Source organism: Seriola aureovittata, chromosome 2 (genome assembly GCF_021018895.1).
Source record: "Seriola aureovittata isolate HTS-2021-v1 ecotype China chromosome 2, ASM2101889v1, whole genome shotgun sequence".
Lineage (NCBI taxonomy): Eukaryota > Metazoa > Chordata > Actinopteri > Carangiformes > Carangidae > Seriola > Seriola aureovittata.
In genome coordinates this window covers 11,396,537-11,523,698 of record NC_079365.1, presented here as the reverse complement: position 1 = coordinate 11,523,698, position 127,162 = coordinate 11,396,537, and the positions used below count along the sequence as shown (strand labels likewise).

The window sequence follows — 127,162 nt, the reverse complement described above, 5'->3', positions numbered from 1 at the left end:
TCCAGTCCATTCCACATTAGACAGTTATACATTTTGTACCCACTGTGTGGCTAAAGATTACAGACCACTCAACAATTAAGGTCACACCATAAAACCCAAGCACGCATGTCAAACTACAAACTTGTTTATGTCTAGGTTTGTATTCTGTCCTAACCTCAGAATTACCATATCCCGGGCCCTTCAGCACCTTAGACATGTGTCATAATCTTATTAACTGTTGATTCATGTGCTGTAACTGGTAGTAAAGTGTGTGGGTGTTAGGTTCATGCTCATGGAGAGTTGATCCTTGTCCTGTGGCTTGGGCGGTCTCCAAGTCTGGCACCAGCACTGGATCAAGCCGTTCTGCTAACAGGGATTTATTTGGCTCCACAACACCCATGTCAGACATGTATCCTGGCCCAGCCATTTTGTGTCCTCAGATGCTCCGGCCCTTCACAGTGAGCTGGCTTGCCTTTTGGAAACAAGGAGAGTGGAAAACACTTGACCCACTAAAACTACGGGAATTAGTATTCGTGGCACTAGTGCAGAGACATAAATAACTTGAACAACACAGCCTATACTGACATATGCCTCAAAGACAGCAAGATTTGACTTTAGGTTATTCTATAGTGCAGGAAGGGACAGTACAGGACACATACACATTAAACATGCATATTAGTATGCACATCCAAGCAGTAATGTGTCTCCAGATTTGTTAAAAGTGGAAAACTGGTCTATTAAGGTGCATTATGGCACAGTAAGATGATGTAAAACATTAAAGAAAATAATTTCCTGAAGTAATGTCCTTTGCCGAGTGAAATTACACACAACGACAGAGTTGAGTTTAGTGGAAAACACTGTTGATGTAACACTAAATAGGAAGGAAATAATCTGTAGTAAATTAACAGACACCAACAGAAGGACAGTTCTGGCAGTCCGAGAACAATCGCAGAGCCACAAAGAGAAGCCCAGCTGTGCGTCACATGTATCTGCATCCTTCTGACAACAAGCTGAAGATGTCCAACACACGGTTTTGAGAATCACAGTAAGAACCAGCCAGTATGTGAGAGCACTTACTGTGTCCAGAGCTACTATGACCGGAGTCCCCAGGTACACCAATTCACTTAAAGCGCCTGAGACCATCTCTGGCCCGATTCTGAAAGCATGGGCTGGTCAGCTGGCAGATTTCCTAATGGATACACTCAAACTTTGGCGGCTCCAGTTTGTAATGTTTCAGTGCAATACAACATGCATTCCCGTTGTTCTTAAGAAACCCAGGATATCCTCCACTGTGGGACTACTACCGTGTTCCACTTACATCTGTCATCATGAGATGCCGTGGACTGCTGGTCAAAACCCACATAGACTTACTTCCCCTGGGCAATCCAGACTCTCTGCAGTTTGAATAGATCAATTGAGGATGCCATCACCTTAACCACACACTGCCCTGTCACTGTCATTTGGACCAGAAGAGCATACACGTGTGAATACCGTTGATTACAGCAGCATTCATTACAATTCGCTTCATCCTCAGGGACCATGCCTGAGCACCACTATGTGCAACTGAATCCTGTACTTGCTGACAGGCAGACCACGGGTGATGAAGACGGGCACTTCTGTCACTCTTTTTTTCAGCACTGCAGACACTCAAGACTGCAGACTAAGCCCATGCCAGTACTCCCTGATCATACATAACTGTGTGGCACAGCCCACCCCCACTTTCATCAGTCTGAGAATGACACCACAGCCATCACCACAGTCACTTACTGAATTTTCATGGAAGACAAATGAAAATCTGATTATTTCTGGCTTTTAGCAGTAGCATGATTTCTGAAACAACAGTGATATATTTGTATTTCTTTATTTGTATCATTTAGACACATGTATGGTAAGGAATAACATGTTTCTTATATAACATTACGTTTACAGTGCACTTAAAATATACCGATCTTGGTTCAAAAATACAAATCATATTTAGCCTGCTACTTGCAAATAGAGGTTTTAGGCATGTAAAGCAGTAACCTGGTTTTGTGTACGAGCAAAACTGCCTGTGACAGGTCTGCATACATGACAGAGGTGAAACCATTTAATATGGCGCCAGGACAACTAGGTGAAGGAGATGATTGTGGACCTCAGGAAGTAGCAAAGACGGGGAGGAAACACCCTCAAACTCATCAATATGCCTTAAGTGGAGAGTGTCAGCAGTTTCAAGTTCCTTTTGGTCAGCAACAGGGATTAATGTTAACACAGAAATTCAGCATGGCTCCACAGATCCTCCGCACCTTCCACATGTGCTTCATTGAGAGTATCCGTAGCAGCTGCATCACTGTGTGGTGTCCAAGCTGCACCGCCCTGGACTGTCAAGCTGTACAGCAGGTGATGTAAACAGCACAGTTTCTCACAGGCAATAAACGACCATCCCTCCAGGACATTTACCACAGGAGACGCTCGAAGGAGGCCCACAAAATCATTCAGGACCACACTCAAACCCAAATCCGAACCTCAAACACGCAGTCTTCTACCCTCTGGAAAACATTACCAGAGTATTATTTCCAGAACCAGCAGGTTCAGGACAGTGTTGTCCTCAAAGCCCATCAGCAACCCAATATCACTTGTGCACATCCTTCCTTCACTGCCTCCACTGTTTTGTTGCATTTGTAAGATGTCTCTCTTTTTTTTTGTATGTATTGTTTTAGGTATTATTTGGTATTATTTTATTCTTTATTTATTTTAATAATTATTAAAAAACATCATAATTTGTGTGTTTAATGTATTTTAATGCTTTGGCGTCCTAGCACAAGATATGCTACTGAATGAACTGAGATGAATCTGCAGTGGTAAAAGCAGTTTATTACATCTAGAATATAGTGGAGTGAAACTATTAATCTTCACAAAATTGAAATATCCAAGTAAAGTATCTCAAAACTGTAGTTGAGTAAATGTACCTACTTCATTTTCACCCTTGCTGTAAGGTTCAATTATAAACAATCAATAAATTATTAGGAAAGTAATGAAGTGCATCATAACATGCTTTTTATCATAAATAATTAACATATATGTATATATATATATATATATATATATATATATATATATATATATATATATATATATATTGTATATGTGTGTGTAGGCTAATATATATGTATATACATGTTTGTATGTATGTATGTATATATATATAAATGACACGCATACAGGAGTTGTTTTAATATGTGACCTTTGGTTTAATATTAGTACCATGTGAGCTCATGAGTTTTTACTTGAACAGACAGATATCTCTTCTTGTCTTCAAAGTTGTGTGTTGCAGCAAATATTGAGCATTGTTGGAATTCCTTTGTCTTCTTCTAATATTTACTTAAGAGACCAAAGGTTATTTTTCTTTTTATAATTCCTCGGAAGATAGCCAAGATAGGCGTGGACCCTGTTCCTGGACTCCTGCTGTTCTTAGACTTCGTAAAGCACAGAAATAGCAAGACTTATTGAAAACAGGTATTACATTTGCTACACGACCAGTTCTCATATTTTATGATGCAGTGAGTCTTGCTGTGATCTTTCATTCACAGACAGAGAAATCTTAAACCTCACACCATGGTTCTACTATTTTCCCTTGGAGGCTCCCTGGGAGCTGCAATATGGAGATCTGACTACTTGAAAGCCTATTGAAGTTCCTCTAGTTCCCTCTTCTGGGAGGATAAGGGACAACACAGCCACTCATCACCCATTACTGTATTATCACACATGGTTCCCTGTGCTATTTTCTATGGTGGTAAATCTTGCAGTGTTGCAGTTGTCAAAATGGCACAGAGGAAATCAGCCATGAATGCCTGAGCGCTTGCTATGCAATCAGTTGAGCTAGTTCCAAGCAATTACACTAGAGTGTAGCCTTTTTAATTCCAGCAACAAAGGGAAGGTAAATAGGCTTAAAGACTTTAAATTATTATAATATAGGTGATTACATTGAAATTATGTCTCCCAACTCAGTCAAATGCATCAAATGTTGAGAGTAAAGCTGGAGTTAGGACGTGGAAAACAGCTGTGCTCCAAAAACGCTTCTGTATCTGGTTAATTATTAGGTGCAAACGAACACCTAATAATAGTCCGTGTGTGTATCAGCTGTGTGTAATACAAAAACCAACAAACCAACCCCTTTCACACCAGTACACATCTTTTAGCCTTGATCTCTGGTAAATGACAATATAATGCTTCCCATTATAAAAATGTACAGTCTACCATTGTAGACAATCTAGGGAGATAAACATGTTCTTGCATTTTCTTCATACACATTTATTTTTCTCCCGTATTTTTTTTATTGAGCAGACTTCTTTGGCCTGAGATTGTAAAATCAGCAATAAATTGCACTGCAGAGACACATGCTTTAATGTGTAACTAGTATTTCTAAGGTTTCCTTGGAAACAACCACAGTTAGATGACTGTTATGCATTTATTCCAGATTTTGTACATAATTATCTTCTTCTGAAGTAATCTGTGGAATATAAACTACATCTCTTTACCAAGGATTACTTTTTCTTTAGTTCATCCTCTGAGTTTAGGGTCATAACAAAGCCGAAATTATCTTTTTTAACCAGCGCAGTACCGTGCATACAAGACAAACGGACAGGCCAAGGTCCGATACAGCTGTGTGTGTATTAGGAATATAGTACAGATAATTCACAATCACCAGTTTAATTCCTCCTTACTGTAAATTAGCTAAACTGCTGTGAACTGTAAATGAACTGTAACGGTAAATCATACTAGTATCATATCTAAGAATATAAACAAACCTGAAGAATCACATGTATAGCTGACTACAGTGTGAGAAATTAAGTTAGTAAAATTTTTAGAAGTAGTTGCCTATAGTTAAAAATGAATTGATTGCTGATTGTTTTAATGTGTGTTTGATGACTAGTTTGGATGACTGCTTCATCAAGCATTGAGCCTCCTGTTTTCTCCCATAACTGTTGATTGATTTTTTTAGCAATATGAGAGATGAGCATGAAATAAATTACAACCTACAGAAGATAAACCTTTTTTATTTAGCAGCAACATAGCTGTACCTCTGGTGCCACAGCATAAATTGTCATATAAGTGATACTGACACTTCCAGGAGACCTCTGTTAAGTTGTTAATAACTGTTACCATACCTCAGGCTGCTCTCCAGCTTGTCAAGTGGTCAGTCATTTCTGATCAGGTCAGGGTTGATCATTTCTTCTGTGATGCCAAGTGACCCCCCTGCGCGCACTTCAAGATGTCACTTCAAATGCTGTCACTTCCTGGTTGTTAGTTAGTATGGTGCGAATATTCCTGCAGACAGAGGAAGGTGAGTTGCCTGCACAGCAGAACAGGTGAATTGCCCGGGCCTGGGACTGGTCATACTTGCCCTACAGATCAGCCTGTAGGGCATCTTGGTTTGGTCATGTAATGTCCAGTTACAGTGTGTTGCCACAGGGAGGCACTGTGGGGGCTCTGGGGGTGGAAAACCTTACACATTCCTCTCCCCTTCCCACCTCTGGGTGGTGTTCAGGACTGTTGCAGCAGCTACGAGCAAAAGGTGCAGATACAATCCATAACTATAGTGCTGCGTCACGCGCATCAACACAGCCTGACGCAGTGCCACCACATGCAAAAGCCACTATAACATAAACATAATGTTTTCACAAGTCAATATCGACATGTTGACCTCAGTAGTATCTTTTATGTTTGCCCGAGACTTACTTGTGTCTGGTAAACACTCTACATCTCTGGAAAAACACAGCAAGTACAACAGGTTTAGCAAGACAAAAATCATCCTCGAATTATTGATGAAGAGATCGTATATGTATAAACTGGTGCATATGTTGCTAGTTCACACATATATATTCCTTTCTCTGTTTTTATATATATTTTTATATTATAGCCTATTATAGGTCACCTTCTTTACAAGTCAGAAGCTTGTACTTGCCTTTTAATCCATGACAGCAGCTCAGGTGGTATAGAGTAACAGACAAAGATGGTGGTGAATAATATAACATCATATTATATGGTAAACAGATTTAGCAAATAGTATGCAGCTAGTTTTCCCAACATCATACATTAGATTCTCTGTCCTTATATTACAGCCTATTCTAATCTCATTCTATCAGGTGGTAGACAGAAAAGTGGAATAAGATCAGAATGGGAGGTTCAGTAAGACAAATAATGTTTGAATTATTAAACACGGGGCATTAGATTGACAGTATGGATGAGCATGTGAACCTAGTTTACAAAATAAAATATAATTCTTTCATAGTCTTTCTATTACAGCCTAGTCTAGATGACTTTCTTTCTAGATGTACTCACTTTCCCTCATACTGTTTGTAAATGGCAAAATCTCAGGTGGTAGAGCAAAATTAACAGAGAAAATGAACTAAAGTAACTTTAGTATGTGATAATATAAGGACAAATGGCTGCATTGTACCAATTTTTTCAGTTTCTTTTATTATATGATCAAAATCTCATGAACACCTTTTCATTCACAGTGACTGTAGCAGCTCAGGCAGTGGCGTAAGAAGATAAAGAATATAAGACATTATTAATTAGTTCAAACTCCTTAGTCTATATTTATATTACAACCTGTTCCAGGTCACTTTTACGTCATACCTGCTTGTTCTCACCTTTGTATGAATGGCAGCAGCTCAGGTGGTGGAGTTAAGATGAAGGTAGAGAAATATAATCAATCATTCAAAGATAAATAATCAGTGATATCATATACATAAACAGGTACAGCACAGTGTATGTATCCAGTTTGCACATACAGTATATTATTGTCTCAGTCTTTAAATTATAGCCCATTTTACTTTTACTGCATGTCAGAAGCTTGTATCTCCCACAATGATTGGCAAAAATCATTGTGGCAGTAGAATAGGACAACAGCGAGGAACCATATATAATGGTTAATGAGACAAGTTATTTAAAGATTATTTGTGAATACGTGATACTATATGGCATGGATAAACAGGGGAGGCTTACAGTGTGTAGCTAGTTGACAGATGACTTCTATTACTTTCTCTGTACGTGTACTGTATTATGGCCTATTCAAGTCACTTTCTCTACAAGTCAAAAGCTTACACTCACGTTTCAGTCCACAGTGAACAGCAGCAGCTCAGGTGGTAGAGTAAGATAAGAGCAAAGAATGACAAATAACAGTAAGTAAAATTTACAGTCTTTGACTTTGAACAAACTGGTATAGCATACAGTATATATTGCGTTAGCAACATAACATACATTATTTTCTATCTTTATATTACCCTATTATCCTATTCTGGGTCACTTTCTTTCCAAAGCTTTCATAGATTTTTCCTGTATTATGTAAATGGAAGCAGCTCAGGTGGTGGAGTAAGATAAGAGAAATAGAAATGATGGTTAATAAGATAAACTAGAATTACCGAACCAGTAATATTATATGCATACACAGATACAGCATACAGTATTGAGCCAGGTTGCAGCAAGCTCAGGTGGTGGAGTATGATAAGAGGAGAGAAAAATAAATAGGGGTTGGTTGGATGAATAATCGTTTGAATTACAAAATTTTTACTGTCACTATTGTATGGATAAAAATGAATTTGAATTTTGAGAGAGAACAATAAATAATGGTTAGAAGGATAGACAAATGATCTATGAATAACTAAATAAGTAATATGATATGTATAAAAATGTGTAGCATACAGTATATAGCAAGTTTACATAATATTATTATCTTTGTCTTTATATTTTAGACTATGGTTGGCCACTTTCTGTCTAAGTCAGAAGTTCATACTTACCTTTTTTGTCCACAGTGAACAGCAGCAGTAGTTCATGTGGTAGAATAATAAGAGAACAGTAATCCATGGTTAGTTGGAAACACAAATAATCTTTGAATTGCTAAATAAGTGATATTATATGAATATATACGGTATGTAGTGTTTGCCAGTAGCATACATTACTTTCACCTTCTTTCCACAAATCAGTGCTCATACGTTCTTGTCCACAGTGAACAGCAGCAGCTCAGGTGTCAGGATAAGATAAAAGTAAAGTAAGACAAAAATCGTTATCAAGACTAGTAATCTGCAATTATCTTATCTTCAATTGTTGTGGGTTGTTGTTGACAATCACATACTCTACTTTTTCTGCCCAGTGTTTTCTAATAATCAGAAACTCATACTCACCTTTGGTCATATTAAGTCAATGGCAGTGGCTCAAGTAGTAGAAGTTCTTCTCTGTTAAATCAGGGTTAGAGTTCTCCTGGCTGCATGAACTCACTAAACTCCAACTGTAGAGGAGGCCAGCATGATATATGCATCACTGGACCCCAAACAAAATATTTTTTGCCTTTATTACAGTCACAGTGAGAGAGAGACAGGAAAGTTGGGGAAAGAGAGAGTGGATGACATGCAGCAAAGGGTCCTGGTCAAAAGTAAAGTGCTTTGTTTTATGTCATCTTCGCAGCCGTGTTCCCCATCATGTTCTCTCTCCTATCGACAAAGCTGCAAGTTCCTGTCCTGCCAGATGCAAAGCCTACATGCACAGGGTGTCAACAACCCTGCCAGACACAAGGGCTGACCTGGGGCATCGCCAGCCTTGCCAGACGCAGAGGATGGCCCTCAGGGTGAGAGAAAGGTCGATCAACCCAATGTGCCAAAATGAAGAGATAGTACAAGGAAGACACTTCCTGAAATGCAACAGCCCAGCCAGATGCAAAGGCAACATGGGGCTTTGCTTGCCCAGCCAAACGCAAAGGCCAGCCCTCGGGGTTAAAAAGAGTCAATCCAGCAACCCTGTCAACATGATGAAATGATGGCCCCAGTGCAAAACATGATCTGGGGTGTCACCAGCCCTGCCGGGTGCAAAGGCCAGTTATCAGTGGTCTATACACTGTAGAGTCAATCTGAGTCACTGTCATCAGACCACCTTGGCCTCTTAGCAGCAGCATCCCCCAAGTCACTCTTTTCCTTGCGCCTCCTCGTGGTGCAATCATTTTCAGCCACTTTTGGCAGATGTAAGATCATTATCATATTTGTACTGTAACGTTGCCCTCTGTACGATCAATAATGTCAAAAGTCCCATACTGTGCTATCACTTAATCATTTTGTATCTGTATCTTGTATCTGTAGTTGTAATCAATTTAGTGTATCTCATTTTAATTCATTTCACGATCAGGCTAGTAAAATGTAGAGTTTACGTCTGTGTTCGTCTACCATAAAATGAAAGTAAATGACGTAATTCTCAATTTGAAAGTAACTGACGTGACTCTCAAACCTCCACTAATGTATCTGACAACATATTTGGACAATCTCGATTAAACTAGCGTGATCGACCATCTGCTCCTATAGATGGATGGGTATGTTAAAATGAAGCTACATCTGATTTCACACTCCGATGCAGCTTTCCTTCACCACTCATCGCGAGTTTCGTTACCTTATCAGTTAGCTCGGTTAGCTACAGTGAGCTAACTAGCATAGCTGAAACACGGGGTAGGTGTGACTTCGATTAAGACCTTAACCTGTTTTGTAGCGTACTGTTTGATAGGACATGAAAAGTCATGTTCAAATCATGACACAGACCAACGAACCACTGCTACGCGGGTGCTGTGGCCATTTTCTACAAATACTGGCAAACCCTTCTGGCTAGCGTGTCTGGTCCCATGGTGTAATGGTTAGCACTCTGGACTTTGAATCCAGCGATCCGAGTTCAAATCTCGGTGGGACCTCATCCTTTTGACCTGCGTGTTGTCAAAGGTGTGAGTATTTGTGGCACGGATGGTTCTTTCTCGTGGTGACAATAAGTGCAAAAGGCGAGAATAACTGAGTTATATCATAAGAAGGTAAGTATTGGACACAATCAGATTCACCACCTTTATCTGCTTTAAGCAAGTTACAAAAAAGGAAATTACAACTGTACTAATTGGTCTGCAAATAAGTAATAAAATATATGACAGGAAGCCTTTAAATGATGAAGCCAACAGTTGTATTTGATTTCATTTGATTGCTTTAATTTACTTGTCAAATATGACATACACCATTCTTTGTCATCCACCTCAGAGGCCTAAAATATATTACTTCTTTTACATAAAAATCCATTATGAAAAATAATAATTGTGCTGAAGTCATCTAAATACTGTCTCAGTTTATAAAAAAACACACAAATGCCAAACAATGAAAAGATATTGATAAAAAAAATCAACCATGAGAATATCTTTACACAATAATGAAGTCTTTGGCTTTAAGTGAAACTTCTCTCTGAAACATAACTCACACATATTACATGTTACTGTGGATATTGGTTGGTTAAATAGGTAATGTAAATTAAACAAATCTAAAATATGTAATATGGAGAGACTGGTCTGTACTGGTTCTTTTTATAATGACATTAGAAATGTGGAGATTGTAGAGTTCGTAAATATTCAAGTCCTGTCCTTATCTTTTAAACGAGTTACTTCTGTTGTGAGGCTAACCTCCCTTTTACTTTCTTATGTAGTGTGTAACCAGTCATCTATCTGTCTGTGTTTTAAATTGTAGATAGGTTCAGCTTAGGTTTTCATAGTATTGTTGAGGATTGAATTTACACTTTCTTCTCAGATATTCAAAATACACAACCTCTTACATTTAGTCACCTCCTTTACTCTTTCTAACACTGCGTGGCGAGCAAAATTGCAGCCACTTTACACCTTGAAACATGACTCTGACTTTCTACTACATTGTTGAAGGCCTTCTGAACCATTGTCTCTTGAGCTTTAAATGTTGGTGTACAGAAACTTTAAGAATAACGGTGTGGTAAATGGATTGTCATGCAGTTTTGTTGTACATCATGTGAAGAGTTTGTAACAGAAAAACAAAAAATTACTTCATCAGCAAAAACAACAACAACAAAAAAACTCTTATTTGAATCTCATTTGGCAAGTTTACCAATGGTAGGTCAGTCTTTGGCTTATCAAACTATTCCTCTGTAACTGCTCTGGAAGCTGACATATAAACAATACTTTGCCCTTTGGAGCAGTGATCTGTCAGAAATATAAAAACAGTCATACAGCCGAGCACAGTCATGCCACCTGCACGAATGCAAGCAAAAATGTAGTAACACACACACATATCTTAAAAAAAAAAAGTTATGCTAGAATCTCTCCCACATCCCTGATAGTCCAGAGTTTTCAAATTCTTCTGCTCCTTCATCTACGTAGCTGTGGTCCCAGCATGACTTTGTTAATAAAGTTGACGATGGCCACAGCCGGCTGCTCGGGGTCCATCTCTGCGAATAGGTGACACACGTTTTCTGTAGCACTGCCTGTCCGCCTGGCCACAAAGCCAAACATCCTGCAGCAAAAACAAGAGACGAGAGAAGTCAAAAGACTGGAAAGCAAATAGTATTTGACACTGAAAGAAACCTAGATTTTTTCTCAAGAAGTCAGAGTAACGACTCTAATTGTTTTGATTAATTGCCATGCAAAGTAGCACAAGGTACCAGTCGGTGATATCACTCGCCAAGAAAAACACACAGTGACACAAGCACTTACCTGCTTGATGTGCTATCAGAATTAGTCCACCTGAAGCACGGGTACACAAATAGAGACAGAGACAAAATGCAGGAACACATGAATAACAAGGACATGGAGACTGTTTTATAAGACTAGGCAATGACTAGCACTACTCATTCACCTATCACAGTCAAAAAGCAGACAAGCAAATCAACTTATATTTATAAAATATAAGGCAATACAAGAGTTATTTGTGCAGCAGCAGCAGCAGCAGGCGCACACTTATTACTGCCTTTGTTGAAAGTAATCAGCAGTAACTCAAACACATATAGTTTTATTAAAATTGATTTGTATCAGTGACCCACCTCTGGTCTTGGGGGTCAAGGCTGCTGAATGTTACACTGCTGATTGGATAGTGTCTCCTAAAAAATAGCCTGTGTAAACACAAACAAAATTACTCATTTGTCTTTGGCATTAGTTTTTTTTCCATCAAACTGATGCAAACACCGTGTCATGCAGCAACAATTTGATGCAGTAACAAATACCACTTTTTAATAAAATAAGCAGTGACACCCACTGAGTTAAAAGTGTGATGCAGTTGCTAATAAGTACGACTGCAGTGTCTAAGATGCACCTTCTTTTGCTGTCTGTTAGAGTGATCCCCTGAGAGGACACTTTAAAGTGGACCACCGTTGCCACTGGACGCGGACTCAGAGCCAAAGTGCACTTGGTTGCCTTGGAAACTGCCTCCGGCCCCGTCAGTGATTCAGTTTCCACAGAGTTCAGGTAAAGCACATTGCAGGCTGGTTCATCAAAGAGATGAGACGAGAAAACGTGGATGAATATGAGCATGTACGTTGTTTTGTGTCAGTGCTATGAAAACATGAGGCTTGAACAGTCTCTGCTGGTCAAAAGAAAGAACTGCAACGACTGCCCTACATGAGATTCATCCTCTGTGGAAGTTCATACAGCAACAGAATCACCATAAAGAAAACAAGCATGTGTATTACCTGCTCCTTGTTTGAGGAGGTCAGCTGCTGTGCTGGTGTTTGTTGCACTCTGCATCTCCTGAAGCTCCCCAACAAGGTCTGAAACATCATAGTCTTCAGTTACATGACAGCACCATCTAAATGATTGAGGCTACAGTGTGTAATTGTTGTAACAACCTTCTAGTCTTTGGTTAATAGTCATTTATTTGTTCTCTAACAATAGAAAAGCTCATTTGAAGAGGCGGATATTTAATTTTAGTTGTAAAAATCATGACAACATGATGACTAAATGTAATGATACTGATATTACCTTTCTCTGGGATGCGGAGAGCACAGGGCAGAGAGATGGGAGTAATTGAATGCTGGTACACCAGGGCAGATAAACTTCCTGAGACAGAGAAAGAAGACAGAAAGAGGAAATGGGTAAAACAGACTATGATTATGACAGATTAAAAGGAATTAAATGAAAATAAGGAACTGGGAAGCAAGTAAATAAAAAAATAAAAAAAACACACTTACTCTTGGTTTTACAGGTTTAGATAATAAGTTTCAGTATCTCGTACATAGCTAAATATGTGAAACATGTCGTGACAGTTGTGTCTATACACATAACTGACCGAAGTAGGACTCGTTCTGACAGCCCTTGATCTTCACTCCCCGTGGCCCAGTCTCGATGAGGAAGTGTCTCACCAGCTGTTCCAGAGGATCCCCTGGGAAAGAGGAGAGGAGGGTGAGAAGTGAAGGAGCAATGATGAAAAATAAGGACGACTGTCTTGCTGCAGAGCATATTCTATAAGGACGTGTGAGCAAAACATACACGAAAATATACAATTCTATTTACTATAGACTTATCAAAACCATATTGTCATTGCTGTCTTTGATAACGACTGTGCCTTTTCATGCATGAACAGAGTAGAACAGAAATATATGAAAACTTATGATCTATCATCATCATTAGTTGTTGAAAGACAAAAAGATAAACAAGAAAGCACAAGAATAATGAACATTTTGGTACCTGTGTCTTAATTTGAACAGTATTAAACCAGCGCTTAATTCAGCATTAGCACTGGATTAGTGACACAGTTGTTCTCAACTAAAATATAAATGTCATTTGAACTAAAGTATTAACAGCATAAATGCAAATTAACAAGGTCATGGAAATCACACATTGATTGGATCAGAAACTAATAATTACTAAAAGTAATTACACTGATTTGCTGTCAGGTGTCTTCCTCTAAAACAAGTCTGCAGTCATTTTGAGTGATAAAACAGACTCGGTAGATGAATGGAAATTATGTAACTAATCAACCACTGAAGTTTTGCCATCACATTTCTAAATATAGCTTGTTGAATAGGAGTTTGATGTTATTTCACTGGTGCCAAGACAGTCACAAGAAAGACACCTGCCATAGGCCTTCTTCACAGCAGACATTTTATCTTGTCACATTAGGGAAAAGCACAGGTGTTACTAATAACATTAGCAATGGCTCTGTAGTATTCAAGTGTCCCAGTAAGCTATGACAGTGTGACAGTGAGTCAGCATGAACAACACCAGGACCCAGACACTGAAGCGGATAAATGGAATTCAGCCATTATATATTTTTATTATTTACTCCTGTGCTTTGTTTTTTCCTCTGACATGTCATTAAAGGCCCAGTGGCAGCCAGCTCATTAGTATTTGCATTGCATTCATAATGGTTACCTTTGCCTCCAGCGATGTTGGCATTAGGAGGAGGGGTGGCCACTTTGAGGGCCAGACCGTAGGCCCCCTGGAAAGAGTTACTGTCTCTGATGAGGAAAGTCCCCGGTTCCTTGTCCTTTAACACAGCTATAGCTACAGTAGAGAGAACATGTTAAAGTGAGGGGGCTGTAGTTGAAAATGAAAGACGAAACATCGCTTACTCACCAGAGCACATAAAGACTGGATTTCTTGGTAATGTTAAATACAGACATTGCATTTGTGTACAATCCTCACCTTGGTCTCTCGAGATGCCTGGTTTGTACCAGTACTTGGAGCTGTCCTGGACAAACTTTGCATTAACCCTGATGTCTGCCTCCTCCCTGTAGCTAGACTGCGTAGACCCTCGTCTCTGCTCTCCCGTAGCAGGGGAGAAAGAAACGTGGTGTGTGGGGGAAGGAGCTGAGGAGATTCTAAGAAGAGAGTTGTGTCCGTTCAGGGATCCTGCTGTGGAGGAAAGGCGTTTCTTCTCGGGGAGCGGTGGCTGGACGGCGGGGATGGTGACTGCAGTGTAGCCCGTGTATGGGACATGGGGGACGTTTAGTAATGGGTAGTAATAGGAAGCTAAGGGAAATGTGGGTGTGTGATAGCCGTCGGGCACAGGTGATGGAGGTTTGTTGTCGGCTGAGCTGTCTCTGTCTGGGGTCAGTCTGTGCCCTGCTGTGTCTGCAGCCAATGGGGGGCACTGGTGAGAGGACTGCCGATCTGGAGAGCCAATAGGAGAATTTGGGGAAGTGGCGGAGGGGCTGGAAGTGAGGCTAACAGAAGGGTTCATGGTTACACTTCTGCTGCTGTTGGATGTGGTATCGCTGGGAAGGGCAGAACCATTGAGTTGCACTTGGACCGGGGTGATGATGACAGCAGCATAATTTGAAGCATGCGATTGCTTACATCCTTCAGCACTCCCTGTGATCCTGACAGCGCCGATCGTTCCATCAGAACTCAAACTCAGCTCACTTGATGATTGTGCAGAGTTTATGGATATGCCGGAAGTTTGGGTTTGTGTTTCTGCCGGTACCGGTGTGATAGTTTTGTTGCTATTTGTGCTGGAGTCGAGCTGTGTGGAGGTTTCTTGGCTTTGAGAAGGGCTATCAGCAGTAACACTGCGAACATAATATGAACTAATAAGTTTATTTGGATAAATGTTTTATTTTCAATATTAGTAGATGTCAAAAAAGAAAGTTTCACCCACCTGTCTTCAGTGTGTGTTGGGCTGCTGCTACCAATAAGTGTGTAGTCATGATCAGAGTCCAGTCCAGGGGTGCTTGTCTGGCCATTAGAGTCCGATTTAGTCTCTGAACCCTGGGATATGTCATCATCCACATCAGTTTTGGCATTCTCTACTTTAAGAAGCAAGATAAAATAAATCAAGATTAATTTAAAACAAAACAATCATAAAAACAAAAGTTACAAGAAGTATTTTAGTGTAAAAAAAAACAACCCCAAAACAATCACCACTGTGTCCATCATTCACCTTCAGCATCCTGCTGTTCTCTGCATCTAGAGGGCGTCTCGGGCAGCCTGCCTTTCCCAGAAGAAGGGCTACCAGCAGGCAGAGGCGAGGCTGACCCAGAGTGGTATCCTGACGCGTAACCCCGGCTCTCGTGGCTCTCGGCCGGGGAGGACTGATAAGGAGAGCAGGGGCAGGAGTGACGGGGTTGTGGAGGCGTGTGGTACCCACTGCTGGCTCCATCCCGCACATCCACCAGAGACTGGGGGCTATGGTAGCTCTGGTGAGGTGCGAGGGCAAATCTAGGCTGCTCCGGGTTTGGACTCTGATCCAAAGAGGGATGACACACCCGAAACGCAGGCATAGCTGATTTGCACTGCCAGAACTCGGCCTCTCTTGCCACCTCCCATGGATTTTCACTTTCCCATAGCGGAGGCGCCTCTCTTGTTCGTTGTGCCCCTGCACCTTGGGACCAGTGTGGGTTCTCCGATTGGTCTGGGTGCAATGGGTGGAATGTTCTGACTGAGGATGGTTGGTGCTCTCGCCTGCTGGAGCAGTCCCAACAGGGGCAACCAGAGGACGATGTTGGAGAGCTGAAGAACATTTCCCTGTAAGGGCTGGAGGGCAGTGACTGATGGGAGAGATGAGCGGACGGGCCGTGGCTGGAATAATGGAAGAGGTGACACTCCTCCCCGGTGCAGAGTCGGTTTGAGGCTGGGAGGGTGTGGCTGTGTGGGTGTGCATGTTCAGGGGTAGAATAAGGGTAGTACGGCCTGTGGAGACAGGACAGGGGTGGTGGCGGGGGTGGGGGTGGACGTTCCCATGGTAACTCTGGTAAAGGATGGGCACTATGGCGATGGCAGAGCTCCATATGAGCTGAATTTAGAGGAGGTGACACAGATTTGGATGGTAAAGCAGGCAGAGTTTGACTTTTTGGATGATTTTTAATGCTATTGCAACGTCCGAGACAGTGCCCATTAGAAAGGCAGGGCCCTCTCTCCCATCCCACATTGCCACACTTTGCACCTGCTCGACCACAACACGAGTGCTCTCGCCTCAAACCCCCCGGACTTGACGGTTGTCCATCATCTAATATCGCCGTTTCCCGATCCTTTTCTTTCCCTCTTGTTTTATCTCTTGCTCTGTCTTCCCCGTCTCCTCTCCTCAATGGACAGTCAGGATTTTCTCTCTCAGGGCAGTTTATGGACGGAGAGCCGTCTTGCAGATGATCAGTGGGTGCTGAGGAGCGATTGGAATCACTGGTGTAGGTGGGGGGCTGGGGCTGGCTGGGAGTTTGGGGCTTCACTGTTGGGCTGTTAGTGAGGCATCCATTGGGAGAGGCTGCTGAGGCAGTTGAGCCTGGCCCACGCCGCTTCCTCACCTGTGCATATAGACTGCCGTCCAGTGGGCCCCTCGTATGAGAGATATCTGGTAGAAAGGAGAAGGGAGTGTGATGTGATGTTAGATTTTTCCACCTTAAAGCTAATTTTTTTGCACCTGTGTGTATGTTTCTTACTTTCCATGCTGTCTTGGTGGTGCAGGTTGAAGTTCTCATAAGAATCCCATCTGACCACAGGGTCTGAGGTGTTAAAGTCCACTTTGATAGAGGCATCATTCTTACGATATTCTCGACCTTGGAATGCAGACATTTTAATGTGAAGCATATAAAAATGTAAAAAAGAAAAGGATTATGAGCACGAAATGTACCACAGGAAGCAGTGCAAGACAGACAGCTGATAATAAATACCTTTCATTTTTTCTGGCCCATTGGAGAAGATAAACTCGACTGTAGCATCAGGAGGGAACCTGTCATCTGCGGAAAGACCAACATAAAGGGAAACTAAAATATCCAGACTGCAACTACAGAGAGTGATAAAAACATTCACAAGAGATCTGTGAAGTAGAAAAACCAACGTTAATAAATAAAGATACTTGCCATCACTTTTCATGATGGAAATAAATACGACAGAATATGGCTCAAGTAAACAGAGCATAACACTTCAAAGAAATGTGCCGTCTGAGATCAGCTTTCGTTTTACTTTTCCACGCATGAGTGTGGGTAATATTATTTATACATTGTATGCATGCGTCAGCACGTTGCACTAAGAGCAACTGTCATGAGACGGCTGCTTACTGAGCCATGTACAAGTATTTCTGTTTCATCTAACCTGACACTGTCATTTGCCATTTGTCTCAATATACATGAACCCAACAATGGACTAAAGAGTAAGTGGGTCTTAAATTATACATCCCTGTAAACAATTTCAAGGAAGCAATAAAAATATACAGCAGAAGGTTTCCATTTGTTCTTTCATATGCTTACAACATATTCAGATCTTAGTGTAGTACAGCAGTAGTAGAGTCTTATGGTTTTAAATACCCTTATCTCTAATCCCTTCTGTCACAGCTGTGCAAAAATTGGTGCATTTACAAGCAAACTATTGAGTCTCTATTTTGATACCTGTACAGGCCAGGTCCAGTTCAGTCTTGCCAAACCACAGCTGGGCCCCGTGAACAGTACAGGTGTGAAACTGGACTCTGAAGACCACCTCCCTCTCTGCTGCTCGACTCCGCCGATGGTAGCACTTCACCTGCAGGAGAGGATGCAAGTAAGCGTGAGTGATATAAATAGCAAGACTCATTTCTCATGGAATGTATTGAAATGTTAACACTTGTTGCTGGCGTGATAAATAGTAAATCTAATTTTTATTAGCTTTGTTACTGTGTTTTGTTGGATCCTATATCGTGTGTGTGATGGTATGTTCTCAGGGTGTTGCTGCTGTGTGTGACCCTCTGAGATAAATAAAGTACCTTCATGTCTTTGTAGGATGCTAAGGGCTTTTAATGTTTTTACCCTCTCAAAGAGACATGCAAGTCAGTAATTAAGTATGCATGTTCATAGTCTGCAGAGGATTTGTAGCTTAAGAGGTTTAAAAAAAAAAACTGGCACTTATTAAAAGCAAAGTTACAAAAGTGCATGACAGGCAGGAAAGAAATGTGTATTTATGAAAGCACAAAAGTCAGTGGGAGTGGAGGAAACTGACTACATTAATAGGCAAAATAGCAGCTGGTGCACTGCAGTTATTGCTGCGGTGCAAGTAAGGTTTCCAATTAGTGACATACAGTTCATGATAAACTGTTTCTCACCATTATGTCCCCCTTTAATAATAGTGCTGGCTCCATAGTCACACACAGCTTCCTCGCCCTGGAGCTCTGGGGATCACTGGACACACACACACATGCACAGTAAAAAAATAAATAAATAAAAAAGAAACAGCCATAGAACTATACATAAATCCAGTCAGAAACATGTCTCAGTTGGATAAAACACTGGTAAACAATGTTAACTTTAACATAAACACAGACCAGGCTACACCTAAACACAGACACTGGCCTGTATAGACAACATCTGTCAAAGGGACGGAGGGAGGGAAACACGTCCGCCCGCAGGGGGTGAGCTGAAAACCCAGTGGTGCAACTGGACAACTGACCATGTACTTACTAGACGCCTGAGGTGTAGACCAGCTGAAGAGACTGATAAATTTTCAGGAACGGATAGAAACCTGCAAAAACAGAGAGAAGTGAGGATAACAGCAATAAAAAAAACAGGGAGAGTTTGCAGACAAAGGCTCTATTGTTTCTTTTTTTTGCCTTTAACATTGGTAAACATTTTGTGTTCACTATTCAAAGCTCATAATTACCATCACAGCACTGCAAGCAATTATACCAAGATTTGTTTGTGTAAAACTGACCTCCTCCAGTCTGGAAGTTTGGTAGAGAGGGGATGAGGATCTGGTGGAGGAACAGAGGACTGCTGTTCATTTTGATGGTACCTGACAGCAGACCGCCAAAGTAGTAGATGTACCTGAAGAAGAGAAGTGAGGAAGTGATGCAATGACAGCAGAGAGCGACATGAGGTGATGACAGCAGCATCACAAGAAGTGATATACGGGAGAGGAGGTGATATAAACTGTAGACGAGTGTGTCACACCTGTTCTGAGAGGGCTGCAGGGATGACGAGACTTTGTCCTCACAGAACTTCCTCATGGCCAGTGTGGTGAGAGCCTGATCCGCTCTGTGGACACCAGCACAAGTGTATTAATACACGCTTTACAGATGTGTGTAAGCAATCATTTGTAAGTGATAGTGAGGGGATGAGGTGTATGCCTAGAGTAAATCATGGCTGTTGGTGGTGACCAACTCAATCTATTCTACACTGACCGCTTTATTGGCATTTTAGACAAAAATCAAGACGTGAATGCACGGAGGACAGAGATCTAGACCTGAAATGATTAACTGATGAGTCGATTAGTGGATCAAAAGAAAATGAATGGTCAACAAATTTGATAATCAATTAAATCAATATTTGTAATATCTGTCTTCTGTGAAGTAAACTGAATATCTTTGGGTTTTAGACCATTGTTCTGACAAGCTATTTAAATATGTAACATCGTTCTTGGGGAAAATGTGATATTTTTTCAGGCCTGATATGGGCCAAAGTATTAATTGGAAAAATAATCAACAGATTTTTTTGATTATATAGATAACTGTTAGTCGCAGCACTACAGTGATCACATTGAGCAAAAGGTATTCAAAGATGGTTTCAGACATGATGACAACAAAATATAACTGAAAAGTGATCTTTACACATGTTGGTATGGCAAGTGTCCTGTTACACTAGTAATGATTACCCAGCGGATATCTTGCTGTAGTGCATGTAGGCTGCCACAATGACCCCCGTCTTCCCTTTGTGTCCCTGTCAGAACACAGATCAACGTCATGAAATTGTTTTTTTTTTAAATATGTTAACAGCAAAGTAAGGTGATGTAGATTCGGGTTGCACAAACCTTGCAGTGGAGGACCACTACGTTGCTGGGGTCAGAGGTCAGCCAGGTCTCCATGGCCTTACAGATGGCACAGATCCTGTCCAAGGGTGGGGCATGAAGATCAGGCCAGCCGTAGTCCTGCACCTTAACCGCATAAGAGAAGTCAAACCGTTCTAAACTTCGAAAATACAAAGTGGCAGCATACATAGTTTATGTGTCTCAGTCGTGTCTCAGCAGTTGAAGCAGTGTGTGATCTGTTGAGATGCAGTGTGAGATGTCAGTTTGTGTACCTTTTGATTAAGTCTGGTGATGTCATGTCTCCTCTCTGATAAATTCAGTAGCTGGAAAAGACAGAGATATGTAAGGTATGAGAGATATATCATTATTTTATTAAAAAAATTTTTTTTTTTACAAATAACACAAACTGAGCAAAAAAAAAAACATTTAAAGACAACTGTGAGGAATTATTTGGTAGTTTAATACTCCCTCTATTCACAAATAAGGACTGAAAGTAATAACCATTCTCTCAGTTACACAAATATACAAATAAAACCTCTATAATTAGTTTTAATACCTTTAATGGCAGCCATTACTTAAATTTGACCGCTTCTGTCCTTCTAGGAGACGAATCACAACATTGAGTTTGTATGTGTTAAGATTTCAGTTTTACTACTAACCAGAAACTGGTCCTGGTGCTTGGATTTCAGCATGGAGGCCACTTCCTGTAGGTTTCTGTGGTACCGCGGCTCCTCCAGGTCTGGCAGGAAGAAGACAGAGATGATCCTCTCTGTGATGTAGGTGAGGTCGAAGTCGTAGTGGTGCTCCATCACATGCTCCATCACTTGTTCCACACTTTTACTCCTAGACATTGTGAGAGTCCATTGTTTGAGTGCAGCCAGAACAGCCATTAGGCAGTTAAGATGGCCAAGCTTTATGTCCTTAATGTAACTTTTCTATTTATTTGTCTGTGTCCATTTTACATCTCTGATATCAATTTCTTCTGTCTTGATGTGTGATTTGTTTTACCTTGGTATTGAGCCTCTTTTCTTCTGTGATGTAGATTTAATGGAACTGTTCTGAGAAACAAACAAAAAAGAATAACTGTACAGTAATTACTGATCGCATTACATATAAAACTATTTTCTAAAGTACATGCACAAACTTACAAGATCTGTAGTTGAGGTGCAGGTGGGAGTCACCTGAAAGGAAAGGACCACATGGTTAGTTTTTGCAGCAGTCACACCACCATATGCACACATACAGACACACGAACACACTGGGAATGGACCAGCACATGCCAAGTCATGTGTTTGGTTTAATGCTCTTGGTCCTGCTCCAGCAGTGCAGATGAAGAGATGGAGGGGAGGTGGGGGGAGGGGAGGGGTGAGGAGGAAGGATGAGGGGCTGATGGAGAGGATAGTAAAATTCTCTCACTCTCTCCTCCTGTCATCTGCAGCAGCTGGTTTGAAGAAGAGGCTGTCAGTGCAGATTTGGCCGTTCCACATGATGAGCTAGTGACGCATTATGTCAGACACGCACACGCACACGCGAGCACACACACACAAACAACACAAAGATGTATACACGTAGAGACAAACCTTGACAAGCACCTGCATACCTGCACGTCGGCAAGAATATAAAGAACACGGGGACATTGTCTTGGCTTTTTTGAATTTTTCTCTCTCGCGCTGCAGATCAACTGACCAGTGTTTATTCTGCTGACCAGGCAGGTGAATAAGCAGAAATGTTCAGTATAAAGAGAGATACTCCATAAAACGATTGATCGCACTTTTTTGCTTGGTTAAGAAGAAGGAGTGAAGGATAGGGACGGATGAAGTTTACAGGAGGATGAGTCTACATGTGGCGTGCAGTCCTTGTCCTCTGCTGGTGTGCCAAGAGTATCTTGCCAAAACCACAAACACACGTACACAGAGAGAGGGAAGCTGGGGTCATGCAAACAGACTACAGCCACTACTATACAAACAGACCTGAGCACATTCCTGTATAGCCTCTTCTCTTCTGAATTGTTTATTATCAGGATAACAGTTGATCCTGAAACTAGTATAAACTATTATCAGGGAATGTGTTACTTTTCCAGCTCATTTGATGGAGTCATTAGATAATGACAACAAGCTGATAAATGACACCACAGCAGAAAATTAAAGAAATGAGCAAAAGAAATGGTATCAAACATTCAGTATTACAGCACAGCTCCCACTGCACAGCTCTCACTGTAAACCTTGATAGGTGACACCCTGTCAACTTTTGGCTTTTGAACTATCCCATGAGGATGACTGACAGCTGAGCTGCCCTCTGTGGCTGAGCGCTGGCCAGTGCTGACAGGTGTCAAGCAACAGGTTAACAAGCCAGATGCCTCACAATCACAACGAAACACAACTGAAACACCGCCAGGAAAACAACAGCAGCCATGCAGAAATACGCTGTGCTAAAATTTACACTGAATTATCACCATCCATGTAGATACTGTGTTCACTTTGTTAGTTTTAAAAAAAACAAAAAAAAACAAACCTAAAGCTTATTACAAGTGACTGTCAAGTACAGTATGTTTTTCAGTTCCAGCTGCAGAGGAGTTTGATTGTAAGTTTATTTGATTTCCACTGACAGTCTCTGACAGTCAAGGTTGATTTGTTTTTTTTTTGTCTGTGTTCAGACTGAGTACAGAATACTTGCATATCATTTCATCATGTCAACAACACCAACATTACATTGTTATGACTAAACTGAGGCAACCACTGATGAATTCATGTTACCACCGTGAGGGGCTGGTGCAGCTCCTGCATCATGATCCATGTGCAGCTTCTCAGAGAGAGTCATTAATAATGCACAGTAGATACATTATATTGATATGACTTATAATAAGAAAAATGGCAGCCAATGTCCTCTGGGTGGTCAAGGCAGAGGTGCGCCAGTAGTTCTTTATTGTATTTTTATCAACTGAGACTAAAATCAGCTTGGATTCTGAATTAGCATAAAAAACCTCTTTGATTTAATTGCTAATTGGCTAAAAATTACTGACATTATTTTCATTGAGCTTCGTAGTTTTTCTCAAGACAAAAAGAATACAATTTATTACGCATCTTCGTTTATTTCACTTTCACTAGGTTTCTATTTTTTTTATTTTAAATAGTCCAAAAATATTTGTCATGAGCACAGATAATGGGTTTTATTATCATAAACCGAAATCATAGCTTTCTCATTTTCATAGGACACACAGAGTCTGTGATACACGAAGTAGACATGGTAAATGACATTACAGAGGCGTAACAGAGAAAGGACAAAAACAGGCATGTGTTCTACAGAGGACTGAGTAAAAGGATGAGTGAAGGGGAAAAGGCCAGGCTGTAATTGGTTACGGCACGGCAAAATATGCTACTGCTGAACTGACTGATTATTGTCGTGCAGGATGACAGCCAATATACAGCACTAACAGGCGTCATTTGTTATTGAGTTATTTGTTAATATTTTCACATGCTACTAATCTTTCCTGTGTTAGTGTACAAGGACATTATAAAAACCTACAGTAGGAAATGAGATAGAGATTCAGCCATAGGGGAGAAATCTTCTCTTAATAGGTTTAATAATGATAGTTACAGTAAGTGGATAAAGTGGTCGGCTCCAGGGAGGAGCAGTAGGAGACAGACACAACATACACATGTACCCATGTATAAACACAAACATGCACACAAAAGAAGAGCAGGGTTGAACCTTGAGGCAGAGAGCACCAACATGCAGCATAAAGGCAGAGGAGGAAGACAGCAGAGTCAACAGGAAGCAATTTGCAACAGGATGTCAGCACTGGTCAACCTAGGTTCACACATACAAACACACACATACACACACACAAACATGCCGAGTGTATACACGTGTCTTTGGTAGCTCTGCCAGCCTCAGGGTCTTCATTAATGCATGTGGACTGAACGCTGGAGCCACTGGGAACAGAGCCATCTGGTTCAGTTTGTCTTGTTCATCAGCTAGCATTTACTGAGGTGCCAGTGACAGCACTCGATCCCACCCTCAGGGACTTACTGACTGGATGCCTGGCTCAGTTCGCCTTGTTCATAAAGTACACTTTTCAGTCCTTTATCAAGCAAAAATGGTTTGTTCGCCTCATTAAATTTGGGGATTCGACGTTTGGACTGTTGGTCCTTGGACAAAACAACACAACATTTGAAATTCACTTTCTTGTTGGGAGTATGATGAAAAGCTTGATACCGCTCACATGTCTGTGGGATCTGGACACAGCTGTTGCCTGATAAATGAAAAGTGTTTCATGATGAACAAGGTAACCCAGCTAAACAGACTAGGCATCCAATCTGATGGTTGGCATAAATATGAAGATCGTTATCTTAGTTTAGCATAAAGACTGGAAACAGGGAACGCGAACACGTGTTTCCTAAAATGTGCAACTATTTCATTAAGACATCATCTTGGGTTCTAGGAAACTGTTGTGAGCGTTTTCATTTCTTTCTGATACTTACAGCCTGATCTTATCGACTGAAAAACTGACTTATTACAACTGATTAATCAACATGAATCTCCATTAAACCTTTAGAGTGTAACAGTGAATCCTTCCTCTGGTGTTTCCTGACTGATAATCACCTCCAAAACACACTGGCTGTGACACGGCTCTGAAAAGTTTTCACTGCCACATCTTGACTCATCACTGCTATCCCAGGGAGAGGAAATCCAACAGTCAGTTACAAGGAAGCAGGAGATTGGTAAATGTGAGTGTTTGAGACACAGACATCGGTACGACGTCCAGGAGGAGCGACTTTTATTCTGACAGTTAACTCATAGCTGACGTAACGCACAGTGGAGAGGGAGAAGTGAGTAAGCTTTCCCATTTGAAACTGGAAAAGCAAAATAACCGTGTCGTATTCCAAGTTCCATAGTCTCACAAAAAGACACTAATGCCCACTGAAAGCTTAATAAAGCTTTCTATTTTTTGCGCAGATTTAACATTTTACCCAGAGCAGCAGAGGGCAAGTTCAGGAGTGGTTGTGATTTACATGAAAGGATGACATCCCCTCTCTTTCTTCTTCTCATTATCGCACTACCTCTCTTTCTTTTTCTCCCACCTTTGATCCCTCATTTCTCCATTTCCTACCCCCCTACCCCCTGTCACCCCCCTTGCTTCCTCCTCTCCTACTACCTCACACCCTCTCCCTCTCGACTTTCAGTGCATGGAGACAGGATAACTATAATCATCCCTGCCATGAGATACAAGCATGTGCTCCCCCTGAATAAACAACATCAGATGACAAAGAACACCTCGATAAGCATCACCCACAGCCAGGGCGAATCAGATTCGTAACTGGCCCGGAGAAGAGTGGAACAAGAGGAAGCACAAACAAGGGCTCAAAGAGCAACAAACAAACTCTCTGGGGAGTAGAGAGATAGAGAGAGCTTAGAAAAAATAAGACATAGGGAAGACGGAAGAGGAAGGAGATGAGGCAAACAGAGAGAGAAAGCGAGAGCGAGCGCTGGATGGGAGAGAGATGTCAACAGCTGAACATGCCTCCTGACCACTCACACTGAGCAGAGAGATTTCACAGAGCTATTTTGACAGAGCTCCTTATTTTAGACCAAACATCTCTCAGAACTCCTCAGGGCTCATTTTGTCTATTTGTCCATCAGTCATCTCACAAATCCACTTGCCTTTGCAGCAGCAGCAGCAGCAGCAGCATGGCAACAGCAAACTAACATAACTTTGTATTTGGTCCTTCACACTTTGCCCAACAACAATTAACACCCAGCAACTGAAGATAACATGAATTAATAGTGTCCTGCTGTCTATATCCATCTATTATCAAATGAAATGATTAAATATTATTATAATTAATGATGCCCTCTGAGCTCCAATTCATTTAAAGATGTTGTTATGACCCTGCCAAAAATAGGAAGTGTATAAGTCCTGGAATATTAAACAAGGCTTGCTGTGCATCCATACTTATCACTTAGTGTCTCAGGAAATGAAAAGACTTAAGTAAATATGCACACAATGTGCATGCATGTGTATGTGCACTGTCCTTGTAATACTTTATTATTGATTAGGCGAATAAAGTTGTAAAATTAAATGAACCATGAAAATGATCTGTACACACTACATCATGGCAGCGATGGTTATAAATGGCAACAACAATGTGACGATAATAAGTCACCCCCTTAGTCATGTTACACAGATGTTCCTCAGACAGAATCTTCTACCCACAATGTCTACTTCAAGCACCATCCAGTTTTTTTTTAATTTTCTTTTTTTTTTTTATCTCCATCGACTTTGTTGTCTCTACCTTCCCATTGATCTGCAATGAGCTTCCACTGGACAGCTTGTCCTCTCGCCCCCCATGGAGAGACGCAAACAACAGAAAAGGTTGAAAAACATGACTTGCTCAAGACACCACCTGATAGCAGAAAGGCCACAGATCCTCACAACATCTCGACGGCATTTTCAATTGTTGAATGTGAATTTGCAGAGGAGGTTTGCAACTTTGAAGGAAACTTTAAAAAAAAAAAAAAATCCGTTTCAGCCCCACTGGCACCAATTAAGACAAAGTGACAACATTATAATGTATAACACTTATACCTATTACACAAGCACATAGTCCTTATAGCATCACAATCACAATATCAATTCACAAGTCAGCATGAAGCATTAGCAGAACAGCTGGCGTGTATGAGCAGACACTGTAACCATCTGTATTTCACTACGCAACATTAGCATCCATCAGATGATGTTAGGACAGCTGACTGACTTCAGTACAGCCATTTGTCTCTGTCAGGTGGCCTGTGGTCAGTGATGATTGTCTATACACAACATGTAACACAGACATGTGTACACAGTGTTGAAATAGACAGATACATACAGTAAGTAGATGCTGTGACATCCAATCAAAAACAGTCTGGCTGCAGGTTTTTACAAAATCTTATATTTACAGACATGTATAATAGACTACTGTATAGAACAGGGTTGTTTTGTACAGTTTCCATTATCTGCTAACCTGCGCCTAGTAACAACTATCTCATTAAAAAGTAAATCTTATGAGTTCACTCTCTGGTATTAAAAATTAAAATCTGTGTATTTTTTTGTAGGTCACAGCCGGTCACAGCAGGAGTCTCCAGTTCATTTTCTGCTCTTGCCTTAATCACACTAAATGAAATCCTCTTTCTGGGCAAAAGCAAGAGCACCCTGGCTACAGCTTTAATGGAATAATATGCACAATCACATGCTGCATTATCAGAGCAAACACTGTGGAAAGGGTTTAAGGATGTCAGATTGCTACTCAGTAGAAAATAAAAATACAGGACAAGTCAAAACTGAGGTTCTGAGCATATATGAATAAACAAAAGCCAAAGCTTTACTCAGTAAATACATCGCAGAGCGTGTTTTTACCTCTCAACAAGCAGCTTCAGTCTTTCCCTCTGCCTCTGAGCAGTCCTGTCTGTGGAGTGTCATACACCACCTCCCGCTCCCTCTTTCTTACAAACTCTCTGCTCGCTCTCTCTCACCGACTCACTTTACTTCCCTCCCTCTCTCACGATAACACACACACACACACACACACACACTCCCACTGAGCTAGCAGCGCATACAACATAACTTTCCCCTCTCACTCTCTGCCTGTGTCATACGCACAGAGACGTTACAGCACGTCAACTGTGCAAATGCGTTCCCATGCATGTGCACACACACACACACACACACACACACACACACACACACACACACACACACATCAATACTCCACGCGCAGACACTGGGCAGCCCTGCAAAGTCACAGGGTGCTGATGGCCAGTGACCTTTTCAGAAGCCTGAGGCTGACAGAAAGATGACAAGAGACAGAATAAAAGTGGCATCAAGACTATCAGGCAGCGTTAGATGGAGATAGTGTTGACAAGTCAGACAAATAGAAAGATGATGCACAAAGGATGCAAGAAAAAAAGAATGGAACTTTACTGGTGACTGTTATGAAAAATGGTACTGAGATGGCATAACACAGTGATGAAAGAAAGATTTGAAAAGGGGTAAAAAATAGTCGGAGAAAGTGGGAGAAGCTTTAAATGTAAGTATAAAACATCAGAAAAAGGATAACTCTAACAGAGATTAAAGGTAAAAAAAAAGAAAAGATGATGACAGTGAGATGCAAGAGATGAAAGAAACAAGCACGAAAGGAAGTAATATGTTGATATTTGAGAGAGCAAATAGAAAGACATAAATATACAGAAGAGAGATAGCGTGACATGTAGCAGACAGCAGTTTGGAGCCTTGGCCCAGTGTTCCCCTTTATTTATGAATACCCCCAAATGGGACTGATTACACACACACACACACACACACACACACGAATGGAGTTGCCTCCCCAGCTGCTTCCCACTTATTTGTGTCCTCCCACCGCTCACTCACTGGAAGGCATCTACGGCACTCTTGTTATTTTCTATATTTACCCATCAGACTTCTCATATCCAGATTGATCATCGTCCTGTGTGACGATGTCCACTCTTGTCCAAGGCGCCTGCCTCTGCTGCAGCCACCAGGAGTTGTTTTTGGCTATCACCGTGGTGACCATGGGGACAAGTATGACCAAAATAATAATCCTCTTTTAATGCATGCTGCTAAGGCACAACAGCTGGTAGTGCCCAGTCGTACACCATGACGGTGTGTGTGTGTGAGTGGAAGAGGAGGAGATAGGAAGGCCCCCCCACCCCTCCCACCCCCCTCCCATAAATCCCACAGGATTTGAACTGACCTGAAGAGCTGCAGAATAAAGGCAATGGGTCCCTCTGCATGACAGTCAGAGTACAAATGTGTGTGTGTGCGTTTGAGCTGTTGGACATCGAGGCACAACAGTGCAGTTACAGCAAGGTCATGAGCTCAATCAGTGTTGTGTGATACTGAGCTACTGTGAGCGGGGTCACATGAGAGCAGAGGCGACTACTGCCAATGGTCTGACATAAGCTGTGGACAGAGAGAGAGAGAGAGAGAGAGAGAGAGAGAACGTCTCTCTCTTACACAGAGCAAACATGTCCTCTTTAAATGAAAGAGGCCTCTCCTGCTCCAAAGACAACAAAGAGCAACAACACCTGACTTTTACCAGTTAATCAGTGCAATTAAAAACTTATGCAATTGAGCTCCTTTTTAGTTACACTTGAAATAAGTCAATGATGCTACATCCTCAGCATTTTTCTAGTTAAGTTAAATTTGAGTTACAAACCCTGAAACAAGTGAAAATAATCTGCCTCGAGGACAATGATGATTTTTGCTTGTACAGTCTAGCTTGTTTCAAATGTTTTCTAGAGGAAACCATCAATAATTCTACTAAAACTACTGCCACAAATTTATGGCAACTCATTACCTTTCCTTGTTTGCAGGATAGACTGGATTTCATGATTTAGTACCTTTACCTGTTAACATGGAGTTAGATGAGAAGATTGAGACCACCCGCATATAGTGTATATAGTGTCTGATATAACGTGTTATTGAGCTTTACAGGTACCGGTTGGAGGATTTTGTCACCTTTAAACAGAACCAGGGTGGCTGTTTCCCCATCTTTCCCATTCTTAATGCTAAGCTAAGCTAACTGGCTGCTGACTGTAGCTTCATATTAAATGGACATATATAGGAGTGTTATTGATCCTCTCATCTAACTCTTGGCTGGAAAACTAAAAGGCACATTTCCCAAAATGTCAAGCTATTCCTTTAAGCCCGAACTAACATATATTGTAATTGTTAGTATTTCTCAGGGGCTGTCAGGGACATTGTGAGGGAATTCAATGGACTTAAATGCTTCCTGTCAGTCAAAAGAGTGAGTTTACTGGGCTAGAAACACAAAAGCTTATTTGTCATTGAACATCGAATATCATTTAACAACAGAAAGGCTGTACCAAAACATCTTCTGTTAAATACTGAGCAGCACTGAGTGCACGGAGCACACTGCCATGTGTCATGTATGTGCATTAGAAAGTGTATTTCTTGCAATCGAAGAGCTCCCAATTGTCCCTGCCCAGTTAAAACGCCATTTTGCCGCATTGTATTTGACTTTCCTGTTACCAAAAACACACAACAGATTCAGATGGGCTGACAGGGAGACAGTGACTCTGTCCCCTGTCTACACATACAGACCACCTAGACAGCTCAAAGCTCAATGCTGCCCCCCACTTATCATCCCGAGAGCACTCCTCACACACAATGTTCATTTATTGTGTCAAATATATTATACTTTAATAAGACCAAACGCTTCAACTCAAGCTGTATTAAAGAGTCGCTTTAAGGTAGACACAGAGACTACCTGGGTGCTCGAGGACTCTCAGGAGCCCCTGCCATGCTGTGTTACCACATGACTGAATTACTCATAGCAACCTGGCTGGTTGCAGTTCAACGAGAGGCCTTCTTTAACCAGACATCTAGGTCAGTGCGCATGGCTTACTCCACTTAAGACTCACATCACATTAACATTGCTGCCCAACAACCTCTGACACAGGAGCACAGTTTGCTCAGGACAGAAGGGAAGTAATATAAGGCTTACCTTGGCTTCACATGTCTTGTGAACTGCAACCTTGCACTCTGCAAACAGAAGGGAGAGGAACATGTTTTACTCTGAAAATCAGCTTTGACAAACAGACAGAGAGGACAGTCAGGGTGAGTACATCTCTGTGAGGTCTAGGTGTGTGTCAGTGTTTGCCACTTGTGTCTCTGGGTCTGCGGCGTGACCTGACAGAGACGCGGACTCACCCTTGCAGAAAGCCCCGGGGTTGTCAATGTTCTGCTTGCACACATCACACACCCGTCTCCTCTTGAAGCTCTTCTCTGTGAAGGCGTGGCTCCCAGTTTTGGTGAGCTGCAGACACACAAGAGAGTGAAATCTGATCATTCATTCACACAGTGGATGCAATAAACGGCTTAAAACAACTGTTCGAAAGAAGTCAGAGGAAGGCATTCAGATGAATTGAAACCCTTGAACAGCCTTCCAAATGGCACACACTTCATACTAAGTGTGTAGTAGTGACATGTGCTGTTTTAGCAGTTTTCTCAGTGCACCAACTGAAGTACTGGACGTTCACTGTCCCCTGTGTGGCTGCTGTCAGTGCAGATGTGTGCTGGTTCAGTGACACACCAGCATGAGCACTGGTGTAGCAGTACCTGCTGTACATTCAACTCCCTCCACTAAAAACACCTGTCATATCAAGCTGTGTTTTAAGGCTTCCTGTTGTCTCATCTTTTAACTTGTCCTTATTCTGTCTCAGTCTGTGGGGCAGCCAAGATGATGAAAAACAAGCAGTTTTCTGTGCTACCAGCCCCCTCTAATAAACAGTATGGTCACAAATAAACTAAATGTAGCTGAATAGATGGACTTGGTGTTCATTGTTTTTGTCATTTCCTCTGTCCAGACTAAAATATCTCAACAAATACTGGATGGATTACCATGAAATTTGATACAGACATTCATGGCTGGTCCCTAAGGGTGAAGTCCACTGACTTTGGTGATCCCCCGAGTTTTCCTCTAGAGTCACCAGCAGGTAAAATCTTTATTTGTCCAGTACAAATCACCTACAAGGCTAATGACATTCCTTACTCTCAGCTGTACTTTGTGTTTAGAGCTGATTAGCAAATGTTAGCATGCTAACACAGTAAACTAAGATGAAGATGACATGGTAAACTTTACACCTGCTAAACATCAGCATTTTAGCATTGTCACTCTGGGCATATATGTTGCTAAGCTAGCGTTAGCATTTAGCATGACCTTAAGCAGAGAATTGCTACCTTGGCTGTAGACTTGTACAAACATTTTTACTTTCTTGTCCTCTCTCCCATTTTATTTTTTTAGGTCAGCTTCCCCAGCACAAAAGGCATTTAGCCTCCCATTGCCTTGTATCAAAAATGATTAGCCTGGTTAAAGACAATAAATTGGTCTTCAGCTTCTACAGCCTTGTCATCACCTTATAAAATAATCTTTTGCCTTACACCCACAGAGAAACATTCAAGCGGAGAAACATTCAAGGAAACCAAAACATACCTGAACCAAGTTTATAACAAATGCTGTGACTACCCAATGTGTGAATGTTCTCATAGTCTCTCTTTAAGTCTGGCTGAAGCTGGGGTCTCTCCTCCTTGGTAACAGGCCTACTATAAGTTTTCTTTCAACACTCCGAGGTTGTACCACACTGGGCCATCGTGGCAGCTGTGTAAACAGCAGACATGAGCTTCTGTGGGCAAAGCAAGGAAAGAGACTAAGGTAAATCTGACACAGACTGAGTCACTCTAAGTGTTCACTTTCTATTTCAAAATGTTCAAGTAAAAACTCTGCTGAGACTTTATAAATGAATGAAAGTTTTATGATCACACACAAAGATGTGTTCACACAATGAGCTTACATAACTCTAAATATTCTCTATATAATAATTAGTGGGATAGCATAAACAAACTTGGTGATACTTGACAACAGTAAAAAACTTACAAAAATAGAACCTTAACCCAAGAGAAAAAACAATTCATCTTTTTGCACATGCACATGGAAAAAAACGCGCGCACGCACACACACACACACAGAGTCCCAGTGACTGTATGTGTCCTAAGGCAAATACATTTACTGCACTGAGTCATAATCCACAGAGTTTTCTTTTTATAAACCAATACTCAACTGTCCCAGTGAAAAGAAATAGGACAATGTTTATATAAAGTTACGGTAACGCCCTCCCAAAGTAACACCTCCTTCCTTACAGCATGTGAAGCACGTTAAAACATTAAATCTTTCTTAGAGCAGACAGGGAGGAGGTGCCTGGAAACATAGAGGGAGATGGTGTCTGTACTGTGTGTGTGTGTGTGTGTGTGCGCCTAGCTGTGTATATGAGGCAATGGGAGAGGTGGAGGGCCACAAACACCATACCTCCACACACTGGTGTTTCTTTTCCAGTCAAATGGCTCGATGCATTTCTCTGGTCTTGAAAAAACATTTTTCAGCTCAGGAATTTTTGCTTTTTCCGTTGCGTTTTTTTTCCAAACAGGAGCAGCATTGAATTTAACTCTGGAAGGTGAGGGTGAATGCACACCGGCTTTGATATACTCAGACAAACACTCACTTATTGACTAGGCGACACCAGTTTCACTTCTTCCACCATCTTGAATTGTGAGTGGAAGCAAACTACACTTAACCACGATGTATTATAAAACAGCTGTGTTTCTCAAGTGGAGCGTATGCAGTCTAAATCCTTTATGAATAGAAATGCATAATTAATGTTTTATGTAGCTCTACCTTGAGCTTTGTGTGGTTACATAATGTGAACATAATGCAGCTGATTCATTCCGACTACTCTTCACAACCCTCAGTAAAATAACTCCATAGAATTTTGGACTTTTATCATTTAAGAGCATTTGTTAATATTTTTTTTCCCATTAACATTCAATCTCTATTTAACTCAAGTGTTTTTAATCCACTTGCAGTTTCACTTGTAGGAGATAGCCTAATCAAAGGTTTATCAAGTTGCGACATTTCAATCAACAAAGGACCTCATGCAAATTACAACTTCATTAACTATACTGACAACAAATCAGAGCTTTAATAGTTTTACACTCTCATGTCTGTGTAGTATGAAACTACAGCCAGGAGACGGTTAGCATAAAGCATATAAAGACTAGCATAGCATAACAAACTAGGAGCATAGGGAAACAACTGTTTTTATATATATATATATATATATATATATATATATATGAACATACAAATGAGGTACAATGTGTTAATACCTGAGTTTAACTTTAGCTGCTAAATGCTCTATTCCTTTAACCACACAGTCAAGTGACTAAACAAAAAATCGTCTGGATTTGCATTTGATTGTTTGAACCGTTTGATTCTGTTAGCCACTGTAGAGAGAGTGGGTGGGAGAGATTAAAGAGAACAATACCATAAACCATAATAACTTGTGTATGCTGTGATAATACAGTCACAAAGACTATACCATGTTTTTATTTATTGAGGCTCTGATGTCCCACTGTTGATTCAGGAGTCACATGGAGCGTTCAAATTGTTGGGTGCGCTCCACCAGAAAGGCATCAGTTTTTTAATAAATTCCCTTATTTATTCTTTTTTTTTTTTTTAAAGTAGGCTTACTCTTGTGTCATTTCTAACAACAAAAACCCTTGCAGGTGGAAAAACAGTGTTTATTCTGGTCACTGACAGGGACAGATGGAACATATTACCATTATGCTGTATGTATTGATCTTATAATTAAAGCAGTAGAGTAACTATTGACATATTTCCTCTGCTGTTATGACAAATGGCTACTGCTATAAACTGTGGTCTCTGTCTGTGTGTATGAGTATGAGTATGAGTATGAGTATGAGTGTGTGTGTGTGTGTGTGTGTGTGTGCGCGCGTGGGGGGTGTTTGGAGGAGAGACAATGAACCTGACAGAAAGAGGGCATATGAGGGGAGAAGAGGATCATCACCCCCTCTCATCATTTGCATTTTAAATTTTATTACATAACTCATGAATTTTGGAGGTGGAATCGATTGGACTTATGTAATGACCTACAGAGTTGCTGTCCCTTCATAAACCAGACCTCAGTTCACCTACGAGATAAAAAGTAGAGCTTTCAGTAATGACACTGAGGGGTTCGTTGGATCAGACTAAGAGTAAAGTTTTATCAAAATCACTTTCTTTCCACATAAAGATAAATGAAGCAGAATGAAATGACACAATAATCTGAAAAGTTCAATAATGCTATAATATTTCCTAAAAGCTTAAAATATCAACAATAAACCTATTTTCACATTAAGTTATTAACAGTACTTTATGACTAACAAATTGGAGTTAAAAATACCATATAACATCAATAGCTATAAAGTCACAGTTGAGCGGCATGCGACTAATAGATATTGCATTGATTTTTCCTTTGCCATTTGCTTTGGGTCGACTAAATTACAAATGTTTTGCCCTGTTTATACATGTATTCGTGTTTTGTGACTACACATCTGACCCAAGTTGTAGTACAACTGAAAGAAAAGAAATCAGTGCTGATGTTGGCTTATATGCACATCATTTGGAGCGCAGTGGGAATTTGCTCAAGAGACAAACATCTCAGACAACAAATTGAACATTTCATTTTGGATGAACACCATTTCATCAGTTCCATGCTGAAACCAAACTGCAGTTACTCATATTTTAATGCCAGTCTGTCAGATTGAAGTTAAATATGAAAAAGAAAAAAAAAATCAAGATGGGTCAAGGGCACCTCTCAGTGGTCAAATACAATCAGTGCAGCTCAGCCGCAAACCGCAAACAGTATTTCTTCTAATATCAAAAGTGTGCGTATTTTCATATATACACACACACACACACACACACACACACACACACACACACACACACACAGAGTTCATTAGGTTCCTTGCTTTCATTTCCTTTACTTTGGAAGTTTTGGTGACACACCTAACTAAACCAAGTAATGAGTAAGTTCACTTTTGAGCAAATGACCAAATTATTTTTACACCTTGTAGTTTCTCACTATAATTCCCATTTCACCATAAACTTAGTATGCAAAGTCTGAGTAAGTTTTGGATCCTCTTTTCCCCTTTTCATTATGAAGGGTGATGAAAAGTTGCAATCATCCTTTTATGTTTTCCAAAAAAAAAAAAAAAAGGAGCAGGTTAGTGAATAACCATTTTAGTTGAAGCTGAGTTTGTGGTAATCATTTGTCATATAATTACAAGGAGGAACAGTCATTAAATTAAAAACTGCCACAGATGAAATGACTCGTGATTTTCACAGTGTGGGGCATCTCTTTTTCTTTTTTTTTTACATAATGCTGCTGCCATTTCTCTTTTTTCCACTTGTTGTTCTTTCCCTCCACGTCTCCCTGTCAGTTCTTCACAAACAGAGGAGCAGAAAGAGAAAGCAAAAGCAAAGGTGGACACAACATTAAGAGCATGTGCCACATAATACCATCAGTGTGAATCTATAAAGGTCACAGTGACAGTGTTTGTTTAATGTTCAGTAAACCTGAGCATTTAAAGCTTTCCGAAGGCAGGACTTTGTTGCAGATTTTTTTTTTACTTTGGACTGAATATGGACTGGATTCAACTGTACAGGTACTGTACTTTCACTACCAGCAAGAATGAACTGTGGCTGAGCAGACATTCATTCTCCAGAGGGTCCTGCGACTCTCAGCAGTGTTGCAGTATTGCATTGCAGTATTAAAGAACCCCACCCCATTCAGATTTTTGCAGCCAAAGTCTATGTCATTCTCCAAGCATCTCTGACCACTGCAGAGAGCCTGAAGCACTTCCACATCTAACATGGAGATGAAGAGAGGGTCACAGCACCAACAGAAGCATAATGGATTTCTTTATGACTGTGGCTGCATGCGCTTTTTATTACTGTGAGAGCAGCAGCAGAAGCATTTCAATGGCGTTAGTCCAACTGATAGAAAGAAAATGCAGGAAAGCTCAAAGTCCCATTCAATTATTGTTGCACACGTTTGGAAGAGTGCAAAAATGACAATTATATGACCTTGAATATTAGTGTCATTACATTGATGATTCACAACTTTTGTGTCAGAATGCATAAAACATACATTTAATGAAATAAACACACTGTGGTAATGCATTGAAATGGTAAAAATTTACAGCTAGCTGCAGCGCGCACACACACACACACACACACACACACACACACAACACACACACACACACACAAGCATACAGTAAATGAACACAGCGTACAGTGACACACCCCCTCTACACAAAATGCCTCGGTCCGTGTGAGTGTTTTTTTTCAGTGACACCTCAACACAACAAGTGATGACATGCCGGAAAGCAGGAGCCACAACCTCCAGCTTTTGGCAACACACACGCACACACGCACGCAGTTATGCACGCACACGCACACACACACACACACACACACACTGATCAAGCCAGGAAGGGACGGGAGCAGGTGGCGAGGCAGGGGTATACTCCAGTTCTGGCAGGGTATTTATAACCTGCATAAGTAGAGACTGTCACCTCTAAACGGCCATGAAAATGCTGAAAATAGGTGCGGGAATGAGTGACTGTGTGTTTGTGTGTGTGTGTGTGTGTGTGTGTGTGTGTGTGTGTGTGTGTATGAGAGAGAGAGAGAGGGAGAGAGAGTGAGAAACATCCATTATATACAACCTAAAGCAGAACTCCCGGACTCTTTGCATGTATGACACATTTCATTCCTCTCCATAGCAGAGTCCACCCATTCAACTGGGACAATGTTATCATCATTTGGCATGGTCACACACACACACACACACACACACACACACACACCACACACACACACACACACACACACACACACACACACACACACACACACACACACACACACACACACACACACACACACACACACACACACACACACACACACACGATGAGGGCTTTATGGGGATTTGAAGTGATCTGAGTAATGTTTTTGTTCTACCAAGATCCAGGAGTTCACTGTGAAAGTGCACACATATCACACAAGTGTCCTAACATTTACATACATTACTGTGCAAAAGAAAAGATCAATGGACAAAAGAAACTGACTCCACTTGGAGATGAGTTCTCTCTCTCTCTCTCTCTCTCTCTCTCTCTTTGTTCTATTATTTTGACATACAGCATGCCAGAGTATGATTTAGTCTGACATGTGAGAACACACACATCCTGGTCCTGGTACTAAACCAACAGACACCTTTTATTTTAGACTCTATAAAAGTCCTGCAGAGGCTTTACATGTCGCTTGCCCCTAAATCCATACATGTTCCTAAATAGAGCCAGCAGACAGGCCGACGGCAAGTCGGAACCGGACAGTAACTTATACCACTTCCTCTTGAACCCTGACTCCTGAGGGATATGATTAACAGCGATCAAGTAGACCATCCACTGCTGGGTGTGACCCCCCCCTCCCCCCACCACCACCTCTCTCTCACCGCTGATGATTGTTTTGTGTGACATATTTCTTGAGCACTTCAGTTGAATATTGACAGATATCGAAACATTAGCTGCACATGCAATCCATGCTTGTGGTGCAGGTGCAAAAGGGGAACAGCAAAACACGTTTATCCTTTGGTATGCAAGCATGTGCGGCACGAGATGCTTCTGTTCTATTTAATGCTGACGAAAACACAGTGAGGAGAAATATTTCATAGTGGAGGCAGAGCTGCTTTGGCGTGCAGGCTTCATCTAATTTGGAAATGTTTTGGTAATTCTTTGGATTCCTTTGGTTGACGTCCATGACTAGTGTGTGATGAGTGTACTGAATAACAATTAAACAAAGACCAGCTGCTTCTGCTGAATCAAATGACAAAAACTAAGTACTATCCTCAGACATGTGGAACAGCTGCCACATGATGCTCGTCCAAACAACCAGTTCAATTGATGCTCTTGAAGTCTGTTTCAATCTGATTTTTTTTTTAGGTCAGGAGTTTTAGCTCCATCACCAATTTTTGCTGTTCATCCTTGGAGTAGAAAATGTTCTTTCTTGTGCATAAAAGAAACAAATTGACTCAGCATATGATCATATGAGCGGCACATTTCCTCTGTGTACAACCTGCATGTTTACAGCTCCCCGAAGAGCAGTTACTCGCTTACCTCAGCAAGTTGAAGGATTTCAGGATGTACCTCAGGGTCTGCCTTTATGGGGATTCCTCCTGCGTCAGTACCAAGTCCATGGTTCTTCATCCTGCCAGTGCTCGTGCTGTGAATGCACCCCATACTTCCAGCAGACACCCCTATAATCTTGTATCTTTAATCCCCTCAACTCTTATCTGATCTCTCGAGACAAGTGCTTCACTCCAGAAGGTCCCTCTTCTCTTCCTCCTCTTCAGCGCTTCATGTTTTGAGTGGCCTCCTTATGTTTTTAACGTCTTCTTCTGCAACATGTTCCTTCCTCCCCAGTGACTCCTCACACCTCTGCCCTTCTCCCTGACAACTTGTCCTGCCTTGAAATCCACCCCAGATGACTTCCCCGTTCCTGCCCTCTCTCCTCTTACAACCCCTCTTTCTCCCCCTCCAACAAGTCTTACCCACCACTCTTCCCCTTCTGCTCTCCCCTTACACTCTTCCCTGTCCCTTGCTCTCTGGCTATCCTCACTCTGAAAGCATGCAAGCACACACTCACCACCTCTCTCTTCCCTCCCCCTCCTTTCCACTTGCCAATACCTCCTTCTCTTCAGCCTCTACAGACCCTCAAATGCCTCGCAAGCCGCTCTCTCCCGCTCCGCACTTACAGACCCTCCACTCTTCCCTTCTCTCTCCCTCTCTCTCTTGCTCCATCAGGCTCCCCTTGCCGTCTCCCCATGGGGGAGAAGGGGGCAGCTGTTTTGGCTTGCTGATGTCAGGCCCTTCCCCTCTCCTTTGGCTTCACTTCAGCCCCTCTCACTGTCTTCTCCCTCATGGGGGAGTGATTAGATAGAGCTTCTTTCACACACGTCATCCCTCTAGACTCTATAACTTTGCACACAGGAACACACTGCAGGCTTCATCGCGCTGATCCCACTTTTCCCTCCTCTCAGCTTGTTCTGAGGAAGTGAAGACTTTGCTTGCCCGGGTTTTAGGTAAACAACTGGAACAAATGGGCCCAAGGATGAGCGTCTATCATCTTCTGTCAATCAGGATCTTTTTTTTTTTTTTTTTTTTTACACACATATCTGTATATGTCTGGTATATATACATAAATGTCTTAAATGTAAAAATGCTAGCTGTAATGACCTCCACCACAGCCCTGATTGATAGGACACATGACACCAACATTAATGTCCTCTCTTTAGACCCTCAGTTGTACGCTGCTCTCTCGACTGAAATGAAAACAATGATAGGCTCTGTGCTTAAATCTTAGATCTGTGTTGCCCTCGTTAAATTCCTTCAGACTAGGCTCTCTCTCTCTCTTTCTCTCTCTCTCTCTCTCTTTCTCTCTGTAAGACACACACATACACATAACTGCATTTCCTCAAACTGGGTTCTCCAGACAAAACACTGCTTTAAGCTGGAGGGTTTTAGGGTTGTGAGGGGAAAATCTCCAACAATAAGCTCTTTCTGAAGCCGTGTTTTTAGCCCCCAGACTATACAAAGCAGTCCTTGGTTTAAAAAGTGAGACAAATCCGTGGCCGTGAGCTAAATTAGGCGCCAAACCATCAACATGCATTTGTAAGTGAGAATTTACAGCAACTTCAGAGATGTCTCTGTATTACAGCTCTAGTAAAGATGTCAGTGTAGTGGAGATGACCACAACAGACTATATACAGTATATAAAATTAGCGCATAGTTATGAATAGGTCAACAAGGGGCCTGAATGACACCCTCCCAGTCAGGTTGTGACTTGAAGGGGAAGGACCCTCCTGTGTGGAGCAGCTGCTGACTGTTAACGGGTGGGTGGATGGGTGGAGGGGTGGAGGGTTACATACACGATAAAACTTCAAGATGCCGTCCTTTTTTTTTTTTTTGTGAGACAGTTTGCAACCTTGTAGTGACAGAGGATCTAAACATCAGAATATCAGCTGCCATACATTGAATACTACAGCAAGATTTGAGGGACAATTCCCAGTACCCATGTCAGCAGCGTGGCTCTAAAGGGTGGAACAAATACTTTGGTTCAGACTGAAATACCACAACTAATTTGTTGTTTGTGGCCATGAAATTCTCTGCAGACATTTGTGGTTACCAGTTGATGTATCCCTGTGACTTCAGTGATCAGGACTTTTCCTCCAGTGCCACCAGCAGGTTGGCATTTGTGGTTTTGAGTGACAGATCTCTACAGCCATTGGATGGAACCAGCGCAGACTTCCATGTCCTCCTCAGAAAGAATTGTAATAAAGTCATTGAGCCCTTAGGTTTTCACCTAAGACCATTACCAGGTCAAATGTTGTCTCTTACACTCCCATTCCAATCATAATGATAAAGATAAAATTAATCTGAAGCATTTTTAATCTTGAGCTTGAGTATATAAACGTTTTATGGCCTTATAATTTGTTGCAACATTTTACACAGGTGGTTACTTAACACTGACAGTCAGCATCTTCCTTTTCTCACACCCACACACTTTATATCCTGTGTCTCCGCCAAGGATCATTATAGATGAACAAAATGAAACCTGTTTTGTGACAACTGAGCTCCAGCATGCATTTTTTTTTATAATTACATGACACATTACACACTCTTCTCATCTCTATTATTAAAATAAGGCATTTTTGATACAACACTGAGACATGGACACATACATGCTGCCAGTCTATATTCCTACTGCTAGTGTTTAATAGGCTGATGTCTGCTGTGTAGAGTGGCCTGTTGTTCAGGGGTCTAGCAGAGTCTTATCCTACAGCAAACCCAGCACCCTGTATGCGTGTGTGGGATGTGGGGCTCAGCAGGATCCTGACCAGCTGCCACCAGGAGCCCAGCCCTCAGCAGGGGGCTGAGACTGAAGAAACACTGTGGACATTTTCTGTCTCTCAGACCACACCAGGAGCGCAGTTCGCCCAGGAAAAATACTTTGTTGTTGCACATAAAAGTGACACGTCTGATGATGCCACTCGCCATCATGCGACTGACAGGGGTTTCATGGTTAATTTCAAACGCCATGCTGTCTGAAAAGTGCGTAGGGCCTCGTCAGATGAAAACAGGCAATAAAGAGAAGCTACTGCTTCATGGTTCGGCCTGTCTGTAAATATTAAATCTCTTAGTGACAATCACAAACTCTGCTTTAAAGTTGTTGTTTTTTTTTTTTTTATATCCTTGGCCTGAAGCTTCCTAGTAGCAATGACCACATACTATCTGAATGTACATAATGACTCCCAATTTATAGCAAATTGGAAGACAGGTTCTCATAACTTCATGGAAACCCTCACACCTTACCACAACTGCAACTCCAGACTTTCCCCAAATATTTGAATTCCTCACTTGAGGAAGAGTGAACGATTTAGACAGCTGCAGAGAATCTTTAAAACGGCTGGACATGAGACCATTATGAGCCTTTAATGGATGTGATTATTTCATCAGAAGGTGTAGAAATAGAGAGACATCTGTACAGTGATTGGGGATAATAGTAATGGCACTTGATTTGATTCTCAGAGTGAGGATCGCATAGCCGCTGCTTCCCATTCAGTCGACATACAAATCAGTCCTGCAACACTGTAGTCTATGAATTACACAGTCCTCTCTTGTAACACTCTCTGCAATCAGTTCAGTTTGGAACAAATTCAATCGATGACTTGTTGAATGGTGCATACACGACTGAATAAAAGGTTTTAAATTAGTAGCCAAGTCTCAACATTCATGATTGTTAGTACTGGAAGACATGATTTTCTTGACTAATTTTCATGAATAAATTTGCTAAGAGATTGATTTTTTTATAACTAATTATTTAGTAATTAATAAAAAGGCTTTATGATGAATAGTTTAATCTAGGGATTATTCAAGTCAATGTCAAAAACTGATAAAACTTAAAAATAAAAGAAAAAGGTTCCACTTAGTGAGTCTTAGTCTGTTATAAGCTCCAACCGTACCCCGTCTGTGATCCACAAATATACAAATTCGTTTTTTTCCCCACTTTTTCCATTTATTTATTACAATTAATTCAATGTTATCCATCATTTTCCATGTGTCAGCTACTCCTTTTTTCCCATTTAAAACAAGTCCAGTATGTGACTATTCTTTAGAACCTGAAAAGTCCTGAAGGTGGGGCGGGGAGGGTGGGGGAGGGGGAGGGTTGGTGGGAGGCGGGGAGGATAGGTGGGTGGGAGGTTTTGAAAGTAAAGGACAGGTTTATAGGAGGAAAGGAGGGAGGGAGTGATGTCCTCCCAGGAGCCTCTTCCATGTGAGAAGATTTTTCATAGACTATGTGAGATTATTTTTTTTTTCTGCATTCATCGTTTTCTCCTCTTCTTGCGTTTCCTGGCCTTGTATCGTTATTTTCTCTCTCTATTCGACGTCCTCAGCGTCGTCTCCTTGGTCTCCGTCCATTAGCAAAGCGGCGTACTTACTGGCTGAGCTGAACTTCTGGAAAAGACAAAACACCACAGAACCTGGATCAGTACAGAAAGCTTTGGATACTAAACAAATATATATAGGAGTTTTTCGAGGAGCATGAGACAACATTAGGGACAATGATTTTATAGCAGATGACGGCCTGTTTATCCACTGCAAAAAAAAGATGTTCTTAAAAACTATAATGTAAAGCGAAACCCTTAACTGAGGAAAAAGGTTTAGTCAGAGTTTGATGTCACCCAGCTAGAGACTTACGGGGGTTGGGGATTCTTCGTATTTCTTTGGCTCTGGAGGTGGTCTGGAGTCTCGGTCTCTTCTGTTATCCTTTCTACAATCACAATGAACACTGAGGTTAAGATTTATTGGATGGGCTAAGCACTGGAAAGTCAGCACTTGCTGTGAATCCCTAAAAACCATACATAAAAAAAAAGACAAACTAAAGGAGCACAAATTATGTTCATATTCATCTTCTGAAAATTAACATCTACTTGGCACCCAGTTCAAACCATGATCATGACTCACTTTCAGGGAAAAAAAACCCCAAAAGAACATCTGAATTGTCCCAAATTTTAATTCTAATTTATGTTGTACTGTTTAGGTTCCCTGCGCTACTGGGGACTGTAACTACCTGGTGAAAAAGGGAAAGCATTAAATGTAAACACCAGGAATCCCGGTGCCCTTGTGTCCACGACACCAGGAACAATTCATGCATCACCAGTTATATAACTGAGCATAGGCCACTCTTTACAGATGCCCAGTCCTCCTCCGTCTTATGAAGTACTTTGGAGTTGCTAGCTTTGGGTGGCTGACCTGTCTGCCTCCTTTCTTCGGTCTCTGTTGGGCCCCTCTCCTCGGCCCCGCCCTGCTCCAGGCCCTGCAGGCCCCCCTCGTGCCCGTGGGGGACCCCGGTCCCGACGCACACCGTCAGCCTTGTTCTCATCTTAAAGGAGAAGCCAGACAGTTGAGTGAAGGGAGGTTGATGGACTTCGTACAGTAGACTACACTCACAACACACTGCAGCATCAAAAGCCACTGGGTTGGATTCAAACGGTGTTAGTCACTGATGTAGGGCCAAATGAGAGGTGCACAACTGCTTGAATGCAAGCTGAGCCTGTACAATGGAACCCACTTCTTTTAAATGTAATGCTGGCCTGCAAGTTACATCAAAGGTTCATCCAAAGCAATCAGAAAAGTAAGGCCAGTTCTGACACAGCAATGCAGATAATGGATATTCAAGTGAATGAGGAAGTGGTCTCAGACTTATGGACCTCACTGTACATCACTTTGATTATCTGTACACCAACAAGACTAATGTGAGACATTTTTTTGTGCTCCCCTTGTGATGAATACTTAACAGGAAGATGAGCCCAAAACCTGCTCGTCAGACGTGTTCTTTTTGCCAGATATGTTTATTATGATAGTTACCTAACAGTGTGAAAGGTAAGAATAACAGCTGCTCTTACACATCATCATGTGGAAGAGTTTCCTCTCGAAGAGGAAACACTGGAATTCTCCAATATAATTTCTGTAATAGGTGTATAATAAGCAATGAGGCTGTTAAATAGTTCTTACAGCTTTTATGGACTTCACTGAATGAACTGAAAACCACCAGATTCCTGTTGCCTTTTCTGGACCACACAAGAGTTTGAAACCACCTTCATATCAACGTTTTATGATGAATGATCATAAAAAGAAATTTGCAAAACAATGTGCAAATGTCCTTAGAAAGCAAATTCAAGCAGGTATAGCCACACTTAATTGAAGCTGTGAAGCAAGTCCACAATCATCAAGAAAAAGAAACGAGGACACTGCGTAGATTGTGGACAACAGTCCCAAATGCAATTTTATATGGGCAGTCAGATGTTTAAAAAAAATACACTTTCAGATACAATCTACAAAGGTTGAATAGAGAACTTTTTAGACAGGCTAGCATTGAAGCTCTAGAAATAGCAGTGCCAGTTGGTCCGTAAGTCAAAACACTTTGATTCAGAGTTAAAACTACTGGATGGGCTGCCGTGAAATACAGTTTGTGGATCCCAGGAGATGAATCCCAATGACCTTTTCACTTTTTCAAAATTTCCACTCATCCAACACTTCAGTTCATGACAGGATACTTCTATAACTAACAACTGAATTCTCATCAGCTTTAATTTGAGATTTATGCTGATGTTTAATATGCTCACATTACAATGTGACCATACTACACAGTGGTAGCATGAAAACATCCAATAGCTGTGGACATGCATGCTGACATGCTCACATTAGCTTTTAGCTCAAAGTACAGATGAGCCAAAGAACAGCCAGGGCTGATCAGGGCTGAGCCTAGTCTGACGATGTAAAGTCAAGCCTGAATGGAAGAGTGTGAAATGTCCTAAAATGGCCACCGTACATAGAATAAACCGTTGTGATAAACATAACATGGCCTTTCCACTGGTGCCAAACTTTGCATTATTGCTTAACTAGTGGTAAGGATCTAAGAACAGCAAAGTTGTGTGTTGACCTTTACAGTATCACAGGGTGGCTAATGTGGCTGACGACTTGAGTCTTGTTCGAATCCAAAGTCTCCATTATCACATATTTTTGTAGATGTATGCAAGTGTTTTTGTTTACATAAGCGTCTTCCTTCTTCAGTTTCCTTTGTTTGTGTTGAGTCCTTATATAGTTGTGTGCGTGCAAGTCACACCATTTCTTGGTTGTTCAATTTTATTCGTAGTCTACAGTGGGGTTTGGTTAGGGTAAAATCCCCAATTGTGCCTAGCACTCATCAGAAGGCCTTACCCTTTCCAGATCCTCTTTCATCTGCAGAGCTTGAGGAGCTAAAGAGAAAGTAAGTACAGTCAGGGAGAGGTACATAAAAGCACTCACAAATTCAACTTTGCTACAGGCCTGTTATGGCTAATTCTAGGTGTGAAAAGATTGGTTTGCTCAATCATTTGTGCTTGAAGTGCATTTTTTTTTTTTTTTTTATATAAATTGTCTGAACAGCACATCACTGGCTTTTTAACATCTGTCATAGTGTATTCTCACCTGAACTTGGGAGGAGCTGAACCACTTGGGGAGACAGGAGAGACTGGAGCTCGTCCATCACCCTCACTAGAGCCTGTACTGACTGCACTTCTCTTGGCCCAGGCGTTCTCCTTGGGAGGAGGGGCAGGCATCACCTTCAGTGGCTCCTTGGAGGAGCTGGTAGAGGGTGGGCGTGAGGATGGCCCAGGGGAGGAAGGGTCACCTTCTCTCCCACTGAAAACCTCATTCTCCCCGGAGCGCTCGTTATCTCGACACCGGGACCCTGGCAGAAGAAGATAAGAGGAGCATAATGTTAAAGTGAGTCAAGTAAATAGAAAATAGGAGACAGTCGCTTTCAGGTTTACGAGGAGAAATCAGATATCCCCGAATACAAGCTATGTAAGATTGCAGTGCAGAGTTTTCTCACCCCTTCCAGAAGTGCTTCCTTGCTGTGAGGACTCACTTCCTGTGCGAGATCGCTCAGTATGAGTTTCCTCATTGCGCCAGCTTGGGTCCCTGAAAAGGAAGAAATATAAAAATCTTAAGCAACAACATGAACATGAAATATTGAATATTTAAAAACTCTCACAAAATAATGGTAGCCATCACTTCATCAACATTGTTTACTGACAATCATGTCTACCCCTGACCTGTCTCGCATCTTTCTGTCGGGTCCCCGGCCTTTGTCTTCCTCCAGCTGCCTCTGCAGTCTCTCTTCCTCCTTCTTCAGCCTCTCCTCTACCTCCCTCTCCTTGGCTGCTGTGTCAACAGGCTTGGCCCCACCAAAGATGGATGAGGCCCTGCTGCTGGAACTTGGAGCTGCAGCGGGGGAAGTACCACCACCACTGCTGCCGCTGCCGCCGCCCCCACTGCCGCCGCTGCCGCCTCCGCCGCCTCCGCCGCCGCCGCCACCACCTCCTCCGCCGCCGCCACTACCTTCCTCCTCCTTGGGCACACTACGGGGTTTTAGGTTCAGCTTGGGTCTCTGCTGAGGAGCTGGAGCGAGCAGAGGAGAGGATATTAACATAGGGTGGGGTGACAGTGAATATCAGAGGATGGAAAATATATAATTCCTTTTTTAAATTTTGTTTTCATTTACATTAATTGGATTTGTGGTAAATATGGAACACCCAAATTACTGACAAACACCAACACTCAAATGATTTTATTTGAGATCCGTTTAGAAATAATGCAGCGCATTAATATACTGAATTCTCACCTCTCTCCTCACGCCTATCATCCCGTCTCTCATACCGGTCTTCACGGTCGCCATAACGATCCCTGTCCCCATAACGATCACTGCTACCCCGACTGTCATCATAATCACGGCGGAAGCCACTGCCAAAGGCACGACGACCTCCTCCACCACCACGAGAGTCAAAACCTAGAATGTCAGGGGCACAGGGGAGAAAATGGTTAAGAGATAAAAATAAAAAACCTGGAGAGATGATATGGACAGGAAATACAGCCACAAACCTAATTAAAGACTGATTCAATTAGGATGGGAATGTTAAAACAAACAAACAAACAAAAAATAAATAAATAATCAAGGAGAAGCCAAAAAAACAAGTGACGGAGAATACAGGGCCTTCACAAGTACAACTACTCACCTCCTCTGTCGTAGTCTCTGCGGTCCCTGTCATCATAGCGATCCCGGTAGCGGTCTCTTCCACTATCATAACGATCACTGTCGCGCCGTGGCCCATCTCTGTAACGATCTGACTCGTAGCGGTCCCGTGATCCTGCAAGAATCATAAGACAATTAGACATGTACTAAAATTGTTGAATAAATAATTAAATGTTGTTTCATTCTCTAATCAGCACTACATATAATATAGCCAGTTAAAGTAATTATTAATATTTTATTGATTTACAACACTGCTTAACTGCTGCATCTAAGATGTCACGCAGCAGCCCACCACTAGTCGGCTGCAGCCTCAGCAGACGGCAGCTCCACTCTCCCCATGCTAATGCCCGAATGTTGCAAACATTCAAGATGGAAAGTGGGACATATGACATTGGGGCTGGACAATTAACTGAAATAGTATTAAAACCAACATTTACAACCTCTCGCTGATTTAATCTTGCTCAGGTCAGTTAATTCAGTTAATATTTTCCACAATGCATGAGTTCATGAAATGTCCACAAAAATTATACCTCGTGTTCCGGCACATGCCTCGCCTTCTGATTGGGTCTTATCAGTAACGGCTACTAGACAGTTTTGAATGCAATATGGATAGTGATCAAAGATAACACTGCCAATTTGTTTATTCACTTGGAATACAACTACATTGAATGCTAAGAGTGTGTGCCTCAAAAAAAGAGAAAAATCTATTAGCGCTAAAGTAATGGTTAATTAATTAAATCAAGTTTGAAATAATCGTGATATTGATTTGAAATTTGGCAATATTTTGATCTGGAAAATGAAAATAAGGTTGTATGTAGGCTTTGTCAAAATAAATTGGCATACAACCAGTGAACCACAGCAATGTGAAACTGCATTCATAACCTGCAAGGAAATATGGTTGCTGGTGCTAGCACCGTTAACTTTAGCCACACTAGACAAACCATTATAACATTGTTTACTCAAACACGCCGTTTTCAATTATTTATTTATTTTTTTTAAACTTACTAACTATTAAACTAGTTGACTATTCTAAATTTATATTACCAATAAATCAACAGAAAGAAGTCATTAGGAACATTCCTAAAGAGAAAAATGAGTCAACTGTGTTTCACACATGGAATTCCTCTGGTAATGGACTGTTGATCTTTGAACATCAAACAGTGATAAAAGAAGAAAAAGTTCCTTGTATCCAAAACTACTAACAGAATAACACTGGGATAAGTTGTGAAATAAGTTTGGATGTTGAAGCACAAACAAAACCATTTCTGACTCACTCTCTCCAAAGGCATCATCTCTCCTGGGAGGTCCATCATCGTTGTCTGCACTTGGCCGAGCTCTCCAGTCACTGTCTGTCTTGTCAGGGCCCATGTCCGCCATCCGTCCACCCCTGTCTCGTCCTCCCATAAGCCCACTGTCTCTCTCTGGGGTGTAAAGAAGACAAGATGATGTTGAATTTAATTGTGGAATATGAAGGCTGGGGGTTGTACCTCCTTTGCCTTAATTATTCTAAATGGTCACTAAGGCCAGAAAAAATTGCAGAAATAAAAGTTAGCAGTGTACCTTTATCATTAGACTGGTCTGCAATATCCACACGGATCCTTCGGTTTCCCAAGTTCTGTTGGCATGAACAGACAGAAGGGACAAATAGTTAGTGATTCTACTACATACATTTTTATACATTCTGACTATGTAACCTCTGGTAGAACTATACATCTTACTTCTCTTATGCAATGCAGCCAATAAAAAATATTTTATTGTGCGATACAGTGACAAAGAACTTGTACAGTCATACTTTCATTTTAGTTAGGTTAAAAAATAAAAATCCCCAAAAATGTTTTAAAATGGACATTCATTAGTTGCTGTATCATCTCACCTCCTCATTGAGACTGAGGGCCCTCAAGAGGGAGTCCACATCGTCAAATTCAGCATAGCCAAAGCCCTTCAGCCTCTCTGGGTTACTGGGCTCTCGAGGCAGGCGCACTGCACTGATCTGGAGAGGAAGATATTGACAGAATAACATAAGAAACAGAGAACACGCTGATTTGGGCCCAGCACTCTGCAGCTCACCCAAATAAGATCAGGAAATACAAAGGGCAGTCTGCAAATGAAAAATATGGAAGAAATGGGTTGATTGATTACTTTCCAGATGAGATTAATTCCTGCCCTTACCCTAAATAAGAAATGTCCAGTTCAGGATTGTGACAGACACTGTTGTAGGTAGCTTTAGTAAAACAAGTTGGCTGAATAATCTCAATAATAATATAATAATATAATCTCTGGTTGCTTGCATGTTTGTAACCATTTCAAGCAATGGGTCCTACTTAGCTATGCCTGGTGAGCCAGAGACAGGCATTAGCAAACTACATGAAAGTGATTAAGTGATATTTTTGACCAAAAACTGGCTATTTTATGGCCATTCTGTGGACAATCGGGCTTTTGCCAGCTCTGTTATCTGTGGAAAAAAAAAAAAGTTGAGGAACATTAGGGCGTTACTTTAAGATCTGTCCATGGACACAAGGAAAAAAAGTTTGACCTGTGTTGTGTAGACCAGGTCCTGTAAAGAGCAAATAAGACTGAAACTGAAACTGTCACTTGAGTTTCACTGGCTCTGCTGCTTTGCAAAACAAAGAGGTGCAGTAACTGTAGTGCTATGTATCATATGTCCCAGAATGCATGTGTTTGTTACACCTACTGCCAAGCCGCGGAAAAAATCTTTGATCGATTCTTCAGTGACTTCATAGGGCAGGTTGCCCAGGAAGGCCGTGTACGGCGGGCTGCGGGGCAGTCGGGAACGGTCGATATTGGGTTCACGGGCTGAGCGAGGTGCTGTGGGCAGGATGGAGCGGTCAATGGGCGGTGCCCGGTACGTATCCTCCTCCGTGTGCCACGAAGTCGAGACTGGAAAGATGGGCAGAGTTACATCAAACAGTGCACAAATAACAACTGTTTCATTATTGATTAATCCTATAATTGTTTTCTCAATTAATCATTTTCTCTATATAAAAGGTCAGAAAATTGTTCAAAATAATTTCCAACAACCCAGGTGGCGTCGTCATCTTGTTTTTTCCAGCCAACAGTTCAACACTCTACACACGTAGTTTACCATCATGTGTGACAAAAAAAAATCTTACTGTTTTTGTTTAAAAAGTGACTAAAATGAATATTTGATTGTCTGGATAGCTGTAGAGTAATTTTTTTGTTGATGTACTAATTGATTAATTGATTAATTGTTGCAACTCTAACATTAAACTTGCTTTCAACTGATTATTTTCTCTCTAATACTTGGGTTCTTCAGTTCATGGAGTTCTTGCATTCTGAGACTTACATAAAATAAAATGGTAACAAAGACTTTATTACAATAAATGGGAAAATCTAAGCATCAGGACTCATATCAACATCCAAATACATACAAGAGAGAAACTATAACAACCATGTCAAACTTTTTACCTTACATGCTGTTATACTTCAGCAGATGTGTTCTGAGAAAAGTGAATTTATTTTGATGCGTATTGTGTTATTGTTCTATGAGGTAGATACTGGTCTGATAGTCAAAAACCTTTGGTCAAATACTAGAATGATATAAAAGTCATAATATGATATTAAGTATCTGAAATGAAACTGTCCTGAAATGTATTTCTATGGCACCTTTTTGTCTCAAAAAAAATAAATAAATCTGAATTCTGACCTTAAGCAGCCTACATTTGAATGTATCATGCACATTAATATGACAAAGTTGTATTAGCTATAAAAAGGAAATGAGCAGGATGAAAAAAATACACAGTCAGATGCAAGAATGCATATGAGAAACTCCAGATAGCAAGTGTGCATAGCTGATAACAGGAAGAAAAAAAAAAAATATATATATAAATAGTAAATATATCTGACTATCTGACCCTATTCTGTGGTTGAAAATATTGAGTTTTGATGATTAATTTAACATGTGAGGCCTCCACCCATGATATCAAACCACCATTTAATATTCAAAACAGCCATCCCAATTCTGTACAAACATGTTAGCAAATTCATGTCAAAACAGTGCAGTGATGAGTTTTCAGTTGACATATGAAGCTCAGACCTGGGTCCAATGTCATTACGAAATCTGACAATTAACTTGATGGTTTCATGTTTCACATTTCAAAAGGCAGTGCCGCAGGCTAAACAGTTAACTGGAAAGCACCAGCAGCATGATCATTTATGTATTTATAGCAGTAATGGTGTGTTCAGCCATCTATACTAAATGGTTCACAAGTCTACCTGAAATTCTCTTAATGCTCTATGACTTAAAAAGACCAGACTAAACAAAAACTTGTTTTAAATTCAGTCAAGTGTCAGACTACTTGATTTCACTTGAATGGGAAAGTGTCATTTTCACCCCCACCGTATGTTGATGGCACTACCAGTTTGACTGCATTCTTAAAGGCATTTTCTTTTCTCTCCAATCCAGTTAGAGACTGCCCAAGCAACCGTGAGATGAAACTGATTTTAATAGTTATATGGAAAAATGCAAGACAGGTGGCAGGCATGGAAGATAAAGTCTTTATGTGCATTTCAGTGCATGCTCACCATCTCCGTCCAGGTCGTCAGTCTCATCGGCCCAGCTAGTGGACTTGGTCGGGTAGCTGGGGGCCACGCCGCTTCCTCCACTGTCCTCTGCCAAGAAGTCAGTCAGAGTGAGGGTCTTCCCCTTCTTATTCTTCTTCTTACCTAGAGAAAATGAACACAAAGTACATAGTCAGCCTTGGAAGAAACATGCTAGTTCATGGGTTAATTGTCCACATGGAACAATTCACAGTGAAAATATTACAAAATATTAAAGCAGTGAAATGTTGCACCACTGAAAGACTCATTATTTAAGACACCAACATAACAGTCTGGCTTTTCAAAAGACTTGTATGTGCGTGTCTTCACTCACGCTGCGTCTCTGCATAGACAAACACTATTTGTAAGGTTTAGTGGTGAAGTGTTATCCAGCCAAACCAGATAAGGAGACTGCAATGTGTGAGTGATAACAAAAACCCGGACTTATTTAATATTGGAAAGTAAACACACAGGGAGTGGTCTCCCTGTCCAACTGTCACTGTCAGAGGTCAGAAGAGGGTTGTCTTTATCTGTCCAGCTCCAAGGGTCAGTTGTGATACGTTCAAACCATCAGGCTGCGTGTTTCAAGGAATGTACCTTGGAGTTTAAATCAATCAATCCTGTATCCACTGCAGAACATTCCTCATAGTGTCTTTTTGAATGGCTAACAGTTGTCATTTGCCCATGGGGGGCTTCTCTCGCAGCTCATAGAGCAGGCCTGGTTTGTTTTGGTCAGAATAAGGGGAGCGACAAAGCTGGCTGTGAGCTTTATTGTGAAAATCCCAGCTGTCAGGACATTCTTTACACACATCGTTACAAACTCAACACACAAACAGAAAGCAACACAGACGGTTTCCAACCCTCTCCAAATACGCAATGCTAAGTCATTGTTTACAATTAACAGGCCTAACTAGCTGGCCTTGACTGCGTGTGCTCTTTAAAACAAACGAATAACACACTGTTTTAGCTCTCTCAGCGCTCCGCACTAATGTAACATTAGCACGCCGGGAGCTGCGTAACGTTAACATAACGGCTGCTAGGCCAACAGTTAACAGTTACCCTAACCATACAGGTTGTTTGCTTGCTATCTACGTAGGTCGCTTTTGTCTTTATGCGGGCTTAGTCAGCAAAGGACTGCTGACGGGGGAAGTATCCCTGCTTAGCTGGCTAGGTTTTAGGGCCTAGTACACGTCGCAGCGCCAGGATCCAAGTGCGCCATCGTCGGAGCAAGACTTGGCCGACTGGACGGGACGGCTCAAAGTTATGAAGCTGCCAAGGAAGTGTTTATGATACGACCCAACAGGCCCAGCTGCCCAATTTCATCAAACACCGACACCAGGGAGCCAGGCTGCACACGTGGGGAGACTCCCCGGGCAGCCTGGACTCCTCGGCCCAACCCCTCCTCCACGAAACGCGCTTGCGCCCGGTGCTTATCGACTCTGAGCGCCACGGCGAGCTCTGCTACGGACATACAATGTGCCAGCTCTGCACGCAGTTAGAAACATTTCATAACACGTCACTCGCCGTTCAATCCGCGTAATACTGCACGAACTCAAAAGCGGACACCGTAAACACTGCAGTAACATTTTTCACAGGAGGAGACCGCATGTAATCTGTAGGTTAAAATGTTCAGATTGTGCTAGTCGCTTCGTTCATTCGCCTTCCTCCGGCAGTTACGTTTTCACGGGGCCAAAACAACCGACAAACCTATTCATACACGCGGGACAACGACGCGGATCAATAAGACAAGACATTAACAATCCCTAAACTCAATGTGTTTGATTGTATCGACGTGTAAACCTCTGAAATTCCCCCAAACCGTCCCAGATCGTTCACCCACATAAACCTCACCTGACGCCGCCATGTTGGAGAGCGAGTTCGTAGTAGTTCCCGGATGAAGGCGTCAGAGGTTTATTATCGGGGGCGCGCATCGCCGTACACGGGCCTGTCTGTCTCCTCCTATGGTCTCCTCCCTTGTTTGCTTACTGACCCACATCTGCGCGGCTACAGTACTGATGTTTCCTGAGTTTGTGTCGTGTCTGTCACGAAACTAGCTGTAACTCTCACCGTTGTTCATTTATTTAGGCTGTCACCAAATCCTTGGATTTAAAACCCCTGTGCTCCTCTATTTGCTTAATATTCTTTTAGACCTTTATAGATTACATAACAGCATCCTTAATAATTCAAAACTAACAAATGTAATTATTATTATTTTCAAAAGTAACCTATATCAAGCCATAACTTATGGATGCTGCTTGAGCAATTGAGAGCTATCAATGCGAATAATTATTGTGTTAAAATCCTTGACATCTAACCTATATTATAGGCTATCATTGGACTGATCCATTATCTTGTAAGCAGAATTTTAATGTAGCTGCTGAAGGTGATGCTAAACAACCTAATATTAGTGTTGCACAGTTAATCTATAACAATGCATCACATTTTATTAGGTCAATTTTATGTTTTTATGTAAAATCTTTATCTGCAAACTACATCTACATCTGACAAATGAATGCAGTGGAGTGAAAAGATAAATTTTTCCTTTGAAATTTAAATATGAAATAACATAACAGGGAAATACTCAGATAGCATTTTGAGATTATAGCTGCGCCCGCTGGGCCTATTATCAAAAACATCTGCAGGCAGCCTCGTCAGTGTGGATGCTGTGGAACGACTTTAGCGCCCCCCTGTGTCCATTTCACCACTCTACAGTAAAGAGGCTCTGAACAGGCATGCTGTGGGACAGTAGGAAAACTGAGGGTGTTACCTAAGAGAAAACGGTAAGACTTTCAAAGCTGAATGTATTTAACTGGCCACTCTTAATAACTCATACAATATATTATCTGTATAATTAGATTGGTTTCGTTCTTTTAGTGAGAAGAAAGGAATTTTAACCCCAAAACATTTATCAGACTTGTCATTTGGTATGCCTTACATAACATAAACATGTTTTCCTCATCAGCTGCCCCGACGACTCACATGATGGGTCAGTGATTCACATGTGACTATACTATACCATGACATGCTTGGAGGACACAACAAACAACAATACTAAATTATTTTTCAAAATTAAGATCTTGTAATTTGTCAGTTGTTTCTTTTTTTCCTTTTTTAAAGATGTGGTTCCTCTGCCAACAGAAATGAATTAATCATCTGTTTCATCATTTGAATCATGTGCCTCCTTTAAACGTTGCTTTTCAATCAGAGAGGGCCATGCAGTGCAATAATGGTGACAACAACTTATCACAAGACAAAAGAAGCACATTCTTACATTATGCAACAATGCACAAGACTCATGACTTTGGGTCAACATGTGGTTTTTATTCGTTTTTATTTTTCTGGCAGGTGAGGCAGTGGTTGCTTGTGAAAAGGCCCTGCCAGTTTCACTGTGGTGTGGAAGAATGCCTTTATTCAGAACTGCTTCAATTTATGGTTTACACAGTATGTGGTCTTGGTTCAAAAATGGCTTCAGTTGATTGGACCAGCAGGACTTTTTTTTTTTCCCCCAAAATTGATAGTTGTGGGTTACTTTGCTTCCATTGTTGGTATGGTCCCAGATCCTTTGTTCCAAATTAGCTTGTGGCGGCCAGCTCATCTAGTGCGTCCTGGAGCCTGTACAAAACACAAATGAAACATTTTGACTTTCAGAATATTCATGTTGAAATGGTCATGTCACCACTGAAACATCTGGCAGTACTGCCCCACTATAGTCATACTTGACCATGCAAACTCTGAAAACAAGTGACTTAAGTATTCACCTCCACCACCATCATCACCTTGCCCCGACCTGTTTTTTCTCCTCCACCTCTTTATAACTCTTACTTGAAGTCTCCACCATCCAGCAGAGTCTTGTAAGTGCCAATCTCTGCCTCCAGCTTCATCTTCATGTTGAGCAGTGCCTCGTAGTCTTGGGTCTGTTGCTGGATGTTTGCACGCAAGTTGGACAGCTCCTCCTCAAATCGAATAATAAGGCCATTGTACTTCTCCGTTTCCATGTTGTTTCGTAGCTCTGTGTTGCGTAGTGTGTCCTCTAAGGAGGCTTTCTGATAAAGGATTGGCAAAAAGGAATGAGAACTTTTTGTTTTTTTTAGGGCAATCAAGTCTAATTTTGGAGAACATGGGAACGTTGCAACCTTTACTTGGAAAATATTTGCTGCTTTACAAAAAGAAGTGATAAAAGATTCTGCTTACTAAGCTCTGTTGTGAAGCAAGTTCAATTTCCAGGGTCTGGATCTGTCTGGATAGGTCACTCTTCTCCATGTGGGCCCCCTGGAGAGCTTCTGTGTTCTGGGATACCTGCACCTGTACATCTGAAATCTGAGGAAGAGATGGGGGGAAAAAAAGAAGTTCATCAAAAACCAAGATAATCCACAAGTGTATTTCTTCATGATTGCCCCTTTAGTGCTGCGTTACCTGATTTTCGTGCCATCGTTTGAGGTCCTCTGCATTCTTCACCGCCATCTTCTCATAGTTGGACCTCACGTCCTCCATGATCTGGGCCAGGTCCTGACCTTTGGGAGCGTCCACGTCCACTTGCACGCCTGACTGGGAGATCTGATTCCTCAGCTCCATCACCTCCTACAGGACAGACAGAGAGAAATGAACAAAAACGTTCAAAGACGTCAGACTCTACACACTGCTCCACGATACAATGTAATAGTATGCGGGTGTAGTGTCAACTCACATTCTCATGGTTCTTCTTCAGGAAGACGAGCTCCTCCTTCACAGCTTCGATCTCACTCTCGATGTTCATCCTGCTCATGTTGGTGTCATCGATGACTTTCTTCAGGCCAGCGATGTCAGCCTCCACAGACTGGCGGATCGCTATCTCATTGTCGAACCTGTGCGCAGACACAAACTCTATTAGAGACGCAACCAGCTCATGTGCACACGTCGCTGCGTAGTATAGAGTTACAAGATGGCACCGCTGAGGTCCTGAGGAAATCCTGCAGAAACAACCCCACTACTCCAGAAATCCTACTGTATCAGATGTTATAGATATTAGACCACATCAACTGTACAATCTCTGTATAGACTTCTGCTTACAAAGTTTAGACCCTCTGACACCAGAGCAGAGCTGAGATGTTTCTCATTCATAATGCAACATAATTTACACTGAAATGAAAAATAAAGCAACCTACTTCACTTTGAAGTCGTCAGCAGCAAGTCGGGCATTGTCGATCTGGAGCACAAAACGAGCATTCTCCGCAATCTTATCAAAGATCTGGGCAGAAAAAAAGAATTTATGATCAGTGTGAGTCAAAAAAAAAAAAGTCCTTTGTTCTGTTCTGGCCTAAATTAAGTTGTTAGAAAGAACATCACTGGAACAGAAGCCTCTTCATTCAGTGCATAACTTAGTTTTCTGCTCAAGTCATTATGTGTTATGAGTTAGCAATGTTTCACACAGCTACAGATTTAAACATATGATTTGAATTACTATTTTCGTTATGTAACAATATCAACTCCAGATCCAAATTGCACACGAGGGCCACAACAAGGTTGAATCCACAGTAACAGTCAGTGAAGAAAAGAGGAACCACAAACTGAAGAACAGGAAGGGAGGATGTTCCAGTGCCAACACAGAATCTGGTTTGTTTTAGCATTGTTGGAAAAATGGGTTTCCTGTTTGAATAAGTTATACAGAGAGTTTTTCTTCTCTCCAGTTTTCACGCAGCTGCACTGTCTCCGTCTGTCTGTCATTTTCTTTGTGTATGTAACTGTATGTGTTCATATGTGCAGCAATAGCAAAACGCTTTGTGCATGAGTGTGTTTGCCAGTTTATAGTTTTTTATGTGCCCATGGTGTCCTGTCTCAAAGGAAAGGGGAAATACACGTCCCTTTATGTGTTGAATAAAACAAAGGGCCACCATCAGCTCGTTATTATGTGGCTCTGAAGAAGGGGAGTCTGGAGAAGAATGTGACATTTGACTCCGCTTGACTGGAGCTGATTGTTATACAACCAGTGCACTCACACACACACACACACACACACACACACACACACACACACACATGCACACACACACACATGCACACACTCACACACACACACACACACACACACACACAAACGCACATGCACACACATGCACACACACACACACTCACACACACACACACACACTCATTCCAGCTGGCAGTCCGAGATTATTTGTGTGTGTGTCATTACCACACATCTGTTTCACATTGAGGCCCTCCTACACCAGAGCGGACTTATAGAATCTCCATTTACAAGTAGGAGCATTTGGAAAATGCTTTTGTCTGGTGGAGGCTGTTTGAGAGCTTGATGATACCCTCGTGGTGGTGATTCATCAGAGGAAGTTCTGGCCAGTTTGTGGCACAAATTAGTGGGGTGGGGTGGGGGGGGGTTAGAGTGTAGCGACCACACCCTTCATTCTCTCGCAAGAAATTTGATAACTTACAAAAGAAATACTGCTGGTCTCAGTGAGAACTTTCTCACAATTAGTTTTCAACACTGATACAATTTATTGCCACAAGTAAGTGTACATTTAAAACATTGTCTGTGATGATGAGAGCTATTACATGCTCTCATTGACTTTCATATTGGTCTGCATCAAGGCTTTTTAAAGCATTTAAACTCTCACTTTTCTAACTGTGCCTCACCAAGCTGTATCAAAGACTTCAACCAACAAGCACAACTTCCTACTTTTAGATTACATTTATATACTTATGCCTCATACTTAACTTCCACTTGTTCATTTTAATGGTCATTATGTATTTCCATGCTCACCTTTTTGCGTAGGTCGTCAATGATGGGTTCATACTTGCTGTAGTCTCTCAGTTCGGGCCCACCCTTCTCCAGTGCATCCCTGATCTTCATCTCCAGCTCACTGTTGGCCTTTTCCAGGTTCCTCACTGTATCCAGGTAGTTGGCAAGGCGATCGTTGAGGTTCTGCATGGCTCCCTTCTCATTGCCCAGGATCCCAGCACCGGCACCAGCTGCCATGGATGCACCACCACCACCAAAACCTGCTCCCATACCTCCACCCATTCCACTGCTCACCTTGAAGGAAGATGAAGAAGAGGCCATTGGGGCACCAGAGCGCAGGGAAGATGAGGAGACAGAGGAGATGCGAGCACCATGTCCACCAGCACCAGCATAAATGCTGGCAGCACCAAACTGGGGTGTAGAGCGGGTCATGGAGATGTGGGTAGAAGGCATCTGCTGCATGGATCTTCTGTAGCTCATTTTGGAGATAGTTTAGACTCAACAGAGAATGAAGTGAAAAATGGGATGTGGAAGCTCACTGCTGGCCGGCTTAGAAAGTAACGCTGGCAGTGGGAAGTGGGGAACTTTATACTCCTGCTTCTCTCTCAATCACAGCTGGTCTCTCAGACCCTGCCCACTTCAACATCGCCCCAGTCTTTCTTTCCTGCTCCCCCCCCCTGCTCTCTCATGCTCTAATGTGCTCCCACATCTTCCCCTTTTCTAACGTACGGTGTATTTTCTGTCTCCATGGAAATGTATGTGTTGTTTTTCTGTCGTGAAAACATTTAAAACATTCACATTTGAGCAACCAGAGCTAATCAGTTTAATTTAGTGAACAATAGAGATCACATAAACCACAGTTCACAACAAATGAAAGAAAGCAGTTGCAGACATGTTGTCCAACATTAAGTACACGCTTCAACAAAGAGGAACGCTGGAAAAGGATTAAAACAAAAAAGTTAAAGGGGTAGAATATTCTTTGCAAAATGAGGTTTACTTTGTAAGCATGCAACCGAATTCTTTTGGTTTGCCCATAAAAGGCATAATGTCTACCATTTGCTGCATAGCTTCTAAGTCTGTGGTCAGACAGGCTCCAAAACAAGCAGATTTTTCCTACCTTCCTATCTGGACTAAACTGATACAGCAGCTACAGTACAGATGCTTGTAGTTGTAGCTAAAACAGAGGGGGAGGGGAGCCACTTTTCACTGATTTATACTCTTAAAGTGCAGAATTATCTAGCAATAATAATATCTTCATAATAAACATTGAGTTGTTTATCAAAGGACATGTAATCAAATTTCAGCACAGTCAGCAGGGTGGACAATACAAACAATGAAACCTGCCAGGTTTAAAAGGAAACCAAGCTTCAAATATACCCAAAGGGTTAGCTTGTTAGTTGATACCAACCCAGAATACAATCAAAAGGAAAGACAAGCTGCCCTCATTCACCCCCACTCATATCTGAACACAACTATTCTATTGAGGATTTCGAACAATTGTCTTTGAAGCCTTAACTGTGATACCAATCATGAGTACTACATTTAATATGTCAGCATGAAAACTTTTTTTTTTCATGGATCCTTTGTGAACCACCACAGCACAATCAAGATTTATTACTTGAACTTCTCCTGAAAACGTGTTTTCTGTATGTTAAATGACCAACTGTACTTCGAGGATGGACAAGTGAGAAAGAAAACTGCATAGTTTTCCGCAGCAGCACCAGTATGCATGGTTCTGGTAAGACCCTGGAAAGTTTTAACTGAGGCTGAAGTTGTGGTCAGAGAGGATTTTCACGCTGAGCGCAAAATGAAGCACCCCCCGGGGCAAAATGGCAAAGGCTCCAACACCCTCCTGAGCTCGCATACAATCTAGTTCTTTTCTTTCCTGAGCTTACCTCACCACCATGGTTGATCAAGTTTCACTGTTTCTCACACTTCACACCAGCCCCTCACTGTGCATTTTCTTTGCAGATCTCTTTTAGTAATACTCAATAAGAACGAAAAGCAGCATATAGAAGGCAGCAAAAAGAGATTAAAAAGCACAGGACACACCAACAGGTCTGACCTGTGAGGAGGAGAGGCAGATATAAAGAGGAACAGTGAATTAAATCAGCCTGAGTCATATCTCATGACTGTTTCTCTATGACCTTGTTTGTTTGAATGTGTGTTGGCAACATGTTGCCTCGCCTGCCATAGAAACAGGAACTTTACTTAACCAATAATGCAAATTCATGGCACACATACCTGCCTTTTAATTTTTTTTAATTCCTGTTTTCATTATGTGTGCACACAAAGACTTTGTTTTATGAATGAAAACTCATCTGAATCTGAATTGAGCACCTCTTCCCCAGATAAGACAGGAGAAAAGAAGGGCAGGAGCTGGAGTCTGTGAGTCATAGTAACACACAGCAGAAATCTGGAAACTACTACAGGAGTTTTTGTGCTTCACAAATCTTGGACAGCTGTCAGATTATTTCTGCTCCCTGCCTGCCACGGCCTTGAATGATCTTCACTTCCCTCCATTGTTCTTTTTGGTTTTTCTCTTGTCCTGCTTCAGTGCGGAACGAGTGTTCTCACGCACTTTTATACAAAATCAGAAATATATATTTGCATAGATGCATATTCATATTCATGCACATGACTGTGCGCACCCTGACAGACACAGGAAGGAATGTGGATGTGCATGTGAGTGTGATGCACCCATACACACTAATTTCCGTACATCCTCCCTTCCTGTCTTGATCACGCCCGCATTGACTCACCCAAGATCTTTGAAAGTCACCTAAAGAGGCAGTTTGTTTATTTTATATATTTGTATATATTTATTTTATGTGACTCTATATTTCAGTTTTATGGCCAGGACAGTTTGCGTGTAGTGCAGGGGTCACGCATCAGAGGTTAGCGAAATGTGTCGACTACTAGACGTTTTCTCTGTGCGATGTCATGTCCATTTCTAGCACAAAGACATTTCACAGGAAGACATAAAAGGAGCAGAAGTAGAACTGGTACACTGCAGAGTCACCTATACTCTCATTTCTCATGTGGAGACTAATGATTTATTTCATTTAAGGAAGTAAAACTGGTAAAAGAGAAACTTCAGTACACTGTAGACTCTTAAAATATCCCTATATGGTAAATGTCAAATTTACCTTTTTTTTTTAGAACAGAATAATTTTAGAATATGAGCATATGTCTGAGGAAAAGTCAAATGAAAAGGAATTTTAGCTGGGAACAGGAGCACCTAGCTTAGATGAAAAGTTCAGGGATCACCAAATTCATTAGAATTTATCCTTGGATATCTGTGGCAAATTGCATGTAAATCCTATTCCCATGTGGACCACGGATGTCTGCACAAAATTTTATAACAATCCATCCAGCAGCTTTTGAGATATTTCAGTTTTGATCCAAGTGGTGACCGTGTGAGGCTAAACCAACCCTCCAGTATGGTTCAAGTTTCATGAAGTAGATTTCTGATGGTCAATGAGGCACAGTGAACCCCTCCTCCTCCAGTCCAGTCTCTTGGGCTGAAAACATCCACATCCACCATCCAGTCACTAGAGGGCGTGAGTCTCAAAGCAAACAAACCTCCCATGCTGTGAGAAGAAGCCTGACGCAGTCTGCTCACAACCGCATGTTTCATAGCCACGCCTTTCACTTTTTTTTTTTTTTTTTTACTTTGAGTGTATCTGCATATCTGCATTGAGTATATCTGCACTTTCATTACATCTATGTATACAATATGTTTCACTCTATGCTCCATGCCTTGGTGTAGATTTCATTCATGTCTGTTGCGGAGGTTGTTTGAACATGCATCACTGAGCGCAGCAGGAAGTGAGTTTTATAACTGAGGTTTGTGATTTAAGGCTTAGTGACTGCAGCTTCAAGACCAACACTGACACCAACCAATCATTTATTAAAATATATGCTTTGCTTACAGACAGGTTTTTATACCTTCAATGTTTTGCTGCCTTTCTGCTTTTCCTCAGTTTTAGCCTTTGACTTGAGTTTAATTTTGTATTGTTATATAGTTCATAAAGCACTGCAGGCGTCACGTTAACTATAGCCATATCATAAACATGAAGATGCATGAACGATGAATGATGATAATGATGAAATCATCTTTATTGCAGCCTTCACTGGACTTTTATTTTTATCTTTCTTCACTCTACTTTAAATTGCTTTACACCATCATATATCCCACCCTGTCCTCTCCGAACATCTCAGTCAGTTTGTCAGTGGTTTTGAAATAGGTTTGTTTCTTATCTTTGCTAATTGTCTTCTCATATCCCCCACTAGCTCATCTTCCCTCCGCCCTTCCTCTCCGACTTGTAGCATGTATGTGTCTCTGTTAGCACATTCCTGACTCGATGTGTCATATAGCAGCTTCATACAAAGCAAAACATCACTGGCCTCTTAAGAGACTGCAGGTCAGGGGGTTAGCTCTTTCAATTACCCTCTTACAGTCCTCATGCACAAAGAATGAGGAATTATTTCATGGGGAGAACAGAGAAGATCAGTCTTAATCATGATGAAGCCATGAAGACATGAAATAAATGCAGCTCTGTTCGTCAGCTATGATGACATATTTGTCAGAGAGGTTCCGTTAATGAAACAACAAAAACTGGCAGACTTGTACTTATATGGTTGCCTCCAAGTTTAGCATAGCAGCCCCATTGTGAAGAGTCACGTCACTGTTTGAGGCAAGCCAAGCAAAACATGCATTTTTTTTTTTGATTGGTGCAAAACCTGAAAGTCCCTCTCAGGTTGTTAACATGTACTTTCCATAACACACACACACACACACCCTCTCTGTCTAATCACATTTAGTTTCCACACAGTAGAGTACCTTGGGATTTGGTTCTTTTCATTAGCTGGTAAATGGCTGTTTTTTTTTTCAGAAACATATAAAACCTGGTAAACAAAAGAATAGGGATGTGGTGAAAATGCTGGTAGAGGGAGTAAGGGGGGTTATTCTGGTACAAATTAGACAGCAGTCTTAACCGCTCAGAAAAGATCATGAGTCATAAATCTGCCCAGCGACAAATAAATCATGATTTGCACAGCTTGAGATGATTGTTGAGGTACACGTTTGAAATACAATTGCCACAAAACTATCTATCTATCTATCTATCTATCTATCTATCTATCTATCTATCTATCTATCTATCTATCTATCTATCTATCTATCTATCTATCTATCTATCTATCTATCTATCTATCTATCTATCTATCTATCTATCTATCTATCTATCTATCTATCTTGTGCAGTCTCAGTACTTTTATGTTGTGTTTTTATGAGTTATTTATCACTACACTACTTTTATGGGTATGGAAAAGCTTTTTAAAACTAAGGTGGAGTCCAGAGTAAAATAGAGACAAACTCTGTTTGCTCTTCACTTGGCTGATATGGAAGGAATGTTCATCAATAATTCCTGTGTGTGTGTGTGTGTGTGTGTGTGTGTGTGTGTGTGTGTGTGTGTGTGTGTGTGTGTGTGTGTGTGTGTGTGCATTGGTCCACTGATCATAGCTGATAATGGCAACATCCAGCAAAGTGCACCTTATAATTGTGCAACAGACTGACTTTACTAAGTGCATGCTTTTACTTTGAAGTTTTAGATGAAACCACTTATTATTTGTTTGATATGACGATTTTCTGCAGCATATCTAGAAACACTTGTCAGTGGATCATATCGAGTGGGTAAAATTGGTTCTCCCACAATTATGAGACATACAGTGGCTGCCCACAAACACGTAAAGCCCATCACACTGGGAAACCACAATTTACTTTGCAATATATCACGTCCATGAGAACTTGTAAAGGAGAAGAGAAGGTCCTAAAATGATGTGCTTGTTCATTATATCTAAGGTTTGACTTTATACTCCAGTGCTGTGTGTACACAGGATACAACAATGTAGACACTGTTTTAAGTGCAGTATATTTTTATGGATGCAAAATAGCCTGGGAGCATATGTCATTATGATGGAAAGCAATGTAATGTTTCAAGCATGGAAAATGACATTTTACAAACGTGTTAAAGTGGACAAAGCTCTGGAGAGTTTTCCAGTGTTTCTGCAGTAGTTTTATAGAAACTGGCACACTGACTATTATGCAATTCTTGTTCTCCCTCCAACACTGTGCTGTAAATGTGTAACATGATGCGATTTTCTTCCCTAACATTCCCTCAGCTCTTCCCCTCTCCTCCTCTCCCCCCTCAACCCTCACTCCCCTGCTGAGGACACCAGCCAATCGCACCTCAGCACGGTCCCTCCCCTGCTCTGATAAATAGCACAGAGGACCAGGGAGGGTCCTATCTGCCTGACTCTCCTTCCCTCAGCAAAGTCTCTCCTGTCACACCATCTCAGTGCTACAGACTCCAACTGTGACCATGTCTGTCAGAGCCGTGAAGACCACCACCTACTCCACCCTGTCATCCTCCTCCAGGGGCCCGACCCAGGGCTTCAGCAGCCGCTCCTTCTCCGGCTATGGAGGCCATGGTGTGGGTAGTGCCAGGCAGAGCTACGCTGTCCGCAGCTCCTATGGGGGAGTGGGCAGCAGTGGTGCTGCCGTGGGTGCTGGGGGGTTTAAGGTGGTCGGTGGGTACGTTGCTGGGGGGTCTGCACAAAGAGGAGGTGGAGTAGAGTTTGGCTATGTGGGCTACGGTGGAGGTGTGGGAGGTGGCATGGCCAATGAAATGATGGCCCCCATCACTGCGGTGACTGTGAACAAGAGCCTGCTGGCCCCCCTGAACCTGGAGATTGACCCCACCATCCAGGCGATCCGCACCCAGGAGAAGGAGCAGATAAAGACCCTGAACAACCGCTTTGCTTCCTTCATTGATAAGGTCAGTCAAGTGGACATTGTCTTGAAATATCAAAGATAAAAATCATTGTACCAGAGGGAAATTGTTTCTTTCATGGCATAAAGGCAGGATGGGGAGAACTGCAATCACAACAATAACAATCAACAGCACATTCTGCATGTTGCTTAGTTTCCTATATTCTGTTATCATCCATGACTGGTGGGATAAAAGTAATAACGCCCACACAAAGTATAAAATCACTCAGGAACCTCAGAGGAAATTAGTGCACTTCAAGCCAAAATAGCTCAAGGTGAAAGAGGTCTGATTTCATAATGGAGATCATCCTTAAGAAACTGCCTGTAAAAGCTGTGTATATAACAATAAGCAGTCTGCTAAAAGCCAGGTGCGGTGATTCTGTGGAGGTTACTGACTGTTTTGAGTCACGGTTTAGTTTCCTCAAATGTTGAGCGTCTTGATCTCAGATAAGAGGATCAACTTGGATGCAGAGCACATACAAGGCTGAGATGAAGAGCAGAACAATTGTTGCTTGAAGCGGGTAACATCCCTGTGTGAGCAATATCCTGCGTTTTGATGAAAGTAGACAAAGTGACAGGCGTATCCATGCACTCTGGTATTCATGTTATGCATCCATTCTTACGTTCATGCTTTGCAAAATGTTATATATTGTGTTATTTTCAAACTTCATTGCCTGAAAATTCACAGCCTGCAAAGACTTATAGAAAAAAAAAAAGAGAGGGAGTGGCAGGGGAAAGGTCTGATGAGCTTGTTACAGTAAAAGCTCAATGGAGTACATCACTACAGTAGAAAAAAAAAATCTGAAAGCCATTTTCTTGACAATAGTATTGTTATCCATCCACTATTAAACATCAGAAAAATGTCAGCTCTCTTATCAATCATCAGACAGAAGCTTGCACTGTTCTCTACCCGAGATTGATCAGATTCTTTGGTTATCTGTCATTGTAACTCATAAATGTGCTCTGTTGTTTAAAGAGGCACCCGGCAGAAATGTAGGGTAGAAGTTAACCTGTTAATCAATCACGCTGAGGCTAATTCATCAAAATGCAAAACAAAACACTCTTCCCCTCCTCTACATGGCATTGTGACATGGCATGCACAGACACACACAGACACACACACGCACGCGGAGCTGTGTGTCTCTTGTCATGTTTGCAGAGTGGTAGCAGGACCCCACCCAGGGTCATCAGGGTGCTGAATAGAAAAGTTGTAAAGGGGCGAACTGTGTCACAATTGGGAAACAGTGCCACTCTGTGTTGAAACGCGGCACTATGGGTGACAAACTGAGTGACCAGTAATTGATGTGACATTTAGAGGTTGCTGTAGGTGGGAGACGTTCACTTCAGCTATTTTTCTTTCGGTTGATGTTCATGTGTTTCTTTGTCCATGTCCATCGGCAAACAGAGTGAAGCCATTCATGCTTTTTGAGTCACTCCCACCCTCTCTTCACATGCATTCTTACTCTATCAACCACACATATGACTCAACCACCTCCTCCTACCCACAATACACAGTTACATTTTTTGTTTCACCATGTTAAAATGTGTATCATGCATCCAGTCTTTTATCCCTCAGACTGGTGATATCTATATACTCATACACTCACACAGCCGTCTCTAAATGAAGCAGATGAAGCAGAGCTATTTATTCACCTCTTTGTGTACTGATCACTGACTTTTCTGTCTGCAGGTTCGCTTCCTTGAACAGCAGAACAAAATGCTCGAGACCAAGTGGAAACTTATGCAGGAACAGACCACTTCTCGCTCCAACATCGATGCCATGTTTGAAGCCTACATTGCCAACCTGCGTAAACAGCTTGACAACTTGGGCCATGAAAAAGTCAAACTGGAATCTGACCTGCATCACATGACAGGCCTGGTTGAGGACTTCAAAACCAAGTAAGTTTTTACCCTGAACCTGATGTTCCTGCCAGAGGCTTAATTTTTCCAAAACATGTTGTACATGTGTTGTCCGAACATAATTTTTGTAATAACTTATAGTGAGGATTGTATGTGTGGAAAAAGCCTGCCTATGGCCAGACTGACACTAGATTTAGATTTAGACACACTGCTATACATTTTGGCAATTAAACATTTGATATATCAACCTGTAGACCTTCTTTTTTTTTTTACATAAAAACAGAATTGATACTAATCTGATTGATATTGAAAAAAAAAATGTTTTAATGTGTGACCAAGATGTATGGTGAGCAGGATGTTCTCCAGTGTAAAAACTAACTTGTCAGTGCACTCTGGTGGACAAACTATGACACTGTTTCTAAATTATGTCAACCCTAGTTTGGCATTTCTGTACTGCAATCTCACGTTACTTAATGGCCAACATACACACATCATACTGATATATCTGCAATAATAAACGAGTATCAATCTGACTCTAATCCATTATTTAGTTTGTATATTTAAGTTAGTGAAAACGCCACATACATTCAAATAATTACCTCATATATACAGTATATAAGGTATATTCTTTATCTGTTTTACCAAGAATCATATTCTAAGCCAATGTGGGCTTGATATTTGCAATTATATGCATCATATGGGTCAAAAGCCAAGTTTGATGATTAAGATTAAACTGAAATTTTTCTATTTTCCAGGTATGAGGATGAAATCAACAAGCGCAATGAGTTTGAGAACAACTTTGTCCTCATAAAGAAGGTCTGTTTTCAGACATACTCAGGATCTTGAAACTATAATTAACCTTTGAGCACAATGAGCCCACACAATGACCATGTGTGCCTCAGGGTCAGGCCTATAAGCAACAATGATTTTCTCTCAGTGCTGTCTTTTGCCTTGTAGGATACAGATGCAGCCTACATGGTCAAAGTGGAGCTGGAAGCCAAACTGGACGGACTCTCTGATGAGATTGAGTTCTTGAGGCAGATCTACGATGCTGTAATAACCTTACTTCATTTTTCAGTTTATTTAGCTATATGGTATTAAAAAAAAGGCATAACCTCAAAATTATGTGTTTCCATGTCTGTTCATCCTCTGTCCATGCTGATGTGTTTCCCTGCGTAGGAAATCTGTGAGCTCCAGTCCCAGATCAAGGACACATCTGTTGTGGTGGAGATGGACAACAGCCGTAACCTTGACATGGACGCCATCGTCGCTGAAGTGCGTGCCCAGTATGAAGATATCGCCAACCGCAGCAGAGCAGAGGCTGAGTCATGGTACCAGACCAAGGTGAGGCCGCTCTTTGTGTTATTTGAGACAGAGCCTGTGAGTCTGTGAGGACAGTCCCTGCAGCTCACTTGTTGTTATCACACATGTAAACCAGCTGTGGCACATGGTGTAGGACGACTTCTATTCTCCTGTCTTTTCTTGTTTTTGCCCTTTAGCCACATCTCACCTCAACTTATTTCACTTCAACTGTCATTTTCTCAAACATCTCAAGTGCACACACGTTGCTGCAGAAACTAAACACAGTCCATCTGGTGATTGCACGTCACTGTATGTTGCAATCGATATCTCACCGTTCCAAAAGTGAGGCTAAAAACAAACATCACCAACACCTGGAATGACACCAGACTTTCAAGACAACTAAAAAATACCCAGGTTGTCATGCTGCATTTTGATGTGTCAGTCTGACTTGTCTCTGTCTTTATCAGTATGAAGAGATGCAGCAGTCCGCAGGCAGATATGGTGACGACCTGAAGTCAACCAAAGCGGAGATTGCTGACATGAACCGCAGGATAATGAGGCTCCAGTCTGAAATTGACATAGTTAAAGCACAGGTGAGGATTACAGATTTCACTTTCATTTATTTAGACATATTTTACTGTAATCAGATTTTGATTTGACAACATTTTTTATTCCTGTATTTACTGTAACAGTGTAGATAACTGTCTAGTTAGATGTACCTATCTGAACAAAGACTACAGGATCAAGAGTTTGCAGTATAGCTCACTTCACTTTTTCCCCACTCCACTCTTAGCGAAACAGTTTGGAAACTCAGATCGCAGAGGCCGAGGAGCGTGGCGAGCTGGCAGTGAGGGATGCGAAACTTCGCATCAGAGACCTGGAGGGAGCTCTCCAGAGAGCCAAGCAGGACATGGCCCTGCAGGTCCGCCAATACCAGGAACTGATGAACGTGAAGCTGGCCCTGGACATTGAGATCGCCACCTACAGGAAGCTGCTGGAGGGAGAGGAAACCAGGTAAGATGTTCCTGCGAGAGCGAGTAATGAGAACTGCATCCTTTACAGCAACACTACTCTGTACATCTCATGGTGTTTTGCTTGTTCTTGTCTTTTTCCATTTGTCTCTACAGGTTAGCAACTGGAATCAAGACCAGTGTATCCAAGCAGACTTGTAAGTTCATGTCCTATATTGGTGCAAATATTTAAAGTGTTTCACTGTTGTTGATTTTTGCCACATTACAGTATAAACCCTTGAAAAACAAGCCAGGAAACAGGAATAAATAAATAAATAAATAATAATCACCTTAGATACCTTTAATAAAATACTTTATGTGACAAATTACTCTCCTTATGTCTCTTTCCCAGGTAACTTACCTGTTATGTCACTTTATATGTTGCGTCTTACTGGTTAAAGAGTCTTAAGTTTTGTATCTCTACACGTTCTCAAACAGCGAATGAGCCCACAGAACAGGAACAATTTACTCTGCATTAGGAACAAGACTGAGAAAATTGTTAGCAGAAGACTCTCAGGCGAAATTTGCTCCCACCATCTGCACTTGATTGAAATATTCTGTGAGCCATGTTTTCTATGTGATGGTTGCATGAAAAGTAAAGAGAAGTGCTTTACAAGGTCCAGAAAGCATTAAAAGAGAACGCATTTGAAGTTGTGAGCTCTGGATTTTCAGTTTTACAACATAGTTGGTGGCAGTGCATCAAGTAAATGGAGAAAAGGTTTTTTCTGTTTTTTCTTTGGATAGACCTTATTTACATGTAATGTCTCAACGGGCCGTTCAACTCCTGTTCCTGACATAGGCTGACAAGAAAAACTTTGCAGAAAATATATTCAGATCAATATAAAATACATATAGTGCATATAATGTCACCTCTCTTGCCACCTTCCCACTATGTCCATGTTCATCATTACCTTTTACTTGTGAACGTGCAGCTGTGAACTACAACGCCTACGGCCTAGAGAGCTCCCGCACCCCGTCCTACGTCAGCTGCTCCTTTGGTGGACTCAAAGCGGGCAGCAGTTCCATCACTGCCGTCGAGGGAGCAGCAGTGAAGAGCACCACGGTCACCAAGACAGAAACTGTGGTGATCAAGGCCGAGGAGAAGAAGGAGGAGAAAGAGGAGGAGAAGAAGGAGGAGGAGCAGGTAGCAATCGAGGCTCCGGCTGCTGAGGAGAAGAAGGAGCAGGAGCAGGAGCAGGTGGAGGCTGAAGCTGTGGCTGAGGAGTGATGTTTTCAGATTCATGATTTTTGCCCTTAGAACACACTCACTCTGCTTTATCATCCAGTTCTTTAATGGTTCATTCACAAAGTGCCTTCACCAAATATTGGGTGTGTGTTTACTGTAAGAGGTGCAAACACTTTCAGCCAGATAGCCTCAGTGAAGAGGTGCTAATGGATGAGTCCTTGTTCAGGCTTCTGAAAGTTAATTAGTTCTTTACTGTCAACTGTAGTCTGAGTCGCTGCCGGGGGTTCAGTGATATCTGCACCACACTTGTTTAGCCAGCAGGTGGCACTGTTGTGTGTGTTTTCCTCTGCTGTTCCTTCTGGTCCTTGGACCAATGCAAAGCACTGTGAAACCTGTAACTTAGGATTTGATCTCTTTTAATATGAACAAGTTTTGGAAAAATACACCAACCATCAACACACAAAACACCTTGTGCTAACCCTGCTGTACCAAAACAATAAAATATAAATGACTCATAATAGTTTTCATGATTTCTATTTAGACAAAACCTTTTTTTTTTTTTTTTTTGGTGTGCTGCTTTTGGCAACACCTGTTTGCTCAACAATAAATCTTCTTCAAACAGTAATTTACACGGTATCATGTTGCATTTTGCAAGTGTTGGAATGTAAATTTCTCTATACATTTCATTTAGTTGCACTTGAGTGAAAACATTTTAAACATTTAATTTGAACATTTACAATAACACTTCACATTTGGAGAAAAATAGGCTATTTAAAGAAATATTATGGACGCAATGGGAGCCAATGAGAAAACATATGCAATCAGCCTCGAGAGATTTGCTATTTAGTTATTCCACTATGTCAACACACGCATACACAGAAAAACAAGTTTGTGTTTTTAGCAGTGTCCGACAAAGAAAACTTGCATTATGTGAAGTAATCTTCCACTCAGTCAACCTTTTCTCTGGAACACCTGACAAGTCCTGGCCTGCCATGGTGCAAGGTCACTGTTTCAGGAGTTTCTCTTGAATTACATTAATTGAAGGTAATGCATTCCTAGGAAATGTCATATTCCCAACACCTTTAAACACTAATTGCATGTATTTAAAAGTCACACAAAGCACATACAAAACAAACCAATCCAACATATAATCTAAATCAAAAAGGCCACGAATTGTATCAAGGAGCAACTCATGCAAAAGCTGAATGTGTGAGGGTACTGACGAAACATATGTGATTTAGTGAGGAACAGGGTATTTTTCTCTTACAGTTAATGCTTACTTAAGAGACCTCTTCTGTCCTACAGGAACAGGTCTGAACGTGAATTATGGGTGGTGGTGCCACACCCAAGGCTATACAAGCGCTCATGAAGTCAAGGACGGAAAAATACACAAATCCCACAATCCCACCCACTGTTCATCACTTTCAATGGATATGTGGCTGCTGACACACACCTGGACATGACATTTTCAGGTCTCAACGCTTGATGATCTAACTGCATGAAAAAGCATGATATCAAAGTGAATAGTATACAGTCTAACCACAAATATATTCACAACAATAGTTGTAATCGGTGACATGAGATGACAGTGATAACCTGACCTCTAGTAATATCATGCATTCACTTTCTGTTCAGTGTGAGCTGTGAAAGGCTGTGGTGACCTATATGGCTGCTTTTTCTTCTTTTAAAAAATAGAAAAATAACTGCAATGCAAGTAACAGAAATCTGTATTCAGTTTTTCACTTGAGTAAAATTTAGAAGAATAGTTCGAGCATGCTCATCTGATTTCTGAGAAGATTAATACCCCTCTTATACCAATCTGTTCAATATAAGACTACAGCCAGGAGAAATTTAGCTTAGCTTAGTACAGAGAGTGAAAATGGGGAAAATACTGGCCTGGCTCTGTCCAAAGGTAGTCTGCCTAACAGCACTGCTAAAGCTCAGTAATCAACACGTTAAATCTTCTTTGTTTTATCCAATAATACGAAAACAGAGTGTTAAAATGACAATTCATGGTTTTATCAGCGTTATGTGCTGGACTTTATGTTGGCTAGAGACATCATGGAAACTGCTCAGGATGCTAAACTAAGCTAGCTAACGTTACATTTAAAGGACACATTTGAGAGTGATATCAGTCCTCCCATCTAACTCTCCACCAGAGAGCAAATTAACATATTTCCCAAAAGTTAAACTTGCTTTAAGGCAGTCACGGTGGCAAACTGTGCATTTGTATCAAAACAAACAAAAAAAGGAGTATTATTTATGTATTAAAGGTCCCTCATTGTATTAAGTACTTACTTCCTCTTTTCTTTTATTTATTTATCTATTTTTTGTCACAGAGAAATGCACAAAGCCCATAGTCAGAAACTGAGCCTTAAAATGATCTGTCAGGAAATTTTTGTAAATTTGTGATGTCACAACAAAGCAGTCACCACTCTCAGCCAGGTCCGAAAGCTAACTCACCCGTACCCACCTTGCAGTGGGTCTGAGTGAGCCAGACTCGCAGGATTCGGTTTCTCTGAATGTTTACTTGAAACCTGCTATATTTCATTCGATCGCTCAGAAAAGCGCCTACGTCCAATGAAACACCGGAAAAGTGTAAAATGTAGGAACTTCAATATATTAGCATTGATTTGATGTTGTAACAGCTGCATCTGAGCCCTGTCATGTCACATATAGCTGGTGAATATTTTATGAGCTTATCATGTCTGTAACAGCTCTCAGAATAATGCAGTAGAGTTAAAGGCCAGACTTGAAATTCTCACGTAAATATGCCAGGGCTATAAAATGCCAAGTACAGCAGCTGAAAGTAAAACCAGCTCTGAGCCTCTGGTTGACATTACAATTCAGAACCCTTTTTGTAACAGAATAAACTTGCTCAGTGTCATTCAAACTGTAAGCTGTCATCAGCAGATGAACAGTGCAGACACTTTCATTCTAATATTTTTAATTAGTTAATGAATATAAGTTAATAAAATGCATGGTTGCAAATTGTGCTGACCTAATTGTGGGCTGTTACAGTTGATGTTGGTAAGTACATATAAAAACTCAGATTTATTGGACACTCCTGTAAAACACGAGCCCAGAGGTCATCCGTGCTAGCAGCTTATTATGATCCATAGTTACATTATATTGTTGGGTGACCTCTAGCGCTATTATGTATTATGTATGTATTATGACAGGAGCAAGTTAATTGTCTAATTAATTGTTGTAACCATGACGATGAAGGCCCTGTAACCTAAAGGAAGTCCTAATTTTAACCTAAACAATGATGGAGGCAGTGAGACACTATGCTATCAGAAAGTGAGGAATGTGCCTGAGTAGCTGGTTAGTGTGCTAATTTTAGTCAAGGAAAAAGTTGTGATAGAGACAAGAGTTAAAATTTCTGTTGCTTTTCACCACTCTCTTAGCGAGTAAAGACACAAAGTTTGATGCTGAACTTTCAAGATTTCAGCTAGACTGGCAAGCAAACAGCTGTTAATGCTAACGTGGGATATGTAGCAAAAGCAAAACTTACAAATAGCTCGTACAAATGCAACTTTTTAAAGAATTTGTCTTTTCTAACCATTTGAGTGGTTGACTCTTCAACCTTTCAGTGTCTCTTGAGAGCTGATCTGATTGTTTGCCCTGTAGGAGAATCTGCTTTGACAGCTTCTGCTACACAGATATACACTAACTCAGGCACATCTGTAGCCTACTGCTGCTGCCGCTGTGGGTGGTTCTGGTGGTTACAACCTGCTAGATCCAAAGTCTCAGTTTACTGTTTAAAATTCATTCATACATTCACATTGCAACTCTTATTCAATCACTAACAGTTGTCCAATCTGCCCCTAGGGGGGATGACACAACTCTACTACTCTGCAGATGACACATTGAGCCAGGACTGTGCGCGCTACTCCTCTCTGTAGTATTGCGCACTGTCCGTGTTCTAACAGGAAGGATTACCAGTGCTGCAGAAAAACTTGACATAGGTCCAACTTGATGTCATGTTTGTTGTTGCACGTTTGCCAAATTTACCCCTGTGAGTAAAACCTTTCTCAGGCTGGCAAGTACAGGATCAAAAATAAGCAAATTGTAACAAAAAAGAGAAAAAAAAGGCTTTTCCAGTCTATGTAAGTGCAAAGAATGGGGTGCGGCAATAGTGACAAGAGGAGAAGAAGAAAACTGAAAGAAACTTGGCTGCACTACTGTGATTGATTGATGTTGAGCTCACATTCCCTCCTGTTCCTCCTCCTGACCCAGGGTGAACAGCATGGCATGTAGTCACAGGTACCAGTTTTGCCTTCATGTTATGCAATCTATACAATATGCCTTTGTTTAATACAGTATGTTCGAACACCCCAAGGGTGCCAGCAGAGTAAATACGTTCACACCTCAATAAGAAAAGAAAATCAAGTGAATGCTTTTCTCTCTGCTTCATTCAACTGCCTGCAGGCAAATGCTGTTTGAGTTATTATAATCATAATGCTCTCCACATTGTTTTAACAGTGCTTCTGGTTTTCAATGTAATAAGTTGGTCAAAGCTTGTACAGCAGCGTCTGTTGTAACACAGGGCAACAACACCCAAACATAGGGGTTTATTACAGATACACCTTACAGGGGCGTACTGACAACAATGAGTCAGTTTATGAGCTCATCAAAGAGAAACTTGTCTCAATGACACATATTACAATGTCTGATACAAACTTTTTACAAAACAGTTTAACTTTTCCTATTGTGTTCTGTAAGACAGTAACATGTGACATTTATCCACAAGTGAAGATTAAATCACATATACTAAATGCCAGTAATGAAACACACTGACATACTTGTAAAAAAGTATCAGTGTTTGATGTCTCTCCAGGTTTTCATGATTTAGTTTGTAAACTGCCAGATTTAATAGGCCAACACTAAAATTACACCAGCGGCAATACTGTTAATCACTGCATCAATCTGTCTCATCCAGGATTTGTCTATACATGACTCGATATAAAAAAAGGGCAAGACTGACAAGTGTTTTTAAACCATGAACAAAAAAAGAAAAAAAGGATGCTCTGTCAACTTGACAAACTGGTCTGAATTCCTCTGCTGCCTCTGAGTGGAGGTGACAGACAGATGGAGGATTAAAATCAGTAGAAAGGAAGAGTATTCATCATTCCTGCAATGCCTGACAGAGGTGTGCCCATTTTCTTGTGTTAAAACCAAAGCATGCAACAACACCTGGCTGGGCTGCAGGACAGTCACATTGCATTTGAGCACAAAGAACATGATCTACTCTGGTGGGTGGAAATGTGTCTGGTTACACCAGAGAAGTAGCATTTGAGAGTTAAAGATAATCTAAAGCAACCTAAAAATGTTGTAGGTTGTAACTTCTAAAAAATGCCTTTGAAAAACAAGAAAGAAAAGCAACCCGTCATCCCGTCTTTGTCCTTTCCATTTACATTCATGAGGGGGGCGAAACATTAGGAACACCCTTCAATATACTGCACTCCAGTATGTGACCACTCACTAAGACAGAATCATCACCTTACTGACAGTGACAACAAAAACTGAAAATATACAAGCCTCGTAAGAGTAGAATTGATGGCAGAGCTGTTGCATTCGATTGCATGAATTGTACAAGTGTAGCTAACAGAGTGACCAGTGAGTGCACACCCAAAGCTTTTATTGAATTCAATAGGTTGCATATATATGTAAGTATCTGGTTTGGCACTGAAGATCCCTGATTCTTTATTTTGAAATACCACCTCTCTGACAGGTTCAGAAGAAAATCCACTAAAGCCATTTAATCAGCATATTTGTCTGAGTCTAATACAGGTTTTGAATCATAATTTCAAAGACAAATTGGAGAAAAACTCAAATCTATGGTGTCCCAGTGCTATTATAGTGGGATCTCATTAGATACAGATCCACTGAGACAGACTCTGTGCAGTCACTGTGAAAGAAAATCCCCGGTCCAGGGCAGAAATCCTCTGTTAATCCCCACATCATGAAGTCTTGTCTGAACTGAGCATGTTTCCACAGTCGAAAGCAGAGGTGAAATCTAAAATCAATTTCTAAAATATGTCTAAGAAAGCTTGAGATTTGATATGACAAGGCCTTCTTCTTTTCAAATCCGCCACACACAAAACCTTGTTTGTTTTACCTTCATTATACACAGACATTTTGCAGCTCATCCACGTATTTTTTCAGAGACAAGACTTCTTAAAAGGCTTATTTTCAACTGACTCACTACTTTGTTACATTTAGTAACATTGCTTATACAAAATCTTATATAACATGATAAAGTGCCTGTAATGTAATTCTCGTCAGCATAAAATGAAATGTGTACTGTATCCCATATTATTATAATTCTATTATGTCCTGTGCAAGATTTCATTGTCCAAAACAGGTATGAAATCGAACCGTACAAAAGGGCATATGTCAAGAGAACATTAGCGAGACTTATGCAGCTCGCCTAGCCACTAAAAATACAACTAAATACAACTGATCAATCACCAAAAGGCAAGTCATAGGAGAAAACTACGCTGAAAATAACCAATAATATGGGCAATAAATGAGAAAAAGCTGTCAAAACAAACAAACAAACAAACCAATAAATAGTGCATATTACTTCAGTCCAATTCAGTCCAGTCAGTCATGCAACAAAAAAGCAAAGCAGTACAATTCATGTTCAATACTAGAGTCAGATGCGCACGCAGCAAAAGCAGTAATGATTAAGGAGGTAGCTGCAGAGCAATGAATTAGCAACATCACCGGCAGAGGCGTTTTTAAAAGCTTGAAGTTGTGAAGGTGCATTGGATGAGGGCATGTCACATGTGAATGCAACAGTGCAACTTGCTTTCTGCCAGAAATTGCTTGCAAGTGCCACCTAATTTAAGAAAACTCAAATTACCACAAATTACCTGACAAATGGATAACTTGGGGCTCGAGGCATCACAGGAGGATAACCGTACTTGTTGCTGTATGCGCTGTACTTAATGGGAACTTGCAGGTGTCTGGATAAAACATCAGATAGAGGACAGGTATTGGACATGGGTGGTCAGCAGCCCACAGTTCTTCACTCTCTAACAGATCAATTTCAGCCATGGTGCATAATGGAAAGCAAATGTTATTTGAACAAATGAAGGTATAAAGGTCAAACCTTCATATCGTCACCTTCCTAAAATAATGGCCTAAGTCATGTTTTGACAAAAATGTTTTTTTTGCCTAAATCACCCCCTCATGATGCTGGCCACCTCTGGTAAAATCGCCTGAATCCTCAGTTGAGGGGAACATGCAATTCTACCCCCGGTTGTATAATGGCCTATGTCAAAAGTGTGACTCTTTTGTTGAGTTTTTTGTGTTTCCTGAAAAACCTGAAAAAATGACTTAGGCCATTATTTTAAGAGGGTGTCGATATTTTGTTGTTCACGCCTTCGCTGTTGCACCCCTGCCAACCATCCTAAATATGTCATGCCTGATTTATCGTACCTTCCAGAGAAACTAGTTGCTTTAACAATACATTCATCAATCATTCTCTCCTGAAACCTATTGACAAGTCGTTCAGGCATCTCTTGGGGGCTGGAATGGAAGGACTATTCGGTTAAATTTACTGCATGACTCTGGGGCACCTGTCAGCTTGACCAGTTTGGTTCCAACTATGTATCTAAACTATGATCTGACAGAGCTAAGCTGCCATGCCCCAAGTGCGGTGTCTGGTAAACACTGGGTGTGGACCGTTAACAGGTAGATGGTATCCCACTTGAGGAGAAATATTTCCAGAGTTACTTAGAATCAGAATTTAACAGCATAACTATCACTATCACAAATACATTTTACTCCACAGATATGATAACAGCACAGTGGCAATGTGGCATAACCTTGTTTGTTCTGCCCTATTTAATTATAAAAGTTGTTTTTCACAATAAAAGATCATATGTTTTCCTTCCTAATTCCTCACTTCTTCCCATAGAGCTACAATTTTTTTTTATTTTTTGCTGAATTGCATTCATTGCATGTCAGGATGACAGTTTTTTGTTTCTTAGATTTTTCTGTTTCAGTTTTATGTCAACAGAAAACACTCCCTCAACAAAAGCTTTGTGTTGAAATGACACACGGTGACATTAAAAAGATTTGTTATCACTGTGTGGTGCAGCTCAATCATCATCATTTGTATTCACTGATTATTATGGCCTTAACACGGCATGAAAAGTGTGTGCAGAACTACAGTACTCAGGCTTTATTTCATTTTTGTGATCTGTCTGTAATTCACCCACAGTGTGGTGTGGGGCAGTCCTGCAGACTTAATCACTGATGTCCAACTCTGATGGAAATGCATGCGGGTGTGCACAAACAGTTTATTTGTGGCTGTATCTCACACATAACTTTCACTGTAAAGAATGTAGGAGTGTTAAACTAAATTCTCCTGGTCCTGAATTAACTTTTTAATGTAAAAAAAAAAAAGTGTTACTGTTAATGTGTTCTGATTTTTCTATACAAGATTTCACAATGATATTTTTAGATTGAGAAGAAGGTATAATTAATAATATGTTTAAAAACAGAGTACACCAGAGTATCATTATTTTTACATTTACCTACCCACTTTTACATACATGTACTTTCCTTTAAGCACAAATACTTGTTGAAAAATGTATTTAATTCAAATGCATGTTGATGGCATGTTAAAATAATGTTTCTGTAGATTATGTTCATTTATATTTTTCATGTGGTACCACCTTAGTGTCCCACTACAGTTAGGACTCTCATCATCTATCCAAATCTGTCTTGCTATGAAGGGAATTACCCTCCTTAATGTACATGTTATTTCATTGTGGCTTAATCCTGGCCCAGCCTACCCTAACAAATCAATGTTCAACCTAAAGATCTTTTAAAAAAAAAAAAAGGTTGATGTCAGACATCATTAGTTAATTCTTCATTCTGGGCGAATCTTTAAGGCAGGTTTCATTGGGCTATTAGATGAAGTTTAATGTTTATGGTTTGGCTTCACCCATGTTATAGCTTTATATATCAAACTTTGTCCTGTCATACTTGTTGTGTTACAGTATAGCGACTTGGGTGCTGATAAGTAGTAAAGTTCTGGCATCCTGTTGGCAGAGTGTGCTTTACAAGCCCAGGTTAATAATTTCCTACTACCAAATGTGGAGGTGTAGAAGGGTGGAGTGGTTTGATGACACATTCTCATTTTTCTTTTACCTGTTCAAACACGCAAGTATGCAGGTATGTGCCCTGGAGACTGCTGTTAGAGGTTGCACTTTTCTACTGTTTTTATTTCTTTTATAGGCTATTGTATCATTTACACCATATTTGCATGTAGCAAATGTTTATTGCACAACTTCTCATAGATTCTCACATGAATGACAATGAATGGCAGATACAGTATACAGTATCTAATGATCCAAACCATGTTTCCATTCATTGATGTTCACACACACACACATTCACAAAAAGATGGGACTTATGGAGGACACGAGTTTATAATGACAACACAGTGGTTGCTAGGCACAGTAGGAACAATAACAGATGTTGGTTACACAGCAGCCAACATGAATTATGGGGAAATAATCTAGTCTGTCTGATAACAGGAAACAAATTCACAGGTTATTTTTGTCTCTATGCTCGACTGTTGGTGGCTATTGAGATACTTTGGGGTTTAATCCGCTTCACCCCAGAAATGTGTGCTTGAATTCAAAGATAAAAAATGAATACTTTACATACATTCAACAAATTGTTTTAGTGAAAGCTGTGACATCGGTAAGGTTTAAATGCTTACAAACAAATTTCAAACCTACATGTCATTGCAGCTCTGGCATAATCAGCCACGTGCCATCATTTCATTTCTACAGTTCTAAGGTATAGTATGAGTGGGATGCCCAGTTGCAACATCAAACATTTTTCTCACTGTATAAGGGCCTTTAACCCATAACTGATAACTGAGCAGCTACTGAGTAGCCACACCCTTTATGACTTGATTTGTAGACAGACTCTGTTGGTCTTTGTGTCGGTAAAGAACATATAGATGTAAATTCTACTAATTTCTATGTGAGCAGGTGATGGATGAGTAGGCTGAGACAAGTATATGACTTCTATAGTATGCTGTATTGAGTCACTGTGAGGCCAGTGATAGTGCTGAACCTCTGACTGACTGGGTGGGTGGTGTCCCAGGAATGTGTTGACTACAGACAGGAACAGACACTATCCAGTACTACAGCCCATGAACTATCCAGTGTCAGAAATAACTAATAGATAGGTTATTTCTATGGTTAATTCAAAGAATTCAGAACGACCCATAAAAATCAAAACACTAAAAGAATATTGTGCTGAGAGTAAGTTTCTATTCCACTTTTGGTCCAACAAGACTATTCGGACCAAAAACAGCCCCACATTAAAACAATGTTGGGGTTTGTGTGGGTGGGGGCATGTTTTTTTTAAGGTACCAGTGAGACAATGAAATACAAACGAGAAAGTGCAGTTGCAGTAACAGATTAATGAAGTTTGTAAAATTAACGGGATTTTAAAACTGTCTTATTATGCAACTTTTTAATCTTTTGTCACAAAGAACGCGAGGGAAACAGTAGAAATATTCAAAGTACAAAATAAGCATAAGCATAATAATGTGGCCAACGCAGCAGCTTGCCAGATTATTTTGCATTGCAGCAAAACTTGAGCCTGGTTCAACCCTGTGTCTTTTTGCCGGAGCTGTCGAGTGTCGGCACCCCTGCTGTGTCGCCAGAATGAGAGAAAGCTTTTTCACACAGTGGTGCTTTATCTTATACGGTAACATTAGCATGCTAACATGCTCACAGTGATGATGTTAACATACTGATGTTTAGCAGGTAGCAGGTTCATCATCTTAATTTAGCCTGTTAGCATTTGCAAATTAGCACTCAATGTTTTGCAGGTATTTGACCATTAACCAAAGTACAGGACAAATCCATCCAATCCAATCAATGGTGAAAAGTCAAGGAATCACCAAAGTATCGGTAGGAATACATATACACATACAATAATATTTGTACAAAATGGCATGGTAACCCATCCAATAGATTTTGTGATATTACATTCTGGACTTTCACTCTGAAGTGGTGGACTGACAAACAAACGCTGCCATCAGCTATACTACTAGCATTACAAATCTGCAAGTTTTATCATTGTAAAGTATCTGTTTGCTACCATTCTTTTGATTGTCTGTGAAACTGACTCAGCACATACAATCACTGAAGCACAACAAAAACAACAAAAAACTCTGCATTACCAGACACTGTATATGACATCATATAAAAACAGATGGTTTGAAATCCTCACTCACACAAGCAAACAGCTCGGTTGCTAGGTTTCTATTTTGCTAGACAACTTCCATGATCTTCCTTGTCTGATGGACGATGAGTCATCCAGTCAGACGGCAGTTTTGTGCCAGCGTTCCCATACATTTATAATGAGGTCTGTCTGTCTGGGGGGGGGGGGGGGGGGGCTGTTAGCAAGGTGCTCAAGGCCAGAATTGTAAAGTAATATATCCAGGTGATTCTTAAACAAACAGTGTGGCTGTGTTTGGAGTTGTGTTAGCATGACAACAAACTGGGGACACTGTAAAATCAGTAAATACTGCCAACTCTTCAATGCAGCTGAGCTTTTTATGCAAGACATTTTCTGAGACAGTTTGATGAGACAGTCATTGTTGTGTTAACTGATCTTTAATTCTACACAGCCATCACAGGTTAACCACATTCTCTTCACTTGGCCTCCCCAAGATATTTCCATGCATGACTTGCGGCCACTATGTTGTAAGGGCGTGGACCTCTTACAGGTGGTGAAACTGTGAGACCCAGATTAAAATCCAATCCAACAACACTCCCTCATGATGAACACACCCACAACCTTATGAGGATGCCAAAGCAAGCACGCAGGGGTGTGTTTGTGTGACCAAAGGCTTTATATTTTCTCCTTTGTCTCTGTTCATTATTCTTCATATGGTCAATGAAAAGTCTGCTTATACTCATTCAGATCTGATGGGACTCTAGACCTGAGTTTTCTGAACTTTACTGTAATGAAGGTCCAGTGAACACAGTACTATAACACACTTCTGTGATGTTACAGTGAAAATACAGATGAACATGGCATGGCATGTAATGGATAGTGAGTGCGATACTATGCCGTGGAAAAAAGGTATGCTTAACATACACAGGACTGAAATACAGAGCAAAGAAGTTGGAGGCAGACGTGCAGAAGTTTGAGTCACTGGTGTTGCTGCTGAGTTAAAGTAACCATGCAAGTGTGTTTGTGCTTGGGTGACACAGAAACAAATAACTCTGTCACTGGAACAATATAGAATGTGTTACATATGTGAGTATTGCACCACAGCCCTGTAGTAAAAAGTCCTCACTGGAAAAGCACAACTACAGACTGATGCCAGTTTAACCAGTCACTCTGCACATGTGGTTCACCGAATTCTTCACATTCATTCTCATGATTGAAAATTTCTCTTCACTATCACTATCATCACTACACCTACTTACTCTACTACAGTACATTCTTATATACTTTAATTTATTTGAAAGCAATGCACTTTTATAGGATTTTTTTTTCTTCACTAAGTGGTTTAAGAGCTGCGTGCCTAAGTGTAAAATGTTTCTAAAGAGCACAATAACAAACAAAAAAAGAGAGCCTGCTAGTTGTCGAGAGCACAAGAGCTCTAAAGTACCACTGAAATTCAATTGCATGTGAAGGCCTCCCTCCTGAAGGCATAATGGGAAAGATTCTGTTGTAGTGACCTTTGTCCCGGCGTTATATCATGATTAGTCAAATGCTTTATAAGTTTTAAACATATTTCTAATGTTGTCTTTAGAAGAAGTGAGAGTCACTGTCTCATGATGTTTGCCAAGATGAATGGCTTTCACAACCAGTGGCTTACTTTGACAAAAATGTGCTCCACCCAAGCTCATAAGATATGAAGGTGACAGTCTGAGAAGATTTGCAACAGCTTTGTTCTCAGGAAACTTCCAATGATGCCACTTGCAGTTGGAAATATGTAGTAGTGCAGGTAATTGTAGTAGCAGTGCTGCTTTTTTAATTAGTGATGCAAATACATGTAGCTGGATAATGACAACTGGCCACTCCTGTGAGACCAAACTGCTGCAGCAACAACCACAGAGGATGCTTTTATGTTATGTTAACTAAAGAACTGAATGCAAACAAACAAGAAACAAAAGCAAATTACCCCGAGACATAAAAGCTGGGGCTGTTCATCAGGTTTCAGCATCCAGAGGCAAAGCTGGTTGAAACACCAAAGCACAGCGCCTAAAGCCAGAGACACAACCCTATGTAAACACTTGAAACACTTTTACTCTTAATGTTTACAACCACAGTGTCTGTCAAAGACTAAACAGGAGTATATGAGAGAAGCAGCTATATCCAGCTATTTGTGTGGATTAATTTTAGTGCAAGAAGACTGTATTCCTAAAAGCTACTCAGTCATTCACACTGCTTATTTTATCGTGAAACTGGATTTGTAATGTGCACAACGTCCCCCCTTTGTATGGTATACACCTGACTGAAGGCAGACTGAACGAGGCTTTCATTTACACTGCAAACTTGGCATTGCATTACTGAATCAGTCTGTGTCATGTCTGTTTTCTGAATGGCTAGTCATTCAAATATTCAGTATAAAGAAGCTGCCAAATGACGCCTCAGACACTGTAATGTGCCCACACCCAGTTTACACATACTGGAGAGCTAACTATGAGTCTATGATCTGATATGACTTTGTTACTTCACATAGTATGTAAATCAGGTATGGGAAAGCCGAAGCCTATCAGTGTGAGTGTAGTAGCAGCCTTAGAGCAAAGACTGGGGCACGTCAGAGCCAGAGCTGGAGGTGGTAACACTTTCGATGACTTTCCTTTTAAAGGCATTCTTGAAGTTTGTCCTCTTGAGAGAAGTGCTCATTCAGTCTTTATACAAAGACCATTATTGCACAACTGCTGCACATTGTCTGATTTATATATATATATATATATATATATATATATATACATATGTGTGTGTGTTTCTGCACATGTTTATGTCCATTTGTATTTGTTCACATGGGTGTTACAACAAATAAAGTCATGATGAGGCAAATACCTTTCCTTGGCGAGTATTTTTACATGCTGGAAAACAGCTTTTAAGAGAACTCACAGTCCCATAAGATATAATGTGAACACATGAACAGACGGTCGCAGCATTGTTTCGCCCTCACCCTGCCCCACCTACTGACACACATGGCCACATTTTCAAAGATTACTCAAGTTTCATAAACCTATGCCAAAACATGAACGCCATCATCTCACACGTCTGGTAACATGAACTTTAACTCCGTGTGTTGAGTTGAGTTCATATGATCCAGACTTGACTGGGCTTGAGTCCCTCACTTATGACAGCCGTGACCGATAACATTTCAAACAAGTACAGACAAAGCTCATAACGATTGTGATCTGTGTCCACCCAAGTCTGTGGGTATAATCAGCAGCAGGTTTTGCTCTGGGTTCTCTGCAGCCTCACTAAGACCTCCCCACTCTTAAACCATGTTTATCGAGCTCTTCAGGAAAGTAACTATTCAGGCCAGTTGTAGAGGCCTCACTGTGCTCGCCCTGCACTATTGTGAGGTTCTGATTTATTGCCATCATGTGGCACTCAAGTATGTGCATGGAGTAACTGCAGTATGAGAAAAACAATGAGAGAAATACAGATGTCTACATATGTGTGGTTATTGATAAGTAAAAGGTTACACAAGGTTTCTCGTTGACTTCAGTGCATCTGTTTAAACTTTTGTAAGTAGCAAAACTAACACATAAATTTTCTCCAAATAGCTGTTGGACAGCAGAGATTTGAGCTTTAGAGTAAAGTTCCACACCATGGTAGAAATTGAAGGCATGTGCATGTGAAAAGTTGGGGAAGAACGAAAAAGAATGCCAGGCCTCAACTACACCAAAGGCGTAGGGGCAAGAAACAAGAGCAGTAGTGTTTGATTATGGACCAACTGGGTGTGGTGAAATGTGTCCAAGAGACAAAACAATCACTTAATCTGTAATGTGCATCATCAATTCATGTGCGAGATTGCTTTAGCCAGGAAAAGGATGCTCCAGCAAAACAAAACAAAATGCATTAAACTGTAAGTCTGAATCATATCAGTTTGTGTGGCAGCTTTCTGGCAGCATTACAGAGACTTTTTTTCTTGGTGTTATAAAAAGACTTTAATGAGACATGACTCTGGCTGAGGCATGTGTTTGAATAACCTTGAATAATAATTATTCTCATAGTTTAGCCATTGCTTGTATCAGTCTGTGCTGGGTTGTCTTATGTTGGTGTCTGATTTGCATCAGCACAAGGGAACTCCTTTAGGTTTTGTCTGTGGCATTTGATCAGGTATTGCAGCCTTTGTCTCAGAGTAACAGAGAACTGTTCTGAGCAGACTTTCAGGTTTGTGCATGAAAGCCTGTCCTGTGGGTTGACCAGTGGGCGACCCAGCTTGGCAGTGTGGCCACACCACATCAAAAGTCCAAAGCATGTGAGCAGCAAATGAAGGTTTGCAAGGCTTGCCGATGACAAGATAATTGTGGAGCAGTTTCTTGCTAAGATGTAGACACTGAGTCAGGATGAACTTGTCCTGCTAGAAACAAACTGATTCACTTCTGAAAAGGAGCCACCTTGATAGAATATCAGCATTGGTCAAAGAACTAGTGAGAGTGTAACTGTTTAGCCTTGAGTTAAAATGCCAAGCTATTGTAACAGTAGCACAAGAGAAGTCAGTCAACTCAGCATGACACACCAATATTTACCTTGCTAACAATCGCTAACTTTAGCTACAATAACTTGGTCATACCAGACCAAGGAAAGCTGTAGCAACCAAACCTCTGAGTGTACTGAATTGAGCACCAGTGTGTTTAGTTGCTCATGAATAAACTTTTCATTTGTAAGGGAAGGAACATGTCATGTCCATGTCAACAATACATTGCACTGAACTGATCAAATGTTCTGGTTGAAAATGTAAATCTGATGTGTGAATAGTAAGTGCACTTGTCAAATATGTGCAGCTGAATTAACAGAACAATATTTCCCTTGGTGAAGGGAAAAGTACAATGTAGGAATTTGCAACATGGAAATACTCAACATATTCAAGTAAAATACAATTTGAGTAAAAAAATCTTTCAAACTTTTTTTTTTTTTACCAATGTTTCCATTCTTCTGTATGTTTGTGCAGACTGTACAGATTAATGAGCAACATAAACAATGCATCAGTTAATCCTGCAAACACTTCAATGCTGCAAGATGATGTTTCAGATACATTTCAGTGGAAGGTGTATTGGTGGTGACTTTTATTTCATGTCATATGTACAATATGTGTATACATGTATGTTTGTCTGTGTGTGTGTGTGTGTGTGTGTGTGTTTGTGTGAGAGTGTGTTTGTGTGTGTGTGTGTGTGTGTGTGTGTGTGTGTGTGTGTGTGTGTGTGTGTGTGTGTGTGTGTGTGTGTGTGTGTGTGTGTTTTTTTGTATCTGTTCATGTTATATACTTGATTTGCTACATTTCATGTAATTGCAATTGTATCTTTTACTACGATAGATGTTTGAAATGTAGTAAAATGAATGAAAATAAACTTCAGGGCACTTACAGAGGCTCTTTTTCCTTATATAATCACATTTTCATTCTGCTTCTTCACCCCTTTTCTCCCTTCCTCTTCAGCCTCTCCTGGTGCAGGGTGTGTCATGGCTTATCTTCTGACAATCCCTCCCTACCTGTTTTACAGGATTGGCCACTCCTGTCATTCAGACCCAGAGGCGTGTAGGCTGAGGTGGAGGGGAGGCTGGACAGCAAAAGTGAGAGTACAGGTTGAAGTGGCTGAGGAGGAACCTCCCCCTGACTCAGCACAGCCATAAAAGCAGACGGGGTCTGCTGTCAGACACTCAGAGGGACTTGGCTCTCCTTTTCAAGCCTGATCATCTTCAGTTTTCTTCTGCTCAACAGCTGCCCACCTTCACCACTGCAAAAATGATGAGAAAGTCATACTCAGTCTCAGGCTCTACTGGCAGCACCAGGAGGTCCTTTGCAGGACCAGGTGCCAACTCCAGCTACTCCGTAAAAAGAACCACCTATGGTTCTGGTATGGGTGGAAGTTCTGGTTTTGGTGGAGGTTCTGGTTTTGGTCTGGGTATGTCTACAATGAGCACCAGTGGTGGTTTTGGTCTGTCTGCTGGCCAAACAGTAGGCTGTTACGTCGCACCACCGATCACAGCTGTCACAGTCAACCAGAGCCTGCTGGCCCCACTCAACCTGGAGATTGACCCCTCCATCCAGGCTGTCCGCACCCAGGAGAAGGAGCAGATCAAGTCCCTCAACAACCGCTTCGCCTCCTTCATCGACAAGGTTGGTTCCTTTAAGTTCTGTGTGACTTTCTTATGGCTGATATAACATTTACTGTAGGCCTCATTATCTTACTGGCATCCTGCATCCTCCCTGGGCTTCATTTACTTCTAACAACTGTAAAAAGTCAACTGTCTTATTTCTCCTCTCATTGAAAAGAAATGGCCAAACTTTTAAAACTTTAGTACCTCGTATAGTTACAGCAACCTGCTTTTTCAATGAAACTAAAGAGTATTGTTATTTTAACTGTCAAAGCTGACACAGCAAGAGAGCCGTGAATCTTATCTCTGTGGTGTTGTATCCATCAATGAGTTACAGCGTCTGGGCTTAGGCGAAGCTTATAAAAATCTCAAAGTCTGTCATGATCGTCATACACGGGAAACTTCAATCCAAAATCTACAGTGGCCTGTCTGAGCCTCTCTGCCCACTATCTAAACATGGGTGGGTATCAAACGATTGCAGTGCCTCGCCCATCCCTCACCTGGTAGACTGGTAGAGACAGTAGGGATCTATCTGCACTATGCCCGCAGAGTCCAAAGTCTGTCAGTTGTACATTTCACCTATCACCTGGTTGTCATGGGCAACACGAATGCTAAATACAGAGTTGTAACTCAACTTTCACTTGTTTTCAATGCTACAGTAACACAGTCTGTGCTGCGTGCAAGCTATATGGTGATTACCTTTATGCAGAGTGAGACACTAGGAATTTGCACTCGGACAAAAACTCCCATCTCTTGATACTGAGCTGCTTTGTGTTCTGCGGTCTCTCTGCCACACCTAGTTTTTTTTTTTATGGCTGGAGTGACTGTGACTTTGCCTCCATAGCTCAGCAGAGCATGCAGGATGAGTCATAGCCAAACAAGAGATACAATAGAAACACTTAAAACCACATACACATGTTAGTGAAACATCTGGATAGAACTCAATCTATTATTTGTTTCAAGAAAGAAGATCTGTATTCTATGAATTCTAAAAGGCTCAGAAGTTCCCTTTTACACCATTTACTGTTACAGCTGCTTGACCAGTATCCATACAAAGATATTCCTTCATGAGTTACAATTGTTGTGACTAGGGTGTGGCAATTGTGATATGTCCCTATCTATTCAGTCATGCAGATAAAGGTGAGGCACTTCAAAAACCCGATAGCACAAATGACACACCCTTCAAATCCTTTTTGTGCTGATCCGGCCCTTTAAAAATGATAAGAATTGTTTTAATCACCACTGAGCTCAAAAACAATTCAGAGAAGAGTCTGTGACAGTTAAAGCACCAGCCAAACCACAATCCCTATTTAGAGACCATTCACTATTGAAAATGCAATAAAATAATTGTTTTTAGAACATTCTTTGACATCTACTCTGGTTTTGTATCTGCACAGGTCCGTTTCCTGGAGCAGCAGAACAAGATGCTGGAGACCAAATGGAGCCTCCTGCAGGACCAGACCACCACCCGCTCCAACATCGACGGCATGTTCGAGGCCTACATCGCTAACCTGCGCAGACAGCTCGATGGGCTGGGCAACGAGAAGGTCAAGCTGGAGGGAGAGCTGAAGAACATGCAGGGCCTGGTTGAAGACTTCAAGAGAAAGTGAGTGTTGGCATGACATGGTCAATAGTTACAGCATATGTCTAATATGATGAGCAGATGTTTGGAATGGAGAAGATGTACTCACGTGCTGCCTTGTGTTCCAACAGGTATGAGGATGAAATCAACAAACGTGCAGCTGCGGAGAACGAGTTTGTGCTCCTGAAGAAGGTGGGAATGCACCAAGAAGGCCCTTTAAATTGATTTTTATCCTGCAGGTTTAATGTGGCCAATTATAACACTTCCTGCTTGTACGTAATTTTCTTTTCAGGATGTCGATGCTGCCTACATGAACAAGGTGGAGCTGGAGGCCAGGGCTGATGCTCTTCAGGATGAGATCAATTTCCTCAGGGCCGTCTATGAGGCTGTATGTAACACCTATAATATCTAATTCAGCCAATTTATATCATGGCAGTATGATAAGCATTTGAGTTAAAGCTGATCAGCATCCATACAGTATAAATCTAATGAAAAGGACAAGGAGTTCACTGTTTTACATCAACCTTTTGTTCTGTAGGAGCTTCGTGAGCTGCAGGGCCAGATCAAGGACACCTCCGTCGTTGTGGAGATGGACAACAGCCGCAACCTCGACATGGACTCCATTGTGGCTGAAGTGCGTGCCCAGTACGAGGATATTGCCAACCGCAGCAAGGCTGAAGCAGAGACCTGGTACAAACAGAAGGTGAGTGAAAAGCAAAGCCAAGGTGCTATATCCCCTGCATCTTTTATACGCACTTGCAACAACTCAACTAAACTTCTGAGTCATCTTCACGATACACATTCTTGTATTTTTCATAATAGTATGAGGAGATGCAGAGCTCTGCCGGACAGTACGGTGATGACCTGCGCAGCACCAAGGCTGAAATTTCTGAGCTGAACCGCATGATCGCCCGCCTCCAGAATGAGATCGAGGCTGTCAAGGGACAGGTATATTACGATACATTCTCACAGATGACACCTTATTATTAACACACTCCATTGTATAAGAGGATGTGCATGTGATGCTAAACCATTTGTGGCATAATTTTCCACAGAGGGCAAGCCTTGAGGCCCAGATCGCAGAGGCTGAGGAGCGTGGTGAGCTGGCGGTGAAGGATGCCAAGCTCCGCATCAGGGATCTGGAGGAGGCTCTGCAGAGAGCCAAGCAGGACATGGCCCGCCAGGTGCGCGAATACCAGGAGCTGATGAACGTCAAGTTGGCCCTGGACATTGAAATCGCCACCTACAGGAAGCTGCTGGAAGGAGAGGAGACCAGGTGGGATGAACTTGAATATACAATATTGTTTCATGGCCGTTACTTTTAACTCTGAATTTTAAGCACTAACTCAACATTATTACACCTTCAGACTGGCCAGCGGAGGCACCAGCGCAACCATCCACGTGCAGCAGAGCTCTGGCGGTGGTAAGTTTCAGATTTTATGCATCATTTTCATAAACGACACCCAAACCAGCAGACCACACCGAGACATGGATGGATTAATGATAACACTTCCTGTTTTTTTTTTTCCCTTCTCCAGGATTCTCCAGCTCCAGCTCCGGCGGCGGATATGGCTACGGTGGCAGCAGCAGCAGCAGCTTTGCTGGTGGTTATGGCGGTCTCGGTGGCACTGTCACCAAGTCCACAGTCTCAACAACCAGCAGCAGGAGAGTCTATTAAAAAAAGGAGAGCCGTCCCTCTTCCCCTTCAGAAACTCTTGAAATTCATTTAAATCTGTGACCTTTCAGGGTGCTATGCAATATTGCAATATTACCAGTGATTCCTATAATGTCTAAAAAAATTAATATGCATTGGATTGTGTTACACTGCCACCATTTGTGTTTCAAGGATCACTGGCTGCTTTTTTTTCTCTGTACCTCCGCATGATTTAACAAGAGTTTCTGAAGGTAAACATGGCCTTAAACACACAAGGGCCAGATCAGTTAGCAAGGCTGAATTTGTTTTCCTTCTGTACTTCCATCCAAGAAATAAGAAAAAAGGAAAAAAAAACCCCAAACAAACAAACAAACAAAGGATTCATGGAGTGTTAAAACTAAGCAAGGAAATTGTTTGAAAATCTGTACTCAATTTAGTCAACTAAGATCTCAGTTCTCAGCTGATGATTTGTACATTTGAGTTCTGACATTAGTAAAAAGAGCAAGTCAATGAACAGATCTGATCACAAGAGAGTGCAAGATTAATACATTTTTGTGACGTTACATATTTACAGTTAAGCTTTGAACTGATTAGTTACTGGCCTGTTGCTTTTTACTGTTCTGTCAAATGTTTCCCTGCTTAGTTTTGCTTTCTCTTGCCTTCAAACTAAAACTATGTTGAAACCAGATTTATTTTGAAAAAGCCTTCTCAGCAACTGACTGATGAATGTTGCAGAAAATGACATCAAATCAATCTGAATGAAATAAATCTGAGTACCAGAATGACTGCCTCTCTCTCTCTCTCTTATTATTGTTGTCATGGATAAAAAGAACAAGGAGAACACAGCCTGTCTGCTTCCAGCTTAAGAGGTTTGCACAGCAACAGCAAGATGAAATTTCCTCACTAAGATTTCACATGGTGGCAGTGCTGTGCCATTTTTACTCTTCTGGTTTGGTTTTGTAATCCCCTCTGAACGGTATGCACCACTCACCAAGCACTTTTATTAGGAACGCCATACTAACACTCACTAGGACCTTCCTTCACTCGTTCTACCACATTACACGCACACGCACACGTACGTGAACACACACACACACACACACACACACACACACACACACACACACACACACACACACACACACACACACCGGACAGGTATTCTATTGAATTCTTCTATTGGATAAACTGTGGCCATAAAGGGAAGCACATGGTCAGCAACAATACTAAGATCATTCAAATTATGATTGATTGGTATTAAGGGGCTCAAGGTGTGCCAAGAAGTCATTTAAAAAAATTCCCACACCATTACAGCACCACCAGCCTGGACTGTTGACACAAGGCAGGTTGGGTACACGGATTCATGCTGTTGATCTCAAATTCTGACCCTACCACCTGCTTGCCTCAGCAGAAATCCAGTCTTCAACTTTTTTCAGTCTTCCACTGTTTTGGTGGTTCTTCGCTGACAGGAGTGAAACCTGATGCGGTCTTCTGCTGTTGTAGCCCATCCACGTCACGGTTCTGAGATGCTTTTCTGCTCAACATAGTTGTAATGAGTGGTTATTTGAGTTGCCTTGGCCAGTTTGGCTGTTCTCCTCTAACGTCTCTCATCAACAACCATTTTTCGCTCCACTACAACAATGAGAAATTATGTCTCCAAATGTTGCAAATGTTCATTCATCAAGTGTGGGTGTTGTATTACTGTAGGCAGCCAGCTTACTGCCAGCACAGAGGTAGACAAACAGAGCCAGGAGGACACACAGAATTAACAGTACTCCACCCTCTGCCACTCATGACACTGACAAGTTCCTTCTAACTAATAGTACCCGCATTCTCTTAGATCAGATAGAAGGGAGTGTCTAAAAATACCAAGAAGGTATTACAAACTTGTGAAATGCATGCTTTTGTGGTTAGACCTCTATCACATCCACTGGGTAAAAAAAATAGCACTATGTTGATTGACTTGCTCTATTTCCTGCTCATACAATGGTGTATTTTTAAATGCAGCTGACACAATTACAGTGTGTTTTGGCAGGTTGACCAAGAATTTCTTTTCTTTGTCTTCACCTGAGGCTCAGAGTGCTGGCACAGGACATGCATTTTCTTTTTTGAATTCGGCCCCAGAGGAATTTAAGTTTGGTTGACTCATAAGAATGATGCAAAGCACATGCCAAATGCTGAAGCTGGAGCCAATAGTGTTCGTGCCAAACCCTGTTACACCACCACCACTAGAAAACAATTACAGGTGATGCATCTTCTCTCCCCGAGGAAGACATGAGAAAATCACTCCTGCTGTTGTTACAAATCTTGCATTCATCCTGCAGACAAACAAGCAGTCTCAGCTCAAACTCGAACATATTATAACTCGTACAGGGGCATATGCACCTGTAATCTATTTCTCCTGAGTGACAATGCCGTTCTCTACTGTGTAACTATCATTCACTGTCAATGCTCCTGATGATGTGAACAATTAAGACACTGTTAATACAGAATAAAAGGCAGTAATGAACATGTATCTGTACTTGACTAACGTTACACTGGTAATGTTTTGCTTGACAGCACAAAGAGGGGGAGCAGAAGAAGAGAAAAGCACAGGCCATTACCTCAGAGAAGCTGATATAGAATGGCCTGTAAGCAGTTTGTCCTTGTAGAGGATCACTGGTCTTATTGTTCTGTGTTTAACCATTTCTCTGTGTCAGCAGCACCAGACCATATATCTCAGAAAACAGGTAATGTGCCCCCTTCAAATAGAGCTACAGCTACAGGAGAGTACTAACAAATGAGACACACAGATAAAGCCCGAGTTTACAATAGAGTTCATAACCCGGATTATTGTGTTTCTTCCATGCAATCTCATGTATATGTTAACGCATTTGGTGCCGCGGTGCAAGCTCAGAAAACTGTAGCTGGACATAAACCTGCAGACTGTGATTTAGAGGATAATAAGACTAAGAGGGAAAGAAAGGAAATGGTCTGTGCAAAGCACCAGCAATGCCATAGGCGGAACAAACACACATATCAAATTTTATGATGCCCTCATAAACAATGCTTTGATATGTGTAAAGCCAAGCACACAACAAATAAACCATTAAAGCAGACAAATAGACATAACAGAGGCTGTTATTCAGTGACAATATATTTACCTTCATCGGAAAAACAGCAACATGTCATGAGACAGAATTTCATCTCAAATAATTTTAAAACCATTGTGACATTTTGTTTGGTAATACTACTGCTTTTTTGGTCATGTCAATTCTTTTAACATTAACATAACTTTTAAGTTCAGTTGCACATTTGTTATACTTAAAGGGGCTTTTTGGAGGAAGGAAGTTTTCTCTGGAGCCGAACATGGTTTCTTGTCGGGAGCAGGTGGTGGTGGTTGTCCCTTGACAAGAGGTTCGGCCATTGTTGACTTGATAATACAAGAGGTTGTAATGTGTCCTCTGAGCAGTGCTTCGTCTTCAGGGAAGATTGGAGGCTACAGTGACTCGCTATCAGAAAGTGATGAGACGGTCTGGAATGGGCTGTGGCTAGCTGGCTAGCATGCTAACTTCAGTGGCTTTGTTTTACAATGCTGGAGTGAACTTGGTGAGTGAAGGAATGAAGTTCGATGCTGAACTCGCAACGTTTCTTCTAGACTGGTAAGTAAACAGCTGTTAATGCTAATTTTGGCAATGTAGCAATAGCAAAGCTTACAGCTCCTTTAATGTTTGATTTTTCACCATTTATTGTGCTATGATAGATAAGATAGAGTTCAGTGTAACTGTTATATATTAGGTTTGATATTTGTTGCAGGTCCTCTGGTCATTACCATATATGCATATTCTGTTTTCAGAAAAGACTTAGATTTATTCTTAAATTTGATAATTTGGTGGTCAGTATGTTTTTCTAAGCAGAGAGGCTGCTGCTGTGTCAAAATGATGGCTCTTGTTTGGTAAGTTGACATTAAGTATAGCTCTGAGGCAAAGTGCGCTATGTCTCTGTCTAGTTAACCTCAATACCTATTGGAAAACTGCTTGAGGCAAGAAAACCAAACACACTCCAAAAAATAATGAATCATATTTCCGCGTTGGAGTTAAGAAAGTGTCTATCTACTTGTAAAAATGGAGCAAAAAAGAAAACAACATCACAAGATACAACTGATAATAATTCTGAGCAATTTGTTGTGTTTGTGCTTAGACAATTATTTACATGTTTGAAAGTCATATAGCCTGAGGACACAAGACAACTCCTCCCTGCATTTGCACCTTCACTGAAGTAAAATAACTATAACTTGAACTCATCATAACAATTTGATATAATGAAAAAGAAAACTAAATACTATATATAAAAAACAATGCACCCAAAAAATACCATAGTTTGATTATTAGTGTTCATTACAAGTAAAGAAAAAATATCAAAAATTCCCTCCAGGCCAAAATAGATTCAGTGAGCTTTATTTGTTTTGTTTGAATTCTGTGCTTTTCACATTTGGTCAGTGAAATCTTTCTTTGCATTTTTGCATATCTATGCATACACATTTTAGGCTGTACATGCAATGTACTCTAAGATGATGATAAATTATATTATGTTAATAAAATTAAGTACAAAGACTATTTATTCGGTCACTTCACAGAGCATTGGTCATCTTTTATATTTTTATGAGTGAAAAAACACAGTGAGCATGTGATCTCAATCACTGCACAGCAGAGCAAAGTTCATTAGGAGGCTGTGCCTTCCACACAATATGACCTTTGTTTTCTTTGCCCATACTGCTGCGTGAAGAAGCATAATAATGTGCTATTGACCGAGGGGGGCTCTTCCACAGGACTGGAAGAAATCCTGAGGAGTGATGGAAAAGATTGACCTTACCCTTAACCTGCGCCCAGCACCGCGATCAATGAACATTGCACCTTCCACAAACTCTGACAGCTCAATCAATACTGCTGAATATCAGCAGCCTTGACTGGGAACACTGATGAGCAGTGTGCTGCGTGTGGAGTGTGTAAGGGTCAAACCACTTAGCGTCTTTGTCAAGTGGTAATGGGGTGTGTGTGTGTGTGTGTGTGTGTGTGTGTGTGTGTTTTCAGGAGAGTAACATTAATATGACATAATCCTTTTATAATAATCCCTTATTCATTAATGTACGTCAATAAAGTTGATGGACATCTAATGTCATAATAGAAACCATTTTTTCCTTCCTGCAGAAAAATAAGCTGAATATCAGTTTTCATGCTTACTAGTTAGTAGTTTATTGTGTAATAAAAAGTTGGAGAAAAGTCTTGGAAAAAATTTGCTTTGTTGTTGTGCTTTCTACCAGACACCTCTGCAGCTGGTATTAACCAGGAGAAGCTGATCCACATGCAGCATCTGCCACAGTGGCATCTCCTGGTATCATTAGGCTACCTGTAAACTTCAAGTAGGCATGTGCAGAAAGAGCCAACAAACAAAGTTACTGGAGGATGGTTTACAATTTACAAATGTATTCAAATTTCTTTGTGAGTGAGCCAGTTTATTTCAGCAGCAGTGTTAACATGCGGCAGCTGTAGTCTGGCTAAGCTTCTTTTCTGATTATTAATGAAACAAAAAAATCTAAATGCAATACAATAACAACTACAGTGATAAGTTACTGTAATGCTCAGTCATACCAGAAAGTGGCACAAAGAAATGAATTTGTGAGTACGTGGTGCTGGAAGTCTGCTGGTCATGTAACACGGGTAATATGATAACTTCCATGATCTCGGGTTCTTTACAGACCGTCAAAGCTCAGCAGAGTTGTTTTGAAATGAAAACATTTCAGCCTAAAATCTCACTGTTGTAAATTCTGGTTTGACTGAGCTCTTACATCATTATCATTCTTTGGTACGCAGAGTTTGGTAACTTCAACTAATTTCTTGCACAGCTTCACCCAACTTCAAGCTGAGCAGAGACCTAATCGGCTACAATGAGTGAAAACACCGATGTGTGCGTGAGCAAACTTTAGAACATGACCCTCAGGCATGATGTCTTTCATGTCTGTGAGTTTACATGTTTACATGTGAGAGATGCGTGTGTTTATTCCCGCTTTTTGTGTCCTTAGCTGAACCTCCAGGGTGATATTAAAAACAAGCACACTTCCGAACAACGTTTTGGATTGTGTATGTTGTGGTGAAAGCATGCTCACATGTGTATGTACAATACAAAGCAGTGAACATGATCTGCACTCATGACCTTCACAATGCAAATGCTATCTGAATTTGGTTATTTGTGGTAATCAGCATCATTCTTCAGTCAGTGCATTTGGCCAGTGCTAAATTATGGAATCAATGATTGATTATTTTGGCATTATACTGTGTAATGTTTCCAGTAAAGGTTACTAAAGGTCAATTATTAGTTCCTTTGGCATTAATAGAAAAAAAGAAGAAACAAAAACATCAGAATCTGTGAGCATGGAGAGCAGGTCAGAAGAGAAACAGTTTTCTGCATCCAGTAACAAATATATGTGAAATAATAATAAAATGAAATAAACATGAGAATTTGTCAAAGGAGCTAAAAGACACCAAACAGCTTCATAGCCACAAAAAGAACGGGCTACACAGTACTTTCAAATATGCAAATTGAGTACATTTCTAATCTAACAAAATCCACTTCGACAGAGATGTGATTTCAAAGGAAATTGCTCTTGGGCTGCATTTACAAATCTTGGACCTCAGGTGTGTTATTCTGTTGTCTATTGGTGCTGCTAAATGAGGTACGTGTGTAATGTCACAGTATATTAACCCACACATACGACGGCAGCTGAGTGATAGGCTGCCTAGTGTTGGCGCTGCAGCTCTGTGCCCTCCAGCTGATGTGTTGTAGCTCTTGTCCAGTGTTCAGACACTTCAGCTCTTAAACATGGGGAGATTTATAACGATGTCAAATGTTGCGCCTGCAGCTTTGGCCTCAGTAAAAAGACATTTGTAAAGAGCTCTTTGTTGCAGATGTTCTTCTTTTCCATTCAGTCCCGAGTTTGGTGGAATTAAATCGTCACATTTGCATTTTAAACGCTGTAAAACATAACAGAATTTTTTTTCTTCCTCGTAGACATCTCTGACTTACTCACTCTCCTTGTCCTTTCCATTCAGCTTTGTTGCATGCAGAGTGATACTTCCTTTGCCATTGTTGACACTCACCACTGAGCATGCACTAACTCCTTGAGTGTTTGCTTATGTGTCCTACAGCAATATTTCTTTGCTCTGCGGGCGCTGCCTCTGTCCTCGGTGACAAGTCGGTGTGTTTGAGTGATGGTGCTTTGAGGCGGGACAGACAGACGCGAGGAGACAAATTGCCTATGCCAGGGCTCCGACACCAACCTATTCAGCCGGTGGGAAATGATAGATGCCGGGGCTAATTTTAAACTCTGTGAACTAAATTCCTGTTACCAGAGGCACTGATGGGTAACTGGGGCACAGCTGGAGGGTCCAGATAAGACCTGCACTCACCTGTGTCTCCACGCCTTCCATGCCCTTTCAGCTGCCATACGCTGCAATGTTTAATAATGATGGGGTGTTAATGATTGATCAGACTGAGTGGGGGCTTGTGATGTTGCAGTTGGTTGGTGGTCCAGATATCAGTGAAGTTTGCCAGATGTCATGTCCAGCAGCCGGATAGAACAAGTAATACTACTAACATGTTAGCATGCTGACATTGGCATTTAGTTCAAGGCATATCTGTGCCTTAGTACAGCCTCACAGAGCCACTAGTGTGGCTGTAAACTCTTAGTCGTGTGAAGAGATGTGTCTTCTGATAAACAGTGGAAAGTGTGTTGAAAGTGTCCTCTGCAGCAGAGCATAGCACCTTTCAGATTTCGGCATGTAAGTGACACAATGGATAGTTTGTATTTTCCTGATGTGTTTTCTGTCAGTGGTGAGACGCAGATCATTAATTTCTTTTGGGCAAACAGAGCAAATCTAAAGGCTTTCATCAGAGGGGATTCACTCTGCTTGAATTGTTTCATCAGCTGAATAGGTTGTTGAAAGTTAACAACAAATTGCTGTGTAATGCAGATTTAAACTTAGTGAGAGTGACTCATTGTTGTGTGAGTCCTCGTGGTGCTACAGTCTAGCATTTAGCCTTTACTCACTGCACCATTCATAGAGAGTCTACAGTGCAATACCTGTGCACACTGTGTGCTCAAGGCTACCAAGACAAATTCTTTTAATTGGATCACACACAAGTAAAAAATGTTTGGGAGGGATAAAAGTGCCTCACTGCTGCCACCACTGTAGTGTACATCAGCCAAACGCATTTTATAGTGCTGACACTGTATTTTGGCTATTTCCTGGACCTTATCTTTTAACTAATGATGCTGCAGAGTATCATGTATCCCAACAGCCAACTAGAACTCTTTCTGATGGAAAATAATGAAGTTAACTTAATTAATAGTCTTCTTTCCTTTTTTGTGTTTCGTTGCTCAGCTGGACTGGAATTCAAGGAGAGATTTTAATGGAGGCATAAAACTGAAAACTGTGATTGTTTATTTTATAATGAGCAGTTTCATTATTTCCCAGTGTGTGCCGTGAAAAGCATCACTACTCTTAATTTTTAAAAAAGGGACCTTTGAGCTCTTGCATGTCATCTCAACATCACCAAAGCTTTAATTAAGGATGAAACAAAAAGCTACACATGTAAATCATAAAAATTTTAACATGAAATGTTTATTAACTTATATTTTACCATGTTTTGTGAGCTAGGATTTAACCAAGCTTTTCAAATCATAGCTACAGCAGTAGCTTGTACGTTTTTATTTAGGAACTGATCAAATTTGAGCCTTTAATTGGCTCATATTACTGCGAGCATTAGATTTGACAAATATCAAGGATTTCCCTATCACAAGCTTGTGTGAGGAAAATTTTTGAATGCAGTGTGTATTGATGTGATATGCCTTGGGACCCTGTGTAAATTGGCTATCTGGACTCATTATCAGACAAATCAATGGGCTTACTGATGTTGATTGGAGTCTTTGACTTTCCAATCTATTGCATGAAAATCTATCGACTCTATCGACACCTGGAGCAACAGTGGTAACAGACCATACATAAGAATCTGACTCAGTGGAAAGCAATAGTAAAGGAAACTCTACCCTGTTAACTTTTAATGACGCCTTTCTTTAGTTTTAGTTTTTTTGGTGCAAAGGTATTAGCTTCACAGTGCATATGACTTTTGTGTTGTGGCCAAAGTGGGAACTGCAGGTTACAAGCACCTCCCATCAGGTTGAGGCCTTTCTCTGTTAAATGAAAAACAACCAAAATAATTTAAAAAAAAAAAATAATAATAATAATCTGGAGCAATAGGCAGCTTGACAATAAACATGACAGAAACCCTAGGTTTGATTCTACATTGTTTTCAATCTATAAATAGGGAATATCTACCATCCAAGTGGGATTCTGTGAAATCTGACATTCACTTTCTAGTAACAGGTAATCCAGACACAATCTGCTGTTGTATTCTCTTGATACTTTTCCTCATGTGACACACAAATCTGTTGTGAAGATGAATTTCTCAGCCTTGTCCTGAATTCAGATAATGAATTCTCCTACCAGGTATAATGAACAGAACACTATCGAACAACAAAACATGAAGGATCTGCCCAGTGCACTTGCTAGCTCAATTGGAAGACATTGTTTCACAATCAAGCCCCAGGTGACCCAGTCTGTCGTGGTGATGGAGGATTTCCCCTGGCATGTGCTGATAAAAACAGTCCCACTGTTCATTAAGGCACCCCGGTGATTGTGCTCTGTTCAGTTCCTCCCTGTGTCTGATCATCACAGCACAACCTCCGTGCTCGCCCGCTCGCCAACAGCTGACGGGGTGTTTAAGGGAGACGAATGAGCACTGACCTTATCAGGTAATAGATACCCCATAGAGGAAGAATGCGTAATTGTTCAGGGTTTTCATTTTGCCCTCTTTCTTGTCGAGCTTCTTCTTCTTCTTTTTTCTTTTTTTTAATGGCAACAGAAGGGAAAAATCTCCCCTGGTCATCACTTCATACACGCAGACCCTACTGGCAGAACCAGAGGGAATTTCACCAGGTTTCTCTTTCATTTGAAGGTGACAGATTTGTGTCCTTTACATTATCTGCGTGGAATCACTGAAGAAGGATGATGAAATTCTCTCTGGTTACAAGTATGCTACACCTGAGCAAAAGAAGTCTAAGGACATGTTCGAACAGACAAGAGAAATGCATGGAAAAATGCAGGCCCCTCATTCATTTCAATGGTAGCTCTTGTGAGAAATTACAGAGGAACAAACTAAATGTAATCAACCACAACAAGTAAAAACAGTAAAGACAGTACATGAAAATAAAATAAACCTTTGTCGCGTTCAATCCCTGGTAGCATTGCTTTTGTCTTATCCACTATCTTTAAAACCCATAATTAAATAATAATTTAAAAAAAACTGCACATGCGACATTAGAGTTTAGCTCTGTTGATAAAGCAGAGATTTCATGAGCCAGATGTGTTCAGCTCTAAACCTGACTTGAATCCTCCTGTTGTTTTTCATACATTTTGGTTTCTCACAAAACATCTAGTTTAAAGCAGCGATTTGTAAATTTTTGCCACATAGCCAGCATTAGCATTGACAGCTGCGGCATTACAAGTCTAAAGGAGAAACAGCATCAAACTTCATTCCTTTACTCTCCAAGAGTCGTCTCTAGTCTCTAGCAGTGGAAAGTAATCCAGCAGTTAACTCTTGTTTCGCTTATTTCTATCACTTCTTTTCTTCTACTAAAGTTAGCATGCTAATCAGCTATCCCCGGTCCGGGCAGACCGTCACATCACTTTCTCGCTGCAGTATCCAGTCTCCCCTGAAGAAGTCGCACTGCTCAGAAGGCATATGATAACCTCTTGTAAACGCAAGGATGGCTTAGGCTCTTGGCAAGAGTCTAATTCCTAAATGTGAATGCCAGCAGTGGCAGTGTGGAGGAATACTTGTCGAAACTGACTAAATATGTGCATTAAATTTGCTCTCTGTGCATGTATTGTTGTATTTGTATGTGGCAATATTGTCTGGTGAATAAAAGAGTTCCTCTGATAAGCCCCGCCTCGACCTGATCTGGTTTTCCCCTCCAAAATCTCAGATTCTGCCCAAAGTGCGGCACTGTTTCAAAGAATAATGAGTCAGTGAAAACTTGATGTTTACAACAGCTTGGTGGCGTTCATATACACGCATGATCTGTTTAGCAGCACAAAAACTTTGAGGCCAGCATTGAAATGATGTGTTTGAAAAAGATTATGTTATAGCAGAGGGCAAATCTTGCCAGAGAAAACCAAACCACATTGTGTGGTGTTAGTGAGGTTATGCAAGACTAATGGGATGTCAGTTTCTATCAGATCAGCCTGGCTCATGACCCTGGGTCAAAACAAGAAGCTTTACAGGAAACATTGTCACTGTGCTTTCACAGCAGCTTTTAAGATTTACTGCCACACTGTCTATAAAGAACATGCTGGTTTTAACAATCTAAATTGAAAACTGCTGGAGGGGAAAATGATAGTGTGTCACAGGCAGGGAGGTGCCAGCGGTGGAGGGGACCGTAAAGAGGCAGTGACAGGCTTGCGTGTTGAGACCCATCATGGAGAAATGATTGCCTCAGTTAGGAGAAAACAGAAGAGTGGGGAGGGGAGATTGACATGTGCAGCTTAAAACTTGCCTATTCATGCTGAACCACTCTTTGAGATAAAATATGCAATAAAATTAAGCAATTCCACACAGCAGATAGGCTAAAAGGTTGTTTACTGGTCACTGCTCAGGGTGACAGTCAATATGAGGCAAGAACAAAGTCAGGGGGAAGGAACAGCATCATCAACAGTGTGAATGAACTGGCAGCTAAACAACATGAACAAGAGGGAAAATAATGTATAATAAACAGTATTAATGCACATGAACTAAGGAGCACATGAGAGGCAGATTTGCAGGCAGGAGGATCACAAGGACAGTCAGGTGATCATCAGGAAAATCACTGAGGACACCTAGTGGACAGGTGGGGTATAGCCAAGTTTGGACATGTTCTGGATCCATAATACATGTACAGAATATATTAACTGTGAACAGTGTGCTCTGTTTACTCAGTTAAGGTTTAGGTTTTTGCAGTTAGTAAAATAACATATTCTATCATTTTGTACAGAAAGGAAATAACACAAGATCAATTAAACTACAACTTTAAAATACCACTGCCAATCAAGAGAGCAAAATGTTTTTCCAAAGTTTAAAAAGTATTTCTTGTTTTCATTTTCACCACCATCCACAACTTGTTTCCTCTCAATACTTCATATGACACTTTTTCAGTGTAAACATACTTTCCTCATATTTGTTTACATATTCAAAACCTGCTGAAAATTATGGAATTAGGGCACACCAAATCCCTAAAAAAAATGTCTTCCCATATGCTTTACTTGCATCCTTTCATCACACCTTCGGTTTTCCAAATTAAGACGCAAGTAAGAGGATAGAAACCGAGCAAACATTTAGTTAAATGAGACATCGTTTCCTTCCTTCTTCTGAAACAATGGCTGCACAGCCGCATCGTCAATCAGTGGGCTTTAAGACCTCTGCAGGCAAAGATAATGTGGTGTAATGTTCAAACAATAAGGAGCGAAACTGACCCTTTCTCTGTAACAAGCTCAACAAGCATAAGCAGTTCCATTTACTTCTCATTAAAACCTCATTGCTCGCTGCTCATGTAATATAAAACATATACAATAAGAGAAAAGGTGACAGATTTAAAGGTCATTTAGCTGAACAGCCTCTCTATCAACACACTGTTCTTCCGCACAGTCTGCTCAGATCCACTGAGCTGCATTCAACTGCTGTTTCTACAGGGACTGAGCGCCGCTTTGTGATCAGCAACAAAAATTCATTTGTTCCCCTCCAACCACATAACATCAGTCATACAGACAGTCCCAGTCCACTGGGAGTTCATCAGCCTCTTTCATGGAGGTCTCTACTTCATGAAAGGTGTAAAAATAATCACACTTTCTCCCCACTTGTACTATGAGTGTGTGTGAGTGTGAGTGTGAGTACGCCTGACTTTAGCCAAGAGTTGCGTAAGAAAATCGAAAACAGAAACTGATGTTCAGGGACAAAATTAACCTCAGCTGAGCGGTAGCAGCTGGGCTTACTGTACCCAGTGAGACAGAAATGCCTCACAGCTACTTGATACACTTTACTCTTAGTTTAAACAATGATTTATTCAATTTTTATATGGCTGCACAATTAATCAAAATATTATCATAATCGCAATATGGCCAAGTGCCACAACAAAAACGACACCATCTACATTTTCATATTTTTTGAAAATTAAATTCCTATAGTGTCATTAGCAATTACCAATAAATGACCATTCCAACTGAAATTGTGGCTCATATCGCAGTTTCAACATCTGCCGAAATAATCACAGTATGATTTCTTACTATCATGAATCCCATGAAGAACAATGAATTAATCCAGTTACCAAGCATTTTCTTTTCTTTTAAAACACTTAAAAGAGCCATACCACAGCTTTTCCTTCGTTACAGTGAACAAAGCCGCTTGTAGCTCATTCCTCCCACACAGTAAACAATGAGGCTTGTTCCTGTGATGACCGCCCCGAGTTACTCTCCACAGATCAGAATAAACTACACTAAACTACCACAGATCTTCTGGTGCCGTTTTATCAAGCTTTATATGCACACTTAGTTACTTAGTTCAAAACTCACAGTTTGGTTTGGTCCTTTGAATGATACAGTAATAATGATAAAAATCTAATTCAAGCATGCCCTTTAACAGACACTCACACACACTCACTCACACACACACACACACACACAGACAGAGATAGTGAGAGAGAGAGAGCAAGGATGGTCATGTGTATTTATCAGTTACTACACCATGCTGACATGTATTGATAAATTAACCACATGGGATTTGATCCCCAGTATGTAACCTTGCCAGTGCAGCAATCTCCTCATCTCACTCTCCACATAATATGTCTTCCCACAGTCTGCTGAAGGACATGTCTATTTCATGGGTCAATTCATTTTAATTAGCCCTCATGCCAATATCATAGGCAAGAGAAGTTGCATCTGACAGGTTAGAGGAATTCTAATTAGTGGATAATAATCCTAATCAAGTCTGGCTAGACTCACTGCTCAGATCAGGTTTGAGGTAACTATAAATATGAACTTCTATTTAAGGGACTGTATCTCTGCCCAAGGCAAGAGAATAAGACTAAGATGTGCCAAAAAACCCAAAGTCGGTAAACTTCACTACAAACCTCCACATTTCTTTTTCCAAATCACTGTCCCCTCTCTAACCGAATTAGTCCAGCGAGCCAGAGTAAAGGTAATTTGGCCCTGACTGATTTAGATTAATGCTGCGTGTTCTGCAGAACAGCTGCACGCAGTGGACCACTGCTTTACTGGTTCCACTCCCTGCCACTCTGCATCTCAATGACACCCAGAGAGTTCACTCAATATTCAACAAATGGCAGGATGAGTGCTCATGGGGACTCATCTCATGTGGCTTATTAATAGGAGCGACACAGAGCGCCCTAAGCATACAGTATGTCTTGTGAATAACCTTTAACTGAAAAAGACAACATTTTAATTGCTGGATGATGAGTGCCCTTACTTCCTGTACGGGTCGGTTCTTGAATACAAATGTAATGCAGTGCTTGGCAGTGTCATTGTCCCACTGCTGTGATGTAACCTGAAGTTTTCTACCGGTGCAACAGTTTAGTCAGACTCAGATATTACTGGAACCATTGAAAGAGAAGCAAGCCATCTGTTTGTCTTGTTAAAACTAGTTAACATTGCCCATCCGGAAGTAGTTCTTTGATCTACAGGAACAGTCCGACATTTTAGGAAATATGCTTATTTATGGGGCTAGAATGCTGACATTAAATTTTGGCATTGAAAATAAAGATTGGCATTGAAAACACAACCTGAACTGAAAAATGCATTGTATTATGATTCAGCGTCACTGGTTTTCAGTGAAGAATGGACAACTTAGAGTCTCCATAACCTAACCTGCATCTCTGAGGAAACTGGGCACCCAGAAGAAGCCCACACAGCGAGGTGGTGGACCCCAATCATCTAAGCACTGAGCTTCAGTCCCATATGTTGCAAGACAACAGAGAAAAAGCCCATCATGATTTGTGTATGTTAGGCAAAAGACTTTTAAACAAAGAAACATTTCATCCACTTATCCAACAAAGTGGTTTTCAGATGAACAGTATGAAAAATTATTTTCTTTATTTTCTTTATCTACTGTCAATATAAAATTCCCATCACAGCGCTACAAGGCAGATATACAGCTCTCAAAGTAAATGTGTAATCCCTTCTCTTAGATCGACATCTCCAGTGAAATTTGTTGTATATATAAAACAGTGTATAATTTTATTCTTTTAGTGTTCCCACTTCCTTGGAGCATGAAGGATACCAGATTTAAATTATTCCAGTCCCATACCCCATGATCCCTTCTTCCGGTGGTAATAGCCATGTCTCCAGGCAGCGTAGTCCCCATTAGTGACACTGATTAACCCCCGTGGTATCTGGCTGTTCACCACTTGATGTGGCTGGACAGGCGATGGGCCTGAGAACAGGCCAGTTCAGGAGAGAGGTAGCCTGAGAGGACTTGTTAAAATGTATGAGTCTTATCACATCTTATTGAGGCTACTTGATTTGCTGATTGAAACGAAGATGTACAAGAAAGGAGCTGAATGAGGTTTGGTATTGGATTTTCACCTAGGCGTTGACCAGCCTGCCAATTAGATATAATTTGAATGGTGCAGCGCAGATTTGTTCCCTCTGCTGCTGGAAGCAGGCACAAGTTCATCTTCAAAACACAAAGTGCATTCCTCGTGCTCCGGGCAAAGATATATTGTTGCTTTGATGGCTAGTTGATATGACAAAATTAAAATTGATATTAAATCACATCTACTGTTAACAGCTGATCCATCCTTGCTCATATATCTGACTCATCAATCTGTGGCCTCAAATTTCTGTTTTGATTGTGACAACGATGGATCAAACAAGACCAAGAGTCCACAGCCACGCAGCAGCTCTGTGAGGCTGAACTATGTGTCCTACATACTGGACTTGTTGAGATATGTCTGGACCAAAGTGGTGGACCAACCAACCGACAGGCTGACTGACTGACTGACTGACTGACTGACTGACTGACTGACTGACTGGCTGCACACTGATCCACACTGCTTAAAGAGCCCTGAGCTCTAACAAAGCATTTCAGACAGAGGCTGACTATACAGTATATGATCTACAGTATAAGAAAAAAAAATTATTTTTTGTAAATCTACTTTAGTAGACACTAAAAATAAATAGATGACTACTAACGAATGGCCACAATATGTCCTTAAGAATTTCCAGGAAAGTTTTGGGACTTTTTTTGCTTTGCAACTTGAAGAAATACCACTACAAATGAGAGATCCAGTCATCCAGCAAAAAAAAAAAAAAAATCAAACTGTACTGGAAGTGAGATCCTGCTAGGATTTTATTTGGATAGGAAATTAGATGGGCAGAAGAGCAGGATTACATGAAAGTAAGTTTGCTCCAGCTTTGCAGCTTCTTGAATCATGTACAGTTGAGAGGAGGAGTGGATTAGGTAAGGGTAGGAGGATAAATTTAAAACAAGGTACGAGCTTTCACAGAGGGATTAGGCATTTCAAATACATGAAATTATTGCTATTTTAATAATTTTACAATGTATGGAAGAGATTCAGGTAAAGGGAGCAATAATTAGGACGGCGAGGAATAAGAGGAAACTGGCACTATTGATTTCAGCAAAAGTTAGAGGGTCATTGGTCAGTTACTTAAGTACCAGTCATTATTACACAGTCCTACAGTCTTCCCCAAATTTGCCAGAACTTACAAGTTCAAGCATTGCAAGTGACTGAATGACTGCAATGCACTACACTGTCAGTACTCTATGTTAATATTTGGTTTTATTAAGTTTGACACTGTATAAAGTCCCAGAGGAAACTATACTGGCATCTGTAATATGTGCAATTAATTATCACTAAGTAGCAAACGAAATTATTATGATATTGCAGCAGCTTCATTTTCACATTCATTTAATTTCACTCAATGTGAGAGTTAAAGTTTCCTCACTTCTAAGATTCTTCCTCCTTCTGCTTCTCTTTGTGTCTTTGTTTCCCTTCAAGGTGAAGTGCACCGACTGATGGCGAGTGACAACCACAGCAGGTAATGTTGGCCCAGACTCATAAACATTAGACATGCTTGAAAAAAGGGATGATTTGCCAGTCTGACAGCAGACTTGCACCCTGCACCTGCAAATGAAAAGGAGCTCCATCACCATGCTGCCAAGTTCAAATAAGATAGTGAAGGTAGATCATTTTCTGAAGAGACTTTCTAAAGCTCTGTGTTTGGATTTGCCGCTCATTGAAAACTTTTTAGCTGTTGCAAACAAAAAGAGACATTCAAAGCCGCGCAGCATGATGCAGCCTCTGTAGAACAGAAGAGTGTCGGGGATGCAGCAACAGTGATGCTCTAAAAAGAGTTGACTCACACTCCATGAATAGTGGATGAAGTGCAGTACCATTAAATTGTGTTTTTTTCTAATCCTGAAGGAATCGATATGTGGGTGGAAACATTCGACAGAAAGTTGTATCACTGAGGATGTAGTCACAGTTTTGATTCTGAACACAAAATGAAGCTATAATCAGAATTCTTTGACTCTTGAAAACGTCTGAAACCCATATGTGCAGTATTTCATACTGGCTGTCGCAACAACAACTTGCCCCCTTCACAGCAAGACGACTTTAATACCTGCATTAATATTGATTAATGCAAGTTCAGTTGGTAAACTCAGGCATTCATAATTACCAACTTCATCACTGTCAAATAAAACTGATACCCTGCAACCACTCACTGTGGATCATGCCAATGAGAACAGAAGGAAACAAGTAGCAACAACCTGATCAGGAATGAGGAGTCTCAAGTTTTCTATAGATGTAGAGGTCCAGTTGGGCATGTGGATTGAAATACCAAAACATACCAAAGCACTATAGTCCATTCTGGCTCGTATCAGAGTTTTTCCATCCACTCTTCCATTTATACATTTTCTAACCCACTTATCCTTCTATATGCCATATAATGTATGATTTAAAAATCGTTGATGGGTTGATCATAGTAGTATTGACAATACTGATAACACAAGACCGATGGTTTGGTTTAGTAATGGCTTAATCTTCGTTTTCAGACTGAAACAAACCTTGAAATCCTTTTTGTGCGATGCATTTTTCAGACAGTAAAACTGCAGTCCAAAGGCTGATAGTTTTTTCCTTCGAATATATTGTTTAATGTTGGTGTTGAGTTGGTCTATTTCGACAGATGTGGTTTATTTAGTTTTTGCTTTATAATGATTTTAATTAACCACTTTTAGAAATCAATAAGGAGTAAGGAGCTCTTGATTTTTCCTCCTCTCTAGTTTCCTTCATGTAGTCTTCCATTTTTAAAGGTACGATATTCTAATGATTTCACATTCAAGGTTTGCATTATTCAGACAGGGTCGCACAGGATATGTTCATTTGGGTTCGCTTTAATACATCTGGCCCTTTCCTGTGGTATTTTCTGAGATGCACTAACAGGAATTACATGGTGGGGAATTGAGAGGTGGAAGGTGTTAGCACTCCTTAATGCCCCGGAGAGCTGGCCTGACTTCTTTTATCTCAAATGAGCAGATCAGAGGACTGCTGATGGATTGCTGAGTGTGTGTGCGAGAGATTTTCAGCTCTGCTGGTTGTACACTGGATAACTCATGTTGTGGATTTGCGCTTGCATACAAATAAGTCTTGCTTTTTATGTACAAGTCGTGATCTTAAATGTTATAAGACTGAAGCACAAATATACACTGAGTAAACATTAATATATATTATTGCTGATATTTTAATGCTACATTCAGAATCTGATTTGTGAATGATGTGCAAAAGGCTTTGCTCTCTACCACACCTAGAGATTAATCCATCTATAATGTCGACATTAATCTTAAAGTGCATCTGCTTTGCCAAGAGGGAAATAATCGCTGGTAATTGTCACGATCTGCACACACACTTCTTGACGCTCTTTGTTGTACACAGAGTTTTCCACTATTATTTCGTGGGTTGACATGGCATTGGACAGTGTTTGGTGCTTGGCAATGTGAAACTGGTCTGAAGCTCAGAGGAGGATGATCTATGAAATACCAGCTGGATGAAGCTGATTACAGTCCAGATAGCAGCTCTGGATAATTGAAAGACAAACAATGAAGACAGTTTTCTGTTGAGATTTAATAACACACGATAAAACATTGTTTCTTATCAAGACAGATTTTTGCTCTGCAAGCTCAGTGTTGTCGGGACCTAAGTCTATTACTGCTTACATTTCAGTCCTTCCAATTTCCTGTTGTCACACTCTCACATTAGCAGCTGCTACAATGACGACAGGTCAGCCTGTGATTGAAGTCTTTATGTGAGAGAATTCACCGAAGCCCAGGCCACAGAATGAGCTGTTTAGTATGCAGACAGACACACTGTATTCCAATTGAGGCATCACACTGTGATCCTCAGCCCCTAATCCGTGTTGTTCATGGTCACGACTGCACAGGAATGTGATCCTCATAGCAACCAAGTGATTAGGGATTTTTTTTTTTTTTCCAAACATCTCAGAATTGTATTCTGTGTCACGGACAAACTCTCCATTTTAATTACACTCTGGCTCCTTCCTTTTCTCCCACTTGTCAAATTCTGGTCTGCTATTGCTGTGTTGACACTGCTACCATAGTGGTTTCTGTGTCCATTTCATTCTGTGCTTATCTATGCATTTCTTTTCTGCTAACTCTTCTGAAAGCTGTTGTTCCTTTGATGGCAGCAAGGCAAAAATTGTGCAAATCCATTTTGTAAAGGGATCACAAACAGATGCTCTGTGTCCTCAGTGGAGACTGTGTGTATCTCTCTGTAAACCTTGTGTCTATTGTCTGAAAAACCTGGAGAGTAAATGATAAATGTTCACAATGAGATGCAGTACGACTTCACATTAAAGCTCTTGGGTTTGGCAAAATAGGATCAACCCGGTTACAATACATTATGAATGACATTGTAAATGAGTCGTTGTCTGTTGTCATTTCTAGACATAAAAGTAAATGGCACGCAGTTGGTTCTATGCAGAAAGGGTTGCCTCAGCTCAGGTGAGCGATAATAACAGGAAGTCATCCTCTCTGGTGTCTCAGCTTATAATTTCACAATATATTTTCTCTCCTGTCCTCTATAATGTTGGGGATGTTCATAATCACTCCATTTTTACTCCGAGCACAATCAAAGTTTTATTTTAAAAGCTGTAAAATCTCAGTGTGAGGCTGGTGGTTCAGACAGGATAAGCACAGGAGGCTTGTGTTACACGGGGAAATGTAGAGCCTTTACACTTTTATGAGCATACCTGTGAAGTGTCACAGTGGCTGAAGGCTGCTGAAGCTCAACCTCGTCTGACCTCGATACAGTGTCGCCCTCTGGGATTTATGAAACTTTACACTCTGTTCATGAACTCAGATCAGATCTAGGCTTTGCCTCATAGAGGATAGATTGTGTTATGTTTCCTTGTGCTCACACAACAATAGAGGAAACTTACAGGACAGGAAACTTTTAAGGGTCATTTAAGGGAATCCTGTGAATCACATAAGAGCTGTGAATGATGTTATTAGTTACACTTGTGCTCTAACAAGTCAAAATGTCCATTTCTGTATAATCCATGATGCAGTAGTTCAAATCAAGGACTTTTAAATTATTGCGATTCTACCTAATTTTATAATCATATCATATTTTGATACGAGACAAAACAATATGCTGGTTAAAAGAAAAATGAACAGGTATAAATATTCAGCTTTAATATAATAATAAATAAATATTTTTGCTCACAAGTTTTCTCACATCCTGACACTCTGACAAATGTGGCAGATCCATGTACTAGAAAACAATAATATTGCTTCATTTTCAAAAAATACAATTTAGCAGCGTCATCTAGCTCAGTTTGTTCATTTGGAAGTGAGGAGTAAAGATGTTTCATTACATGTTAGACTCATCAATAAAAGCCAGAATAGCCAGGCTCCTGGTGCTGCTCCGTGACCTGAGTATATAAGAACTGAGCTTACCACAGAACTCCAGGTGAAGAAACACAGCGATCAGTCGTGTAGTTATGTTTTGTTTTTAAATTTTTTTGATTTATTTATTAATAGGAACGATGCAGTTTAACTTAGTTTCCAATACAAAGCATGAAAGTAACGTGTTGCACAGAGTTTACACTATTGCTAATTTTTCATTTTTACATTTACATTTTTACAACCTAATTAATAGTCAGTTTTCATCATCCTAATTACCACATTACACTACAGATATGAAAGTAGAGTAAAATAACTATATTGAAATGAATTGATTGTGATGAGTAATCTAAGAAGAGACAACAACAACAACAATAAAAACTAAACAAACCATCAACAAGCCATCCTTCTGCCACTTGTCATTCAGTTTTACAGTCATTAGCTTCGGCCGTGAATGAATGTTGAGATACAGTATGTTGCACTGGTCCAACATTTCTCAGCATTCATGAGGTGTTGTCAGGAATGTCTCCAGTGGACCAAAGATTTTTTTTTCTCCAACATATTATAGCTCCATATAATTTTCATAAACTGTCTAGAGAGGTTTTCTCTAACGCCAGCACTGCATCTGACTATCCTTGTACTAGCAGTAATTGGACAGAAGATGAAGTTTCCCCCGGTACACTGACGTTCTCTCAGTATCTCACCATATACCAGTCTCTCTGCGGCTTATACACACTTCAACAGAGCACTTTCCTCAGTTGAGATGCAGCCTTCAATGAGCCGCAAAGCTTGATCAGTTTCTCCTCTATCTCATGTGTTTGTCAATGTTTGCACTCCTCCACCATTTGTTACTATTGTCTCTGCAGCTGCTTTCTTCTCAGCCATCCTCTCTCTCTCTCTCTCTCTCTCTCTCTCTCTCTCTCTGTCTCTCTCTCCCTAGCGCCTCATCAATCTCTATTCTGCAGGACTATCTCTGAATCTGCTCCAGTGCTTTCCCTCTCGTCCTCTGGCCTCTCTCCTCACTTTCACCACAGATCTCTGGTGTTCCCTCGAGGAAACCACTTGAAGTAATGTTTTATTACAGCTTCCAGGAGGCAGACTTTCCCACAGCTGCTCTTTCCTGATGACGTGCCTATTTTAAAGGCCCACGTTTTATATTCCTGTGGTGATATTTTACCCCTTTAATTGATCCTCAAAATTAGTGTAATTCCAATACTTTGTTTCATTAAGCATTTAACATTATTGTAAACTTTATATTGAAAACAAACTGGATTGTTCTTTTAATCAAGTGAGCCATTTATCGTAACAAATATGTAATTGAAAAGCAAAGTATGTCCTTACTTCACCGTTTGTTGCATTTCATCATTTAGAAACAGCACTGATGGAAAACAGTCTCAAGGCTCGAGAGGATCGCAGACGACAGACTGACAGGGTGCCATTTAACTTTCACCATTTGTAGCACCTCCCATATGAGACCAGAATAAGAAAATGTACCACTATATTAACAAGATTAATGCTTCATTTTAAGGTCATGTAAAGGTTTCCTAGAGAGAAGTAACATGGCCTTAGCTTTAGGTAACACAGAGATGATGTTCAGTTGGCACTATTTCAATTAATTTAGTAAGCCTTAGTTAACATGCAAATATGAATTTGTCTACAGTCAGTCATACAGTTCAACACATCTAAAGTATAAAGTTTACAATAACAAATGAATAATGAAAGTTATTTTATGAATTTATTATTATTTGTAAATAAAGGAGCTGTAAAATAAAGTAACAAGAAAAAGGATATACTGAAGAGGAATACTGAATTCAACCAAAGACTTAAATCTAAATAGCATATTTTGCTTCAACATTTGAAGGAGTTGCATATTTGCAGCATTCTCATTACATGACCATCACGCCACCTTTAACATAAAAAGATTAGTCTCAACCCCCAAAAAATTTTTGCACATACATGTTTTTATATGGGAGCCCATTTGTTACCCATGACTCTACCACTGACCTCCATATAATTCCTGTTGACCGATCCTGTGTTTAATGTAAACAGAGGTCCTCTCGGGGTCAGCGAGGGGGAGGAGGAGGAGGAGGAGGAAGAGGGTGTGCCCTGCCTCTGCTTTGCGATGGATTAGTAGCAGTGGCAGGTCATTACATACCTGGAAGCTGCGGCTAATCAGGGTGTCGGCAGAGCAGCAGGCCTCCTGAAATGATCGCCTCTTTTTTACCTTTCAACCCTCATCTGTACTAATGGTGTTGTCACAGCGCTGGCATTTTTATGGCCACCAATACCGCATTCCCAATGCAAACTCTGTGACAAGGTGTCCATAACTCAGGGGTTGTAAGATTCTTGCATAATAAAGCCCATAAATTGAGCACATGAGGACAGGGAAAGCAGGGGCAAATCTTTCAAGCAAAAAAGATTTTGCTTCAGCAGGAAAAGCGATTGGTACATTGCTGAGCCACGTAACGTGATGATGGGATTATAACGTACAGCGTTTAATGCTTTTCTTGGCATCATGTAAAAGCTGCTCTCCCAGTGCACATCTAAGTCTACACGTCTACACACTGCCAATGTCAATAACAGAGCATTTTTGTAGCACAAACATTTGGTTGCTATACAAACAAATAATCACGTATTTCAGTGAACTGCCTTTACAGTAAAATTGCAAATGTATACTGCTACTGGTGTTTCTGAATGTGTCACTCCTCAAAATTTTTCAAATGCATTTTCATATTTTACTTACAGTAATATAGGATCATCAGTGTGCGTAGGCTGGTATAATTACTTTTTGATCCTTGGGACATGACAGTATCATTTGTTCTGTGCAGTCAGTTTTCTAACTCATCCAGATTTCAAATAGAGTTGTGCATGTTTATCTCAGGCTCCTTTGTGTCAAGAGGCTTTGAGGTGTAATTAGTGTCTGTTGTTCGGACATGGTTCTGGTTCGGGTCGTCATGTTCACTGTAAAGAAAAAAAAATCACAGGAAATTTGTCAAATTTAATGTGGCTTTGAGCGAAACCATTTCATTTCATTTTTGGTGCCGTTCACATCTCACACTTTTAAACTAACAAAGAGACAATCTCAGATTTGTATTACCATGTGGGCTTAAAGTAGTCAAAGTCACTAAAATGAAATAGCTATTAAGGCTATTTTCTAATAGGAGTTGGTTCCTGGCTAAAATAAAGTACATTTATAAATTAGATATTACCCATGTTAAGTCAGTTATGTTATTATTAGCAGATGTTTTGCATCATAACTGACAAATATACAAACAATCTCTCACAATTAAGAAACCTCAGTATTAAGAGACACATTTGACCGTATCAGCACAGAATAAAATCACATGGATCTCAATTTGTTAATGTTTGCTTTCTAATAAGATGTTTTCAGTGGATCCACAGCCAAACTTTCACTATTCATGCTACTCTTCACTGCCTTATACAGCAGCTGCTTTGGGGAAGAAATTAACAACATTTTGGGTAAGAATCAGTTTTATGATGAAGGATGAGAAAAAAACAGGGTTCAGGTCAGACATGGTGAGAACTAAGCTTCAGTATATGCCTAATAAGTTCCCCTAGGCAAAGTTTGCTTTATACTAAGACATCTAGAGAGTCTTTTGAAAGTTCTCCGAATGAATTTAATACTTTCAAGTCTTAATGCATTATTTATCTTTTGGGGGTCACTCCACGGGTACAAAATCTATACCCGCAAACGAAAACAAAGACGTATTTCCTCTGGTGTTAGGTTATGACAATCCCACTGAAATCTCAAGAAAACATTTTTCTTTTATGCATTATGAAGTTTTACCGCCTGCGCTCTGTTCTCCTTCTGTCGAGTCCCAGCGGTTCCACTTAGCACATATTGCACCATTTATTTTCATTATACTCTGACACTGTGGCTACAGCCTAAAACCAGCAGCTCATCATCTCACTGCTTTCTTTGTTTTAGTTCTCTGTGGGCCACAAAACTTTCCACCAAGTCTCCATTTATTGCTCCTTAATGTTTTCTTTTTGGAGCTTTCATTTTGAGAGTCAGATTTTATTTTATATTAAAGCTAAATAAAAAAAAAAACATCTTTTGCATGTCAAAGGAATAATAACAGTGTTAAAGCTTTAATTACGCACAGCTCTATTAGTTTTAAGCTGGATTTTTAACTGCTGCCACCGCAGAGATAAACGGCAAACAAGATAGTCTTGTCCTTGAAGGATTGTTTTTCTACCACACGTCACTTCAAAGTATATACATTTGGTCTTTTATGATCAGGGTATGCATGAAATGAAATGAGCTCCCAACAAATCTTGTATCTCACAATGAATAATTCATATCTCCCCAAGGCGTGCATGTAATCCTGCATGAGTATGATTTCTTGCTCAGTATGAATGAAACTTAAGTTTTTCGGTTAATGCACTCAGCAGTCTGCTGCTTTCTACCTGGAGAGCAGAGACCAAACCCACAGAGCCTCTGAAGCAGCGTCTACAGGACCACAGAAATGCCAGCTGTCGTGCTCCTGTCAGGGACGAACTGCCCGTGTGACAACAGCAAAGACTATGAGCTGGGATTTAAGAGGAATAGCACAACTGATATCACCTCTACTCTACTGCAGGAGTTGACCACTCTCCTAAACAGTGGTCGTCCAATCATAGTTTAAGAGCCATAGTTCAGAGTCCTGCATTGACTCGCAAACATTGTATGTAACATTGTGTGTGTAACATTGTGTGAATATCTTAATTCACAATACACAAATGCAGACAGACGGCAGATTAAATAAACATGAGCATGAAAAAAAAACCGAGTTATTTAAAACATCTAAAACAGAGTAATTTTTATCAAGCCTAATCAGCCACTGTGATTTTCTTTTAAAGATGAACGACAACACCGCCTCTCACCCATCAATTCATCATCATTCCAGGACTGAGAGTGGGGCTGACTGACAACAACTGGGAGTCGCTTTAAATATGTGCATAGACGATTACTGCAAAACTGGTTATCTTTGTGTCACTTTGCATTACAGCAACTGAGCGAGTGCTTTGCACATCTCAATGGGACAGTACATTATGCAAACCTGCAGATTCCCTCAGACCATCTATCATGCAAGCCCTGCATAAATGAACGAGGTTTTAAAGCTTATGTCTGTGCAGCCTATGTGTTTAATTAACGTTACAGGAACAGGTATGAGATGGACAACAGGTGCAGGTTTGCAGAATTGGAACCCCTGCAGGACTCTGCTGTCAGTCTTTGTGTTTTCCACACGTAGAACCAGCGCACACAGAACTGTAGTATGAGCAATACTGGAGGATCACAGTTTTGTGCCTTTTAACACAGCACCTTAATTCACCCACTTTTGAACCAGCTGCAATGTGAATCCACAAAAAACAAGGGCAAAGGTAAAACAAATGGATTACAGCGAGCATTTATCTGCTCCTAATTCAAATTGCCTGATCTTAGCATGTCCACCTCAATAGCTTACAGGCCAAGCAGCACATAATTACTGCAACAACATTAGTTTGTGTGGTTACTCTCAAAAAAGCCCTGTTCACAAGTACATCCACTACGTGTTTTCTAGATGCTATAGAGTGACATTAGCAGCTTTGTGTGCTTTAATGAAATTAGGAAAGTTTACGCTTCAGCAGCTCCATCAGGGTTACCATGGATACTTTACATTTGGCAAAGATATCACTTAGTTATTGTGTCTGAAAATACAAACAAGTATGTAAGCTAAGCTGCCAAACAGTGCTATGTTAGAATCTTACATTTTCTTATCATACTTACAGGTCAAACTAGTTCCACACTGCACTGCTACTTTATGTCTTTTACACTGGTCTTTGCCTGAGTCCTTTAACATGGCGCCACAGACTAAATACACCCACTAGTGAACCAGCTTCAGGTTGAATTGATTTAAGCTGCAGATAGTTTTCAGTGTTGCCGATGCACATCCTAGAATTTTAAACTCTGTGACTGGATGTTTCCTGCCAAAATGAGCCTCAAAATCTACCTCAAAGTTTTTATCTACACAAGCTTTTACAGCTTGTACATTACAGCTCTTAATCTTTTCTCGGGTGATTTCACCAGGAGAGTTTCATGTCAATTCAAGCTATGGAAGTGCTCCAACTGTGAGTCACGCAACATTGTCTGTCTTATGGAACCAGGGGCACCAGACCTCTTTCTGGTCATGAAATGGCCAAAATGGTTATCGCTGTCAACTAAGCAGCTTAGCCAGTAAAGTCTCTGAGAGAAATTACAAAACCATCGACTTTCAGACTTGGAACAAAACAGCTTGGCTGTCAACAACCCCTGTGCCTGTGCCTGTGCCTGCGTTTTATCATCACTATAAAGTTGGAAGCGTACCGATCGCCGCTCTGCCCTGCTGTTAAGCTGATTTTTTACAGCTTGACACACTGCACCAGAGTTCTTGTTGTTCATAAGACACATGAATTCGCCAGAGGGGCACATGCCAGTTTATTGGGCGGTATTTGGCAACGCTGCACTTGAAACTGTAATAAAAACCCATCTGTTAGAAGGCTGATGCTGAGCCAGTGAATGTGTGTTTTTGTGTAAAAGTATGTATTAGTGTGCAAGTGTGTGCGTGTGTGCATGTGTGTGTGTGTGTGTGTGTGCGTGCATGGGTGTGTACACTTGAGGATCTGGCCAACAGTATCAAAGAGTCCTCCTCTCTGTTTTAAGCTGGGATTGTGAATTTCAGATGTTTTTTTCTGAAACCAGAAGCACACTATTTCAGTTGCTAGACATATACATGCAGCTACAAGGGGATGTTTTGATGAAGATTTCATGTAAGACAGAAAACACAAGCCTCTGAACACGCTGACACGATCCATGTCGTCCTCACACGCTGTTGAGCTGCGTACCCAATGCATTTCAGCAACTGTGAACACTCAGTGTTGAACCTCTCATTTCCTTTTGGCAATGTATAATAGTGTTGTCATGACAACGGGGTATAGTGATAGAATTAAGTAGCTGCGCACACAAGCAAACGCAAAATTGATTGACTCTGCATAATGCACCCTGAATCGCTCTCTCTCTCTCTCTCTCTCTCTCTCTCTCTTTGGGAATGCTGATGAACACAGGAGGAGTCTCATCAGCGAACAAACATACTGCAGGATCTTACACACATCTTACAAATTAAGTACTATATATTTTAAGCTTGGCAGGGGCAGATGGACCTCAGTCTTTCCTCATGATACACCCTACACCTTTCAGTTTTCTTTTCTGGAACAGGCAGATGTTTTGAAATTCGAGATTTAATACATTTTACCTATCTCGATAATGTGTGATGGCAACAAAAGGTGTTGCTACAGTCCTGATTTCTTGCAGTGAGGCTGGCTGGGGATGAATGTAAGAAGGGAAATTGAATGCATGTTATTTTCAGTAGCATACAGTCACATGATTTAAACCTGAGTGTGAAATGTGGTAATGAACTCTATATACAGCAAATGCATGGAGATAATCAGTGCAACGTGTCAGCATGGTAAAATGTTATCAAAAGTCTCAGATTTCAGAGAGCTATTGCACAGGAGTTTGCTTTATAGTTGCTAGCCGAGTGGGACAAGAAACATCATCGCCTGGGGAGATTTTCAAGTACAAGCTTTGCTTTAGAAATCCATTGTTTCATTTTTTTTTGTCTTTACATATGAAGGGACATAATAAGTACAAGTGACAACAAAGCACCCACGACTGTTTCAAATTCAGACACTCTCAATCAAAAATGAAGAAAGACAGACAATCCTATAACCAGCAGCCCACTGTAGCCAAAACAAATACTCTCTTATTAAAATGTCTGTCCTCCAGTTAACTGGCTTAGGTTTTCTCCAAACACAGGCCTGTGAGGAACTTTCTATTTGTGAACTATTGATGGGCATTATACATTCTTCAGTATTATATGAGAAGAAAGCCCATGAAAAGATTTCATGTGACAGCATTTAAAACAGAGCCGCACCACACCATTGCAATCTTGTTTTTTTAATTTTGCCCTTGACATTTCTTTAATGACGACAGTTGATATTACACAGATTAACATTTTTGTGGGAATGCACTTATTTACTTTCTAGGAGAGAGTTAGATGAGAGGATTGATGCCACTCTAATGTCTGTACAGTAAAAAGCTACAGGCAGCAGTTGGTTTGTTTGACTAGAACAAAGACTGGAACCAGCAGGAAACAGCTGGCTGGGCTCCGTCCAGAGGTGGAAATGAAAATCAGGTTGACGTCCAAATCCAACGTTGACTAACTGACTTTTTATTTTTGACGTTTACCATTTGTTTACTGTTTTTTTTTATCAAGATGGTGTTTGCATGAGAAATTTGGAAGATGTTGGTTACATCAACAAAACAACTTAAAACCAACAAACCAACAACGTCATCAACAACCTCTGACATTGAGTTTTGGTCACTCGACGTCACAACCTAACAACACTATTTCCAGCTGCGTGCCTGCAGGGAAAGAGTCAATACTGGCTTCAAACCAAAGAGTATTTTGTAACAATAGGGTTCATGTTTATTTTTTACAGTTTTCTCATTGCATGTGGTACAAGTAACAACTAAATATCTTGATATTTAAAATAAGTGTTAAGGTGATGAGTTCATGAACATCTCAAATATGGCCAAGGACCTAAAATGTTTGGGGCTACATGTGTTGCATTTGCTTTTCTGATCAAAATACTGGCCACTGAGCTGGCCAGTAGGAAACTGAAGTGGCCTCGACCCTGCAGACAAAAATTGGTAGAAGATTAAAGAGCAGTTGACTGCAATCTGTACCCACTGTGTTGAAATGCCAAGGGCTGCTGAGAGTGAGCGCACAGAAGATTGCATCACCTCCTGAGCCAAAAGCTTGCACTAATGAGGGTGTATTAACACTTCACCATTAAAGAGCCAGAATAGATCTTGCTTGTCCAGCTCCCCATAGACTGGCAGGCACTGAGTCCACAGAGGTGGCATTGACGTAATCACAAAGCTATTGACTGTTGAGTTATTTGGTTATTTAGAGCAATTATTAAGTAAATACAGTACAATAGTTGATGATAATTGATAATAACTGTCACCATTTTATTCACACAGAAAAAACACAGAGAATTATTTGACTACAATTTTAAATATCCAGCACAGTTTCATTCACGTGATGCACAACACACTCATCATCACCACCACATCCTCATCTATCTTTATTCGTTGCATGTTTCTGTCAGGCCACATTAGCCTCGGAGGGAAGGCGTTAAACGGAGAGGCGGTTAATGTGCCGCACCTGCTGCTGCTGCCAGGATGCTAGTTGACATCTTCGCCTTTCAGCGCGAGCCAGTTAAAATTGTACCAGAAATGAACAGCAAAGATTTACTGGAGCGCGAAGCTCTAACCAGTGAACCAGGAAATGGTGGAGCGGTTCTTGCCATCATATAATTTTTCCTGGACGGTCAGTGAGATGACAGGTAGAGACAGAGGAGAGAGGCTGGCCAACGATCTGCCTGACTGCAAAGTGATGAATCCTGTGGAGTGTGAAAACACTTTCCTCCTGTTGAAAACTAGTGTCATGGTGTAATGTTCATGAAGGGTCTTGTGTGGGCAAGTGACATGGCATCAGTTGGTGCTACAGAAGATGGGTTTGAACGTTTTTGGTCCAGTGGTTTGACAGCTGTAAATGAGGAATGTTTTTTCAACCACACGCCAAGTTCTGTGTCTTTTCATTTTTAAAATCATCGTATGAATGTTTTTCACTGCTGAACATCCTGCAGTCCTAAACCAATGCTGTTATTGTTGCGTATGAAGTAGTGCATCAGGAGAGGGATTAGCACAAGGTAAATGCTTTAGGTAAATGTCCTCAAAATCAAAGCATATCTTCGTCCCTGTTGGTACTTCTGATGTACATTTGATGCCCAGAGATTCCTGAGGCTCCAGAGAGGTTCAGCCCTCTGAAGAAGGTTTGGTCTCGCTCTACTCAGCTCAGTTCAGCTTTCTCCTCCACTTGACTCCCAAGAGGGACACTTTTCACAGAGTGTAAACTCTGCTCCTCTTCACCAGGGTATGGCAACATTTTCCAACATTTGACTCACAAAATAGACATGCTTTTGGAGGTGATATCTGCTCCATCTACATGCTAAAAAGCTTGGCCACTGCTAAGAGAGTGAGAGAAGACGATATGCCTTAGGACTTACATGCCATGGAGTTAAATCACTAAGAACTATGTCAAGGATTGAAAACAGCCTGCAAAAACAGTAATGACTGAGTGTGCAAGCAGCTGCACCCACATTTTAAGCCCTCACCTTGTGCATTAAATCTGCAGTTATATGGCTTTCAACGCTTAGAGCTTGGTTTAATATTCATGAAGACCTGAACAGCCAGCGATCCTTGCCCCCTCAAGAGCCAAAAGAGATATTGTTATTTGATATGGTAAACAAAGCACTGAAAAAAGAAGCAGAGAGGCCATTTGCCACACAGACACACTGTCAGTTCCTCGCCCTTTTTAGAATAGCACTCAACGTCTCACAGTTCAAAAAGCTAAGGGTTAAGGCCAGAGATGAATTATGTAGTCAGGCATGGTAACGACTAAGAGGACCCATAAGGGCATTAAGAAACGTGTACCATGATTCTCTTAGATGCAAAATGAGGAAGTGTAACTCTGTGAGAAGTAAAAAAACTAAGAGACAAAAAAAGTGGAGGAAGAAGAATGAAAACAGGACAGTGATAATCAAACCCAAAAGTTAGCAGGTGCTGTTTTTTTTTTACCAGTCAGATAATTAGACTATCCTGCCATTTTGTTTTACTTAAGCCATTCAGCCTGACATTATATTGGTGCCAATATATTGATGGGAGGGGGAGGTTATTTTGTTCTGTTTTGCCCAAACCAATCAGTGGTGAGTATTGTATTTGTCCCAATATTATCAATTTCACAGCTGAAGCAGTTGCTAGGAGGAAGTAACATGAAAGAAATAAATTGAATTAACACTTGTTATTTCTGCACATGGACTTATACAACTTGTACAGCTACGTCAGTCTCTTTCACACCTGTCGCTGTTTTTCATGAACATAGTTAGGTAGCTACCGAACAGTCGTCAATGGGCACAACGTCTAAACTGCCAAACAAGTTTAATATCCATAGTGATTCAGACGTCTGTAACTTTTTTATGTAACATATTGTATTATTTACATGTTGGCACATTGCTTAGCATTTTTCTAGTTACGCTCTAGGGACCACACACTTAGCTTAGCTACATATGTTAGTTTGTAAACAGATTTGATTTCACTGTGGCCGTAACAATGAGAATGTCTCTCTGAAAATGGCCAGCGCACTTAAACTGACCTGAAATCTAAACACAAGATGCTGTTTGTGAGCTTTGAGACAAGATAATTCAGACTAAATGAATTAAGGTTGTTTGCAGGAACCAGACCCTTTTTTTCTAACCGACTCATTTGTACGTCATATGAAAAGGGCTGCAATATCTCTGCATGTGCTGCTAAAGTTTGTATGATTGGCTCTTTGTATTTAATTGATCTATATCTATATTCTGGGGAACATAATGATAATGGAAATCAGTCAATGGAGCCCTAAAGGGATTTTCTGCCAAGGGTCTCCAGGGTACAACATAAACCTTAATTATGATGGTAGAAGTACATCAGCTGTCATTTTCCAATAAACACAAAATTGATTTGAATACAATAAATAGATGAATTATTCTTAATTTATTGTCATGTTGAGAGTGACTATTGTGTGCTATATTCTCTGCTGATTGCATCAGTTTGCTCAGATAGAGGAGCGTACTCCTCTGTTCTGCTGTCTAAAAGCAGCAGGTAAAAGAAGCGTCTGAATGTGTCAAAGAGAACTCAATAAATAATGGATGTCATGAAGCTTCAGTGGAAGCTGTCGGCTTTGAAATCCACTCCCTGGTTGAGTCACACTCCTAGTTCGCTCCTTTCATTTTACATTTAACGGGCCTCGTGCTGTATAACCATCATCTCGAGCACACATACACACACACACACACACATACACACACACAGACACACACACCTCATGGGGCTCGGGCTGTCTGAGGCAGTTAGTGCTGGGGAGGTGCTGAGCTCAGAGCTATACCAGGCAGGTGTTGTGTCCGTCTTAGGGGCTCACGTCTGCATACATCAGCTTCAATTTCACCCTCGGTTCTGGGCTTGAGAGCCTGGTTGACATCCACAGGAAGGGAGCAGACAGCAGCATCAGCCAAGAGGAAAAATAAACAGCTGTATGAGCCTCTTTTGGATGAGGCACACAGTGAAAATTGTAGGGTTTCTCAAAGCCTTTTAAGGTTAACTGGTTTTCTTTTGTAGTTGTGAGGTGATTTTTGAGCCCCTAAAATGTTGCCATCTGTTCACACTCATAAGTGGACAAAGCAGGCTTTTAGCTGTGGATGTCCCAGATGTCTAAACCCCAAACAAATCATTTTCCAATATTGCTGACACCAACAAAAGACAGCAGGTGCCTTGGAATTAAAGACCTCATTAAAGTTGGAGCAAGCAAATTGATTGCACAGCCCCCCACAACTCTAATACAAGTCATATAAACCTGGGAGATCACAATAACAGTTGTAATGTGCTCAGACTTTAATTAAAAAAAATATGCACCTTTTTTTCCCACCAGAAAATCTGAAATGCATGCTGTGAGCTCCACGAGTCATGGCTCTTGCACAGAGAGATCAAAGTCAGCAGGGTAAATGGCTAATAATTCATAAATAAATCACATACTCAAGCAAAAACAAATGCGTATGCAGGCTCCACAGATGTGAGGGGGGTCATACCTCTCTCAATAAAACCCACTGACATAACGTGGCCTTTCTATATCATATTATCATTTTCTTACCACATATTTGACATATTAATAAAAGGAGAATGGAAGAAATATCTTCAATCTGATGGAAAGAGAGAGATTTTACTGTGAAAAACTGAATCACCATACATATGAACAACAGCATTTACACCTGCATGAAATGTCAGAGGTATTTCATCTCTTACTCTGTTAAGAGCCTTGAGTTAATGAATGTAGCGATTTGGCACTATATAAATAAAACTGAACTGAAAATTGAATCCCTGGTGCAAAATTGCTATGAAGGTGCAATGTGTGCTCATTTTGCAGTGGTGCAAAATTTATGTAAAATGTATGATTGCAGAATGCCAGAGATACAAGGAGACAGCAGAGAATATCCTCCTTATATCCATGTCTCCAATTTGAGACCATTGTCCTTCAGCTATAATGTGAATCTTCTGGCTGTCAAACTGGGAAAGAAAGAACACTGGCTAAAGGCCACTTGTCTTCTCACTGAGCCCAGATCGTGTTCACATTGTCAGTCCTGGGCAGCTCAATACAGACTCATATCTACCCACCACTGTACCGTGTGAAGGTGAATCTAAAAATACATACACATTCAGAAACATATGACTGGGTTTGGATTTTGATGAGTTTGGTGTCACCCCCTGATCTCAACCTGCTTCACCTATTTTAATCATTCCTTGTGGCAACAAGCTGCACCACAAATTCTGTAGCCTAAGCCTTTATGGCAGCAGCCATCAAAATGCAAAATGATCATTTCTATCTCCATGACAATTAGACCCCAAACATCTGGGACACTCACACCAGGGTTAACAATCCAATTATTCCAATGCATACTGTAATTATAGTGGGAGGCAGCAGTTTATTATGGACATTGTAGATTTCCTCTCATACAGCAGTTGTGTCTGGATCAGACTGTGTAACTCTTTGGTCATACTCCTATTCTAGACTATGCTGTATGAAGTATTTCAAGAATATACTGTAGTTTGACATTTTAGGAAAAACTCTTATTTGCTTTCTTGCCAAGCGTAACACGAGAAGATTGATACCACTCTTGCAACTGTATGGTCATTGCAGTAGCTGGAGTCAGCAGCTTGTTAGCTCCGGAAAGCAT

General features: G+C 40.8%; 5 protein-coding genes, 1 long non-coding RNA gene and 1 other non-coding gene across 12 annotated transcripts in view; 3 read left to right on the top strand and 4 right to left on the bottom strand.

Moving 5' to 3' along the window:
• The first annotated feature begins 9,610 nt into the window (after positions 1-9,610).
• trnaq-uug (transfer RNA glutamine (anticodon UUG)) lies at positions 9,611-9,682 on the top strand. The gene has a single exon. It is a non-coding gene; the product is annotated as a tRNA-Gln (tRNA).
• A 255-nt stretch (positions 9,683-9,937) lies between these two features.
• LOC130187077 (tensin-2-like) lies at positions 9,938-40,704 on the bottom strand. 4 transcript variants are annotated; one of them, XM_056404488.1, is made up of 27 exons: positions 39,060-40,704; positions 31,194-31,299; positions 30,988-31,025; positions 21,613-21,645; positions 21,473-21,522; positions 21,124-21,307; positions 20,737-20,787; positions 20,468-20,590; positions 20,312-20,376; positions 19,612-19,695; positions 19,373-19,485; positions 19,123-19,183; positions 18,768-18,843; positions 18,082-18,211; positions 17,368-17,433; positions 17,137-17,253; positions 15,645-17,048; positions 15,363-15,510; positions 14,408-15,273; positions 14,135-14,266; positions 13,050-13,142; positions 12,743-12,820; positions 12,454-12,531; positions 12,078-12,246; positions 11,809-11,877; positions 11,483-11,512; positions 9,938-11,282 (listed from the first exon to the last, which is right to left on the bottom strand). In XM_056404488.1, exons 1-27 carry the CDS (start codon positions 39,180-39,182, stop codon positions 11,138-11,140), a joined length of 4,632 nt encoding a protein of 1,543 aa, XP_056260463.1. In that variant the 5' UTR covers positions 39,183-40,704; the 3' UTR covers positions 9,938-11,137. The 4 variants fall into 4 exon arrangements, with proteins under 4 accessions (XP_056260463.1, XP_056260462.1, XP_056260464.1 ...); XM_056404487.1 differs by having other exon boundaries at positions 15,363-15,513; positions 39,060-40,703; XM_056404489.1 differs by lacking the exon at positions 11,483-11,512 and having other exon boundaries at positions 15,363-15,513; positions 39,060-40,702.
• Positions 40,705-42,413: 1,709 nt separating this feature from the next.
• On the bottom strand, positions 42,414-54,598 carry eif4ba (eukaryotic translation initiation factor 4Ba). Of its 2 annotated transcripts, XM_056404492.1 has the most exons (15): positions 54,508-54,598; positions 52,642-52,782; positions 50,771-50,976; positions 49,952-50,068; positions 49,639-49,693; positions 49,353-49,499; positions 48,062-48,193; positions 47,671-47,835; positions 47,102-47,447; positions 46,879-46,967; positions 46,473-46,734; positions 46,224-46,261; positions 44,256-44,385; positions 43,701-43,773; positions 42,414-43,457 (listed from the first exon to the last, which is right to left on the bottom strand). In XM_056404492.1, the coding sequence occupies exons 1-15, from the start codon at positions 54,518-54,520 to the stop codon at positions 43,380-43,382; spliced, it is 1,992 nt and encodes a 663-aa protein (XP_056260467.1). In that variant the 5' UTR covers positions 54,521-54,598; the 3' UTR covers positions 42,414-43,379. The 2 variants fall into 2 exon arrangements, with proteins under 2 accessions (XP_056260467.1, XP_056260468.1); XM_056404493.1 differs by lacking the exon at positions 44,256-44,385 and having other exon boundaries at positions 54,508-54,597.
• A 1,358-nt stretch (positions 54,599-55,956) lies between these two features.
• On the bottom strand, positions 55,957-59,960 carry LOC130187146 (keratin, type I cytoskeletal 18-like). 2 transcript variants are annotated; one of them, XR_008830398.1, is made up of 7 exons: positions 59,408-59,960; positions 57,798-57,880; positions 57,341-57,497; positions 57,070-57,234; positions 56,848-56,973; positions 56,415-56,699; positions 55,957-56,268 (listed from the first exon to the last, which is right to left on the bottom strand). XR_008830398.1 is itself a non-coding variant. In XM_056404503.1 (7 exons), exons 1-7 carry the CDS (start codon positions 59,864-59,866, stop codon positions 56,229-56,231), a joined length of 1,251 nt encoding a protein of 416 aa, XP_056260478.1. In that variant the 5' UTR covers positions 59,867-59,959; the 3' UTR covers positions 55,957-56,228. The 2 variants fall into 2 exon arrangements, 1 of the variants encoding a protein (XP_056260478.1); XM_056404503.1 differs by having other exon boundaries at positions 56,479-56,699; positions 59,408-59,959.
• A 5,719-nt stretch (positions 59,961-65,679) lies between these two features.
• Positions 65,680-72,097, top strand: LOC130175878 (keratin, type II cytoskeletal 8-like). Its single transcript, XM_056386496.1, has 9 exons — positions 65,680-66,228; positions 67,912-68,120; positions 68,837-68,897; positions 69,039-69,134; positions 69,261-69,425; positions 69,851-69,976; positions 70,177-70,397; positions 70,511-70,551; positions 71,326-72,097. Exons 1-9 carry the CDS (start codon positions 65,773-65,775, stop codon positions 71,619-71,621), a joined length of 1,671 nt encoding a protein of 556 aa, XP_056242471.1. The 5' UTR covers positions 65,680-65,772; the 3' UTR covers positions 71,622-72,097.
• A 16,381-nt stretch (positions 72,098-88,478) lies between these two features.
• On the top strand, positions 88,479-92,952 carry LOC130161486 (keratin, type II cytoskeletal 8-like). The gene is made up of 9 exons (XM_056364817.1): positions 88,479-88,956; positions 90,332-90,540; positions 90,648-90,708; positions 90,809-90,904; positions 91,055-91,219; positions 91,339-91,464; positions 91,572-91,792; positions 91,884-91,939; positions 92,055-92,952. The coding sequence occupies exons 1-9, from the start codon at positions 88,582-88,584 to the stop codon at positions 92,192-92,194; spliced, it is 1,449 nt and encodes a 482-aa protein (XP_056220792.1). The 5' UTR covers positions 88,479-88,581; the 3' UTR covers positions 92,195-92,952.
• Positions 92,953-124,912: 31,960 nt separating this feature from the next.
• LOC130183277 (uncharacterized) overlaps positions 124,913-127,162 on the bottom strand; it is a 2,891-nt gene continuing 641 nt past the window's right edge. Inside the window, exon 2 of the long non-coding RNA XR_008829807.1 lies at positions 124,913-125,404. This is a non-coding gene — a long non-coding RNA (uncharacterized LOC130183277). The remainder of the gene's footprint in view (positions 125,405-127,162) is intronic.

Coding starts and splice junctions, on each gene's coding strand:
- LOC130187146 (XM_056404503.1), bottom strand. CDS start 59,866: ATGAGCTACAGAAGATCCATGCAGCAGATGCCTTCTACCCACATCTCC. Junction 57,498..57,797: donor GCTGACGACTTCAAAGTGAA/GTAGGTTGCTTT, acceptor GTCTGCGCACAG/GTTCGACAATGAGATAGCGA. Junction 57,235..57,340: donor TGAAGAAGAACCATGAGAAT/GTGAGTTGACAC, acceptor TCTGTCCTGTAG/GAGGTGATGGAGCTGAGGAA.
- eif4ba (XM_056404492.1), bottom strand. Junction 46,968..47,101: donor GACAGAAAGATGCGAGACAG/GTCAGGGGTAGA, acceptor CTTCCTTTTCAG/GGACCCAAGCTGGCGCAATG. Junction 46,735..46,878: donor AGGAAGCACTTCTGGAAGGG/GTGAGAAAACTC, acceptor TTCTTCTGCCAG/GGTCCCGGTGTCGAGATAAC.
- LOC130187077 (XM_056404487.1), bottom strand. CDS start 39,182: ATGGGGTGCATTCACAGCACGAGCACTGGCAGGATGAAGAACCATGGA. Junction 19,486..19,611: donor CTGCAGCCCTCTCAGAACAG/GTGTGACACACT, acceptor TCTCTTCTTCAG/GTACATCTACTACTTTGGCG. Junction 17,434..18,081: donor ACTGGACCTGGCCTGTACAG/GTATCAAAATAG, acceptor GTCTTTCCGCAG/ATGACAGGTTCCCTCCTGAT.
- LOC130175878 (XM_056386496.1), top strand. CDS start 65,773: ATGTCTGTCAGAGCCGTGAAGACCACCACCTACTCCACCCTGTCATCC. Junction 66,229..67,911: donor TTGCTTCCTTCATTGATAAG/GTCAGTCAAGTG, acceptor TTCTGTCTGCAG/GTTCGCTTCCTTGAACAGCA. Junction 69,426..69,850: donor AGTCATGGTACCAGACCAAG/GTGAGGCCGCTC, acceptor TGTCTTTATCAG/TATGAAGAGATGCAGCAGTC.
- LOC130161486 (XM_056364817.1), top strand. CDS start 88,582: ATGATGAGAAAGTCATACTCAGTCTCAGGCTCTACTGGCAGCACCAGG. Junction 90,709..90,808: donor AGTTTGTGCTCCTGAAGAAG/GTGGGAATGCAC, acceptor TTTTCTTTTCAG/GATGTCGATGCTGCCTACAT. Junction 91,793..91,883: donor CTGGAAGGAGAGGAGACCAG/GTGGGATGAACT, acceptor TTACACCTTCAG/ACTGGCCAGCGGAGGCACCA.